Source organism: Mercenaria mercenaria, chromosome 4, assembly GCF_021730395.1.
Source record: "Mercenaria mercenaria strain notata chromosome 4, MADL_Memer_1, whole genome shotgun sequence".
Lineage (NCBI taxonomy): Eukaryota > Metazoa > Mollusca > Bivalvia > Venerida > Veneridae > Mercenaria > Mercenaria mercenaria.
Window position 1 is genome coordinate 33230773 of NC_069364.1, and position 143098 is coordinate 33373870.

A 143098-nucleotide genomic window follows, 5' to 3' on the forward strand; every position below is an offset into this window, starting at 1 on the left:
TAGATACTTTAATAAAGCAAAACAAGAAATAATCCTAACGATTCACAAACTTTCTACTAACTGCTCTGCAAATTTGACGTGATTATGATCATACAGTCAGAAGTTATGCCTCATTGAAAACAATCACTTACACGAACCCGGCGCATGCTGATCATATTTCAATGACGTTAACGGTGTCGTGACTTCTTCGAGATGCTTTCATTTAAGTTGGCATTAATTTATACTTGTAAATTTTAATATTAATTTTGAATAATAATACCTAAGTCATAAAAAGTTGTTTGATTAGAATACGGGAAACAGTATCAACTCTTATTCCAAGCATTCCAGACAGGGTGCAAACTGCGAGTATTTGGTCTTTATCCAAGGTGTCATAGACTGATGTTAAAGTCGAATCACGGATATTTTGTTTTCTTCCTCAACCTTTGCTGTCTTCTAGCATTTCTGGGCCATTTGCGAATCATTTGTACCACTAGAAGACCAATACATTGATGACAGCACGTTGTTTTGGTGTCTGCTTCATTAGTTCATAAATTTCATTTGGTGTTTCCGAAGATCTCTACATATTTAGTAACTGTCTGATTATCTTTTCGAGCAGATGACGACATTACATTCGTTATAAACAACAACATTCACTTAGTTTAGACGTTGTTTATTTCCACTTCCCCAGTCCGAATGACTCCATACTTTTGGTACTTTGTCGCCTGGACGTGTTGTACTTTGGCATATTTTCAGGTAAACAATTGGACTATCAGTGCGAGCATTAGCGGTCGAAGATGAAAAAGCGACCGCGCCGGTTATGTGTAGCTATGGTTATTAAAACCTTCTACGCGCTTCATTAGCAAAAAAGATGCAAAAAAATGTATGACCAAATTACACAAACATTGTGAATCACAATCATATATTTCATATTGCACTATTCACAACAGGCGGTTTCTATACCAGCAAAAGTCTACGTTATTTTTGAACATCCCTTGTAGTAGTAACTCACATCCGTGATGATAAGTTTAGATGGCCGAACCGTTCGCATGGTACGTCTCCGTGGTCCACACTGTTATAATTTAAAGGTATAATGGCCATACTCTACATGGTGTGTCTCAATGGTCCACACAGTTAATATTAAGGTAGGATGACAGTACTTCGCATGGTATGTCTTCTTTGTCCACACAGTTGGTGCATGATGACAGGAATAATTTGCTGGATGTGTCTCCGTGCTCCACTCAAATGTAGTCTATGTAAGTATATAGTGTCATTTTCCTGCCTGGTAACTCCATTGTCAATCCAGATATAACTTTTATCGATGCTTGACTGTAAGAAGGAATATCATGCAGATGACTGTTGGTATTTTCTGAAATCTCTCTACGCCATAACCATAAAGCGCTTGAAGAGTTTCAGTCCTGTAACCAAGATTTTCCTTCTATATTCTAGGAATAGTATCTTTTTTTTCAAAGTCAGGAAAATACGATGAAAAGCTGAGGAAGGTATTCTTACAAATCGTGTATCAGGTAGTACGATGTCCCATTATGGCCATCTCAGCGTAAAATAAAACCCGTAAGACCGAAAGCATGAGGAAAAGTCGAAACAACGAAACCAAGATGATGAAAAGTCGAAACTACGATGGTGAAAACTCGAAACTACGAAACAACAATGGTGGAAACGCGATACTAGTATTATTTCGGGTTTTCATCATCGTAATTTCGAATTTTCATCATCGTAGTTTTGTTGTTTTGACTTTTCATTATCGTGGTTTCGACTTTTCACCATTGTGGTTTCGATTTTTCATCATCGTAGTTTTGACTTTTCACCATCATAGTTTCGACATTTCATCACTACGGTTCCGTTGTTTCGACTTTTCATCATTGTGGTTTCGACTTTTCATCATCGTGGTTTCGACGTTTCGACTTTTCACCATCGTGGTTTCGTGATGGATGGTTGTCAATTTATAATAATACAGTGACACTTCTATTTGTTCACCACAAATGAAAAAACGGAATATTCTGATGAGCATTTTGTTTAGCTTTTCCTGAAGGGTTTTTACTGCTTACTGCTTGAAGTATTTTGTAGAAGATACCGTTACTCAAAGTCAAAAGACCGTAAATTATGGTGAAAAATCCCACAAAATTTAAAGAATTTAGAAGTTTGGAATAACACTAAAGCTTTATTATAAATTACATATAAGACTTTGCGTACGTTGTTGGCGATTACCGGGAATTTGTAAGTTTCGTACACTTCAATGTTTCATGAAATTCGTTTTAGAAATACGGTTGTTTATATTCTTATATCACAAGAAAGGTGTTAGTAAATGTGATCGCATTTACGTTTAATAGTTTAAATTTAATTCGACATAGAATAATAGAAAACATCACAAAAACGTCATGTAAGATATAACAGAATTTACCAATGCGCATTAATTAACGGCTTGGTAAATTCTTAAAATTATTTTTTCCGTCCAATAAGAAGACTTGGTGACGTGACGTCAACTATATTTCACGTCATTTCAATCATTTGCTGTTCAAGACTTCCTGTAACAAACCGGAAGCAAAAGACAGATCCAACTGAAAACGTAAGATTTTATTTCTTTTCGCGACTGGATTTGTTAAAACTTCTGTAATCTGTATTTTCTTTAACTATTGTATGCTTTCTATAATATTTATTTGGACAAAAAGTACATAAATTCTACTTTTGAATTAGTAAGTTTTTGTCCTATTTTGACTTTGATTTTGGCGATTAATATATGTATATACTTCAATCTAGCCGCGATGTGACACATGTCAAAAATGCAAAATATAAGATTACGAAGTTGTTACGTGCCTAAATATTTAAAGAAATATGTATGTGTTGACAAAACTGCGACTACAGTCTGAAAGTACATACAATTATCTGCAAATTGATGCGCATAAGTCTTACGTTGAATATAAATTGAATTTAACACATGAAAATTGCAAAATCTAGCCGAAATGTCACAGCCGTGAAATTAATGTAACATGACGTTACGTTTGAAAAGTAAATAACGTATATGTATTACAATTGTATCCGAACATTGCAATATAATTCACTGTCTGATAACTAATTTGTTTTCAATTAAAATTAAAGTTAAATTAAAATGAATAATTTATCCAAAGTACTATGAATCTACAAGATTTCTAAGTGTATGAGACAAAGGTGCAATAGTCGATAATTTATGTATTCATAATTAGTTTGTATATAGGTGTATAAACTTGAAAATTTACGTAGAACACTGACATATGTAAGTATATATTCTTGTTTGTGTAATGTTATTTTCATATACTAATTGAATAAACATTATATGTACATCTATATCAAATATTTCTTTAAATATCAGAACAACATGATTTATGAAAACTGTAGCCCAAACACCCCAAATAATCCTTATAATGTCAAAACGGTTAAAAACGACGATAACGTCAGTTACGCTAATGTACGCCAACAATGAGCGTAACGTCATAAACAATTGAATTTGGAAAACAAAACAAAACAGGACAGCTTGTTGACGACTGCAAACTCTGAGCAAAGTGATTTTGTGGGTTTTAAATATTGATTTTTTGTCCATCATCCAGCATGAACAATAAATCCCGACCTACAACTTATTTTGATTTTCATAAGGTCTTCGAATGATACCAGTTTTGAATTGAGCCAAGTTCGCAAAAACCTTTTCATATCAGATCTATCTAAAACTCATCTAAATTTCCTTCTTACCGAATCAATCAACTTTACAAGCATGATGTTCTCAAGGCAATTCGTTCCATGGCCTGGTGGTTAGAGTCACCGACTTCAAATTGCTGTGACCTGTCACTGATGGAGAGCTGTGGGACCAAGCCCCGGTACCGACTACAATTCTTGATGTAAGAAACTTAGCAGTTTCTTTCGGAGGATACGTTCCGGAAAAGATTTTTAGGTAACTGTCCGCCTGAATATGACTGAAATACTGTTGAAAAGAAACGGACATAAATCATCAAGAAAAACAAACAAGTTCCTCACAAGTTCTACTAATGCCTTCGTCGTGATATCTTGATAGAATGGGAGAAATAGCATCGTTCTTCAAATATAAAAAGCGAAATACATGGATGAAGTTTCCGCTCACACATGATCCATGTCGCCTATAACAGAACTAATGTCAATAAATATTCTAGATGTTGGAACTGTTTTTAGTTCTTTTGCGTTTTGCGCCTGTGGAACAGGAAGACGAAACCACGATGATGAAAAGTCAAAACAACGATGTTGAAAAGCCGAAACTACGATGGTGAAAAGTCGAAACCACAATGTTGAAAAGTCAAAACCACGATGATGAAAATTCAAAACCACGAAACTACGATGGTGAAAAGTCGAAACTAGGATGATGAAAAGTTGAAACAACGATGTTGAAAAATCGAAACAACGATGGAGAAAAGTCGAAACTACAATGGTGAAAAGTCAAAAGTACGATGTTGAAAAGTCAAAAGTACGAAAGTGAAAAGTAATGTTGAAAAGTCGAAACATCTAAATAACGAAACCAGGAAGGTTTTCGTATTTTCATCATCGTAGTTTCATTGTTTCGAGCTTTCACCAAATCAGTTTCGAGTTTTCTTTTCACCATCGTTGTTTCGCTTTTTCACCATAGTGGTTTCATTGTTTCTACTTTTCGTCACCACAGCTTCGTGCTTTGGGTGTAATTTTACGGGACGATGGCCCTAACGGGACACCATAGTATTCTTACAACTCGTGGCTCAGGTAGGTATTCCTTAAACTCATGACTCAGTGATATACTCTTACCATTCATGCCTCATGTATATATACTCATTCCTCAGGTAGGTAGCCTCAGATAGGTATTCTTACAACTCGTGCCTCAGATAGGTATTCTTACATCTCAGGCCTCATTCAGATATTCTTACAACTCACGCCTCCGGTAGGTAGCCTCAGGTACATGTTCGTACAACTCGTGCCTCAGGTAGGAATTCTTGCAACTCATGCCTGAGGTATGTAGCCTCAGGTATGTAAACTTGCATCTCGTTCCTCAGGTAGGTATTCCTAAAGCTCATGCCTCGTGTAGATATTCTTACATCTCACGCCTCATGTAGATATTCTTACAACTCATGCCCCAGGTAGGTAGCCTCAGGTAGGTGTTCTTAAAACTCGTGCCTCAGGTTGGAATTCTTGCAACTCAAGCCTCACCTCAGCTATGTAGCTTCAGGTATGTATTCTTACAACTCGTGCCTCAGGTAGGTATTCTTACATCTTGCCTCATGTAGATATTCTTACGTCTCACGCCTCGTGTAGATATTCTTACAACTCATGCCTCAGGTAGGTAACCTCAGGTAGTTGTTCTTATAACTCACGCCTCATGTATATATTCTAACTACTCATGCCTCATGTAGGTAGCCTCAGATAGGTTTTCTTACAACTCATGCCTCAGGTAGGTAGCCTCAGCTAGGTGTTCTTACAACTCATGCCTCATGTATATATTCTTACTACGCAGGCCTCAGGTAGGTAGCCTCAGATAGGTATTCTTACAACTCATGCCTCAGGTAGGTAGCCTCAGATAGGTGTTCTTACAACTCATACCTCATGTAGATATTCTTACAACTCATGCCTCAGGTAGGAAGCCTCAGGTAGGTGTTGTTACAACTCGTGCCTCAGGTAGGTATTCTTACAAATCGTGCCTCAAGTATGTAATCTTTAAACTCATACTTCAGGTAGGTATTCTTACAACTCATGCCTCAGGTAGTTTTTTTTTTAAAAAAAACTCATGCCTCAGTAACGTATTCTTACAACTCGTGCATCAGGTAGGTATTCTTACAACTCGTGCCTCAGGTAGGTATTCTTACAGCTCGTGCGTCAAGTAGGTATTCTTAAAACTCGCGCTTCAGGAAGTTATTCTTACAACTAGTGCCTTAGGTAGGTATTCTTAAAACTCATGCCTCAGGTAGGTATTCTTGCAACTCATGTTCAGGTAGGTATTCTTGCAACTCGTGTCTGAGGTAGTTATTCCTGCCAGTCGTACCTAAGGTAGGTATTCCTACCAGTCGTGCCAAAGGTATGTATTCTTGCAACTCGTACCTCAGGTAGGTATTCTCGCAACTCGTGCCTAAGGTAGGTATTCCTGCCAGTCGTGCCAAAGGTATGTATTCTTGGAACTCGTACCTCAGGTAGGTATTCTCGCAACTCGTGCATCAGGTAGGTATTCTTACAACTCGTGCCTCAGGTAGGTAGCCTCAGGTAGGTAGTTTGGCAGCTTGTGCATCAGGTAAACATTCTTGCAACTCATGCATCAGGTAGGCATTCTTGCAACTAACGCCTTAGGTAGGTATTCTTACAACTCATGCTTCATGTAGGTATTCTTGCAACTCGTGATCAGGTAGGTGGCATCAGGTCGGTATTATTGCAACTCGTGCCTTAGGTAGTTATTTTAGCAACTCGTGCTTAAGGTAGGTATTCTTACAACTCGTGCCTCAGGTAGGTATTCTTGCAACTTGTGCCTCAGGTATTTAGGCTCAGGTAGGAATTCTTGCAACTCATGCCTCAGGCAGGTGTTTTTACAACTCGTGCGAAAGGTAGGTATTCTTGCAACTCGTGGCTCAGGAAGATGATCTTGCAACTCGTTCCTCAGGTAAGTATTTTGCAACTCGTGCGTGCCAAAGGTAGGTATTCTTACAACTCGTGCCTCAGGTTGATATTCTTGCAACTTGTGCCTCAGGTAGATAGGCTCAGGTAGGAATTCTTGCAACTCGTGCCTCAGGAAGGTATTCTTGCAACTCATGCCTCATGTAGATATTCTTGCAACTCATGCCTCAGGTAGGTGGCATCAGGTCGGTATTATTGCAACTCGTGCCTTAGGTAGGTATTTTAGCAACTCGTGCCTCAGGTATGTATTCTTACAACTCGTGCCTCAGGTAGGTGGCATCAGGTCGGTATTATTGCAACTCGTGCATAAGGTAGGTATTCTTACAACTCGTGCCTCAGGTAGGTGGCATCAGGTCGATTTTATTGCAACTCGTGCCTAAGGTAGGTATTTTAGCAACTCATGCCTAAGGTAGGTATTCTTACTACTCATGCCTCAGTTAGGTAGCCTCAGCTAGGTGTTCTTACAACTCATGCCTCATGTATATATTCTTACTACGCATGTCTCAGGTAGGTAGCCTCAGATAAGTATTCTTACAACTCATGCCTCAGGTAGGTATTCTTACAAATCGTGCCTCAAGTATGTAATCTTTAAACTCATACCTCAGGTAGGTATTCTTACAACTCATGCCTCAGGTAGTTTTTTTTTAAAACTCATGCCTCAGTAACGTATTCTTACAACTCGTGCATTAGGTAGGTATTCTTACAACTCGTGCCTCAGGTAGGTGGCATCAGGTCGATATTATTGCAACTCATGCCTAAGGTAGGTATTTTAGCAACTCATGCCAAAGGTATTCTTACTACTCATGCCTCATGTATATATTCTTACTACGCATGTCTCAGGTAGGTAGCCTCAGATAGGTATTCTTACAACTCATGCCTCAGGTAGGTAGCCTCAGATAGGTGTTCTTACAACTCATGCCTCATGTATATATTCTTACTACGCATGTCTCAGGTAGGTAGCCTCAGATAGGTATTCTTACAACTCATGCCTCAGGTAGGTAGCCTCAGATAGGTGTTCTTACAACTCATGCCTCATGTATATATTCTTACAACTCACGCCTCATGTAGATATTCTTACAACTCATGCCTCAGGTAGGTAGCCTCAGGTAGGTGTTCTTACAACTCGTGCCTCAGGTAGGAATTCTTGCAACTCGTGCCTCAGGTAGGTATTCTTACAAATCGTGCCTCAAGTATGTAATCTTTAAACTCATACCTCAGGTAGGTATTCTTACAACTCATGACTCAGGTAGTTTTTGTTTTAAACTCATGCCTCAGTAACGTATTCTTACAACTCGTGCATCAGGTAGGTATTCTTACAACTCGTGCCTCAGGTAGGTATTCTTGCAACTCGTGCCTAAGGTAGTTATTCCTGCCAGTCGTACCTAAGGTAGGTATTCCTGCCAGTCGTGCCAAAGGTAGGTATTCTTGCAACTCGTACCTCAGGTAGGTATTCTCGCAACTCGTGCCTAAGGTAGGTTTTCCTGCCAGTCGTGCCAAAGGTAGGTATTCTTGGAACTCGTACCTCAGGTAGGTATTCTCGCAACTCGCGCCTTAGGTAGGTATTCTTACAACTCGTGCCTCAGGTAGGTAGCCTCAGGTAGGTAGTTTGGCAGCTTGTGCCTCAGGTAAGCATTCTTGCAACTCACGCATCAGGTAGGCATTCTTGCAACTAATGCCTCAGGTAGGCATTCTTACAACTCATGCCTTATGTAGGTATTCTCGCAACTCGCGCCTTAGGTAGGTATTCTTACAACTCATGCCTAAGGTAGGTATTCTTACAACGTATGCCTCAGGTAGGTATTCTTACAACTCCTTCCTCAGGTAGGTATTCTTACAACTCATGCATCAGGTAGGTATTCTTACAACTCATGCCTCATGAAGGTATAACTTCAACTCGTGCCTCATTTCGTCACCTCAGTGCAAGAAGTGGATAACTGCATTGACTTTAAGAAGGACTTATTCACTTTTTGCGCTAAGGTGACGATTTATGTATTCTTAAAACTAATGTTTCAGGTAGGTATTATTACAACTCGTGCCTCAGGTATGTATTCTTAAAACTCGTGCCTCATTTTGGTATTATTACAACTCGTGCCTCAGGTAGGTATTCTTAAAACTCATGCCTCTGGTAGGTAGCCTCGGGTAGGTAGTGTTACAACTCGTGCCTCAGGTAGGTATTCTTACTACTCATGACTCATGTAGATATTCTTACGACGAATACCGACGTCGACGAACCAGCGAGTCTAATAGCTCTATCTATTCTATGAATAGTCGAGCTAATCGCCTAAAAGTCCATTTAATAATTTTACTGACTAAAAATATTGGCCCGTGCCTTTTGAAGAGAAAGTTTTGTTTGCTATTTTCGGTCATTGCTCTTTGTTTCAGACCCGCATTAGGATACATCTGAAAATCAATAAAACTGTGTATGATAATTAGTTTCTCATATTATGGAACGCCGGGACTAGTTTTATTATGTTAACATACAATATTAACTTGTTTAAAGCTGTGTTTTCTTGTTAGTTTACTGTACTGTCTTGTCTACTGACCGTGTTATCTTGTAAAACGGACATGCCATTATGTTAACTTATAGTATTAACTTGTTTAAAGGTGTGTTTTTTGTCTGTTTGCCAACTGTCTTGTCTAGTTGTATTTTGTCCATTTGCTGTACTGTCTTGTCTACTGACCATATTATCTTGTCAAACAGACATGCCAATATGTTAACTTACAGTATTAACTTGTTTAAAGCTGTGTTATTTTGTCCGTTTGCTATACTGTCTTGTCTACTGACCATAGTATCTTGTAAAAGAACATGTCATTATGTTTACATTCAGTATTAACGTGTTAAAAGCTGTGTTATTTTGTCCGTTTGCTATACTGTCTTGTCTACTGACCATAGTATCTTGTAAAAGAACATGTCATTATGTTTACATTCAGTATTAACGTGTTAAAAGCTGTGCTATTTTGTCCGTTTGCTATACTGTCTTGTCTACTGGCCATATTATCTTGTCAAACAGACATGCCATTCAAAAATGTCCCTGAGGATACCCTCTGACCCCCTAAATCGGAGGGCATGACCCCCTAACTTATCCAAATTTTTGAAAAAAAAAATTCAGCAGGGACCACCATTTTATACCTATATTTCAAAAATGACAAGGCCCTGTGACTCCACTGTCAGGAGGGGGTTAACCGTACCTCAAAATTTGCTGCAGAAGCCAACATTTTATATATGTATTTCAAACATTTAAAAGCAGACACGCCCTGACCCACCTACTCCACTGGGTTCGCCGATGCCGCCTTCATTCTTTAACTGTTGCCGCTCCCCGCACCCCAATGAAATATTTCTGGAAACGGGTCAGTAACACATACACTTCGTATGCTTAAAACGATAACTGACATCTGACATATTATTGTACTGTTTTATAATCTCAGATCTCCTAATGCAGCTTTAAGGTATATAGATAAATTTTGAACTGGCGGTTCGTTCGAATAGAAAGAAAAATGCTTCTAAAACCCTTTGCCACTGGCTTCAGAATAACTCTACAATTTATAAGAGATGTCTAAAAAGAATTTGTCGTGTTTTCGTGTTGTCGTGTCGGCGGGTCGAAAACACGACAACATGAAAACTCGACAAATACCTAATTTGTCGAGTTTTCGTTTCGGCGGGGTGCTATGTACTAGTCTAGGATTTTAAAAAAAATCAATTGATAAGATATAACAACTTTACATGAAAACACGATAACACGAAAACTTGACAAATAATGTATTTGTCGTGTTTTTGTGTCGGCGGGGCGAAAACACGACAAAAACCTAATTTGTCGAGTTTTCGTGTTGTCGTGTCGGCGGGGCGAAAACACGGTCATACGACAAATAAAGGGCGCCGACACGTCAAATTTATACCGCCAACACGAAAAAGATAAATCTGTCGTGTTGGCGCCCTTTGAATGTCGAGTTTTTGCGTAAAATTTGCCGTGTTTTCGTGTTTTCGCCCCGCCGACACGACAACACAAAAACTCGACAAAATTAGGTATTTGTCGTATTTTCGTGTTGTCGTGTTTCGCCCCGCCGACACGACAACACGAAAAGGCAGAAATCAGCCACCATAGATTTAGCATTTGAAACTCGACTGTTTATTAAAGGAAACAGCTTGGCGAAAAAATAACGACTCAAACATTTATCAAGATAATCCGCTTGTTTATGAGAATGTTTTAAATCTTGGTAATGCCCAACTGTCAATGTTGGCTGAGAACAAGTAAGGGTTGTCGCCGCTCTGTGGTCTATTTTGTGGTAACCAGTACATAATACAAAACTGTGGATATTTATATTTGATACAGGGTACGTGCTTTAGTTCAGGTATCCTTTTTATCTAACAAATGTTTGTTCTTTTAAGGATTTAAGGTCTTTGGAATAACTCTTCTAAATGTGTTGAGTTTAGACTAGAATTCGTAATTTATCAATTAAGAAATAAATTATAGCACTATTTATACACGATGGGTGGTTATGCGTCGGGCGTAGCCCTCATGAAATTATTTGAACGACGTATTACCACCCGAGTGTATAAATATTATAGTGTTAAAGCACGCTTGTGCTATATATTATTTCGATTCTAATATGCCCTTAATCTCAAACACTGGATAATATTATATAGAAGCGCTCTTTCTTTGCCGCAACAAAAACACTGACGTCACCGCACGTTAACGTGACGTCATTCTTGTGTAAGTGTGTTTTAACAGAGACAAGCATATTAGAATATTTGTTAGTGCATTTTTGTACGTGATCGTATTTTATTTGAAGAAACTTTTAAACAGCTATTTGCTCGCAACATTAGTAGTATAAGAATTGTTTGTGCGAAAACAGTATAACCCCATTTGACCTTTTGACCCTTGGTCAGGACTGGTCAATGCCGGACAATTTAAAATCCACAGGTTTTAAACCCAGTAAAACCTCTGATTTAACTAAAGATGATTTAATTAAAGATGATTTAAAATGAAGAAAACATATGTCTTTATTTAAAAATAGTTTCCACTTAAGAACTTTTAAATAATCTTTAAACACTACACCGGGAAGGTTATTTACAAATCTATCCCCCTTTAATAATTGAAATTAAAAAAACAAGTAATATCTCCCTTTGATAACTGAAATTCATACAAATTATTTTAATTAATATTGGAAGAATAAAATTACTTTAGGAGTTGTTATTATTTAAAAACAAAAAGTAATTGAATAAATTATAACACATGAAAAATAAAATTATGATAATTTCAAAACCATCACACTATTATAATAAAGAATATACACTATATAAAACCGGTTTCAACTTTTATATCATTGAGCCGTGTTGTGTTACGCTTAGTTCCTAATAATAGACGTTTACATTGTAAACGTTACTAAAAATAAATGTTACTAAAAATAGGCGTTTACATTGTAAACGTTACTAAAAATAGGCGTTTACATTGTAAACGTTACTAAAAATAGACGTTTACATTGTAAACGTTACTAAAAATAATAGTTACTAAAATAGGCGTTTACATTGTAAACGTTACTAAAAATAGACGTTTACATTGTAAACGTTACTAAAAATAAATGTTACTAAAAATAGGTGTTAAAATTGTAAACGTTACTAAAAATAGACGTTTACATTGTAAACGTTACTAAAAATAAATGTTACTAAAAATAGGCGTTTACATTGTAAACGTTACTAAAAATAAATGTTACTAAAAATAGACGTTTACATTGTAAACGTTACTAAAAATAATGTTACTAAAAATAGGCGTTTACATTGTAAACGTTACTAAAAATAGACGTTTACATTGTAAACGTTACTAAAAATAAATGTTACTAAAAATAGGCGTTTACATTGTAAACGTTACTAAAAATAGACGTTTACATTGTAAACGTTACTAAAAATAGATTTACTTTATTTACACAGTAATTAATTAAAGTTTTAATTAAAGTTTTTAACTTAAAAGTTTGTTTACAAATTCAGGTTCATTAAATATATGTTCATCCGATATGTAGAATCTGATGTAACTATCCTTCATAAGCGTAAATGTTACTTCTGTAGATGCTGAATCGTTATAAGGATGAATATCAAACATTGTCCCTTGTGTTAAATAAATCTTAATTTTTTTCTTATAAATAGATATTAACTGATCAGTGTCATAGTCCTCAGCTGCTATATTTACAGTATTGATAATTGTACTAAAAATTAGATCATCATCATTATTCCACCATCTAAATATAAAATGTGATATTGGGCTTTTAGTCGGTTTATACGGTTTGCCTATAGGGCTCGAACCCGTTAATAAAATCTTAATATTTATTATATAAATTCCGGTTTTTTCGACCACAAACACACCTCTCAAAAGCACATCTGGTACAGCTATTTTATGTTTTTGGTTTATTTGTATAAAATCTTTATAATCTACAATTATTCCAGGTTTTAATTCAAATATATTTATATAGTTCAGACCGATCAGATTTTCATATGTTGAATATATCCAGGCACCATGACGGTTAAAATACTTTTTCATTTTTATGTAATCAATAAAACTGTTATTATAGTATTCGAAGAGAAACACTTCATGTCCCACTTCCTCTAACCTTTCTTCTATTTTCCTGTCTTTCTTTTTAAGTTGAAGAATTATTTCAGCTAAATCATCAAGTCGTTTTGTTGTAGCAACTTCAGAAGCAGATAAATTGTCAACAGTATTCTTTGTTCTAGCTAATTGTGTTTCTTGTTTTAAGAAAACATTTTTTACTTTTGTAATTTCTTGGGTATTAGTAGAAATTTCTTCAACATTAGCAGTTATTGCTTTAGTATTAGCAGTAATTACTTGGGTATTAGCAGTGATTGATTCTCCTTGTTTATCTGATATTTTAACTACAGAGTCAAGATCAGTTATTATTTTTTTAATTTCATCATTAATTTTATCATTAAATTTATCTTTAAATTCATTAATATCTTTTTGTAATAAACCTGTAAGTGTACTTAATTCCGCGTACTTTAAATTGTGGCGTGTGTCAACAGTACTAATCAAGTTCCGAAGTTGTTTCTTATAATTTTCTAGCTGATCATTAATTGTGTTAATTGCTTTAGTATTAGCAGTGATTGATTCTCCTTGTTTAACTGATTTTTCAACTACAAAGTCCAGTTCACTTTTATGTTTTTCAACTTTAGCATTAAATTCATTAATATCTTCTTGTATTTTTTTTGTAATATTACTTAAGTCTGCATACTTTAAATTATGACGGTTGTCAACAATACTAATCCAATTTCGAATTTGTTTTTTAAAGTCATCTATTTTAGAATTAATTTCTTTTTTAAGGTTATCTAATGCTGTGTCATGATCATCACCTCTTTTTGAAGCTGCCTTTCCCAGTTCAGATTTATATTCTGCAAGTTTATTTGAAATTAATTCTAATAAATCTTTATGTTTATTTTCAGTTTCAGTATTTAGTTTATTTATTTCTGTTCTGATTTCTAACTGATACATATTTTGTAACTTTTTCTTAGCCTCAATAATCTTGTCTTTTAGTTCTTCATGTTTAATCATACTATCTTTTAATTCTTGAATTTGAGTGAATAAAATGTTTAAATTAACTCGAAATACTTCTTTTATGTTGAACTTGTCAAATCAGATTTCTCTTCAAGTTCTTTAATAGAATCAACCATAGCTTTCATTTCTTTTTCAATTTTATCTTGTAATTCAACTATTAATAATGAATTGTTTTTTAAGTCTTTTGTTAATTCTTCAATATTCTTTACTTCTGCTTCTAGTGTTTGTTTTATAGATTTGATGTCTTCAAGATTATAGTCATCTATTACACTTTGAACTTTTTTAAACATAAATCGTCTTGAAACTGCATCGTTGGGTTTATCTGGATCTCCTAGATTTATAAGGTTATTACCTCCCATATCTAATGCTCTGTTCATTGTGTTATCAAGTTCCTTATTTCTATGAAGATACGATTCCATGTCCTTTTTAAGCTTTTTGTATTGTTTTTTAGTAGCATAATCACTTAAATCAATATCAAATTTAACTTTACTTATACTGCCAGGTTCACTTATTTGTTCTATATTATTAAAAACTCCCATTATATAATTATTATATATTACCAGTAAAGTTTTTTCTAAAAAACTTCCTTGGTTTGTCAATATATAAGAAATCATATTTTTGATTTGTTGCATTAGCAAAAGATTTAGGGTTAATATTTTGTTCATTACAAATCATATCATTTTCTCGTTTACCTGGACTTTCAAATAAAATATAATGTGAACAGTTAATTCGGATATCTTTTGGTGTTTTATAGTAAGACTGGCTTAAATAAATAACACAACAGTTTTTGTGACGTCCTTGAATAAAGTATTTTGTTATTTCATTTTGAACTTTTTTATCTTCACATACAAAATCATCAAATATTACTACTTTTTGTTTTTCTGATTCAAGATTCTCACAAGGTTCAATTTGGTTGGAATCAGCTTAATATTCAAGTATTTCATTTGGATCTACTTTAATTTTTTTTGCAATTTGACTTAATTGGTTAATTAAATCTTGATATTTAGATTGTTCTAGGTTTTTAGCATATAAGTATAATTTATCATAATATATAAGAGGTTTTCGAAGTATATGCATTAATGTATTTGTTTTTCCAGATCCAGAAGATCCACATATTAACATTCTAAAACATGAATCTGGCATAAAAGGATAACGTTGTTTAAAGTTATTGGATTTATCACTTTTTGTATCATAATTTGGAATTTCCATTTATATAATATTACATTATTTTACATTATTTTACAATATCTTACATTATCTTACATTATTTTACATTATCTTACATTATTTTACATTATCTTATGTTATTATATAAATGCAATCAAAACTTAATGAAATAAGAATAAGAAAAAAATTAGTCGGGCAAAAGATGAGAGATCTTAGAGAAGAAATAATGAGAGTGAAAATTAAGAAAGCTACAAATCGAGATATGTACACTGAAATTTATAAGCCAATTACTGAAAAAATAGAAAGTCAAAAAGAACAATTATCAAGTCAGTTAAAAGCATTACCTGGAATTAAGGAGCAATTAGCGCTACTTCCAAAAAGTATATCAGAAGATCTGACACAAGGTATTGCTGAATTAACTAAAGGAATACAAGATGAATCTAAAAAACAACAAGCTTTAAAACCAACTTCCACATCGATAGATTGGGGAGATGAACCTGTTGGATGGGTTCCTCAAGATGAACTTAAGAGATTAGAAGATTATGGAAGAAAAAAGATGGGAATAACTGAAACAACTGATGATACAACTGAAGAATCTGAAGAAGAAGAGTTGGGAGCAAGACCAAAAGAATTTGATCCGGAGGTATTAAATAAAGAAATTGATTTAGATCTTTTAGATGTAAAACAATATTGGACGCCGCAAGAAGTGTTTGAATTTTTTCACACTGAATCTGAAAATCCTGATGAAAAATGACTAGGGAAGAAGTAGAGGATATCATAGAAAAGGTAACAAAGAAAATAAAAAAAAATTGGGTAATGAATCTGGTGCAATAACCAGAACGAAAAATCCCACAGATCTTGATTTAAAGCAACAGGAAGCAATTATAGCTAAGTCGGATAATTATAAAAAATATAGAGAAGTAATCAATGATATTCTAAAACAAGGAAAATATATGGGAAAAGGAATAAGATATCATAACCCATATAAAGTTTCACCAAATGGACATTATGGTAATTTAATTATTAACTTAAATAAACTTTATAGTCAAAACAAATTAATTGCTAAGGATCAAAGAACTGGAAAAGAAGTAATTAACACTAAAGTAGATAATGATTTGATTGATTTGATTAATAAAAGATATAATAATAATAAAAAACATTCAATTCATTCTAGAAAAATATTCAAAGAATTAACAGAAAAGTCAGGATTACCTATCAATAAAAGATCTATGAAATTTAAAAAAGTAATTAGAGGACAAGGTTATGACGTTTGTCCATGTAATCCAGAAGAATTGGTTAATGAGTTGGAGTTAATTTGTGGTTCGATTGATGCAGGAAATAATAATGAAGAACTAAAAAATGAAGGTATTAGCATAATTGATAAACTATTAAAAATGAATTCACTCTTACCAAAAGAACATGAAATGTTATATAAAAAATATTTTTCTTGAATTTAAATTTTAGTTATATATAAATGGAACAAAAATAGTATTAAGTTCTGAAACAGTTAAAGATGATAACAAAAATACTCCGAGTGATTTTACAATCAGATTTAGTCGTTCTTTAATTTTAGATAAAAATAAAACTTATGTTGTTGGTTTGGATAGTATTAACACTATGACCTATTCTTGGCATAATATTAGTGATGAATATGATAATAAAAGAATTCGTTATAATAATGGTAAGGATTGGAAAGATATTATATTTACAAATGGTTCTTACAGTTACACAGATATTAATAATTATATCAGGGAAACATTAGTAAGTAATGGTGATTATGAATTTGATAAATCAGACATTGCTCCAATAAGTTTGGAATTTGATTTAAGTAGTTTTAAGATTTTGATTTCAATTCATGATAATTTTATGTTGGATTTAAGAATGTCAAATTTTCATACATTGCTTGGATTTAAGAAAAAAAAATTGGAAAATACTGAATGGGGAACTACAACACCAAATATAACCAACTCTGTGGATACAATTTACATTCATTGTGATCTTATTGATAATTCACTTGTAGATGGTAATTTCAGTGACATTATTTATGCTTTAAGTACTGCAGATTTAACAAGAGCATATCCATTTACAAAAGAACCACAAAGAGTTGGATATTCTGAAATTAATAAATATATTATAAATTCAATTAGAATATATATTACAGATGTATTTGGTAGAATAATTAATTTTAATGGGGTTGAAACAAGTTTTACACTAATTTTAAAAGAAATTAATTAATTATGAAATTATAAATTTTAGTTTTATATAATGTACAAGAAAGTTTATGACAAAAATAAAGGAATATTTATTTATGTTGATGCTCAGACCGAAGAAGAAATCATACACGGAACAGGTATCTTTGACACTTTAACGAAATTGTTTTCAAGTGGAGTTGCATCTTCAATTAGCACAGCTGGAAAAAAAGCTTTGGAAACAGCAGGAAAAGCAGCACTAGAAAATGGAACAAAAAAGGTTGGAACAGAAGTTGGAAATTTAGCTGCTAATAAAATTGTTGAAAAATTTAAAAAGAAACCTGCTCCGGCAGTTGGTAATTTAATTGCTAAGGAATTACAAGAAAAGAATAACAGTAAAAATAATAAAAATAATAATAATAAAGAGGAGGATATTCATATGAGAATAAATAGAATATTGTCAGGATCTGGAACTTCAACTCAACAAAAACGTATTAACAGATTAATTTATAAAAACTAAAAACTAAAATAAAAACTAAAGTTTTAACTTTAATAACTAAAACAAAACTAAAATAAAAAATAAAATAATATATAATATATACATGTTTAGAACAAAACAATATTGTGAAAGATATGAATTAACTCCTATTCAATTAGATACAGCCTTAATATCTGTCTTGGGAAATAATGTTAAGCAACAAAAAAACGGATATCACTTTACAATTAATGATAGAAGCTCATATTTTGATTGGTTTAATGGTTATTTTGAAGTAAGTTTTAAAGTAAATAAGCTTACTAATGGTAATGATTACGGCGGTGGAGATCAAATTGCTCTAATTAATAATGCAGCTTCATTAATTGATCAATTAGTGGTTAAACAAAATGGAAAAATTGTTTACGATTGTAATAATTTATTTAAGGTAGTAAATGTAAAGAGTTTGGTTGAACTATCTGAAGATTATGCAAAATCAACTGGAACAAATGAATTTATCTCTTTAGATACTACTGCTGTTGCTGAAAGTAGGGATGACCAAGCTGAATATAATAGTGGTTTTGCTACTAGGAAGTTATTAATCCAAGGTGGTAATGAGGTAAATGCTAAAATTCCATTAAATAATTATTCATTTTTTCAGGGTTTAGAAACTAATATTATACCTCCAAGTCAAATTCAAATAACACTGCAGCTGACAGATGATGATGAATTAATTTTTAGAGCTAATGCTGCTGATGCTGGTAGAGTAATTGTAACAAAATTAATTCTATGGGTTCCACGTTTAATTTTCAATGAATTTGGACTTAATTTAATTTCTGAAAGATTTACAAAAGCAAGATGGTCATACCTACGGGAAATGGTGACGCAATCAACTGATACACAACAAAATAATATAACCTTTAGAATAACAGCTGGTGTAACAAAACCACAACATGTATTTGTTTATTTACAACGACCTGACAAATGTAATTCACAAGAACATAATCCACATTTATTAGATACATTTAAAATTAATGCAGCAAATAAAAATTGCACTTTGAGCTCTTGTCGTCTTGAAGTTGGTAATGGTGTTTTTTATCCAGAAACAGAATACACAAGTATATCAAGAATATATGATGATGTAATTAATTATTATTATAGCAAAATAATAAGACTACTGGAAGCTTGCTAAATAGATCAAATTTTTATAGATTATTTGGATTTATTCATTTTAACTTGGAATATAAAAAAGAAGTAATAACAGAAGATCCTAAGCATATTACATTAACAGCTAAATTAAATGTTCCACCAGCAGCTAATATTCGTGTTTACGCAATTGTATTATATGAGGAAACAGTTGAAATAAATACTATTGGAAATGAACTTGTTATTGGTTAAATAAATAAATATAAATTATATATAATGGTATCAAATTATATTGAATATAAAGTTAACCTAACAGATGGGCAAAAGAAAAATTTAGCACAAGCTTATAATAATAAAATTCCACATACTTTTAGATTAAAACATGAACAATTACATGGAAACTTCCCTTTATTATTAACAAAAACACAAATTAATCAAATTAAGAAAGCTGCTGCAAATAAGAAGGGATTAGAAATTAAAATTTCAAAAAAACAAATGTCCAGTCAAGGTCAAAATGGTGGATTTTTAGGAGCTTTGGCCGGTTTGTTAGGAAAAACAATTCTTCCAATGGCAGCAAAAATAGCTCCAAAAATATTAGCCCCTCTAGACATCGGGGCCCTCTCTGGGTTGGCCAGCACTGGTATTAGTAAGTTACTTGGGAATGGTATGATTTCAGTAGCTAATGATAAGAGAAATATGATATCACCATATCTTACACCTAATCAAAGAAAACAACTAGTAGGATCTGGAGTGATTAAATTAACACAAAAACAAAAACAAGACGGTGGGTTTTTAGGTATGTTGGCTGCTAGTCTAGGGATACCTTTGATTACATCTTTGTTAAGTGGTAAGGGACATGGCCAGGGCATACAGATTGATTCTCAGAAAAGACCTTACAGACGAATTCCTATAGTAAAAAAAAAATAAAATTTATAAACAAACCAATTTCTAACTTTGAAATTGAACAATGGGTAAAACAATTAAAAATTAAAAGCTTTAGGGGTGTATTTAGTAGAAATAATTTACCAAAATTAAAAGTAAAGAACGAGTGTGGAATTATAAATTTAGATGACTCTGTTGGTCCTGGAACACATTGGGTTTGTTACTTAAATAATATGTACTTTGACCCATTTGGACTTCCTCCGCCAAAAGAAGTAATTCAGTATATACCAAATGTAAAATACAACAATGTTCAATATCAAGACAAAACAAGTACACTTTGTGGTTATTATTGTTTATTTTTCATTAAAATGTTACAGGATAAAGTACCGTTGTATGATTTATTGTATAAAATACTAAAAGTTAACAATCAAAGAGTAAATGAACAAACTATTATAAATTATTTTAATAAAAAAGGTTAAAACAATAGTTTTAATTAAAACTTATTAAAACTATGTTTTTATTTAACTGGAATAATTAATATAATGGGAATATTCAATAATATAAATGAAAAAGTAAATAAAATAGAAAGACAAATAGAAAGACAATTAATAAGAAAACCTCCGTTGTTCTTAACATGTTATACCGAAGATACCGATAGCGGATTATTTCAATGGAAAACTGTAAATGCTAGTCCTGGTTTAGTTCAAAATGGTAATAATGTAAGAATTAGTTTTAATTGCATTTTAATTATTCTTGTTGATGCAATTAAAATAGATAAAGAAGCTAAATTACAACTAAAAAATAAAGAAAATGTAATTCTTCAAAGTTACGATGTAAAAAATAACAGAAAAAATGAATCTATTTCTATTAATTATGCTAATCAATTTAAAATAAATGATGTTATTTCTATTAATTCTTTAAATGTTAAGAATATTCAGTTAACAATTTATGGTTCTATAATTTAAGAGTTAATTTAAGAGGTAATTTAAGAGTTAATTTAAAAATTAATTTAAGAATAAGCTAATGTATCAATACCATTATCAAGAATATATCTTTTATCATCATAACATGATAAAGATGTTTTATTTATAACATAACTGGAAAAATTATGCTTATCAGAACGAATAACTTTAAAGGTGTGATTACTTTGGGTTGAATTAAACAAAGAATCTTTGTAATTTTTATGAACTATTGTTTTCTTAACAACAAGTTTTTTAATTCCTTTACATTTTTTAATATTAACTTCGTTTTCTAATAAATATGAATACATTTTACTTCTTAATCCGACAAATTCAACAATGGGAATGCCGGCAGCTTCATCTTTAAATTTTCCAATTACTTTTTTATTATTATTGAAATAAAATTTTGAATTACTATCGTAATCACTATTATCAAATAAATCTTTGTCCTTATAAAAATCCTTATATGCATCTTTGGTTTTAATTTCTTAACATAATGAATCAGTGTCAGTGAATAGTAATTTGCAATTACCCTCGTACTTTTCCTTAATGTAATTATAATGAAAATCATACATTAAATATTTTGATAAATCTAAAATGCACATTCCAACATAACAAGGTCTGTTTAATAACAAACTTTCTTTTATTCTATGAATACCAAAAAGGTTAGAGTTAAACATCGTTGAACTAACAAATGAAGGTTTGGCTATATATTTTAATAAAAGGTTTTCATCATGAGTTAATTTAATATTAATCCTCTTGCGTAAATTCTCCATCGTCTTACCGAATACAGAATTGTTCATTAACTTAAAGAAGTCTTTTTCAAATGATTTTTTTGCTTTAGATCTTTTTTGAGTATTAAAATCAATATATTTTTTTAACCAAGGACTTTCGTCAAAAGTTAATATTTTGTGTATTTTTGTTACTTTTAACCCTAATTGTGTATATAGTTCAAGATTTTTATAATGAGCTACATAATTTTGTTTTTTCATTAAAGTTGGAACTAATTTTTTTACATTACTTTTTCCTATTTCAAATTCTTCTTTAATAGTTTTACTATAATTGGAAAGCCATTCGTCTGGTATTTTAATTTTTTCAGGAGCTAAAGGATAATCGTTGTGGGTTTTATGTAATTCTTTTGGATATTCAAGATCACATTCAACTATAAAGTTACTTTTACCTTTTGCAATTAATTTCTTGAATTGTTTTTCGGATATAAATTTAAAGTTTCCAGAGGGCAAAGGTTGACACATGGCCCAACCGTAAAGGTTATTAGCGTCGAGGTACATAATGTATTTGCTGTCAAGTTTAGGATCATAATCTTTCATATATTTATTGTTTGCTTTACTGTATTTGTTTGAAATATAACTTATTCCTCCTCTCAGTCCCTTTTCAATAAAAAGATACATATCAATATCAGTTATTAAATCTAACTTAATTTTAGTCATTTTTAACATTGCATCCCAAGCTAGCCCAGGACTACTAAAATAATGACAAGGATCTAATTTGTAGTACTCTAAACATAATTTTCTAAAATTTTCGAATACATCAGCTAAAAGTAATACGTCAGTTTTTAAATATAGATCATGATATTTTCCCATTGTTTTAATTTTAAATTTATTCCAAACATTTTTAGCATGTTCATATTCATTATCAGATATGTGTGTTTCATTTAAAATTGAATAAAACTCTTCTTTAGAAGGTAATTCTGTTTCTTTGAATTTTTTAAATGAATCCATGTAATCATATGGATAAACACCTTTTGTTTATAATAATTCTATATTTTTATCAAATTCAGTTGAAGTGTATTTAAATTCTGGAATATTTTTTACTAGGTTATCCAATGATTGAGACATAAATTGGAATGAATCAATAAAGACCAAGTCAGAAATCATAAATGCCATATATCTTTCCATATTGTTAGGAATAACATTGATTTCTTTTTTGAATTTTCCTATTTGTTGCATAATAAAATGACCGTCATAACCTCTTAAATTGTGAAAAATAACAGGAATTTTGTGTGTTAGTCTAAAATTAATATTACATTCTGAGTGAGCACTTCCTCTGAATTTTCCTGTTATATGACAATGATCCCGGACAGGATTTTCATTTTCCTTATATTCTTTTTCACAGATATGACAAAACTTTTGTTTTTTAAATTCACTTTCATCTTTTTTAGACATTCTTAGTTCTTTGTTAAAATGTTCTTTAAATATTTCTTTACAATATTCCTCTTCCTCAAGCATTTTTTCTATAAACTTATAAACTGCGTTGGGTCCTCTGTAAATCTGGGTTGGTTTAGTATATTTGTCATCGTAACAACAAACTACTTTATAGCCGTAACCACAATCTATATGATTTTGATATGGTTCAGTAAATGAAGATTCAGTTGATGGTAAAGCAGTTAAAACTTTTTTAGTTATTGATTCAAAATCAGCATAAATTACAAAAGGTACTGCTAAACCTTTATGATAATTTTTAAAATGTACTTTACTTCCCTCTTTTGGCATTTTACACCTTGGATACCATTAATAGCTAAACAGTTTGGTATGTGTTCATTTAATATTCTTTCTTGAGTAAAATGTTGCAGGCAAGATCTACAAAAATGTTTCTTGTTTGTATTTTTTGTTTTGTTATTCATTAATCTATTAAAGTCTTTTATCCAAACATAATGTTGGACTACAGTGGTTTTAACCCTCTTACAGTCATCATCAGTTATTTTATCATTAGTAATTAGCAACATGTCACAGTGTTCTTCGTATTGATATTTTGATATGTACAATGGATAAATTCCCGTAGGTTCTTCATAACCAAATATATTAAATGATATTTCATTTAAAACTTCAATTTTAGGTATTTGATTTAATGTAACAGGAAATTTAATTCCAGTATAATCAAGATCGTTTATATGTTTTTTTATATTTTGAAACTCTATGAGGGTTTTCTTTAACAGGAAATTTATAAGCTAAATGACACCATCTAAAACATTCATTATCATCGTTCTTTATATTTATTAATCCTTTCATTGAATTTTGTAATGGTTTTGGTAATTCTAAATAACTTGAAGCAGCCAATGGACTATACTTATATCTATTTATATAATAAGCATCAACTGACTCTATTCTCCAGCCACTTCCTTCAGAAATCCAATTACCAATTCTATTTATTATTTCATCAAAAGCTTGATGTAAAGTTTTTTTTATTTCATTTGTGTTAATAATTTCTAAAGCCTTTGATTGAAAATAAGCTGATTTATATATTGTATCAGTTTTATCCATTTTTGCAAAAGTTATTTTTAAAACAACGTTTATTTTTATACCTTTTAAAGTTTTAAGTTCAGATTTAAGTATTTCATAAGAGTCGTTTATAGTTAAATATAATTGATTCTTTGGATCTTGTCTATATGTAATTTTAATTTCAAATTTCTTATAATATTGTTTTGTAGATCTCTCGATTTCCATCTATATATTATATTTAGAAAATAAAATTCGTTAAGCAAAAAAGGATTAAAAAAAATAATTAAAAAAAAAATTAAAAAAAATAATAAAATAAATAAAGTTTTAAATTATCTTTAAGAAGAATTAAAATATTTAAACTTATATCTTTTTCCATTAGTTTTTGATATTCCACATTTTACTCGGTTTTCTCCTTTGCAGCACATTGTTATTAACCCAGAATTAATACCAAGGTCTTTAGACGCTGCATAATTGCTTTTATATGTTTTTTCTTCATTAGTATCACAGTCGGTTACAATAACTTTTTTAGGATTGTTTCGAATATTATTTGGTCTGGGACAATCACATAATCTTTCAGCATTTTCTTCTTCAGTTAATAGACAACCGCAGTTCCATTCAAATAAATTATTTTTTAAAAGATAAGGATCTATAACATTTTGTAATTTATCAATGACATGATTTTTATATTCATCGCTAACTAGTTGATCAAGTTTTGATTTAATAACATTTCTTCTTTTAAGAACTTTCTTATATGAATTTTTGTCTGGATTCATTATTTCTCCTAAAGTGCTAGATAATTTTGGCATAATCATTCTATCTACCTTTCTATTAACCATCTATATATAATATACTTATAGAAAAAAATCTTTAAAAAACACACCTAATGAAATTATATTGATTTGAGAAATTTGTTTATATTATCTATATCTTTTGAATAAGATTTTAAAGTCATTTTTTCTAAATTGTTATCAACTGTTAAAATTTTAATACCTTCTTGAAACATTCTGTTTAACCATTCTTCGTGTAATTTGTGTAGTTTTTCTAAATAATCTAAACCAACTTTGTTTTCTTCCGTTCTGTTTCTTTTTTGAAGTCTTTTAAAACATATTTCTGGGTCGGTTTTAACATAAACAAATCCATCAATTGGGCTTTTTCCGTATGGTTTTATAATATGATCAGTTAAGAAAAGATTGTATACTGCCCACTCGGGGTCATTTATAACACCGTTGTCGTGATGTTGTTTTGTAAAAACGTTACTGTTAGTTAAATAACACCGTTCAAGGACAGAAACACCATCAAACTGTTTAGCAGAAGATAACATTTTTATATGACTGTTTAAAGTTGTTAGCTGAAAAGGAAATAAATATTTGGAAGGTTCTTGAGCAGCAAGTTCAAAAAGGTTATATGAATTATAATCAAAGTCCATAACATTTTGCCATTCGTGAATTGGTTCTGGAATTATATTAAAATTAGGATTATATTCTTTAATAATATCTAAAAACGTACTTTTTCCTGATGCAATATTGCCTTCAACTGATATAATTTTTCTCATTTATATAAAATACTTATAGAAAAAATCTTTAATTAAAGTTAAAGTTAATACAGCTCTTCTTCTTGTTTACTTTTATATCCGTTAAGTTTAAATTCCTTCATATGCATTTCAAGAGGTGTTGAATAATTTTTTTCTTTCTGCATTTCTAATAGTATTGTAAAAATATCCTGAATAACTTTATTTGGATCTTCTTTATTTACTTTTCCAATCTGTGCTTTTGTTATAAGTTGTTTTATTTTGTGATGATGTGTTTTTAAAATAAATTTCTTGTCGTCAAGTTTTAGTCTGTTAGTAAATATTGTAATTACTGATGGAACAGCACCAGCAACTGCTACAAATACAGGAATAGCTGGAACAAGTGCTAATGCAGCTGAACAACCAAAGACACCTGCTGTAATATATAACCCAGTACTTACTCTCCCACAAAATTGATAACTTTTTCTGTAAGCAGCAGCTAGTTTAGTTAAGTGAATAATTAACTGATCTATTGTTTCTATTCCATTATTATTAGAAATTAGATTTTTATTGCTCATTTATATAATTAAACTTTTTTATTTTCTAAATTAAATTTGTTCAAGATCGCTAAACGGAACCCAACTATTAAATTTTTCGCTATAACCCTTCCATTTTACTAAAGCTTGTTTTTTCTTATAGTCTCGTCTAATAACTTTTTCAATTCTAAAAACTTCTTGTGTAGTATGTAAAAGTTCTTGTCCGTAAAATGAACCTTGAACTATTTCATTATTTAAATATTTAATAGAGTATGTTCTGGGATTTGTATTATTAATTTTATAAATTATAAATATTTCCTCTGTCCAGTTTGGTGTATATCCTTTTTCGAAATGTCTTTTAAGTTTGCTTAAGCGAACTCGATCACCAATTTTAAATTTTGTTTTGCTCTTTGGTATCTTTAAATCACCATATAAATTAAAGTAAACAGTACCTTTATTTAAGTTTTTACTGGCTTCGGTTGGTGTCATTTTTATACTAGAATGTTTTGTTTTGTTATATTTATCAACCATATCCTGCAAATTATCTAAATAAGTATAAGTATTATTTGTTGTAAAATATTTCCACATTATTCTTTTTAAAGTTCTATTGAATCTTTCAATTACTACAGCTTTGCCTTCATTAAATGTATGATAAATATTAATCTTATTTTTATTCAAAAATGATTCAAACTTTTTATTATAAAATTCTTTTCTTTCATCCACCCATAAATTTATTGGTAACCGCCCTTTTAAAATTATTTTTTCAAATGCTTCTGTAACAGATTCTCCGGTTTTATTCTTTAATGGAATAACCCAAGCATATTTACTAAATATATCAATAACGGTTAACAAGTACTTTACTCCTTTATTATATTTTGAAAAAGCTTGCATGTCAACTAAATCAGCTGACCAAGTATCATCAATGTCATTAACTATTACCCTTCGTTTTTGAAATTTTCGTTTAATTGGTTTGTGTAATTCTTCTGCTAATTCATCACTCCATGTGATTCCGGGGGTATACTCTACCCCCTTTTCCCGTTTTTTGATTTTTGTCTGGGTGTTAAACCCATAAGGAACTGTTGTTCCTGTCCGAGACCAAGTTTGTATTTCGTTTTGATAGCTGGTTTTACAACTAAATGTTTTGCAATCTTTTCTCCAAATGTTTTTGATTTAGTGTTCTTTAAATTGGAAAGCATTTGTTTATCACATTCACTTTTACTTAGTCCTGAGTCGTAGCAAAAGTCATGATTCATACATACTGCATCTAGTTCGTTGACAGGAGGTCCGTTATCTAAAGGATTTCCTGGTCCACAATAGTTATATCCTGGAAGTGTTAAACCTTTTTTAGGTAATAAAGGTAACATTGCTTTATGAATATCTAAATTACCTGCTTTGATAGTACTTTTAACAAATTTTGCTTTCATTTTCCCACAAGACGAACAGGTAGCTTTTATCATTTTTCTCCCATTTTTTGTTATAACATAATGGGGGTTTATATTATCAGTAAATCTTCTTTCTTTCAAACAATATATTTTATTTTGTAAACTCATCTATATCATATGTATTTAAAACTTCTTAGTTGGTTTTAACTGGGTTTAAAACCTGTGGATTTTAAATTGTCCGGCATTGACCAGTCCTGACCAAGGGTCAAAAGGTCAAATGGGGTTATACTGTTTTCGCACAAACAATTCTTATACTACTAACATTAGCATAGCCGTGACCGTTTCCGACAAACAAAACTGTCAAATTTATTCAATATGTAAATGACAAAGTACAACTCGTACATACAGCATGTAACATGAATAGGTGTGTTTTTCAGGTTTTACAGCCCTACAAAGTATAAATAGTGGGCTGAGCGCGAAACTGTTGTATCTTCTTCTTTATTTATATACAGTTACAATAGTTTCGAAAAATTTTGTATGTCGGACAAATTCAATGCAGAACTGAAGCAGGGTAAATTTTTTTTATGTATTGGTTGGGTTTAACGTCGCACCGGCACAATCATAGTTCATATGGCGACTTTGCTTTGATGGTGGAGGAAGACCCCAGGTGTCCCTCCGTGTATTATTTCATCACGAGCGGGCACCTAGAAAGAACCACCGACCTTCCGTAAGCCAGCTGGATGGCTTCCTCACATGAAGAATTCAACGCCCCGAGTGAGGCTCGAACCCACATCGGTGAGGGGCAAGCGATTTGAAGTCAGTCACCTTAACCACTCGGCCTTAAGCAGGGTAAGGGTTAATGAATCATTGTATAGTAAATACTTCTTGTTGCTGGCAATCATTTGCTAAAAAGTATCCCATCAATAAAAGAAATATAAAAAATAAAAATTTGTACCATCCTTCGGAAGATATTTGTCTTATAGAATAGACCTGATTCAGACAGGAAAAAGTCGGTCACTCTTAGGCCAAAACAGTAAAGAGCGGTTCTTGGTCTAGTATTTATGCACTAGACTTGTAATGCATGGGTCACAGGTTCAATCGGCTGCTCTTCAACTAACATAACTTATGATCTTTCGGATGCGTCTTTAAACCGAGATACCATGCATTCATCTATCCCTGCTATACATCCTGCACATAAAAGAAACGCGTATTTCTGGAGCTGGTGTTAAAACTGTATCATATACAACCCCCTGAAACCTGAAATAGACTGTGCTGTCATAAGGGCAATGATAAAATTAATCAAGGAACCACAAACTTTGCCACTTACCTTGAAATTGTTTCATTCAGTTGAGTTGTGTGATTTTCAGATTTTTTTTCTTTGAACCAGTATTTTTATGCCCCTGGGGGCCATAATGTCACAAGTCATACACATTGATTTGTAGAAATTTCACACTGATCTTAAAACAGAAACCAAATTTTCCAATTTTAGACATAACTTTTTCATTTCTTTAAAGACCCCTTTCAAAATAATAAACCGTCAAGGTCAAGCTTTTCATGGGCAAACACCAAATTTACAACATATTTTCCAACTACTCTGCGCCGACCATCCTTTTAAAATATATTTCTTGCTATTATTGATTTGGGGCTGTCTGTAATAATACTATCAGAGTTCAGTTGAACTATAATGACAATCGGTATTTTCCGTTAGATCCCGTAATCTCCGTATGAGATTTCGGCATTTTCCGGTTGTAATGATAAAGCAATATTCGATCATAGCCGAACAATTCCGAAATATCATATGAGAATACGAAATCGCACGGAAGTTCCTCATTATCATTTGTAGTCAACTGTATTATTTAAACAGGTTTACGACAAAGATTTTAAAAAAAGATCATTTTAACACTGATAAAGAAAGACTGTGTGTTTTTAAGAGTGTAATCTTTCTGTGTAGAGAAAGGCAAAGACGCAAAATGTCGAAAAGCTGCAGATTTGTCTTAGTGATTTCGGGCAGAAAAAAATGTCTGAGTTAGCAATAAAACATGGTCCAAACTTTGAGCCCGTGACCCAGAACAAAAAAAATATAGCGGAGCACTAGCTAATGCTTCATTCATTATATCACATACTTTAGACAAAAGTTCATGTGTTTACAGTTGGTTTTTTCAGTTTTTTCTTACTTTCTTATGTAACTCTGAGTGTGTAATACTGCTACCGCTGTAGGACCCCTAATTTTGTCGACTAAGTCATTTGAACAATCCTGATAGGGGACTAACAGCTAATTTGCTTAATGAAAAATATGTACCTCTAAGCCTTGCATTTTTGTACTGCCTTATTAACACAGAGATCCATGTGGCTCTACGCATTTTGATCTGAGGACCTGGCTTGAGCAAAATGGCTAGGGGACAATTAGACGATGCTGTATGAAATAAGTTGCTTCTAAGCCATGTACTTTTTAAAGAAAATATTTGTTATTTTTTTCCTTCTTAAAATCTATGCAATTCAGCTGATCCATATGGCGTTCCCACTTAAACGGTTGCTGCTAGCAAAGTTTAAGTGAAGATCCATCAAGCGTTTCATCAGAAGAAGTCGAACAAAGGTATTATTCTATTTTATACATTTAGTGGCCAATAAATGTAGACAAGCTAAAATGTTCAGGGAAACTTCAGAGATGTCTTTATAAGGGCGCTTGCTTCGAAATTTGGTGAAAATTCATTAAGCGGTTTATGTGAAAATGTGGTTTCTAAAAAGACATTTGGAAGACGGACGAAAGAGAATGGATGCTGTACACTGGACTTTATAATTTACTATCTCACCTTGAACCTACGGAATCCTGTTACGACCATGTCGTATCGCGTCCGTCGCGCTTTGAGGTTGACGCACGACAATGCGACACGAACATCGCGACAAATGCGACACGACATCGTGACAACGTGACACGACACAAGACAATGCGAAGCGACATCGCGACAATGCGACACGATACACGACAATAATATTGTAGTGTCGTGTCATATTGTCGCCTTTCAAAAGTGCAATATTTCGCATTGTCACGTCACATTGTCGTGTCGTGTCGTGTCGCATTGTCGCGATGTCGTGTCGCATTGTCATGCGTCGTGGTCTGCCTTTTTTGCTACAACGCGACATGACACGCGACAATGCGACGCAACGCTTATCGTGTCGTAATGTTGTGCGTCGACCTCAAAGCGCGGGGAAGACATACGACATGGCCCTAACAGGATTCCATAGTAACCCTTTGTTCAGATGAGCAATAAAGATTGTATAGTTGATAACAACAGAAAAACAGATGAAAATCCCACATACTGTGACATCATTAATATTCGTGGAGGACTACTTTTCGTGGATTTCGTGGTTGAGTCAATCCACGAAATTTAATCCCAACGAACAAGTAAAATTTCCATTCATTTTATGTTCAAAAGTTGAAATCCACGAATACATATCCCCACGAAATTGTCATTTTGAGCAAAACCACGAAATTTCATGCCCATGAAATTAAATGATTTTACAGCATTAAGGTAGTTCTGCACGTTTGAATCGAATTTTTTTCTACAATGTAGAATTTGATTAAACTCTGATTTTTCAAAATTTCAGAATATACCTAGAAAATTCAGCAAATAAAAAAGATAGGGTCGTGTGCTTGATTTTTTGCTTGACTGATTTGAAAATTTGGACCTCACGCAATATTTCATAATGGGAGTCTATGGGAAAATCATTACTTTCATAACATTTTCGCGGATAGAAATATTTCTACAATGTAGATTTTGATGAAACTTCTCACAGTTGTAAATAAACACATGGCCTAAAGTTTGGTGAAATAAAATGTATAGGTCCGTGTGCTTATTTTTGAGATATTTGACCATGATTAAAGGGAACAGGACATTTCACGCTAATTTTAAGACATTATTTTGATTAATTTAACGTGTCATATGTTTTAACATTATATTTTAATTTTAGAATTATAGCAACAGTGCCATTTTAATAAATTTACTCACAGATTTCAATTAATTCAGAAAATGATTTTCATTTCCGTACGCCGAATCCAGGCTTTATTCTACGTTTTTCGGATAAATGACGTTACGCCATCACTTCCGGTTTATCAAACGTGCAGAACTACCTTAAGTTAATGCATTTAAAATCATTTCATATCTTCATACAAGCGCAGCATTAAATACTGTATCAACATTAAAAGGCAGAGATAAAAAAGTAATATACTTTAGTGAAATGCAAATAAAGATTGGCTGTTCGGAGTGTTATCTTGGGTTTTGACATTTTTATCTGATTTAAAACCTTTAACATGATTTTGTTATTTGTGAATTCTACAGAATGGAATATAAAACTTCGTTGAACGGTATGTTGAATTATTTTAATGTCAATTAAAAGATTTGAATATAACTTTTTTAATTTATATTTTTATGGTTGATGAATGTAATTTACATATTTTGTACTGCGTACATGTTCATAGATAGTTCAAAGAAGTTTAGAATATAGCAACAACAATTCATTTTTTTACTGAGCATTTGTACTTTTTTCAGCCACTTCGTGCATTTATTTTTTAAATCTAAAGTGCAGCAGTTCAAATCTAGACTTTTCAAAAATGACTTCAAGCTACGTTGTAAGAACAGTGTCAACAGAAGCAACTCCGCATAGCGGGGAAATATACGCCCGGATTTCAAGATCAAAGGACGAGAAAGGGAAAAAAAGGGGGGGGGGGGGGAATGTAAGGGTTTTGGTGGGTCGTTGGTGTTAGGGGTGGGAGGGGGGGGGGTGGGGGGGGGGGCAGTCGGTGACAGTGATGGAATATTAGGGCACAATAAACTAAAAGTGAATTTTTTTTGTTTGGGGTGGGGATCGGGGAGAGCAATGTGGATTGTTGCATCACCCACCTGTATACCTTGATTAGTTTTGAAGTTTATCTCCGGACAAGTTATATTTAAATTCTGGCAGTTACGTATATAGGAGACTGGTAAACGTTCTCATAAACAAATTTAACTGCTGGCAGTAAAATGGTACGAAAGGTGACGATACTGCTCTTAGTAATGTCATTTTATTGCTGGCATCATTTAACTACCTGTAGCAACATAATTATATAGGAAACTGTATGAAGCGTATCGTAGAAACATCATGTAACTGTTGACAGTAACATCTATCTGACACTGATACCAAATATCGTCATTTAACTGCTATAGGAAATATAACAATAAAAACCTCAAAAATTCGTATTTCATCAGCTTTCAGTATCATAACTCATTATCGTGAAAGAAGCACAGATGTAAAATCATTGGACGTAACACTTAGCAACAGAACATAACAAGTCTTTGGCAATGTCCGTAAAAGAAATGACCATTGAGTAATTTTGTAACAAAAAGTGAATATCTGAATGCGCACGAGACTTGGTTTACAAGTTTGAAGATATAAATAGATTAAGAGCGCTTCAATGATCTATAAACGATACCGACAAATGTATATCTAAGCGGGAAGAGTAGGTCTGACGGCCTATTATACATCTGAAGGAAACTGATAAAACTGATGTTAGATACACAATTTAACTGCTGGCAGTATTATATGTAGGACACTGACAAAATAAATACCTTATGCCATTCTCATCATAACTGGTAATACAGCTTTATTAATTGTTGTAACTGCTGGCAGTGGTAGCAGTTAACTGGTGTTAGTACACACGGTCAATTGCTATAGCTGCTGGTAGATAACTGTACGAAAGACCGGTAGTGACTTCACACTTCAAACTTCACACTTCATACTTCACACTTCAAAGTTCATACTTCATACTTCACACTTTAGACTTCAAACTTCATACTTCACACTTCATACTTCACACTTCAAAGTTCAGACTTCAGACTTCACACTTCAAAGTTCAGACTTCAGACTTCACACTTCAAACTTCATACTTCACACTTCACATTTCATACTTCACACTTCAAACTTCACACTTCAAAACTTCAAACTTCAGACTTCAGACTTCATACTTCATTCTTCAGACTTCACACTTCACTGCACGCTTCGCACTTCGTAGATTAAACATCACGTGACTGACGTCATCTGCTTATTTTGTATTGCCATAGATATGTACAGTTCAATTACTAGGTCATACGTGTTTACACGTTTTCAAACCAAAATTTCTGTACTTACAAAATGACCTTTCTACTTTTTGATTATATTTTGTTTTAGCTTGAGCTCACGTTTTCCTTTTACAAGACACACTAAAATATGGAACCCTGAATTTAGCTTACAAAACGCAATATTTATGTTTACAAACATGATATTTACAAAAACGAACTGTATGCCATTTCTTATTTGAGTTTTAAGTGTTATTGATTGTGTAAAACCTTTTTAATACCTTCTTCTCGTACAGTATATTTATACTGTACGATATACATTCAAATTACGCCCCTGGTTTCAGAAGTAACTCAGCCATAATCATTATTCTACTTCATTATGTTCAGTCTCGGTAATCCCAGGTTGTTTTAAAAATAGAAAAAAAACGCACGAAAAAACTTCACACTTCAAACTTCACACTTCACAAACTTCAGACTTCACACTTCAAAATTCAGACTTCACACTTCAGACTTCAAACTTCACACTTCAAATTTCAGACTTCACACTTCAAACTTCACATTTCACACTTCACACTTCAGACGTCACACTTCAAACTTCATACTTCACACTTCAGACTTCACCCTTCAAACTTTACACTTCAAACTTCACACTTCACATTTCACATTTCAGACTTTCCTATTATTTGTGTGTGTATTAAGAATTATATATATGAAGTGTGAAGTTTGAACTGTGAAATATGAAGTTTGAAGTCACCACCGGTCTTTCGTATAACTGCGACACGCAATGAACTGCTGTAACTGCTGGCAGTAGAAGCAGTTTACTGCTGTAACTGCTAGCAGTAGCAGCAGTTAACTGCTGTAAATGCTGACAGTAGCAGCAGTTAACTGCTCCTACTGCTGCTACTGCTGTACTGCCAACTTCACGCCGATTCATTTAATTACTTAATTACTTAAACTGTCTGTGTGAGTGATGTTATTGTTTATTGTTATTGTTATTGTAGCATCCCATTCTGTTGAGGTCTGGAAATACTAAAACTGAGACTTTAGCAAAACGCAATGATACAAGCATGAGAAAGTAATAAAATATGTAAATCTAAGAATTTTAAGGAAAAGTAGAGCAAATATATTACACATACATGTCACTTCACTTCATTTTCATTTAATCGTTATTATAATAAAAGTGAGAATAAAAGCGAGGAAAATATCGGTTTCATGATACTAAATTTTGAGACAAATCAAATATAGTCCAACTACCCAATTATGGAAAACTGAACCGACATAAAGACCAAAAAAGAGAAAAAACGAAACACCACTTTTTGACAAATATTTCATTCTTGCAACATGTGTATAAATATTTGATACACGTTGGTACACATATAAAATTGCCAAACTTTTCAAAATCCCACTGCATTAAACTATTCAAAGAATAGTGAAAGCTAATCTAGTCACTCTGGTGTTGGCGTCGCATTCGTTGACATCTGCACCTTGGTTAACGATTTGCATGTAAGGATGGATAAAAAATTTTCTTAAGGCTTTTTGTCATCAAATTTACTGCAATAACCAAGTCAGATAACTCTTGGCTGAATTTACTGCAAATTGTGGTCCTTTTTAACTTAGAAAATTTAGTTAAAGTTATGCATGTAACTAACAATCAAGCTGTATCTCAGAAACAACATGTATTTGGGGAAGTTTCACGTGGTGCTTTCAGTCATCAAAACAACGGAAATAACAAGATGGAAAATTAAGTTTGCAAGTTGCGTTAAAGAGGATTTTACAGCAGAGCGATTTACTGTTAAAGAACTCTTAACGACTGATGCTAATCTAGCTGTGTCTCTGGAAAGACTGAAATCTCATAAGATGTCCAATTATATAACCAGCTTTATTCAAAATATGGCCTTTATCTGACTTAGAAAAGTTGGTTGAGGTTTTGAATGCAAGTTATTGTCATAACCATAATAAAAATTTAATTTATATTAGATTGTAATTGTTTGAGACACGGTTTCGCAAGTCTTGCCCAGTCATGGTCCTTGCTTAACTTTGAAGTTGTCGGATGGTCGAGCGCGCTGTCTTTAGGACTCTTTTACGTATATTTCTTACAGCACTAGCGTCACAGGCTCATGTAACAAAGGTCAAGCATACACTATCATACACTATCACAAAGAATGGATGATGCATATTTACTGTTCTTGAGTGTAGTTTAGAGCATGAGGCTAGACATAAAAATCTCAAGGACGAATATCTATTAAGAAAGGACGAACCACCTCCTCGAACAGTAACCCAGATCAGTGATTGTATGGATGTGTACATGATTAACGTTACACTTAAAATAATAAGCAAAGTAAAATATATAGACAACAAGTAAGAAACAAACACCCAAGGAACACAGTGGAGCACCGATTTGGAACAGTCAGTTGCAAAAACACCACTGGTGAATTAAACCAGTAAAAGTGTAGTAAACCTTCCGTTGCAAGAAAGTGTAACTAAAAATTGTTCCTGTACAGACGTGATGGCAAAGTATTACAGCACACACTGTTTTTGTAAATTTTGATAAAAAGATACCCTAACAACTATAAATACAAATGTGCTCAGTTCTTTTAATCAGGACAAAATAGGCATCTAGAGTAAAATAGTGAAAATATGTGTCACGTACATCAATGTTTTTCGAAAAGATGAGCTGAAACTACATGGGGGATGGCAATTTGACTGACTTAAGATACCTCAGGTTAGCATTTATCCTATCACTAAGGAGCCAGGGAAATCGTTTCACGCATTCATTTTTACATAAAAATGCTTCTTCCTATGAATACTTATGAGTATAAACATTATTAATAACAAATTACAAAATATATGTACTTGTTTTATTATAAAAATCATCCGGATCAAAACTGTCTAAAAACAAACAGATTTCACAGGTCCTGGATATTCTTTTTCTTTCTTTAACAATAAGAGTGGTTTCTATGGCACAAATGTGAACCGATATTTACAATCGCAAGACATAAAATGTAACATTTTTCGCTGATATCAATCAGGAAAAAACTAAAATTTTCAAGTTACCTGTTGCTATTACATGAACTCCACCTATTTTGGGAAAATGGGCGTGCGTGTTCACATGAACATTAGTGATCCTTTTCAGGTAATGTAATAATTACAGTAATAAAATGTACTTATCGGAGGTGCAGTGATATTGTGACATTTACTGAACTGGACACACTCCAATACTGATGTCATATGAGATGTGGTTGTAAGTTGTAACCCAAGTGGTACTTGAACCACTAGCCTCCAGGTGGAGCAGCCGAAACCTTAAATACTTGGCCACCACCCCCCTGATACCAAATTACATATTTAATTTGGTTAAAATAACTTTGACTTGTCTCTCTGACTAGCTGGATCAAGTGATCAGATTGCTGCTGGGGTAAATTCCACTTGAAATGTTATAACAGTTCCACTGGAAAAGGAACAGATGAACAAAGAAACCCGTATAGGTGACATTGTTCATGAATTGAGACTTGCTTTATCAAGAGGGGACACATTTAGGTTTAATCTGGTATTGGAACAATATTCATACGATTGGATATCAATTAAATTGCCACTTAGGCTATATATCTATAACCTGTTACAGAGATGCGAATACTCCGATACGTATAAAATCGATAGGCCCTATATACTAAATATATTTCGGCGATGTTTCTGTTAATTGATATTCTAACACGACCCGATTTTTTTAACGGCATAGCGGCGCGCTGGAAAAGAAATCAACAGAAATCATGCAAATATTTGATGGATATCGGCAAGGACGTACATAATAAGCCTTGATAACGTGTTAGAATCGAAATAATATATCTCAAACAGTGATTTGTGCGTAAATAAAATCATTGTTTGTCGTTTAGATGCGTATTATTATAGGCTAATTCCTTCGCATTTAAACTCCAAACAATGATTTTATTAAACGACAAATCACTGATTGGACTAGATCTATATTATTTCTTAAACTACTTGTTAATTTAAATGATTATGAAATGTGTGAAAAATTCAAACCCCTTTGGAGCCTCAAAGTTAAAATAGCTTTTCTTTGGTAAAATTAACTACCTAAGAACAATTGCTGAAGAAAATAATTATGCTGGTACGTTTTATGGTTTACTACATATTCTAACACGATCTGCAGCAAATGCTATATGATCATATAGAAAAATCGCCTATACATGAATCTACGATAAAATATGGATGGCTGTTACATTTCACCCCCTATGATTGTGACATAAGAGATTCTACTTCAGTTCCATTACATACCTCGAATTATTTCAGGGCCAAACGGTAAAACAGCATTTCAAAAACATAAATATGATAAAAAGTCATACTGACTTATGTGTAGGACCGTAAAACATGTTTTGATCTCTAGGAGCGAATTCAATTAGCTCAATTATACAGAGTATTTAGTAAAATGGAAAGGCTACAATGAAAAATTTAATAGTTGGGTTCCGTTTAGTAAATTGGAAGAAATTTAAGTTGAAAAATATTAATATTAATCATATAAATGAGTAATAAAAATCTAATTTCTAATAATAATGGAATAGAAACAATAGATCAATTAATTATTCACTTAACTAAACTAGCTGCTGCTTACAGAAAAAGTTATAAATTTTGTGGGAGAGTAAGTACTGGGTTATATATTACAGCAGGTATCTTTGGTTGCTCAGCTGCATTAGCACTTGTTCCAGCTATTCCTATATTTGTAGCAGTTGCTGGCGCTGTTCCAACAATAATTACCATATCTATTAATAGACTAAAACTTGACGACAAGAAATTTATTTTAAAAACACATCATCACAAAATAAAACAACTTATAACAAAAGCACGGATCGGAAAAGTAAATAAAGAAGATCCAAATAAAATTATTCAGGATATTTTTACAATACTATTAGAAATGCAGAAAGAAAAAAATTATTCAACACCTCTTGAAATGCACATAAAGGAATTTAAACTTAACGGATATAAAAGTAAAAAAGAAGAAGAGTTGTATTAAAGGTTATTAAAGATTATTAAAGATTTTTTCTATAAGTATTTTATATAAATGAGAAAAATTATATCAGTTGAAGGTAATATTGCATCAGGAAAAAGTACGTTTTTAGATATTATTAAAGTATATAATCCTAATTTTAATATAATTCCAGAACCAATTCACGAATGGCAAAATGTTATGGACAGGGCTACACCCTTCGGAGGCAAAGCCTCTAATCCAAGCGGAAATTCATATAACCTTTTTGAACTTGCTGCTCAAGAACCTTCCAAATATTTATTTCCTTTTCAGCTAACAACTTTAAACAGTCATATAAAAGTGTTATCTTCTGCTAAACAGTTTGATGGTGTTTCTGTCCTTGAACGTTGTTCTTTAACTATTAGTAACGTTTTTACAAAACAACATCACGACAACGGGGTTATAAATGACCCTGACTGGGCAGTATACAATCTTTTCTTAACTGATCATATTATAAAACCATACGGAAAAAACCCAATTGATGGATTTGTTTATGTTAAAACCAACCCAGAAATATGTCTTAAAAGACTTCAAAAAAGAAACAGAACGGAAGAAAACAGAGTTGGTTTAGATTATTTAGAAAAACTACACAAATTACACGAAGAATGGCTAAACAGAATGTCTCTAGAAGGTATTAAAATCTTAACAGTTGATAACAATTTAGAAAAAATAACCTCAAAAACCTATTCAAAAGATATAGATAATATAAACAAATTTCTCAAATCAATATAATTTCTTTAGGTGCGTTTTTAAAGATTTTTTTTCTATAAGTATATTATATATAGATGGTTAATAGAAAGGTAGATAGAATGATTATGCCAAAATTATCTAGCACTTAAGGAGAAATAATGAATCCAGACAAAAATTCATACAAAAAATTTCTTAAAAGAAGAAATGTTATTAAATCAAAACTTGATCAAATAGTTAGCGATGAATATAAAAATCATGTCATTGATAAATTACAAAATGTTATAGATCCTTATCTTTTAAAAAATAATTTATTTGAATGGAACTGCGGTTGTCTATTAACTGAAGAAGAAAATGCTGAAAGATTATGTGATTGTCCCAGGCCAAATAATATTCGAAACAATCCTAAAAAAGTTATTCCAACCAATTATGATACTAATGAAGAAAAAACATATAAAAGCACTTATGCAGCATCCAAAGACCTTAATATTAATTCAGGGTTAATAACAATGTGCTGCAAAGGAAAAAACCAAGTTAAAAGTGGAATATCAAAAACCAGCGGAAAAAGATATAAATTTCAATATTCTAATTCATCTTAAACTTTATTTGTTTTATTATTTTTTTAATCCTTTATTCCTTAGTGATTTTTTTTTCTAAATACAATATATAGATGGAAATTGAGAGATCTACAAAACAATATTATAAGAAATTTGAAATTAAAATTACATATAGACAAGATCCAAAGAATCAATTATATTTAACTATAAACGACTCTTATGAAATACTTAAATCTGAACTTAAAACTTTAAAAGGTATAAAAATAAACGTTGTTTTAAAAATAACTTTTGCAAAAATGGATAAAACTGATACAATATATAAATCAGCTTATTTTCAATCAAAGGCTTTAGAAATTATTAACACAAACGAAATAAAAAACACTTTACATCAAGCCTTTGATGAAATAATAAATAGAATTGGCAACTGGATTTCAGAAGGAAGTGGTTGGAGAATAGAGTCAGTTGATGCTCATTATATAAATAGATATAAGTATAATCCATTGGCTGCTTCAAGTTATTTAGAATTACCAAAACCATTACAAACTCCAAAGAAAGGATTGATAAATATAAAGAATGATGAAAATGAATGTTTTAGATGGTGTCATTTAGCTTACAAATTTCCTGTAACAAAACATTCTGAAAGAGTTTCAAATTATAAAAAACATATAAACGATCTTGATTATACTGGAATAAAGTTTCCTGTTACATTAAATCAAATACCTAAAATAGAAGTTTTAAATGAAATATCATTTAATATATTTGGTTATGAAGAACCTGCAGGTATTTATCCATTGTACATATCAAAATATCAATACGAAGAACACTGTGACATGTTGCTAATTAATAAAGATAAGATAAACCATTATGTTTGGATAAAAGACTTTAATAGATTAATGTTTAAAAAAACAAAATATCAGCATGAAAAACATTTTTGTAAAAGATGCCTGCAGCATTTTACTCAAGAAAGAATATTAAATGAACACATACCAAATTGTTTAGCTATTAATGGTACTCAAGGTGTAAAAATGCCAAAAGAGGGAAGTAAAGTACAATTTAAAAATTATCATAAAGGTTTAGCAGTACCTTTTGTAATTTATCCTGATTTTGAATCAATAACTAAAAAAGTTTTAACTGCTTTACCATCACCCGAATCTTCATTTACTGAACCATATCAAAATCATATAGATTGTGGTTACGGCTATAAAGTTGTTTGTTGTTATGACGATAAATATACTAAACCGACCCAGATTTATAGAGGTCCTAATGCAGTTTATAAGTTTATTGAAAAAATGCTTGAGGAAGAGGAATATTGTAAAAAAAATATTTGGTGTTAACTTTAACAAAGAACTAAGAATGTCTAAAAATGATGAAAGTGAATTTAAAAAACAAAAACTTTGTCATATTTGTGAAAAAAGAATATAAGGAAAATGAAAATCCTGTTCGAGAACACTGTCATATAGATCTAACAGGAAAATTCAGAGGAAGTGCTCACTCAGAATGTTATATTAATTTTAGACTAACACACAAAATTCCTGTTATTTTTCATAATTTAAGAGGTTATGACGGTCATTTTATTATGCAACAAATAGGAAAATTCAAAAAAGAAATTAATGTTATTCCTAACAATATGGAAAGATATATGGCATTTATGATTTCCGACTTGGTCTTTATTGATTCATTCCAATTTATGTCTCAATCATTGGATAACTTAGTAAAAAATATTCCAGAATTTAAATACACATCAACTGAATTTAATTGTGAAAGTGTTGAATTATTAAAGACAAAAGGTGTTTATCCATATGATTACATGGATTCATTTAAAAAATTCAAAGAAACAAAATTACCTTCTAAAAAAGAGTTTTATTCAATTTTAAATGAAACACACATATCTGACAACGAATATGAACATGCTAAAAATGTTTGGAAAAAATTTAAAATTAAAACAATGGGAGAATATCATGATGTATATTTAAAAACTGACGTATTACTTTTAGCTGATGTATTCGAAAATTTTAGAAAATTATGTTTAGAGTACTACAAATTAGATCCTTGCCATTATTTTAGTAGTCCTGGTTTAGCTTGGGATGCAATGTTAAAAATGACTAAAATTAAGTTAGATTTAATAACTGATATTGATATGTATCTTTTTATTGAAAAGGGACTGAGAGGAGGAATAAGTTATATTTCAAACAGATACAGTAAAGCAAACAATAAATATATGAAAGATTATGATCCTAAACTTGACAGCAAATACATTATGTACCTCGATGCCAATAACCTTTACGGTTGGGCCATGTGTCAGCCTTTGCCCTCTGGAAACTTTAAATTTATATCCGAAAAATAATTCAAGAAATTAATTGCAAAAGGTAAAACTAACTTTATAATTGAATGTGATCTTGAATATCCAAAAGAATTACATACTGTACATAATGATTATCCTTGAGCTCCTGAAAAAATTATTATACCAGATCAATGGCTTTCCAATTATAGTAAAAATATTAAAACAGAATTTGAAATAGGGAAAAGTAATGTAAAAAAATTAGTTCCAACTTTAATGAAAAAACAAAATTATGTAGTTCATTATAAAAATCTTGAACAATATACACAATTAGGGTTAAAAGTAACAAAAATACACAAAATATTAACTTTTGACGAAAGTCCTTGGTTAAAAAAAAATATATTGATTTTAATACTCAAAAAAGATCTAAAGCAAAAAATTCATTTGAAAAGGACTTTTTTAAGTTAATGAACAACTCTGTATTCGGTAAGACGATGGAGAATTTACGCAAGAGGGTGAATATTAAATTAACTCATGATGAAAATATTTTATTAAAATATATAGCCAAACCTTCATTTGTTAGTTCAACAATGTTTAACAAGAATTTGTTTGGTATTCATAGAATAAGAGAAAGTTTGTTATTAAACAGACCTTGTTATGTTGGAATGTGCATTCTAGATTTATCAAAATATTTAATGTATGATTTTCATTATAATTACATTATGGAAAAGTATGAAAACTCAGCAAAGCTTTTATTCACTGACACTGATTCATTATGTTATGAAATAAAAACCAAAGATGCATATGAGGATTTTTATAAGGACAAAGATTTATTTGATAATAGTGATTATGATAGTAATTCAAAATTTTATTTCGACAATAATAAAAAACTAATTGGAAAATTTAAAGATGAAGCTGCCGGCATTCCCATTGTTGAATTTGTTGGATTAAGAAGTAAAATGTATTCATATTTATTAGAAAATGAAGTTAATGTTAAAAAATCTAAAGGAATTAAAAAACTTGTCGTTAAGAAAACAATAGTTCATAAAAATTACAAAGATTCTTTGTTTAATTCAACCCAAACTAATCACACCTTTAAAGTTATTCGTTCTGATAAACACAATCTTTCCAGTTATGTTATAAATAAAACATCTTTGTCATGTTATGACGATAAAAGATATATTCTTGATAATGGTATTGATACATTAGCTTATTCTTAAATTAATTCTTAAATAAACTCTTAAATTAATTCTTAAATAACTCTTAAATTATAGAACCATAAATTGTTAACTGAATATTCATAACGTTTAAAGAATTAATATAAATAACATCATTTATTTTAAATTTATTAGCATAATTAATAGAAATAGATTCATTTTTTCTGTTATTTTTTTGCATTGTAACTTTGAAGAATTACATTTTCTTTATTGTTTAGTTGCAATTTAGCTTCACCTTTATCTAATTTAATTGCATCAACAAGAATGATTAAAATGCAATTAAAATTAATTCTTACATTATTACCATTTTGAACTAAACCAGGACTAGCATTTACAGTTTTCCATTGAAATAATCCACTACCGGTATCTTGAGTATAACATGTTAGAAACAATGGAGGTTTTCTTATTATTTGTTTTTCTATTTTATTTACTTTTTCATTTATATTATTAAATATTCCCATTATATTAATTATTCCAGTTAAATAAAACACAGTAATTAAATAAAGTTTTAATTAAAGTTGTAATCCAAAAATTTTCTTTCTTTATAATTTATATATTCCTCCAAAAGTTTGCTTTCTTTATAATTTATATATTCCTCCAATATGTAGAATTTGACATAACTATCCGACATAAGAACAAATGGTATTTCTGTAGATGATGAATCGTCATAAGGATGAATGTCAAACATTGTCCTTTCTGTTAAATAAATTTTAATTTTTTTCTGATACATACATACACTGCCCGCTTCGGGCCCACTATCATCGATCTTGGATGTTATATTTACACTCCCACCAGGAAATGTACCTGTAAAACCCTCTTGCCACCACCTAAAAAGAAAATGTGATATTTTGCATTTTGTCGACTGGTGGGACGCCACTATAAAAAACCTGATATCTGTTATATAAATTCCGGCTTTTTTTACCGAGGACACATTTTTTAATAGCACATCCGGTACAGCTAGTTTATATTCTTGGTTTGTGTTTATCTGTATAATCTACGATATTTCCAGATACCAAATTAAATGCACTAAAATAGCCCGCACCACTAATAATTATATGATCATATAATGAATATATCCAGACACCGTGGCGAGCAAAATACTTTTTCAATTTTATGTATGAATATGCTACTACAATGGATTTTCCTTCGTTATAACCGCTGTTATATTAAAAAAGAAACACTTCACGTCTTACTTTCTCTAGTTCTTTTTCCAATTCTTCTCTATCTTTTCTACCTTTCCTTTTAAGTTTAAGAATTATTTCAGCTAAATCATCAAATCGTTTTGTTGTAGCAACTTCAGAAGCAGATAAATTGTCAACAACACCCTTTGTTCTAGCTAATTGTGTTTCTTGTTTTAGAAAAACATTTTTTACTTTTGTAATTTCTTGGGTATTAGTAGAAATTTCTTGAGTATTAGCAGTAATTGATTCTCCTTGTTTAGTTGATATTTCAACTACAGAGTCCAGATCATTTATTATTTTTTTATTTTTATTATTAAATTCGCTGATATCTTTTTCTAAAATTTCTGTAAGTGTACTTAATTCCGCGTACTTTAAATTGTGGCGTGTGTCAACAGTACTAATCAAATTCCGAAGTTGTTTCTTAAAATTTTCTAGCTGATCATTAATTGTGTTAATTGCTTTAGCATTAGCAGTAATTGATTCTCCTTGTTTAACTGATTTTTCAAAGTCCAGTTCATTTTTATGTTTTTCAACTTAAGCATTAAATTCATTAATATCTTCATGTAATTTTTTTGTAATATTACTTAAGTCTGCATACTTTAAATTATGACAGTTGTCAACAGTACTAATCCAAATTCGAATTTGTTTTTTAAAGTCATCTATTTTAGAATTGAGCTCTTTTTTAAGGTTATCTAATGCTGTGTCATGATCATCACCTCTTTGTGAAGCTGCCGTTTCCAGTTCAGATTTATATTCTGCAAGTTCATTTGAAAATGTATCAAGTAAATCTTGATTCCCTTTTACCATTTCAGTATTTAGTTTATTTACTTCTGTTTTGATTTCTAACTGATACATATTTTGTAACTTTTTCTCAGCTTCATTAATCTTGTCTTTTAGTTCTTCATGTTTAATCATACTATCTTTTAATTCCATATGTTGCTTGTGTAAAATGTTTAAATTGACTCTAAATACTTCTTTTATGATGTCACCTGACAAATCAGATTTCTCTTCAAGTTCTTTAATAGAATCAACTATAGCTTTCATTTCTTCTCCGAGTTTACCTTGTAATTGAACTATTAATAATGAATTGTTTTTTAAGTCTTTTGTTAAATCTTCAATATTCTTTACTTCTTCTTCTAATGTCTGTTTTATAGATTTGATGTCTTCAAGATTATAGTCATCAATTACACTTTGAACTTTTTTATACATAAACCGTCTTGAAACTGCATCGTTGGGTTTATCTGGATCTCCTAGGTTGATTATTTCATTACCTCCCATATCTAATGCTCTGTTCATTGTGTTATCAAGTTCCTTATTTTTGTGAAGATACGATTCCGTTTCCTTTTTAAGTTTTTTGAATTGTTTTTTAGTAGCATAATCACTTAAATCAATATCAAATTTAACTTTACTTATACTGTCAGGTTCATTTATTTGTTCTATATTATTAAAAACTCCCATTATATATTTCCAGTAAAGTTTTTTCTAAAAAACTTCCTTGGTTTGTCAGTATATAAGAAATCATATTTTTGATTTGTTGCATTAGCAAAAGATTTAGGGTTAATATTTTGTTCATTACAAATCATATCATTTTCTCGTTTACCTGGACTTTCAAATAAAATATAATGTGAACAGTTAATATGGATATCTTTTGGTGCTTTATAGTAAGACTGACTTAAATAAATAACACAACAGTTTTTGTCACGTCCTTGAATAAAGTATTTTGTTATTTCATTCTGAACCTTTTTATCTTCACATACAAAATCATCAAATATTACTACTTTTTGTTTTTCTGATTCAAGATTCTCACAAGGTTCAATTTGGTTGGAATCAGCCGAATATTCAAGTATTTCATTTAGATCTACTTTAATATTTTTTGCAATTTGGTTTAAGTTGTTAATTAAATCTTGATATTTAGATTGTTCTAAGTTTTTAGCATATAGGTATAATTTATCATAATATATAAGAGGTTTTCGAAGTATATGCATTAATGTATTTGTTTTTCCAGATCCAGAAGATCCACATATTAACATTCTAAAACATGAATCTGGCATATAAGGATAATGTTATTTAAAGTTATTAGATTTATCACTTTTTGTATCATAATTTGGAATTTCCATTTATATATAATAATACATTATCTTACATTATATTACATTATTTTACATTATTTTTCATTATCTTACATTATCTTACGTTATTATATAAATGCAATCAAAACTTAATGAAATAAGAATAAGAAAAAACTTGGTCGGGCAAAAGATGAGAGCTCTTAGAGAAGAAATAATGAGAGAAAAAATTAAAAAAGCTACAAATCGGGATATGTACACTGAAATTTATAAGCCAATTACTGAAGGAATAGAAAGTCAAAAAGAAAAATTATCAAGTCAGTTAAAAGCATTACCTGGAATAAAACAACAATTGGCGTTATTAGGTGATGAAATAAAAGATATACAAACATATCAAGGTTTACCACAGATATTCCAAGAACCGCAACCAATTACAGGGTCTCCTGGAAAAGTTGAAAAATCTAAAAGACAACAAGAATATATACCAGTAGATTGGGGGGATGAACCTGTTAGATGGATACCAGGAGATAAATTAAAAGAATTAGAAGATTATGGAAGAGAAAAGATGGGAATAACTGAAACAACTGATGATACAACTGATGATACAATTGAAGAATCAGAAGAAGAAATGGGTGCAATGTCGTTCGATCCAGAGGTATTAAATAAAAAAAATTGATTTAGTACTTTTAGATAAAAATGATTTTGGTTCAATAACTAGAAAGAAAAATCCCACAAATCTCGATCTGAAGCAAAAGAAAATAATTATAGCCACGTCGGATAATTTAAAAAAAATATAGAAAAGTACTCAATGATATTCTTACTCAAGGAGAATATATGGGAAAAGGAATAAGATATCATAACCCATATAAAGTTTCACCAAATGGACAATATGGTAATTTAATTATTAACTTAAATAAACTTTATGGTCAAAACAAATTAATTGCTAAAGATAGAATAACTGGAAAAGAAGTAATAAACACTAAAGTAGATAATGATTTGATTGATTTGATTAATAAAAGATATAACAATAATAAAAAAAACATTCAATTCATTCTAGAAAAATATTTAAAGAATTAACAGAAAAGTCAGGATTACCTATCAATAAAAGATCTATGAAATTTAAAAAAGTAATTAGAGGACAAGGTTATGACGTTTGTCCATGTAATCCGGAAGAATTGGTTAATGAGTTGGAGTTAATTTGTGGTTCAATTAATGCTGGAAATAATAATGAAGAACTAAAAAATGAAGGTATTAGAATAATTGATGAACTATTAAAAATGAATTCACTCTTACCAGAACAACATGAAATGTTATATAAAAATTATTTTTCTTTAATTTAAATTTTTATTATATATAAATGGAACAAAAAATAGTATTAAGTTCTGAAACAGTTAAAGATAATAACAAAAATACTCCGAGTGATTTTACAATCAGATTTAGTCGTTCTTTAATTTTAGATAAAAATAAAACTTATGTTGTTGGTTTGAATAGTATTAACACTATGACCTACTCTTGGCATAATATTAGTGATGAATACGACAATAAAAAAATTCGTTATAATAATGGTAAGGATTGGAAAGATATCATATTTACAAATGGTTCTTACAGTTACACAGATATTGATAATTATATTAGGAAACATTAATAAGTAATGGTGATTATGAATTTGATAAATCAGACATTGCTCCAATAAGTTTGGAATTTGATTTAAGTAGTTTTAAGATTTTGATTTCAATTAAAGATAATTTTATGTTGGATTTAGAAAAATCAAATTTTCATACATTGCTTGGATTTGAGAAAAAATTTGTAAACAAAACTGAATGGGGAACTACAACACCAAATATAACTAACTCTGTGGATACAATTTACATTCACTGTGATCTTATTGATAATTCACTTGTTGATGGTAATTTCAGTGATATTATTTATGCTTTAAGTACTGCAGATTTAACAAGAGCTTATCCATTTACAAAAGAACAACAAAGAGTTGGATATTCTGAAATTAATAAATATATTATAAATTCAATTAGAATATATTTTACGGATGTATTTAGTAGAATAATTAATTTTAATGAGGTTGAAACAAGTTTTACACTAATTTTAAAAGAAATATAAATTATAGTTTTATATAATGTACAAAAAAGTTTATGAGAAAAATAAAGGAATATTTATTTATGTTGATACGCACACAGGAAAAGAAATTATACGCGGAACAGGTATCTTTGACACTTTAACGAAATTGCTTTCAAGTTCAGCCGCATCTTCAATTAGCACAGCTGGAAAAAAAAAGCTTTGGAAACAGCAGGAAAAGCAGCACTTGAAAGTGGAACAAAAAAGTTTGGAACAAAAGTTGGAAATTTAGCTGCCAATAAAATTGTTGAAAAATTTAAAAAGAAACCTGCTCCGGCAGTTGGTAATTTAATTGCTAAGGAATTACAAGAAAAGAATAACAGTAAAAATAATAATGATAATGAAGAGGATATTCATATGAGAATAAATAGAATATTGTCAGGATCTGGAACTTCAACTCATCGTAAACGTATTAACAGATTAATTTATAAAAAATAAAATAATATATAATATATACATGTTTAGAACAAAACAAAATTGTGAAAGATATGAATTAACTCCTATTCAATTAGATACAGCTTTAATATCTGTCTTGGGAAATAATGTTAAGCAACAAAAAAACGGATATCACTTTACAATTAATGATAGAAGCTCATATTTTGATTGGTTTAATGCTTATTTTGAAGTAAGTTTTAAAGTGAATAAGCTTGCTAACGGTAATAATTATGCTGATGGAGATCAAATTGCTCTAATTAATAATGCAGCTTCAATAATTGATCAGTTAGTGGTTAAACAAAATGGAAAAATTGTATATGATTGTAATAATTTATATAAGGTAATAAATGTAAAGAGTTTGGTTGAACTATCTGAAGATTATGCAAAAACAACTGGAACAAATGAATTTATTTATTTAGACGTTAATAAAAATGCTGAAAGCAGAAAAGACGAAGCTAAATATAATTCGGGGTTTGCTAATAGAAAGGTATTAATCCAAGGTGGTAAAGAGGTAAATGTTAAAATTCCATTAAATAATTATTCATTTTTTCAGGGTTTAGAAACTAATATTTTACCTCCGAGTCAAATTCAAATAACACTGCAGCTGACAGATGATGAATTAATTTTTAGAGCTAATGCTGCTGATGCTGGTAGAGTAATTGTAACAAAATTAATACTATGGGTTCCACGTTTGATTTTTAATGAATTTGGACTTAATTTAATTTCTGAAAGATTTACAAAGCAAGATGGTCATACCTACGGGAAATGGTGACGCAATTAACTGATACACAACAAACTAATATAACCTTTAGAATAACGGCTGGTGTAACAAAACCACAACATGTATTTGTTTATTTACAACGACCTGATAAAAGTAATTCACAAGAACATAATCCACATTTATTAGATACATTTAAAATTAATGCATTAAATGAAAATTGCACTTTGAGCTCTTGTCTTGAAGTAGGTAATGGTGTTTTTTTTATCCAGAAACAGAATACACAAGTATATCAAGAATATATGATGATGTAATTAATTATTATTATAAACAAAATAACAAAACTACTGGAAGTCTTTTAAATAGATCAAACTTTTATAGTTTATTTGGATTTGTTCATTTTAAATTGGAATATAGAAAGGAAATAATAGAATATCCTAAGCATATTACATTAACAGCTAAATTAAATGTTCCACCAGCAGCTAATATTCGTGTTTACGCAATTGTATTATATGAGGAAACAGTTGAAATAAATACTATTGGAAATGAACCTGTTATTGTTTAAATAAAATATATATAAATTATATATAATGGTATCAAATTATATTGAATATAAAGTTAATCTTTCAGATGGACAAAAGAAAAATTTAGCACAAGCTTATAATAATAAAATTCCACATACTTTTAGATTAAAACATGAACAATTACGTGGAAACTTTCCTCTACTTTTAACAAAAACACAAATTAATCAAATTGAAAAGTCTGTTAGAAATAATAAGGGGTTAGAAATTACAATTTCAAAAAAACAAATGTCCAGTCAAGGTCAAAATGGTGGATTTTTAGGAGCTTTGGCTGGTTTGTTAGGAAAAACAATTCTTCCAATGGCAGCGAAAATAGTTCCAAAAATATTAGTCCCTCTAGGCATCGGCGCTTTGTCTGGGCTGGCCAGTACTGGTGTTAGTAAAATACTTGGAAATGGTATGATTTCAGTAGCTAATGATAAGAGAAATATAATATCGCCATATCTTACACCTAATCAAAGAAAGCAACTAGTAGGATCTGGAGTGATTAAATTAACACAAAAACAGAAACAAAATGGCGGTTTTTTAGGCGTGTTGGCTACTAGTCTAGGAATACCTTTGATTACATCTTTGTTAAGTGGTAAGGGACATGGCCAGGGTATACAGATTGATTCTCAACGAAGACCGTACAGACGAATTCCTATAGTAAAAAAAAAAATAAAAATTATAAACAAACCTATTTCTAACTTTGAAATTGAACAATGGGTAAAACAATTAAAAATTAAAAACTTTAGGGTGTATTTAGTAGAAATAATTTACTAAAATTAAAAGTAATGGACGAGTGTGGAATAATCAATTTAGATGACTTTGCTGGACCTGGAACACATTGGGTTTGTTACTTAAATAATATGTACTTCGATCCATTTGGACTTCCTCCATCAAAGGAAGTATTTAGATATATACCTGGACGTAAGTCCCCGGGGGCTGAAAGCCCACCTGGAATCAAGTATACAACATACAATATCAAGACAAAACAAGTACACTCTGTGGTTATTATTGTTTATTTTTCATTAAAATGTTACAAGATGGTATAAACATTTATGATTTATTGTATAAAATACTAAAAGTTAACAATCAAAGAGTAAATGAACAAACAATTATAAATTATTTTAATAAAATGAGTTAAAATTTATCAAGAACGTAATATTCTTTACTACTAATAAAAATGTATCATAAACGTTATATTCCATACTACTCCCAAAAGCGTATACGGAAGTGACGTGCGTTTACAGTGTAAACGTTACTATAAATAAAAGTATAGATATATAAAAACTCCACTAATGTTAAAAATAAACTTGAACGGAAGTGACGTGCGTTTACAGTGTAAACGTTACTATAAATAAAAGTATAGATATATAGAAATTCCACTAATGTTAAAAATAAAATTGAACATGGTATACGGAAGTGACGTGCGTTTACAGTGTAAACGTTACTATAAATAAATGTGAACATTGTACATGGAAATTCCACTAATGTTAAAAATACTTGAACGGAAGTGACGTGCGTTTACAGTGTAAACTTTACTATAAATAAATGTGAACATTATACTTGGAATCCTTACATAGATTCTTACTGTTAAAAGCTGATTTTGTTACCAATTCAACTCTGTACATATTTCTTCGATTAATTTCCTGTTTTTGATTAAAGTTCCAGTGTTTAAAGCACACTTCAATAAATTCTTAAGTTTCTCAATTAATTCATAAACTAAAGCCAGGTTTCGACAGTAGGAATCTGTGTAAGGTACACCTCTGAGCTGAAAATAAAGTCCCAGATCACAATCCTTTGGGCAAACTGATTTTAAATTTTTAATAATAAATCCAATCTGATGTGTACAATAAACAATATTCCGTTTGTTTCTGTATATCTGCTTGTCTAAATTTCTAATGCTTTCAACACATTTGTCCTCGCTTGAAATATCCACATTAAAATTTCTAAAACCTCCTCTTGTCCGAATGATTTCGTAATTTCTTCTTTTAGCTTTTCTTTTAACGTACTCCTTGTTTGTCGCTTTGTTGGCTTACATGTATCAACCAATTTCTTGTAATATTTTGAACTGAATGTTGTAGCCCATTCTTGGCATACAAAATCTTCTTTGTAATTATCTTTGGGTTGTTAATTCCGTCAAATCTTTTAACAGTTAAGTTTGTGTTGCAAAATACGACCATTTTTCAGAAAATATCACGTAAATCCCCTATAACATTTTCAGAAAATACGTCAGTTATTTATAACCAGATTTTCCGAAAATATGATAAAACGAAAGTAAAGTAAATATGTTAGTTATTTATAACCAGGTTTTCCGAAAATACAAGAAAACGAAAGTAAAGTAAATATGTCAGTTATTTATAACCGGGTTTTCCAAAAATACGGGAAAACGAAAGTAAAGTTAAAACCTGTGGGTTTTAAATTGTCCAGCATTGGTCAATCCGGACCAAAGACTAAAGGTTAAATGGGGTCAGATTGGCCTAGAAACGCTATTTTATTCACTACTCATGATTTCACATTCAGCAATCTATTTTTTTTTTTACTTTCCCTTACGTGAGCAGAAGAACACTGATCACTTACATGAAATGCTTTATCTTTACGTACTTGGAATTTAAAAGGAAGAAGAATTTAGATGGGTGAAACCAGATACGTGATGAACAGATATGTTACAGAGATTTTAAATTCAGAATGTCAAATGATTCTGCGTTTTAGAAATGCATACGTGATAGAATTAATATCACATAATCACAAAAGGTATGTAATAAATGTTTCAGAAACGAGGAGTACAACTCAAACAAATTGTTACAATCTGAGTCTGATCTTTGTGACACCTCCGTAAAACATAGTGTAATCACAGATGCCGATCAGCCTATATACCAACTGAGAGATCTTCGACATCACGTATGGCTGTAAATGCACAAACTGAAATATTTATAATGTTCTTAAAATAATCAGATACGTTTACATTGGATTTTATATCGAAATCTGTAACCAAAGCTTTGTATAAATCAATCGTTGTGGCAATTAATTTTTATCTTCAGCGGTCATGAATTGTTTCGTTTTTAATTATTAACAGTTTATGCAGTAAGTAAATCTGTTTTAAATAGTGTCAGATACGTTACAAAATACCTCAGTATTGATGCGTGCATTTGTAGTGCACATTTTCACATCAGGTATGACTGAGTTTGAATTGTGATATTGATAATACTATATAATCATGTTTAAACTGCTACTTGTGTTTGGGATCCAGAATTTACGTTACTATACTAAATGCCAGGCTGTCAAACTTATCTAACTTGATGTAAGCTTCAATTTTATTTCCTCCTTTAACACAAGAACTTTGTAAACATAAGCTTAGCTAGAAATGAAAAAGTATCGCATGCATCCATAGTTTAGTTTAAGGAATCTAAATATAACAAATAAAATGTTTTATTTCATTTATAAATGAAACTCAAAATCAGTGCCCTATTATAAAAAAAAGCTTGATAATAACGTATGTAGTTTTGGAATTTTAAATACCATTAAATGAATACGCTTTAAAATATACTTTCAACTAGCATAGTGTGCCTGTGTAGGCTTTAACTTCAAATAGTTTTTATACTTTCAATACTACAAGTTGTATTAAACTAGAAAAAATATTTTTCAAAAGATTGAAATATTATAAAAGTGATAGTTGTTGTAAGATTTTGACCAATAATGCATTTATATTTATCAAATTCTAAAAGTGCCTGTACAACTAAGAGATGTCGTTTTCGTGTTAACTTCATATTTCTGGCATTTATTGCATCTATTCAGTGATAGTAATTCTATCACTTTTGCATCCATAAAGCACAGAACACATTCCGAATTTAAAATATCGGTAACGTATCTGGTTTCAATGTCTAACTTCTTCTTCCTTTGCCATTTCATTTACCTAAGAATTTCATGTTAGTGAAATGCGTACATGGACATTTCTCCAGTTTCTGTAAGGGAAAATAAAAAAATCGATTGCTGACTGTGAAGTGAAATCATTCAGTAATGTATATAGATTTTGTTACCATAAGATACGGTTTATCAAAATTTAAAATCATATAAATGCTGTTTGTTATGGGCTATAGTAATACTTTATTTTCAAACTTCAATAGACTTAAATATCTTTACAATATCTTATAAAGATAATTAAGATTTTCACATTTGTTTTACTTCCTAGTAATTTATCAAATGAAGGTAACGTATATGATTAATGCTTTGGCGAAAATACATATTTGAATGCACGGACAATAAAACAGTATATATCAATATATGCGGTGTATTTTAACCAACGCTAAAGTCTTAAAAAGAAAAGTTAGTTGAAAATATCACAATTAAGTATTGCAGTGACTGAAAAATAAGAATTACTTGTTGAACTTTACAATTGATGGCACAGTGATTTCACTATTTTCAGCACTATTATGTTTATTAGATTGATAATTATGTAATGCACTGCATTCTTTATTATTAATTTTGGTAAGTCATGCATTGAGACATTTTAAAAAATAATACCAAAAGATTCATAATACAATGTACAAGTTACAATGTACAAGTTTAGTCAAGATAAGAAAATTTTACACTCTTATGTGGAATAAGTTTACATGTCTATACAAAGCCTCCCTGAAAATGCTACAAAATGTCAAGTATAGGTCCACAATGATGTAAAACAGGAACTAGTTTACAGAAAAATAATTAGAAAAAAAAAAGGATTTTTTCTTTCAGCCGTTATGTGACAAGAACGAAAGTGCTTCTGGATTACATATTAAGTACGTTTATTCCTTTAATGAATTGCAACACTAAAACACTTGAAAAGAGTCACTATTATATAGAAGACTGGAATTACTTGCTAAATACACCATTTACTAAATTTAATGGACACAATGTGACCATGACACAATGTGACCATTCAGACATGAATCCCTAGAACATTGTAGAAAACAGGTATTAACATTTACAAGCCGCACGAGAAGCAAACTACATGATTGCAGTGCATTTTCAGTCGATTCCTACCAACAACACACCTGTTGAAATGCATAACATGTGTTTTTTGGAATCTGGGACTCAATGTGACCACACTTTTTCAAGAGAAAAGTCACCGCTTCGAAAATCTCTGCAAGGTAAATGGAAAAACGGCAACACTCACATAGCAACATGATACATCGTTGGAACCGGAAAGATGTTGGCTGGAACATGGTCGGTAAAATATATTCAAATGTATGAGAAATTGCAGAAAAATACAAATAACCTTCTTGTACATGGGGCAGCCATTAAAGTCGACACAATGTGATCATAAACAAAAGTCACGTGATCACCCGCCCTGGAACATGTAGTACTGTAAAATGCGAATTATTTGCGTTGTTAGAATCGAAATAATAAATATGTTCCAATAATTTTATCAGTTAATAAAACATGGGCAGACGTTTGGATGCGAACAATTAAATCACTCGTGCTACGCACTCGTGATTTAATTATTGCGCATCCAAACTCCCATTAACTGATAAAATATAGGAACATATTTATTATTTCTTAAATAACAAATGAAAGCAATGTACCAAAAATTTTCGACAGTTTCATTTTTTTTATCAGTTTTTCTACGGTAAAATGTCCCCACATTGATGCTCCTTTTTTTTTAAATATGTATATTAGAATGCCTGTTACCCACTTGAACCTTAAATAACCAACCTTACTATCATGGAGATTTTATAAATAGTGTAATAACAATACATTTTAATTGATGCATTACCTATTTAAAATTTCAAAATAGTTTTGAAAAACCCTGTAGGGAGAAAAGATTAATGTTCATGCGAACACGTGAACACGCCTATTTTACCAACAAACTACGCTTTTGGTAGGCGGAGTTTATGTTAAAGCTACATAGGAGAAACTGTTCAATGATTTCCTTTAATTGGAGAAAAAATTAAACCTTGGTTGATTAGAAGAGACAATAACAAACATTTGGAGGTATGATACTATATTGTACTAAACTAGGCCTTTATTAAGCAGTCCTCTTTTCCTAGTTTGCCAAGTTGCCAACTGTCTATAATGTCAAAATTGAATTTTTACATTTTAAGTGTCAAAAATGACTGATTTCTGGACGATCAATTCAAAACTAATCGTAAGATTTTAAATATATTAAATGTTCCTTTTACATATGTACCGCCCCTGGAATTCATAACTTGAATGGTACTGTCTTACACTTTAAAATAAAGTAAGAAAAAAATATTGTATTCGGAAAAGGTAAAAACAGAAAATACTTTTTATTACTGATATTGTTAATCGAGCTACTTATAAGAAGTCAAAAGGATTGTAATAGGCACATTTTTAAATTTTGAATTTATTAAAAAAAGCAAATTTGATTTCATTTATTTATGACTTCTAACATACTTTGAGGACATCTTTGTTAAACAGAAAACAGAATAATTCTGTATATTTTATGTAAAATTTATGTAAAATTTCAAAACACATGTGTACGAAATTTTGTGTGTGCTAACTGGGGTTTAAGCCATACCAGAAAGAAAATGTATTGTCCAATGTTTTTGTTTGCATAATATCTTGAGTTTCTACCATTTTTTCAGTAACGACTTGGAGTACCACTCCCACCAGACGTTTTGTACAAGCATGTCTGCTGTTGATTTTGTTATTGTTACTTTATTGTGGTGGGTATTTAGTGCACGAGAAACTCACGATAAGTAACATTCAAAGGAAAGAAGAATCTTGCCTTTGGACAACACATATCGGTTTTAATGGTTAGTATTTTTGCTTCAGGTATACTTAGCGAAATGTCGTTACCTTAGGAACTCGTATGGATTTTTCATTTATCGTTGTTCTGTGTTGTAGTGATATTGTAGTAAGCATGTTATAAGCAGATGTAATGCTGAACATACACGTTTCAAATACTGACAAATAATGTCCATAAGGTCAGCTAGAAATTTGCAATTTATTTAGCACACGGTACTTTCATTTTCACTCGCCGAATTTTCATAGCATGACGTTTCGAAGGATTAAGTTTTAAATACAGAACAGAACAGAACAGAACAGAATTTTATTTCACTTGAACTAAAAGTTCCTCGTGATAAATACATTTACAAGCATATTTGCATGGCATGAAAATACAGATGACATTCATACAATTATAACGGATTTTGACATTAATCATATACATATATTTATAAATTATTTGTAAGATATTTCAGGATTTGGATGGACGGATTAACATTTAAATAGCATACAAGTACTATACAGTTAATTATATAATATTCAATGTCGCACCTATGCGCCGCAGGTCAATTAATTACGCTACACAAAAAGTAGTTCGGAACTGTTAAACATCAGTTTCTTAACTAAAAAACAACATCAAGAGCTTACAATGCAGATGAGTAAACTATTACACTACACAAAAAGTAGTTCGGGACTGTTTAACATCAGTTTTTAACTAAAAACAACAACAACTAGAGTTTATGCAAATTAGTAAGATACAAGCCGAGTGGCGCATAGGTTCAACAAAACCATACATGTCGGTAAAATGTCCATGTTATGCAACGTTGTAGATAGATGTGACCTCTATGCTTACATAGCATTTATCTCATTATTGGAATCTTCATGTCTGATTCATGTATAGTTAACTAAGGTACTGACTTTTATAATGTAGCGATACGTAAAATGGACACATTACAAAAACATGTTGCGTTACAATATTACGCAGTTTTGAAACACGATATAATGACATTTATGCTTTAATTACAACAATAAACGGCTAAAGTCTATAGAACACAAAAAGTAGTTCGGAACAGTTTAACTTCAGTTTGTATGAACATAATTCCACATATACATGTATTACATTTATTGGACTAACTATTCATGATCTGGTATCGCAGTTCCACTGCTTCATAAATAAATTTGCATAACATTTCAATTTCATTTTTTCTGCTACTATTTAATAATTGTATAAATTTAAACATATTTGGTCTATTTCTGTAATCACTTTTAATATACAATCGTCTTAACCTTTCATATGGTGGACACTTAAAAACAAAATGGAATTCATCTTCAATATCATTTGTATTACAAATTTCACAAAACCTTTGGAATTTTCGGGACATGAATATACTGCCGCCAAGTAAATATCGGAAGAGTTTTTGAAGAAATATTTATCAAACTTTATCCAAACAATCGTATCATGTACATTTTTTACAAGAGTAATTCCATCTTTAATACTATTTCGTACGTATATCACAATTCCATCGCTATTTCGCTTTGCATTGCGATGCCTGAATTTTCGATATAAATTGTAACAAAAATAACCGTCTAATTAAATGTTACTTGATTTACTAATCCATGACTCCGTAAGTATAATAAGATCGTTTTCCGTCAAGAAATCTGTGAAATTTTTTGTCCGCTCTTTTAGCAGAGCTAAGTCCATTGCAGTTCCAAACTAAACACTTAAGTCCATCCGCGAGCTCCTACGCGTCGGGAACAACTTTGCCATTGACGTATAACTTATCGTATGAGACCCAGGCAATATTGCCGGCCTCCTTTTCCTGCTTCATTTTCCTGAAAAGACTTTTCCTTTTCACTGCAATTTCCGATGGAAACTGCTCCGTGATATAATAACTCGTACTCCTAAGTTTATGACTGGATTTCCGAACAACTTCTCTGTCCTGGAACAGGTTGAACTTTATGTTTTAAATACATTTAACGTCGCATTTTTTAAAAATCTCAACATGCATGAAAACAGTTTCCTGATTAAAGTGAGACAATTTTTAAGTTTTGAAAATACTGTCGATTGCCCCCTGAAGTTTTAGTTAGGTGTTTCTCTTTTTTTTTTTTTCAAGAAAAAAATAGATTTTGGTTATACTAGTATTGCCCAGTTTTGCTTACAGTGCTTCGCACTAAAATGAAATTGGATTGTTATAAATGTTCAGTTCTTCTTTATTATTTTTTCATCTTAATTGTCTAAAAATAGAAAGAAGTCCAAGCTTTTGTGTATAATTCGTGTTTTGCACGTAACCACTTTAAAAAGCTGTGTCTTGTTTGGTTGGTCAAACTGCTATATATATGAATGCTGATTTTGTTTTGAAATCAAGCACCGCAACCTATGGTTTTGACTTTGTTATTTGATTGCCTGACATACGGTTGTAACTTCCTGCAAAACAATGGAAGGCCAGCTCACCATATTTTATTGTCAAGTGCTAAATTCTAAATACATAATGATAAATGTCAATCACTTGGTTTAAGACAGTTGTAACTTGTTGCAAAATAACTGAAGGCTATGGAAGGCCTGTGCGCCATGTTAACTGCACATGTTATATGCCCAATACTTTATTCCATTCATGTCTATATGGTTAGTGCCATATTTCAATGCGAAATCACAAATTGCTATGGAAGGCCGGTGCTCCATGCTAACTGCACATGTTAAATGCCCAATACTTTATTCCATTCATGTCTATATGGTTAGTGCCATATTTCAATGCGAAATCACAAATACCTATGGAAGGCCGGTGCTCCATGCTAACTGCACATGTTATATGCCCAATACTTTATTCCATTCATGTCTATATGGTTAGTGCCATATTTCAATGCGAAATCACAAATACCTATGGAAGGCCGGTGCTCCATGCTAACTGCACATGTTAAATGCCCAATACTTTATTCCATTCATGTCTGAAAGGCTGTGCGCCATGCTACTTGCCAAACACTAAATGACAAATAGTTAATACAAAATGTTATTTGCCAAATGCTGAATGTCAAATATTGACAGCCAAACGGTACTGATTGTCAAACGATAAATGCTAATTGTTAATTGAGAAATGTGAAACAATAAATGTCAAATGCTAATTACTAAGAGCTTTTATAAAAAAAAAAGCTGAATATACCAGTGTATGAATGAATCATTTAAATAGTCAGTTGCCTTTGTTACGTAACTTTGTCTCTATTAAAAACTTTTTCCTAAACCTTTTAAGAGTAAACAGTTTCGGTCTAATGTTCTTATGGTCAGTAGAACATGTTATTGTTTCAACTGGTCTAATTATATGTTGTAAATGATTAAAAGTTACATTCATTAGGTTAAGAGATAGAAATCATTAATTCATAAAGTTAAAGACGTTGACGTTTAGCATTTATCATTAAGCAATAAGTAGTAGCTATTTGACATTGAGCATTTGGCATTTAGCATTAAGTATATGGCATAAAGCATTTTGTTTGTAGCATTTAGCACTAAGTATTTGGCATTTAGCATTAACAGTTTGGCATTTGGCAATTAGCATGGCACACTGGCCTTCTATAAATGCCATTACTTCATGATAAATGCTTAACACTTAATGCTGTATGAAAGGCGGTGCGCCATACTAAATGCCAAATGCTAAATGACAAATAGCTAGCGCAAAATGCTTTTTGCTAATTGCTAATTGTCAAATATTGACTATAGAATGGTAATTGTCAAACGATAAATGCTTATTGTTAATTGCGAAATGCTAACCAATAAATGCCAAATGCTTATTGCTAAGTGCTCTTTTCAAATAAAGAGCTGATTAATTCAACCTTTAAAAAGTCATTGGCCTTTGTTACATACCCTGTTCCTATTAAAAACGTTTTCTAAACATATTAGAGTAAACAGTTTCAGTCCCATGTACCTGTGACAGGTAGAACATGTTAAAGCTTTGAATCAGACTGATATAACATTACATGTTTTCACATAATTCAAAAGAGCATTTATTAGTTTAAAGATACAGATCATTAACCCATTAAGTGAAAGATTTTGAAGATTAGCATTTGGCATTTAGCATTCGATATATGGCATACAGCATTTGGTATGTAGCATTTAGCCATAAGTATTTGGCATTTAGCATTAAGTAATTTGCATTTGGCATTAAATATTTTTCATTTAGCATTTGGCAATTAGCATGACGCATCGGCCTTCCATAATGCTGAATACTAGATATCAAATGCTAAATGCCAAATACCTACTAGATTGTTATGTGCTAATGTTTAACACCGCGACTTAGCGAAGTATTTTATTTCGTATTGGCATGCGGGCCGTCAACAAAAATATCGTGTTGGCACGCTTAATAAGACGAAATAAAATGTTCGTTAAAATACTCTTTTACTGATGGACTGAAAAGCTCACACTATGCTTGTTTAAAAATATGACGAGCATGAAAGAATGCTAATTTTGTTCGTAATTACTTTTTGCATTTTAACGCATCTTACTGCAGTAGTCGTTAAATAACTACAATTCGTTTTAATACTGATTTAGGTGAAGACGGCGAGAAGCTAATTCCCGGAGGAAGATACAAACCGCTAGACTGTGAATCTAAAAATCCTGTAGCCGTCATTGTTCCGTACAGAAACAGAGAAGCACATCTAAAAATATTTCTGAATCGTATGCATCCATTCTTACAGCGACAAGAACTAGACTATGGAATATTTGTCGTAGAAATGGTATATTAGTTTTTAACATGTTTTTCTGTGAATTATTGAAACGCAAAAATGAAACTATATTTTCACTGGTACGGAACTACAATTTAAAAGCATTGAAACATGTTGTTTTTTTGTCAAAATATCTCAGGTCTTACTTTTTTTACTATTTTTCAATCTTAAACTGAAACAAACAAATATTTTACAATTTATATTACGTAACAGTTTCTTACAATACTTCGCTAATAGCGAGAAAGAGTTCCGTTTCATACAGACATTTCAAGAAATATACTTGTAGTAGCTGGAACACCTGTTTCCAGCTTTGATAAAGTCTCAACTCATTTTCGTTTTCTATTTGTTTTTGTTGTTGCTGTTTTTCGTTTGACTTTTTTTTTTGCTGTTTTCCTTTTTTTTCTTTTTTTTTTTTTTGGTAAATACTTGCTCGGAGTGAAATATTGTTGACAACATTTTTATTTTAAGCTACCTGGAGTCAAATTTAATCGGGCTTTGTTGATGAACATAGGTTTTGTAGAATCGAGAAGACAATATGGCTACCAGTGCTTTATATTCCATGACGTGGACCTTCTTCCAGAAAATGACCATATCAGATACACGTGCTCTTCAAGTCCAACTCATTTATCAGCGGCTATAGACTCTAAAAATTATACGTAAGTTTAAAACTTTAACTTTAGTGAAATTTGTGTTTTTCGCAGAAGTGATCATCATTATCATTTTAAAGACCTGTTCAAAATATTTTCATTCTTATACGCCTCTCATATGTCTTTATTTATAAGATGGAAGTTTATTTCTGTAGCGGGCCCAAAATTATGACCTTAGGGAATTTGCAATGGTAATATGTAAACGTTAAGCTCCGATATTTCAAAACTATTGTTACTAAATCCAACTTTCTAAGACAACCAATCAGATTTGACGATTTGAGACTGGTATTAAGATTCGTCTTAAAGGTTGTTAACGGAAACACCGTCTATGATGTAGAGGACTGTTTACACCAAATAGGAAGTGACTACTCAATGTTGCATGTAAAGTAGTGCAAAGTATAGTTCCAATTTCATGGGAGCATTTTCACAGGGTGTTGTTTTTCAGATATATGTAACATAACATCTCAGTATTCTTTTTATTTTTGGTAAGAAAACGTGTTATACTGAATTGCTATATATGGTTTTTATATCATTGAAATGCCCTTAACTAATGAAAATAAGGTCTTAAGATTTTTTTATTTGTAAATAAGTACAATGTAGTTGTGAGAGGCTCGGTCTTACAACTAAACGGACATCAAGTTGGTTGTGGCTTAAATGGAAAAGAGTTTGGTTCGTATCAATCAACGTTTTAAATTTGACTCTAAACCTCTAAAACTCTTCTTTGCAATAAATCGATATAATATTGCTGAAACTTTGCATAGCTTTTTTCACTAAAATTCGTTTTTGATTTACAACTGACTGTAGAGCAAACAGTAATTTTAGCATTTCGAAGTAACTTAAAACGAAGACGAACGCCAACCATTAAAAAGGTTATTTCAATTCCTACTAATTTATCCAGTAGGGTTGCTAATTCAACAATCATTTCTGTTCTGTATTCGATTTGTGTTTGTAATCAGCCGTGGTTTATGTTGTTTACCATAACTCTAATTCTGTCATATTCTCAATTCTTTACCTTATTCTCAATGATCAGGATGCCGTACAAGACGTATTTCGGTGGTGTCTGTGCAATTTCAAAGGAACATTTTGAAAAGATCAACGGATACTCAAATATATATTTTGACTGGGGTGGAGAGGATGACGACCTATTTGAAAGGTTTGTTTTATTCATACTTACCGGTATTTCACTTATTTACGTTTAACTGAACTTTCAAAAGTTCTATTATCATGCTCCAAGCAGGTAGGATGAGGACGACCAGCTTCCGCACATGTTTGGATAATGACGGCCAGTATTAACGGCTTTAGATGTGCTTACCACAGCCAGGGTGGTTCGCTGGTCTATCAATCCAGGGGTTCGAGGTTCGAATCCCGGTTCAGGCACTGAAAATTTCTGAGATGCTCTTGAGTGTCTTCCACCTAAGAGGATAGTACTGGTTCTTCCCAGGAAAGGATTCGTGTGTATCTGTGCTATTATATACACCGGGCACGGTAAAGAACCAGACTGTCGAGTCGCAAAGAGTTAAGCTCAATTAGCCAGATAGGAATGTATCTAAAGGATTTCTCTCGCTCTGTTCCCCCGGTCAGATCGCTCAGTGTGTGTACAGGTATATAATGTTATAGTGTAACGCCAAGTAGATATAATAAGGAGAACATATGCCGCAATCTGGATTCCTAACCCATAATTGGAACACTTGTGCTCTAACTTCTAAGCTAATCAACACTTTAAAAATGATTCTGTCAGTCCGTGTTTGACTTATACGTTTCTTCCGCAATATCTAAAATGGTCAGAGAAGAAAACTGTCGGCATCTTTAACACAATTCAAATGACTTAGAACTGATAGAAATATCAACCGGTGTTTGACAAATCTGCAAAAGACAGGAAAGTTGCGTGGCCACAAGTGAAAATGTAAGATATGGTGTTCATGAGTAACAGGTATTTTGATCTTGTACGTGTAAAACAAAGTGTCTTTTTATTTCGTATGTTTGACTTCAGGTGGAAAGTTATAGCGTTCCGTTGTGAAATTCTGTTCAATGAAAAATTCAGCATGTTCTTTATATAATATATATTTCTGTTACTTTTTTCGCTGCAAACTTTCAAACACGCCTATTGACGTCCATTTTGGTGAACCGTGATTGCACGTTCGTCAGACTGTTTTCGTAAATCGTTCTATTCAGTCAACAAGTATCGATTTGCTTGTTACTCAATACATCATATATTCAGTTAAAAATATATATTTAAATGATGTATGATTTATATATATATATACCCTTTATTTCCACTTTTCTGTGATTATAACATATATGACAACTATATACATGTACATGAGAAAACAAGAAACAACATTAATATAAACAAGGAATCCATAATTATCAAACATGTGCTTACATGTTACATTGAATAAAGTTCATTGTTATAGTATTCTTTAGATATTTACACAGCAAAATCTTATACATATGTCAAGATACAACCGAATACATTTAACCCATATATCGGGTAAAATAGATAAAAGATAAAATCTTAAGTGTTTTTTAATCACTAAGTAGATAGAGCAAACATTACTTGCAAGAATGATAAAGCAAATTGTTACGACCTTTACAATTTAGTGTTTACAGTGTTTTATTAAATCTGAGATTCGCGTTTAATTAGGCTATATCTATTGATCACCTCGTGTAGTTAAAATGTCTTTTTCCCCTGTGTTTAGGTATCTTGCCGAAACGAAATACAAGATATCTAAATGGAAAGACTCGTGAATGTGTATTCAGCAAATACATAGGCTACATGGGCAAAATTACGTCTTACAAATTACGAAAAAAGTCTGACGAACTTGAAATCACGGTCCATCAAAAATGAACGTAAATGGTCATGTTAGAAGGTTAGCAGAGAAAAAAACTAACAGAAAACTAACAGAAATATCAAAAATGCAAAATACGCATTATATGAGGAATATGCTGAATTTTATGTTAAACAAAATGTCGAAACGGAACCCTATAACTTCAACTTGGGCGCATTCCACCTTAAGGTGGTATCACATTTTGATTTTCCGGTGAATGACCAAAAACAAAAAAAAAATCAGTTGTTAACAAAAAGCAACAACAAAACAACAACAACAACAAATGTTTAGAGTCACACTAATATTTGTCTTCACTGTGACCCGTCAGAAAGGAACCATTCTTATGCCTTAAGAATGAGGTTTGGTACCCTCATTACCAACAATTAACTGAAACAGTAGACATTTTTATGTTATTATTATTATTATTATTATATAACACATTTATATAGCACTCTTTTCATATAAAAATACGTTCAAAAGTGCTTTACATAAAAACATTTATATAATGTTCAATAAAAATGGTAATTGAACTATTATAGAAAGAATTTAGAATTACATTACGGTAATAAGATACCTAATATTCTAAATTAAAAGCAAGCAGATCAAAACATGAAACAAAATACAATATCGTAAAACATTAACTGACCTATCAAAGACACAGGTTAGAGCAGAATAGAACAGAAGATATCTTACATTGTGAACAGACAGAATTAACCAGTATGATGCCTGTGGAATGCATCACGGCATGCAAACCGTCCCGGATGATTGGGTCAATCCCCACCTAAACGGTCCGGAGAACATTCATGACACATCCCACAGAAAAAACACTGTCTATATTATTCTGTCACACTAGAGTTCTTGATTAGAGTAATTGATTGGCCGGCAAAGTACCTACATTTTTCTACAAAGTAATTAGTGAGATTAATTTCCAAAGAATTGTATGAAATAATGCGTCTTTAGCGCTTTTTTGAAACTTTGCAAGGTCTTGCACTCTCCTACGCCAGATGGGAGGGCATTCCATAACCTCGCAGCTGCTGTCTGAAAGCTCCTGTGACCAAATCGCACTGTCCGACATTTGGGTACCACTAGTTTTAATGCATTATTCTGCGATCTCAGATTTGTGGATGGCGTATATATTTCTAGCATGTTCACTACATAAGCTGATGATGGTTATTCGAGTGCCTTATATGTATGTGTTAGAATTTTGTATTCTGCCCTACGCTGCACAGGAAGCCAATGAAGTTCACGCAGCACAGGTGTTATATGGTCGTATCTGGATATTCTGGTTACGATTCTAGCTGTCGTATTTTGGATATATTGCAGTTTGTTCATTGTTTTGGAATCCCATATAGAAGAGAGTTGCAATAATCCAAACTGTGCATAGGAATTCCTGCACACACTATTCATATGTTGCTCAATCCTCATGTACGAGTCCAGGAAAGCACCGAGATTCCTAACACTGCCTGATTGTTTGATTTCAGAGCCGTCCACTTTCACAGATATGTTTGAAACAGATTGTGTTTTGTGTTCAGATGAAAATATGATTAATTCTGTTTTTTCAGCATTGAGTTTCAACATGTTGGTATTCATCCAAGTTACCATATCCTTTAAACAACTTTCAACGCGATGAATGGTCTCTTCAATAGACATTCTGTTTATTGGTTTGAAGGACTGATATAACTGCGAATCGTCCGCATAGAAATGATTGTTCAGTCCGTGCTTTCTTCAGATGGTTTTGCGTACATTGTGTAGTTCTTTGGCCCCAGGACAGACCCTTGGGGTACGCTGTACTTCATGAGCACTGGTTGTGATAGCTCACCATCTATGCATACGGTCTGGTAGCGGTTACTAAGGTATGACATCATCCATGCGAGTGTCTTGCCTGTAATACCAAAGTGACGTTCAAGGCGATGAATCAACGTCCCGTGGTCGATAGTGTCAAATGCTGCAGAGAGATCGAGCACACATAGACACATGTCTAAAGTTTTCATGACATTAGAATCTAGGCTTGGCTTTTTTAGAAGAGGTCTTATTCGTGAATGTTTGAACGCTTTGTGACATCAATGAGCTCAACAAAACAATTTCAAGCACAACTATTGTTATGAATGTTTTTGTTATGTTACACAGTACAATTTACTACTAAGACACTCAAAACCAGTACATATGAATAACATAGAAATAAAACTAATGTTGACAGATCGTGAAAACCAGTGACCAAATTTGGCAGGTGGTAAATAACTCATGACCTTATTAAAAGTTTGCTGTTATTTCTACTTTCCAGTTCGGTTTTCGTAAAAGGGCTCTTCTATTCTCTAGTTTATAACTCTACAACTACAAGTTAAAACAATGAAAGAACTGACTGTTAACTTACTGACATTTTCTCTATGAATCCCTATTGTTTCAATCTAATGACACTAATTAGAGCCATTCACAATTTTGTAATAAGTCAAAAACAGAACAGAATATATCATGACGAGCAGGCTGGTTCCTTATTCCTTATTCGGAGAACGCTAGGTAAAAGCAGTGAGATAATAATCCTTACTCGGTTCAACAGCATAAAATGAACACGCTAGATCATAGTACGAGTGATTAAGATCGAGAAACCGAATAAGGAATAAGGAACTGGTTCCCTATTCCTTTTTCAAAAGTCGAATAAGGAATAGACCACAGAAAAATGAAAATATTTCAAGTACAATAATATCTTTTCAAAAAGTGTATATACATTCTCGTCATAAAATGTTCCAAGGATGTAAGTGGTATTTTCCACAGATATGAGAGAGTATGACTCAAAATATGGGTACAAAGTTCGAATAAGGAAATGGACTTTTCGGAGATAATAATCCTTAATCGCGGTTAAAAACGTTCCACTCTATAAAATGAACACGTTAGATCAAAACACGAGTCCGTTAGATCGAAAAACCGAATAAGGAATAAGGAACTGGTTCCCTATTCCTTTTTCAAAAGTCGAATAAGGAATAGAACACAGAAAATGAAAATACTTTAATCACAATAAAATCTTTTCAAAAAGTGTATATACATTGTCGTCATAAACTGTTTTAAGGATATAAGTGGTATTTTCCACGGACATGAAAGAGTATGACTCAAAATAGAGGTACAAAGTTCGAATAAGGAACTGGACTATTCGGAGACGAAATGGTAGAAGAAGTGAGATAATAATCCTTAATCGCGGTTAAAAACTTTACACTGTATAAAATAAACACGTTAGATCATAACACGAGTTAATTAGATCAAAAACCGAATAAGGAATAAGGAACTGGTTCCCATTTCCTTTTTCAAAAGTCGAATAGAAAATGAAAATACTTCAATCACAATAAAACCTTTTACTTATTATTCTCTTAATAGGGAATAAGGAACTTCATTATTCCTTATTTGAAAAAGGAATAAGGAATAAGGAAACAGCCTACTCGAAAATATCGGAAATGTTTCACTCTAGTATATGTATTTCGATAATTCACTTAAAAATATGGTATAAAGCGTCTTATTATGTCAGACAGCTATATTATTTTGTCAAACTGTAATGTTGACTTGTCCAAAAAGTTGGATAACTCAACTTCAAACTTTGTTACCATAAGACACCATTTGGACAAGTTCACACTGCATTCTCTTAAAATAGGACATAGACATAAATTTTTTTAAAAGATCAGGGTAGATTTCCTGGGAGCATAGAGCACCCTAAACATAGAAATAGAGCCATGCATCGCAAAATAGGCCCACAGCAAAAAGAAGCTATAATGGAAAAATGTAGCAGACGGAATGCTTCAAAAATCGAACAAGTACATTTTAATCAAATGCAAAATACAAGAATGGTTAACGGGTAGATAAAAGGGTGGGGTGTTGTGGGAAAGTGGCAAAAAGCAGGGATGAATATTTAATAAAGAAAGCCACGCTCCAAAAACGCAGTCTTCCAAGACACACGCGCGCACGCACGCACACGAACAGAGCGAACAAGCAAGAAAAGAAACAACACAGTGGTGCACCGCCCAGGACGATCGGCGGCTAAAATAATGGTGGGAACCTAACCGCACTCATAGTAAAAGGGTAGGGAGCGTAAATGCCAGGGTGGGGAGCGATTTGGGGAAGGAAGGAAGGAAGGAAGGAATGAAACACCCAAACAATGAACAAGACAATATACGTAACATGAGATACGAAACAAGAGAGCCAAGATGGCCCTAGGTCGCTCACCTGTGTAACACACCATAACAGTGTAAACTGTTTTACCTAGTGATTTCATGGAGACAAATATTCGGACCAATTTTCATTAAGATTGGACCAAAAAAACGTGGCCTCTTGAGTGTAAACAAGCATTTTCTTTGATTTGACCTAGTTACCTTTTTTTTACCCCACATGACCCAGATTCAAACTAGTCCAAAATTTCATGAAAACAAACATTCTGACAGTTTCGGGAAGAATGGAGAAAAGAAGTGGCCTGATGACCTAGTTTTTGACTCGACATTACCCAGTTTCGATCCAGGCCTAGAGATCATTATGATAATCATTCTGTGCAAGTTTGTGTTAAATCAAAGCATAAATGAAACCTCTATATGACTGAAAGGGCCAAAATAGAAATTTACCGCTTTCAGGAGCAGTAATTCTAGAATCCATGATGGAATCTAGCCAGTTTTCGAAAGGAATTGAGATGTTATTGTGACTTAAGTTGTATGTAAGTTTGGTTAAAATCAAGTATAAAATGTCACTTCTATCGTGTTCACAAGGTAAAAATTACCAAATTTTGGCTCTTTCAGGGGTCAGTCAGGGGGCGTAACTCCAGACCCTATGATTGGATCTGACAGATTCATCATGGAATCCAAGATTTATTGTTGTTGAAGATATTTTGCAAGTTTGTATCAAATCAAACCGTAAATGAAGTCTCTATATGGCTGCAAAAGCCAAAATAGCAAATTTTGGCCCTTTAAGGGGCCATAACTCTGCAACCCATGATGGGATCTGGCCAGTTTTCGAAAGGAACCGAGATATTGTGCCAATACAAGTTGTGTGCAAGTTTGATTGTAGTCGATTGCAAAATGTTGTCTTTATCGTGTTCACAAGCCAAAAATAGCAAATTTTGGCCCTTTAAGGGGCCATAACTCTGCAACCCATGATGGGACCTAGCCAGATTTCAAAAGGAACCGAGCTATTCTGCCAATACAAGTTGTGTGCAGGTTTTATTAAAGTTGATTGCAAAATGTGGTCTCTATCGTGTTCACAGGCGAAAAATAGCAAATGTTGCCCCTTTAAGGGGTCATAACTCTAGAACCCATGATGAGATCTGACCAGTTTTCGAAAGTAACCGAGATATTATGCCAGTACAAGTTGTGTGCAAGTTTTATTAAAGTTGATGGCAAAATATGGTCTATATCGTGTCCACAAGCCAAAAATGGCAAATTTTGGCCCTTTAAGGGGCCATAACTCTGGAACCATGATTGGATCTGGCCAGTTTTCGAAAGGAACCGAGATATTATGCCCATACAAGTTGTGTGCAAGTTTGATAAAAATCAATTACAAAATGTGGTTTCTATCATGTTCACAAGGAAATTGTTGACGGACGGACGGACGAACGACGGACGACGGAAGAAGGTTGATCACAAAAGCTCACCACTACGTGACAGGTGAGCTAAAAAAACAAGTTGAAATAGGGCTTCGCCTTGGAACGGCCAGTAACCTATATACAGGAAACTGGGGGCTTAAACACGTTTAGGGCATGCCAACCTCCCACTTACCCTACTTTCAACAGGTTAGGAGAAAACAATGTAAATAAGATCACTTCTCACTGAAAAAGACTCTAACATTAGTGACAAAATACTAGATTATATATAGTAAAACATGAATAGGGTCAATCTAGGGTATAATTACAACAATGTACTCAACAACTTGCCTGAAGTCAGAGCAGCAAGAGTCTAACTTTTAAGGGCACGACTAAGCAAGCTGCAAGACAAAATTACATTCCCTCCGTAAGTTTTATGTAGGATTTAGGAGAAAAGCATCACTGGGTCTTACACTTTATTAGTCACAACAACATCAAACGGGGTGTGTAAGACCTGTACTTGGATTCAGTGTTGTTATAGTTTCGGTTCCTTTGGGCTCATAGTCCATCAATAGATGTGTAATAGAGTTCCGCTTAAGCGTGAGAGGTGTTTCACATTTCATAAGGGAACTATTTTATTTAATTTTCGGCAAATTTTGCATTTATTACGCAGAAAAACTTCTGTAAAGACAATCAGTGCAGTTCCATTTCGAAGTCGTATGTAAAAGTAAAAAATGTCACCTGATGTGTAAGTTTTCGCATTTTTCGAGTGTTTTACTAGAGTTCCGCAAATGTTTTAATGCACAGAAGGTAAAATAAGGTCTCAACGCACCTGCGTACAACATAATCAACACAAATTGCAGTTGGCAAGACTTTTATTTTGGACAAAGGAGCTGTCACATAATACACAATTATTCAATTTAACAAACATATTTTGCATGTTGAAACATATTGCTTCTATCTATCTAAAACAGTATTACATTAAGTTCGTCCATATCTATAAATTGCATACCTCGGTCGGATCAGAAACAAACCTTTGTAATAATTTTATTTTATGCTTCTATAAACTATACATTGGTAAACTTGACAGGTCCCACAGGTCACAGCCGCCCACGAACCGAAACCTCTGTGAGGCAAAAAAAAAAAAAAAAAAAAAACACGTGACCGTAGCGTATGCACGTAGGATTTAACTAAAACAGATAAACACTAATTCATTCCTCGGAATATCAGAAACACGGACTCTATCTGAATATGCAATCTGACTAAAGTACTTAATCTTCTAAACGAAGATCTGAGAACGACCCATTCATATTCGTCTTCTGTAGATTTTGGATTTCCAGTATTGCTATTTTTATTTTATCCAATCAGACGACTTGTTCGAATGTCAAGGAGTAAGAAAAATTCTAATCATTCCAGGGCTCGAACCCGGGACCCCTCGCTTACAAAGCAAGTGGCCTACCGACTGAGCTAGGCGGCTATCTGATACATAACGACATAAGAATTGTAAATATCAAAAGCCAAGGCTACAGGTAGATTTGCAAGATGTTGTAAGTTAGGCTCTGATTGGCTAGCGAAAGGGTCGTCAGAACGAGGCAATGAATAGGTCGTTCTCAGATGACCAGTTCCGGTAGCCATTTTTAACAGTCAAGAAAAAACGTGCTCTGAATATTTTTCACATTTTGAACCAGTAATTAGCTTTAATTCATTTAAATAACCATTCATTCATCGAGAGAAACTCTTTGCCTATTATAAACAGAACATTGAAAAGGTTTGGAAGTTTGTGTTCCCTGAAAATGTCGCAGGGAAGAGAGACCAGGAAGAAAGGTGTTGCAACCACATGCGTTACTAGTTTGGGTGATAAATCACTTAACAGAGAGGACATTCCGTCAATTGCAGAAGCAGTTTCAGACTTATTGAAGCCGCATTTTGATCATTTAGTGTCTTTGATTGATGGTTGTGTGCGGAAAGAGGACTTTTCTAGAGCTAAGACCAACGTTTTGAAGAACTTTTATGAGATTGATGGAGTTAAACAGTATGCAAAACGTGAGAATCTAAGGATTGGTAACTTCAACCCGGTGAGTGATGACCTGTTAGAGGAAGTGGTTAACTTGTTCAACCACATGGGAGCTCTGACGCCCCCGCCAGGCCAGAGTAAAGACAATCCTGTTGCTTCAGTTCCATGGAGGTTAGATGATTCAGCGGATCCTATTGTACTTAAAAGTGACATTAGTGCCTGTCATTGGACCAGTCCAAAACCAGGAGGAAAGAGACAGATAATAGTTCGCTTTGTATCGCGTCAGCCTATTAGACGTATATATCTTCACAAGAAATATCTAAGGGTTTCACCTGTTCAGGCGTATAAAGATGCTTACATCACTGATGACGTCACACCATTACGAATGAGGTTAAAGAAGGTCGTGTCAGATATTCCAGGAGTGACCAAGTGCTTTATTCGCGATGGGAACGTTCATTGTAACTATAACTCAGCCCATTATGTGCTTATGAATCCAGATGACATATTCAGTAAATTAAAGGTAGATGTAACTGCCAGTATGTTGAAGGAGTTGGGGGTCGAGAGCTTTCTGTAGGAAGACGCGGAGGATGTTTCTCCTCAGAACTTATGTTCCAATGATTCGAGGTCCAGGAATTATGTTTCTTTGAACAATCCGGACAGAAGTTGTTCCAGTTATGTTAATGTCGTTAGACTTTCAAGTTCCGTTGATGTTTTGGATAGGAAATCCAGCATAGTCAATGACAATTCTAGTTTTTCTTGTTTGAAATGTGCTTGTTCGAAAGATATTAAGGGTACTTGTACTTGTAAAAACTTAAAATCTTGTATTAATAATACAAAGCCTGATGGTTCTTTTGACATAGATTTTTCTGATATTTCACTTGTTCAAAGTTGTATAGATAATGATACTAATTTTGAAATAGTAAATTCTGAAGATAGTAAATTGTGCAATATTGATAATAAAAATTGTGTTAACAGTAGTTTGAACAGTATTAGTAGCACTACTCCAAATGATCTCATTTTGTCTAGTCATAATTATTGTATTCCTAAAAATACAAAGCCTGATGGTTCTTTTAACATCCAGGTTAATGTTAAAGATTTTTCTGATATTTCACTTGTTCAAAGTTGTATAGATAATGATACTAATTTTGAAATAGTAAATTCTGAAGATAGTAAATCATGCAATATTGATAATAAGGATTGTATTAACAGTAGTTTGAACAGTGATAGTAGTACTAATCCAAATGATCTCATTTTGTCTAGTCATAATTATTGTATTCCTAAAAATGACACTTCATTTAAATTTGCCTTTGTGAATGTCTGCGGTTTAAGTTCTAAATTGAATAACCCTGATTTTGTAGAGTTTGTTAAAGAGTATAGTGTTATTTGCTTTGCCGAAACAAAACTTGATGTTTTCGACAGCCCGCATATTGATGGTTATACATTTAAAGGAGTGAACCGTAAAATTTTTAAAAGTAAGTCTGGTGGTGTAGGATTATTTATAAAAAACAATCTTGTTGATAACATAGTAGTTTTAGACATAAGTCATGAAAATTGCTTATGGTTTAAATTTAAAGAATCTGATATCATTTTTGGTGTTGTATATGTCCCCCTGAAGGTTCTTCTTACAGTTCACCTGAAATTTTTGATAAGTTAGAGAGTAATATAGTTGATCTTAACTCTCAGTTTGATAATGCCTCTTTTGTTATGGTCGGAGATTTTAACGCTAGATCTTGTACACTGCCTGATTTTGTGAGTATTGATCCTTTCATTATGAATGACACGTTAGATGATAATGCAAATCATATTTTAGCAGTGAATAATTTTGCTGACCTAGGTTTTCCATTAGAACGATACTCTGAGGACAAAACCTGTGTCAACAATTATGGTCGTAGACTGATGGAGCTATGTAAGGCGTCTGGATTATTTGTTGCAAATGGTCGCTCTGGAAAAGATAGATCTATTGGCAAATGTACGTCTAAAGGTTCTAGTTTAATTGATTACTTGATAATGTCTCCTTGTCAATTTCCACATGTTCACCATTTTGAAATACTGGATTTTGATCCTATTGTATCTGATATACATTGTTGTCTTAGTTTTATGATTGATTCAGCTGGTAGCATTGTTTTAAATTTAGAACATGAAGAAGAGAATATTGGCAGTGACACTAATATTAGTAATACAGAAGATGTACATGTAGTAAGACCTATTTGGGATAATACAGTTAAGGATAAGTTTGTTGATTTGTTTGATCGAGAGACTATTGCTCAGTTAAATGAAGATCTTGCTGTAATTTATGATACAAAAGAATATACTAGTGATTTAATTAATAATCTTACTGATAGAATTTCTAGTGTTATGTCTGAAGCTGCAGATAAGTGCCATTTAATGGTCACAAAAAATACTAATAGAAAGAAAAAGAATGTCAAATTTAAACCTTGGTTTGATGTTGAGTGCAAAAATGCTAGGAAAAAATATCATTCTGATAAAAGCAGACATAGGAAAATCAAAAGTTCTGATAGTCACGCTGATATGGTTGCTAGTAGTAAGACTTATAAAAAATTGTTGAAAAAGAAACTGCAATTGTTTCAAACTGAAGTCAATAAGAAAATTAAAAGTCTGCGTACAACTGACCCAAAATCTTACTGGCAGTTGCTAAATAAATATTCAAGTGAGAAAAAAGAAACTTTGTCTAATATTTCAAGTGAAGTTTTCTATGATCATTTTGTAAAGTTGAACCAGTCTGTTGGTACTGATGAGAAATCCTTTGATGATATAGATTTTGACATGCTATCTAGTAATAATACTATGTTAAATGAACCATTCAATGTTTTAGAAGTTCGAAAATGTATAACTAGTTTAAAAAATAGTAAAAGTCCATCAATGTTTGATAATATATTGAATGAGTACTTGAAATATTGTAACAATGATGAGTTTGTTGTAGTTATTTGTAAATTGTTCAATATAATTTTGGATTCGGGCATTTTTCCCGAAATTTGGAGTAAAGGTATTATTTTACCTATTTTTAAGAATAAAGGTAGTATGAATAATCCAGATAATTATCGTGGTATAACAATTCTAAGCTGTTTCGGTAAATTATTTACGGCAGTTCTGAATAATAGATTAAATTGTTTTTTAGAAAGTAATAATGTAATATGTGAAGAACAAGCAGGCTTCCGTAAAGGTTACAGTACAATAGATCATATATTCTCTTTGAAACTTATTATAGATTTTTATTTAAGTAAAAAGAAAAAACTTTTTTGTGCCTTTATTGATTATAAAAAGGCATTTGATTCTGTTAACAGATTAGCACTATGGCGGAAACTGTTAAATAACAACATAGATGGTAAATGTTTAAGAATAATATACAACATGTATTCACTAGCTAAATCATTCACTAGTTAAAGTTGGTAATACACTATCTAATTTTTTTTCTAGTGATACTGGTGTACGCCAGGGAGAAAATCTTTCGCCTGTTTTATTTTCACTATTTTTAAATGATCTTACAACATATATGTCTACAAGGTTTGAAGGGTTATCCACATTGTCTAAAACTACATTTGACTGCTTAAGCGATGAGGATGTTGAAGTATACTTACGATTATTTCTATTATTATATGCTGATGACACTGTGATCTTGGCTGAAAGTCAAACTGAGTTACAAAATGCATTATATGCTATGCAAGATTACTGTGCCTTATGGGATTTACAAGTTAATGCTGCTAAAACAAAAGTTGTTGTGTTTACAAAATCTAAAGTTGGTAGTAGAAATTTTGAATTTTTCTATGATAATATAAAACTTGATCTTGTAGAAGACTTCTCTTATCTTGGGGTACAGTTTAATTATAATGGTAACTTCTCAAAAACAAAGAAAAGACTGGTTGACCAGGCTAGAAAAGCTATGTTCGCTTTAATTACAAAATCTCGCAAACTTAACCTTCCAATTTCTATTCAGATTCATTTATTCGATTCTATGATTACTCCTATTTTGTTGTATGGGTCGGAAGTATGGGGCTTTGAGAATATTCGAATCATTGAACAGTTCCAATTAAAATACTGTAAGTTTATACTTAAACTTAAACCTTCCACACCAAATTGTATGGTTTTTGGTGAATTTGGTATAAAACCCATTAGCTTACTGGTTAAATCCAGATTATTATGTTATTGGAGTAAAGTTATTAATGCAAGGGAGGAAAAGATATGTAAGGTTTTATATAACACTGTTTATAGTTTACATTCTAATAATATTATCAAGTCACCATGGATATCTTCTATTGAAAAATGTCTAGATGAATTAGGATTATCTGAGTATTTTATAAATCAATCTGTAAATGACACTATTCACTTCAAATCTTTAGTGAAGTCAAGGTTGTATGATCAGTTTTTGCAGAATTGGAATAGCAATGTTTTTAACTCTTCTAAATGTTTGACATACAGATTATTTAAGACAAACCATTGTTTTGAAGAATACCTTGATTTACTTCCTAGTAGTTTAGCTTTTATTTTGTGCAAATTTCGAACTACTAATCACAAATTGCCAATTGAAAAAGGGCGATATATGGATATTGAACAAAATCAGAGACTCTGTCATTTGTGTAATTCCAATTCTCTAGGGGATGAGTTTCATTACTTATTTGAATGTAATTTTTTTAATGATGACAGAAAGAAATACATTGCAGCTTATTACAGAATTCACCCTAATGTTTACAAGTTTGAGGAACTCATGAACAATAATAATAGACCAAAACTTACTAAACTAGCTTTATTTTGCAAAATTATTTTGGCTGCTTTTCGATAGATTCATCCTCCATGTAAAATTTCTTTTGATTTAGATAATTTAGTTACTGTAATGTTAGGCAAAATATTTTCAAATCTGATACTTGTAACAATTAACTACATTATCTTATTATGTAAGAGCATACTGTTCATATGTTTATGTAACTGTTTCTTGACTGTTATATTTTGTTACTTGTGTTGTCATGATCACATGCATGTAATATGCCATGATCGAAATAAATTGAAAAAAACAGATCCTATGCGTAGCGTAATAGGAGATGTACTTTAGTCAGATTGTCTAAATATGCAAATAACTTTCGTAAAATGAATACATCTGTTATTTTTAATCTTTACACGTATGTTAATAGACATATTCACATTTTTCGAATTTGAAAAGTACGTGTTACGTAGCCGAAGTCAAGCCTAGAACTGGATTTTCCCTCCAATAAAACCAAACTTTCCGTATGAAGTCATGTGACTTTACACTTCACTGAACCGCTCATTGTACTACAATAACGTTGAGACACATATTCTGCACTATACTGCGTAACGTCACTAGTCACTGACATTTTCAATACTTTATGTTTCTGCAGTTTTATTTGCTTGGTAATATGTAATTTCTTTTCAACTGAATCATTAATATATGAATCTTTGGAAACATCTGTTTTCCATCTACCATGGCGTTTGATACAACGCTCTGAAATATCACATGTGTTTGCAACAGTAGTGGCTCCACTAGCACGTAATGTGTGGGTACTTAATTTCAGATCATGCAGGTGCTACAGACCTTAATTTTTGAACAATACACTCTCGAGCGTGAGTATAACTCAGCTTTTTATTCTTGTTAAGTAAAAACATTTCGACCCTGATCTGCACGCGGGTTGAAATAAATATACTTCCGAATCATTGTGGATCTTAGCAAAGTGCATGTATTTTTAAATAGCTTACTTTGCTGAATCTAAGAAAACCTGAGTAACTCAATAAAAGCATTGATAAGTCTCTCAGTACAATAACATCTGTACTGTTTGTGTACATGTCACAAAGTTCAGTCAAATGCTCAGATGAAATAATGTCCCTTTTCACTATCGGTTTAGAGTTTATTCGTTTTTCACTATTGCGTTTTCGGTTGGATCTTGTAAATCGTTTATATTATGTAACCACTCTATAGCGTTAAACGCCGACGTAACGACTTTGTCTGACTTGCCAATGTCAATTAAATTTGAAAGATACATAGCAACGTGAATTGACTGAGCTGGGTTAGTAGAAAACCCTTTACTTTCGCAAAAATCTTTGAAAGCCTTCACCTGATAAGAATATTTTGATACAGTTCCGTCTGCTCTGGACTTAAGAATATGTGTTGCCATGCGATCTACTACATAGTCAGAATTTTCCACTGTGACCCCTGCCTCGTATTTTGTCATTTTCGATTATAATTAAACGTTCTCTTTGTCGGCGAAGCTGCATCTCAGCGCTATCATTCTGAAAGAAAATGGTTCTTTACTAAAAACATCATTGTTTCCTCGGCCTTGACAAACAGAACTTACAATTGGTAATACATTTTCTTCCTAAACAAACACATTGTATCTGCCATTTGTGTCTACTAACAATGGCCAAAACGGTGCCGACTGCCACCTTGGTATTACTAATGTACCTGTACATTTATCTGTTGCCATCTTTTTTATACATTCTGTAATCATACTTGGTGGCGGAACAAGCCAGTTAAGTTCTTTTGACCAACATTCGTCTAAACAATTTACGGCTTCAGTGCCAGGGACCCACCATTTTGAATTGAATCTAACACATTTATTATCATAATGTGTGGAAAATCTATCAATACTGTGCGGTCCCCATAATTTATCTAAAATAGTGTAAACATGTTCATTAACTGACCAGTCATCTGGATCTAAGCAGTGACTTAAATAATCTGCCTTCTGATTTCCAACTCTAGGTATCCACTCAACATTATATCTAATATTGTGCAATTCGCAAACATCATTTATTTGTAAACAAATTGTATGTAGGTTCTCTACATTACTCCCCGATTTTAGAATATATGTAATATTCTTGTTATCCGTATAGAATTTTACTGCTTTATTCTGTAACAGTTCTATTTTGCTTAGTAAAACCCTACGCATATAGCCTCTAATTCTCTCCAGGTAGAACTTCTACATGATTCGTATGCATTCCATCTCCCTGTAACTTCGTTATTTTCTACATAAACAGAACTACTTACGGCATTACTTGTCTGCTTACATGTTTGTGCGAACTCATTTGCCTTACAACTTTCTATCATCTTAAATCCTACCTGGCTCTCTTTCGAGAGCGTTAACCTGTTGTCCACTTCCGGGGATTGCTGAAAACATACTTCTACAAGTCTCTTTAAACCTATGTCATCTTTCGATGACCTAAATGGACTCACTTCCGGGAGTTCCTCTAAACCTAATACCACTTCCGGGGATTTTAAAGGTTATAACACACTAAATAGCCAGCACTATATATTCTATATAAAATGACAAGTTTTCACAATGCTGCAATACACACCTAGACCCATTTTAAATTTCTTTAACTTACATTTTCTTGTAGAGCAACATTTATACTGTAAAAATATCCAAAGAAAAGTAGGGGTCATGTTTGATGCAAGAAAAATATTTCTGGTCAAACGAACACACCGTACTTTTTACACTGAAATGACAATCACAATTTAGGGTAGGGGTGTATGAATAAATTTCACATGTTAAATCAGTTTGGAGTCTTTTTTCAACATGCAAATGCTACCAGTATGTCAAGTATAGGCATGCAATATGATTTCAACCAATATATAGCAATGATTTCAAGGAAAAATCCTTCTTACAGCAAAAAGAACTGAGAACTATTTGAATCCGCCATTATGCGATACCATTTTTTCATAGGTGCTCAGGCTATTTAGTGTCTGTATGCCTATGAGGAAATATGAATTATTTTTTTCAGCGTTTTTGCTGTCTATGTGAAGTTTCATCTATACTCAGCTTATAAAACAAGTTTCAGCCCAAACAAACCAGTAGTTTTCTCAAAATCACTATTTTTGTACAGCCATCATTTTGTCCAAAGACTGCGGTTTAAGCCGTTAAATTTGGCTGAATCACATATAGTCATTAAACGCTGTTTTTTCAAAAAAAACCGTAAGATATTACATCAAATATACCACCAACAAGTGCGGAATAGACAATCACACTGAAAAAAACTTATAATTATGCAACTGTGATAAAATATATAACAAAATTAGTGTTAAGTGAATTTTTTTTTGTTAAAAAAAAAGCTTATTTTTCAGTAAAAAATGGGGAAATTGTCTTTTTTTTCATCTCAAATGCAACAATACTGCATATTTTTGCATTCTATAGCTAAAGTCATATCTCATGGCCATGGTATTCAAGTTCTCTCCAACTATTCATGTCAAAATGTAACTAAAAAGGTGTTGATACTGCACACCTGGTCTCTGCTCAAATGGAATGAAATGGTATCTAAGGATATTACTAAAGATCTTCAGATTTCACACCACACAGGTGATGGAGATTCTAAAGGTCATTCTGGTGTAGACAAAGGTCAAGGAACTAAAACTGTGCACTTGAAAGATGTGAGGCACCTAACAAATTCTCTAAAAAGGCAAATTAACCGGGCACCATTTAGTGACAAAATGTTCCGTGGTAAACAGAAGTCTAATCTAAAAAACAGATTTGCTCTATCTATTAAATCTAGGTGTGTTTCAGAGCTATCAAGTGCATATAAGAAGTACAAAAGCAATTTGAAAGCAATAAAACACAAAATGCCTAATATAATTTCAGCAATAGTACTATGTTTCAAAGGTTACTGTGGTACCTCATGTTCTAAATACAGTTTGGTTTGTTCTGGCAACTACAAAAAAGCAAAAAACTATATGCCAGACAATGTCAGGCTTAAAATGACTGATGATGATGAGACTTTACTCAGAAAATGAATTGAAATTCTCCTTGGTCCAGAAAGCATAGAAAAAACTAAATTCTTAACATCTACACAGAAATGTGAAGCTGTGAACAGATCCTATAATGCATGCTTGCCCAAAAATGTTACATTTCTCCGCAACTGCCATGGCCGTATCCATGGCCAGATTCTAAGACTAAATCATGGGCTTGCTGACACTGTTATCCTTAAAGCTAGGGTAAATGGTGTAAAACTGTCACCATGGCTCTTCTGTTATCAGACACCTTTTAAGAACAGAGTACTACGACAAGTTGTGTAAAACTGCTAGGTACATATCGTGAACAAGACGCAGTCGTTTTGCATCACGCCAGTATAGGTACAAATAACATACAGATTTACACTATTCAAAAGGTCTCACTGACCCCAAGCCTGACTTTTCTAGCACCCCGCACCTAAAAGATCATGCTTATGCATACTGGAGAGTGTGATATTAGGATGAAATAAAGATGGTTATAAGTAAAATTATTGTGCTGCCTTGTGGCCAGCTGAGCTGGCACTGCACACATATAACAAGTTATATTAACTGCACAAATGTAAATAAGCCTTGTATAAGTTGTGTATATAATAGTGATAAATTTATCAAAAATATTATACAAAAATAGTAAACTAAAGAAATTGTTCTTTGTTTCATATAAAATTCAGCTACTACAGATGATTTTTGATACAGTTTCTAGATTTTCATTTCGTCGTAGACCTATTTTCCACAAGATATCTATACATTTGCTTCAAGAAAACGAAAAGAAAAAAGGGTGTTGAATAGCATGCAGTGAAATACAAGTCAGCTGAAGTCAGGTACCCTCATCTTACCGCATTTCAGAAAGCGGTCCGCAGAATAAACACCCTACTTTAGTTTTCAAGTGAACAACTCAAAAACATGCGAATATGAGCATGAAGTGTCTTATTTTATGTAAAATACATTCCACGAGCGAAATAATGCCCTTTTGGCCCCCGGTTTACGCGCAAATGCGCGCACCTTGGAAAAATTAGGATCTATTTATAGGGACTTTTTTTCGAAAAATTAGGATCTATTTACAGGGACTTTTTTCGACTACACCACGGAAGCACATTTTTGACCGAATTACTGCTATATAACCTCATTACCTCTCATGAACAGACTCAGTTAAACCGAGTCTGCTATTACTCTGCTAGGTTGCATGCTATCTTTTTACAGACTTTATTTACTATCACAACAACAATCCCTAAGTACTGTGTGACGGCTGTAAAAAGTCTCCTCATACTTGGATTCAGTGTTGTTATATTTTCTGGTCCTTTGGGATCATGGAGTCCATTCAATAGATGTGTAATAGAGTTCCGCTTAAGCCGGTGCTCGGGGGCGTGAGAGATGTTGCACATTTCATTACCTCTCATGAACAGACTCAGTCAAACCGAGTGTGCTATCGTTCTGCTTGGTTGCATGCTATTCTTCCAAAGGATCTTTTTCCAGATTTTATTAGAAGTATTTTTAGGTTTGTGTTATAGTTCGGACAATCATTAAAACACTTTTTGAACAAATTAGCATCACAATTCGACATAATAAGACACTAATTGGACAAGTTATGTCACATTTTGACAAAATACTTTAGATATTGATCATAATAAGACACTATTTGGATAAGGCAGCATAAAATTTTGACATGATAACAACATAGCTGTTTGACTTGATAAGACGCTCTACTGACAACACATGATAAGTTGTCCAATAAAAGACAGCTGAGGCGTTTCATATTATTGACCGACATAAAAGAGTGGAAGAGATGAAATATTTACATATTGAAAGCATTTCTGTCTGACGAAGAATAACGTTTTAGAAAATCAGCGGTCATGGGCACCAAGGCAATCTCGTATAGTACAGTTTTCAAAAGAAATTATAGTTATGCTCTAGAAAATATTACCTTGACTGTGTGTACTTGCATCAAGTAAACTCGGTGATTGTGAACTAATACATTGAGGATTATTTGTTTGTTTTAGTGTAAAATCGAAATATATTTCGATTTCGATCTTACACTTAAGGAGGAACCATACTATAACTTTTTTTCAGAGCCCACGTTATTGACTGGTACCAACAAAAACTGGAAGATGTTTCTGATTTAAATCTGTGTATATTTTTACGTTTAATGCATCAGTGACGTTTCCATGACGTCGCAAACATGACCACTTCGCGCACTTTTGACGTCAGATATACGGGGACAAAATCTGCCTTGAAATTATTGTACCGGTAATATTTTTTAATGTAAATCCATAAATTATACATGAAATGAAAGCTGACATGAATCTCCAGACGATGATTTAATCGGAATTGCTCTACATTTTCGCTTAATAAAATGAGAGCCAAAAAACGAGTTTTCTTTTTACTTAAATTTTCCACAAAAAGAGCTTCGAAAATGTAGAGCAGTTCCGATTAAATCATCGTCTGGAGATTCATGTCAGCTTTCATTTCATGTATACTTTATGGATTTACGTTAAAAAATATTGCCGGTACAATAATTTCAAGGCAGATTTTGTCCCCGTTACGTGCATCGCAACATGACGTCATAATTTCGTGACGTCATGATATTTTTGTAGAAAAACTGTAAATATTACGTTTTCTGATTTCTTTTACATTTCATCATGATAGAATGTATATAGATCTAATATGTTTATGACCCTGTTAGTATTTCTATACATCTATACCTTTAATGAAGTATATTTTTCAAGGAATTTTCTTTTATTAATAATTCATATTCTTTCGCATTCAGCTGTACCGAGTGAACACTATAAAGCAATATTTTAAATTATTGTGTTCACGAGTGAAATATATTTCGATCTTACACTGAAACAAACAAATTTTCTATTAATTTGTCCGCGCAACGTCACGTGCATCACACCATGACCTCATAATATCGTGACATCAGAATATCTTTGTAGAAAAAATGTAATTAGAGCAATGTCGGGTATTACCGACAGTCGTCAGTTATCGACACCCTTATTGTAAGAGTTCATTTATGTTAACGCCACAGGCTTTAATATTTTCTGTGACGTTTTTATGACGTCACAAGTTCTTCATAAATGTCTGTGAGTAGTTTGAAACAGTGAAAATATCAATTTTATTTCACTGATAAAATTCAGTATTTCACTGAAGAGCACTATAAAATAAAATGCTCCCCGAAGGAGAAGCATATAATCACTGCTTCATAGGAATCTTCATTATCAAGAGGAGATGCGCATATTATCTCCATGATCTTTTACATAATTATTGCCTTTGATTATTCAACATTCTAACATGACTCGATTTGATTTCCAGTTAAGCAAGGAAGAAAATCAAGCTCTATATATTCTGCGATAAACAACGGTTGACGCGCGGACTGGTAAGAGAGCATTATGACGTCAATTATGACGTCATATTGCCGCATGACGTTCGATACATTACTCTTCGCGTAAACGAAGTCCAGTATAATATCTATTCTAACACGATCCGCAGCAATTGCTATATAAACATATAGCGAAATCGCCTATACATGAATCTACGATAAAATATTGTTGGCTGTTACATTTCACCCCCTTATGATTGTAACATAAGAGATTCTACTTCAGTTCCATTACATACGAATTATTTCAGGGCCAAATGGTTGAAAACAGCATTTCAAAAACATAAATATAATAAAAAGTCATACTGACCTATGTGTAGGTCCGTAAAACACGCTCTGATCTGTACGAGCGAATTCAATTAGCTTAATTATGATTCAGCGGTGACGTCATAAATGTATGACATAAAGTATGACGTCATAATGATGTGACGTCATATAAAAGTTAATCTCGTCACTCGTAATACAGGGTCAACTCGCTTATTTTGATGATTCTGTTCATAATTGGTTTGCGAGCTGTTAGATTACTAAATTATATATATTTTTCAAAATTCTGATAAAAAATAAACAAATATATATACGTTCCATTAGCTATGCAACACTTTCTAACCATAGGGGGTTAATTGTAACAGCATATGACCCGAATGACGTATTACGCTGAAAATGTAGTACGTACTGTAAAATGCGAATTATTTGCGTTGTTAGAATCGAAATAATAAATATGTTCCAATAATTTTATCAATTAATGAAACTTGGGCAGTCGTTTGGATGCGAATAATTAAATCACTCGTGCTGCGCACTCGTGATTTAATTATTACGCATCCAAACTCCTGCCCATATTTTATTAACTGATAAAATATAGGAACAGATTTATTATTTCTTAATTAAAATATATCAATGAGCATGTCAGAATGAAAACAATCAAGGCCTTCTTGTTATTTATCGTCTAATTTACCACGGTTCATCGTTCAGATGCTTCAGTATTTAACCACTCGGGCTAACGCCCTCGTGGTTCAATTCCTACGCATCTGAACTCTGAACCGTGGTAAATTGGACGATAAACAACTCGAAGGCTTTGATTATTTGTTAAGTAATATACTATAGTACAATTCTTGTCCGGAGTATTCCTCAGCAACTACTGGTTGGAATTCAGTGAAACTTCATAGGACCTTTCACTATCAAGAGGAGATGCGCATATTATCTCCATGTTTCGGTCGAATGATCTTTTACATAATTATTGCCCTTTGATTATTCAACAGTAATATACTATAGTACAATTCTTGTCCGGAGTATTCCTCAGCAACCACTGGTTGGAATTCAGTGAAACTTCATAGGAAGTTGGCGTGTGCGCGGTTTATGTAGCACATTTTGTTGTGCCCGCCAACACGCCATAACGAAACTTAAGGGGGTCTGTTTGTGTGTCGTTTTGGTGCATGTAAAACGCGGCATAATAAAACATAAAACTGACATAATGAAGCAATTTATTTTGCATTAGCGTGCCCGCCATTAACAAAGACTTCGTTTTAGAGTGTTGGCATGCGCGCTTAGACGATATTGAATGTTTTCTTACGTAGTTTTTGCGCATGCGCAGCTATGTACCACATTTTGTTTTGCTACTCTGGCAGGTGCGCCATTGCAAAACATTGCGCGAACATGCCAGAACGAAATCTTGTTTAATGACGCCCATGCCATTGCAAAACAACAAAATATTTCATTTCGTCTTGATGTGCGCACCAACGCGACAACACTTGACTTTTGTTTATGACACAGATGCCAGCACGAAAGGAAATAGAATCTACTTCGTTTTGTCGCCTTCTATGTTTTGTTATATTGCGTTGTTTTCTTTCGTTTTGTCGCGTTGGCGCACATGCAAAAATGAAGCACAAAACTTTCAAAGTTTTGTTATGGCGGATTGGTGCATGCGCTAGGACGACAAAACAAAAATGGCACGTACGCCGACGCCCCATAACAAAATGTTGAAAGTTTTGTGTGTCGGTTTATCACGCACGCCAACGCAACAAAACGAAACTAACGACGTGCCACAACGAAACATAGAACGCAGTAGAATGAAACATAGAACGCTACAGAATTAAACATAGACCGCAACAGAATTAAACATAGAACGCAACAGAATTAAACATAGAATGCTACAAAATGAAACACAGAACGCTACAGAATGAAACAAAGAACGCTACAGAATGAAACATAGAACGCTACAGAATTAAACATAGAACTCAATGAAATTAAACATAGAACGCTGCAGAATGAAACAAAGAACGCTACAGAATGAAACATAGAACGCTACAGAATTAAACATAGAACTCAATGGAATTAAACATAGAACGCTGCAGAATGAAACAAAGAACGCTACAGAATGAAACATAGAACGCTACAGAATTAAACATAGAACTCAATGAAATTAAACATAGAACGCTGCAGAATGAAACAAAGAACGCTACAGAATGAAACATAGAACGCTACAGAATTAAACATAGAACTCAATGGAATTAAACATAGAACGCTGCAGAATGAAACAGAGAACGATACAGAATGAAACATAAAACGCTACAGAATGAAACATAGAACGCTACAGAATTAAACATAGAACTCAATGGAATTAAACATAGAACGCTGCAGAATAAAACAGAGAACGATACAGAATGAAACATAAAACGCTACAGAATGAAACATAAAACGCTACAGAATTAAACATAGAACTCAATGGAATTAAACATAGAACGCTGCAGAATGAAACAGAGAACGATACAGAATGAAACATAAAACGCTACAGAATGAAACATAGAACGCAAGCCAACAGAATTAAACATAGAACGCTACAGAATGGAATATAGAACGCTACGGAATGAAACATAGAACGTAGCAGAATCAAGCATAGAACGCTACAGAATGAAATATAGAACGCTACAGAATTAAACATAGACCACTACAGAATTAAACATAGACACTACAGAATTAAACATTAGAACGCAACAGAATGAACCAATAAATTCCATGTTGTTCTCTAAATCCTGTATTGTGCGTGTGTCATTAACATTAACATTCATGACACAGTTCTATTACTAGCACACACATAAAACCCACTCAGTTCTAGTTTAACATCGATAAACCTCAATGTTCCTTGGTCAAAAACGAAACAACAAACAGGTGAAGGTAGATAATAAAACGGTCATTTTAACTATAGCTAAATGTGGGATGTATTCGGCTTTCGTGGATTTCACCAGGCCTGATAGCACGCCTCTGGTGGTCTTATATGGCAAGAATACATTAACCAAGATCAAGCTGCTATCATAATAACCCTATTTTATCTAGCACATCTAATATTTGTCATGTTATATATGGTATAATTGTATACATTTTCAGCTATGTCTGTACATCATAGTTATTTTTAATATTACAGGATAAAATTCAGTGAGCTTAAAATTACGAGATTGCCTGACACGCTTGGAAGATACAAAATGCTGTCCCACCCAAATGCGAAGCAAAATCCAGACAAGTATGCTGATCTTAGTATTTTGTTTGATAGACACATTCTGGTTCTCAAGTATGTGTAACTTATTGTTAAATTACAAACAAAACATATTATTCAAAGAACATTAATAATGTAGGAAGTGAGCCATTCTAAGTTTAATCGTATATTTGTCATGATAGCCTAGAATAAAGCTAGCATATGCCAGTTAGAAAGTCGATAGATACTTTAATTAATCAAAGCAATGAAAGGGCTGACAGCAAGGGGCTCATTGCAGATCATGGATGTCAGTTGGACAACATGTATACGCTCAGTAATACCAGCCTATTAAGTACCACCATTAAAGTCAGATACATTCAAAAACCCTATTTGTTTTGTTGGTTTCATGCCAGATTTCAACAGACGTTCAGTAGGAACCAGTAGAGTGTCAATCACGACTCGTGACCACTTTCTCACAAAAACAGGTCAATGGCCAAGTGTACGTCGTTGGAGTGAGTAACAGAGATGGGCTCCGTAGAGCTGAACGCAGTTGAAGGAGATATATCAATATCTCACTTTAGTACATGATGTCTAACTGTTGAATGTTGACTATTATTACCGCTGATGCGCAAGACCATGATTAAGACATAATCACTCGTAATTACAAACTTACAGAAAATTCAGATAAATCAGATTAACATAAAAGCTATCCGAAAAACAAATGACCCATACTGGCGTATTTGTTATATATATTTATTAATATTGGCTAATTGTATAATCATTTCAAAACAATAACTCTATTATCACTAGCCCTTGGCAAGATTATAAATATTTTTTCTAAGTCGGAATTGAAACTGATCCCATTTGTAGTCTGTTCCATTGATCTGTCTTAGCAATACAACGTCAGTTATGGGAGCAAGGGACAGTAAATTCGAAAATTCCACGATTCCGCGTTGATACCAGTGCGAAAAAAATCATTAAAATTCCAATTTTGAGAAATTCCCGAAAAGTGTTGAGCGGATGTATTGCATATATTTAACACTTCATCAAATCCATCTTCCAGCTGATATCGCAAATGCTTACCGCTGATTTCTTTTTGTTAACCAAGGACTACTTTCTTCATGCGAATTTAGCGGTTCAAATCTTAAGGCTTTCATCGAGTCTCTTCGAATTTAGTCTAACTAAAGCAGGTGTCTCTGACGAGACCCTTGCTAAAAGTACATTCAAAATGTGAAAATGTATTTTGAAAAAAGTTTTATCCATGCTCAAAATATTTAAAAGTTGTCATTTTTTAATATCTAGGGAAAAAACAAAGGAAGGCACTAGCTGTACATTAATTTTGTGTGCATAATATTGACTGTATTATATAAAAAGCGAAATGTCTTAACAAGAGTACCGTTTTCAAGCAGGCATAGTACAACGGATCGAATTAACTACACCTTCTGTAATCTTTTCTGTGTGGTGGCTGATTTGTGCCATTTCGTTATTTCATTCTGTCGCAGCGACGAAGCCAAACGTCGTTATGGCGCCCCGTCAAACGTCGCCCCGCCGAACGTCACCCCGCCGAACGTTGCCTCGCCGAATATCGCCCCGCCGAACATTGCCCCTACGAACGTTGCCCCGCCGAATGTCGCCCCGCCAAACGTCGTCTTTTCGCCTTTCGAAATAACATGATAGTAGGTGAAAGGTAGTGAGATTGTTATGACATACATTTGTTAGTCCCTTTTGAAGTTTTATCAGAGAAAATTGCTCACTCTTGCCACGCCTCTCCCCCTCCCCCCATACCCCAATGTTGTTTTATCCATATCAGTGACACGAAGTGGTGGTGGTAGTGGTAGTGGTAGTGGTAGTGGTAGTGGCGGTAGTGGGTGTGGTAGTAGTGGTAGTGGGTGTGGTAGTAGTGGTAATGATGGTAGTAGTAGTAGTAGTGGTGGTGGTAGTGGTATTTGTGGTGGTGGTAGTGGTAGTGGTAGTGGTAGTAGCTGTGGTGGTAGCGGTAGCAGTGGTGGTGGTGGTGGTAGTGGTAGTAGCTGTGGTGGTAGTGGTAGCAGTGGTGGTTGTAGTGGTAGTTGTGGTAGTAGTAGTAGTAGTAGTAGTGGTGGTGGTAGAGGTAGTAGTGGCGGTGGTATTGGTAGTGGTGATGGTGGTAGTAGTGGTGGTGGTAGTGATGGTGGTGGTTGTTGTGGTGGTGGTAGTAGTAGTAGTTGTGGTGGTAGTGGTAGTAGTGGTAGTGGTAGTGGTAGTAGTAGTAGTGGTTGTGGTGGTGGTAGTAGTGGTTGTAGTAGTAGTGGTGGTGGTAGAGGTAGTAGTGGTGGTAGTAGTAGTAGTAGTGGTGGTGGTAGTAGTGGTTGTGGTAGTTGTAGAAGTTGTTGTGGTAGTGGTAGTAGTGGTGGTGGGTGGTGGTTGTGGTGGTAGTAGTCTCGATATAGAATCGAGCTTTACGGTAACGCAAGTACACTTTCACACTTGGTGATGGATTTGAAAAGTTTTGTGGGAAGTTGTTAAAAAGCGCACCCTAGCGGACAGGTGCTCACAGGAAATACTTCTCTCCGCAGTGAATACAGAACTTCATCCGATTGCTGAATATTATTCATCGCTCAAAAATAATACAAGAAATTCTCCAGTTGTTTGAAAAAATATTTATTTTCATTTAAAAGATCAAGCATCGGCCAAAAATGGAAAAAATGCCACTAATAAGCATAAAGCAACGGGAACGCGGCAAATAGGTAATGACGTCACCGTGACACCGGCTTCCCATAAATTTTGCAACGTATGATGTTTGCTGTTATAGGTATGATGACATTAAATCTAGACTTTTTTTATATTTTATTTTCAAGTGAATAGGTTCTCGCGAATTCTTTTGAGTAGTGAACAGTTTCTTTGTTACATATAGATGATGCATATGTTTAAATTATCTTTAGCTAAACCTGATTTCTTTGAGCTCGCTTTGAGGCTTTGCCTTATTTCATATTAGGGAATCGATCCCTCTACGGTAACATGCGATATATACCGAATGAGATATACTACCGAATTAAAAAATGTGGTCTTCCGGCTTGTGCACAGAGCGTCTGAATTCGGATTTTTTGGAAGAATACGCTTTTCCTTGTGCGTAATAAGCGTCCACATAACTTGTCCCAACCGCAACTTAGGAAAATTTGATGTTTTCGTTGAAAATTTCGGTTTTCTTTGTCCATTTCTGCATGTGAGATATTCGTTTTGGTGTGCCTCTGAAAACTTAAATCCAACGTATACATCACATATTATTTATCATATACGTTTCATGCGCGTGCTATTGCCGATCGAATATACTCGTGTTGTATATTCGCTCTGTTCTGTGACATATAAGGCTAAACACAGCTACCCGTTCAACGCCGAACTATACCCAGTAAATATCTACACGTGGCAAGAGTAATCTTACTTTGGCTCACATGTATGGCAATTGTAAAATAGTTGTTGGCTTATCAGCTTTTAATTTTGTTTTTCTAACTTAAAATCTCAGGTACTTTTTCTAATGAAATAATGTTGTCTTTTTTTATTTTTACATTCTCCAATAATTTCAGAAATATTCTCTTCAAGACCATGAAGGAAAGATATCATTCAGATGGGCTGAATAGTTTGAAATATCGTCTGGTAAAATATGAACTCAAGCAGCTGTACACTTGGATTCTAGTCAGTATCAATGAGACGGAAGTCATGGAGAATGAACCAATCCACAAAGGCTCATACTGAATAAATTCAGAAGCAAAATAATTGTTAAGAAAAACGAATAGACCCAGCTGAGAAAACCATATTGGACCAGTCGCTAGGTTTTCCCAGCTGAGTACGAGTCCAAATATATCTCGTATTGTACAGTACAATGTTAAATAACCTTTTTATTCTATATCTATTTTATGAATATACTGCCTTTTCTGATTTCAAGACGCATACATAGAGCGCCTACTTCACCCGATTTACATTTGGAACATTTTCGCGCGTTTCGGGCTTTATCGTATGTTTAACATGGGACTGTTGAACCGTCCAAATACGGAAAAATACAGGGTTGTTTTTGTACGCACGTGCGTCCAATACGGTAATATATTGTACGGTCACGTGTTATAAATAAACGTTCCCGATTGGATAAACAAAATAGATATAGAATAACACTATATTTCCCGCAGTAGTGGCCGCTGATAAGCGTACTATGACAGGTCTATATCTGCATGTAGTTCTCGTGTAACATTATCGCTTTCGCATTAACCGTTAATAAATAGGCTATCGATAGTATAAATCCCGCACGATAACTCAAACGATAACATGTTTGATAATAATGATTTTTCTTCATTAAAACGTTTCAATACAGAAACTTTTTTTGTATAACATTACAGTATGCATTGTACAGTAATGTATGTATCAAAAAACTTCTTCAAAAATCTAGAACAAATAATCAATTCATATTCAGATGACGATATTGGGCTTGGGCGGGTGGGTAAATTTGCGTTTTATACCTGGAATTTTTTCAAAAATAAAAATGGCGACTTGTTTAATTTATGCGAACAGACTATAGACTAGTCAGAGTCGTCCCTTACCTGATTTAGACCCTCGGCTTGTTAGGTTATACCAAAATGATTTCATAACTGAATCGCCTCTATAAAATTAATGTATTTATTTAAAAAATAAATGATATTTTATGTCTGCCGATTACTGTTTTGGAGTTTTTCTTTGTTTGATTTCAAGAGATACCAAAACACAATTCAACAGAAGTGAAATATGTCATTTAATAACAAATGACTAGATTATATGAAAATGCATAATAGTATAACAAGATATACAACATATCAACTATAATCATGATCAACATCATATGCAAAGTATATACAAACATACAAGTAGAAATATTGCATTTAACTTTGACTATTATACATGTTATAGTAATATAGACACCAGTAATCAAATGTTGGTTACTAATAACCTGCCACATATTGCAAATTGCAAATATGCACATATAATGCAGTTTGCAATAACCGCCAACAAAAAACAACCAAACAGGGCAACTGGTTTAAGCAGACAAAGCATAATGTTACCAGAGGCTCTTGTCCCCATGACAACCTCCCTATACTGCAAGTTAACTACTTAATTACAAATAGACTGAGATTGGTGACTATATACATGAAATATGGTAAACAAAATAGACTAACAGAGCACTGTAAGCTGTCAGAGGCCCATGTCCCCATGACATACCGCAGTAGAACTACCACAATGCAAGTCAACATAAAAGAAATGATACACAGAAATACTGATATGTTCTGAAACTCTGCCTAATGCATGACTAACATGTAATATGCAGGTGATCACACACGAATGGCACTGAATGAAAAAGAATGCATGGCAATGCTATCAGAGGCCCATGTCCCCATGACAAGCATATGAAGTGTCTAAAACAACTCCGGTCCTTGTACTATACATATATATATATACATATATAAATTCATGTAACATAATGAAAACAATATACTAATTTCTATCAGAGGCTCATGTCCCCATGACAAACATATGAAATGTCTAAAACAACTCCTTGTACTATACATATATATACATATATAAATTCATGTAACATAATGAAAACAATAGACTAATTGCTATCAGAGGCCCATGTCCCCATGACAAGCATATGAAGTCCTTGTACTATACAGATATATATATATATATATATATATATATATATATATATATATATATATATATATATATATATATATATATATATATATATATTCAAGTAACATAATGAAACAATAGACTAATTGCTATCAGAGGCTCTTGTCCCCATGACATACATCTCTACTGATTAAGTCAATGATATGAAAGCTAATGTTTACAGCAGGTTTGTGAATATTTGCCAGAGGACTAGAACCATTAGACATGAAAAATAAAAACAAAACAAAACAGTATGTACATTTGTACATAGGTTTTCACTGATTACATGTTGTCAGATGCCCATGTCCCCATGACAACTAAAGTGCCTTACTTGAACATTTATTGTAAATGTTACCCGAATCGTGAATATTTTCACCATTGTTAAAAGTTTATGATGGCAGTGCATACATTTTAAAGCGACTAGAACATTTGAGAATGTTACAAAATGATATCAAATGTGTAATACAATAGCCGATTGACGCAGAACAACTTTAATATCTATCTTACACAACGAGGGGACCTTGTAATCCCGGCAAAAATTGGAAACGAATGATGCTGACTTACTAGCAGGGGCCCCTGTCCTCATGCTAGATATCAACAATATATGATTGAGATCAGTAGTGTAAAATAGGGATGGGAATATACTTTCTGAATGCATTGGACGGCCAACGCCCCATATGTGAATTTGAGTTTCCGACAACCCTTGGTCAGCAGCTCTTGTAGCCGCCCCTATGCAAAAGCTATGACCTTTGTATTTTGAGATATCATAGCTCAGAAAAGTCAAGGCTAGACGAAGTTGTTGCGTAAAATAGGACCTAGATATGGGCGTGTTGTCCATAAAAGCAAAGAGGGGTCCATGGATTGAGCGGCGGAACTGCAAATATGTCCGCAAGGCTTGAACAGGACAATTCATGGGATTATGTAATGCTGAGACAGAAAGAACTTTTTGTGAACCGCGACTGTGCTTGTAACCTTTGATAGTTCAATCAAAACCCAGCAACTTGCCAGAAGGTTTATGGTGATGGAATCTGACATCCAGCCTGGACAGCAGAGGATGTGATTTGCTCGCTGTGACTTCACCAACGTGCAGAAAGCAGGAGAACATTACAAGAAACATTGCTTTCAAAAGCATTCTTGTAAAAAAGCATGGGGTTATGTTCGGCAAACATTGGACTAGAGAATTTAGGATTTCTATTGTAATTGGCAATCTGGCATCCTGACGTGTCCTAACATTACGGTACCCCACGAGTGACATGCTTACAAGAAAATGGGCAGTAACATCGAGCCATTGTCGTAATTTATGAACATAACCTATAGCAAAAATGTAAGTTGTTACTGTTGCTGGAGCAAGATTTCTCGAAACACAGTGTGCAATGAACAGCATAACATTAGCTATTGATGCTAGAAATGGGGACATTGTTGGATACATTCCAGTCACAAGTTTTTATATAGCTGAAGTGCTCTGGAGGTAAACGAGCTTCCATAGCCACAGAATCTAGCTCAATGCCGACAAATATCAGTGTTGTGCATGGATAAACAGTTTTAGTCGGATTGATAGGTAAACCAACATGCTGTGCCCAATCAAGAAATATGTGAAGTCCCTTCAGAGATATGTCGTAACTATTTCCAACAAAAAGAAAATCATCAAGTATGTGAGCACAATATGGAATTTTCAGTTTGTGAACAGCTATCCAATGAATGGTTGAACTTATGCGTTCAAAAAGAGCACATGAATACGTCAGACACATAGGTAAAGTTTTATCGAAAAAGAACTTGCCGTTTAATGAGAAACCTAACAATTCATAATCATGTAGATGAACCGGTACTATTTTATAGGCATTTTCGATATCCATTTTTGTCATAAACGAAGACTGACCGCATGTCCTAACAAGCTCAATAGCAGTATCAATGGTCTGATAACTAACAGAACATAGTTCTTGTGGAGTTCCATCATTAATCGAGTCTTGCTCCGGGAAGGATAAATGATGGATTACCCGAAATTTGCCAGGCTCCTTTTTAGGAACCAAACCTAGTGGTGATACTTGTAGGTTTGGAAAAGGTGGAGTTTCAAATGGTCCCGCTACATGACCTTTCCGGACCGCATCTAAAAAAAATTCCTGAATAACTGTTGGATTCTCTTTCACATACTTGAAATTTTTTGAAAAACGGTAACAACGGGAACCTTGAAAAGGTATGGTAAAGCCGTTAGTGAAACCATCCAATAAAAATATTGTTTCAATAGTCATAACCTTTGAGCCAATGTGCAAGTGCATTAACCTTTATAGGTGTTTGGATGAAAAATGCAAAATTAGTACAGGGAATTTTACCACAGTTATCACTTTTTGGTTGTTGCTGTTCTGACTGCAATACCATGTTGTGTGGTAGGCTCTGTTTTCTTATTTTGGGTGCATGCTTTTTTGGGATGTGGCCCGAAGCATTTTTGGCATACATTTCGGTAGACACAACTTTTTCGAAGGCATTGTCAATTGTTGTTGTAGCTGAAGCAAGGTTTTGTCCCATTACTTTTTCCAGTGGTTCGCAAGGAAGGGGAGCTCCGAAAGGAAGTGGAAACCCGACTACTCAATCCCATGCATATTGCTTCAGTATATGTACTTGCATGTAATTCAGCAAAACTTAACAACGGATTATTTTGCCGAAACTTTCGAAAGGTTTTGTCGTAATATAACGCTACCTGTTCCCCAGCTCGTTGGCTTAAGCAGCGAATATGCTCAATATACTGCACGAGAGACGACACCAAGTGAGGATGACATTCAGTTATAATTGAAATGTACTTATGAAATGCAGTGTACCATTGAGAAAGTGTAAACAGGTGTTTGTGTTTCTGAACTTTCTGAAAGGCCATCGTTCCACTTGTGCCTTCCACCAAACGGAAAGAGTCTTGACTATCAGAATCATCAGTTAATAGCATTGCTAAATCGATATATTCGTTAGCCCATATTTTGCCTTTAAGTTTGGGATCTATACCTAAAAGAAATGATGATGGAGAAGCTGAAACTGGATTTCCAGTATTACCTGCCACTGTATGATCTGCAGGTAACTGATGACTTAGTTGTGTGACTGCAAAAGTCTCACGTTCTTGTAATTCACTCATACAACTGCTGGCTGAAGGCTGAACAACTTCATTGTTATCAACTGGCAATGGTCTGATAGGAGCAGCATGGTTGTTAGGTGGTGTGGTTGGCTGGTCGAGCAGCTTCATGTTAACCAACGTCTCGACTACTGCTTGTGTGACTGTTGGTACTACTTCTGATAGCACATTCCGTATTAATTCCTGATTGGAAGTATTAGGCTGGTCTAATTGGTTTTGGCCACTGCTTTGATCTTGTTCTTGCTCTTGGTAGTCGTACTGTTTCTTGTGGGTTTTCTGTTTTTTTGTTCGGTTGTTTGTTACTGTTAGCCGTACCAGCAAGGTGTACATCATGAATTATGTTAACATCTGTCAAACGACTAGGTGGTTTTCGTTTTGTTGTTGGTGGCATGATTGCTGAAATATAATGCCAGATAACTATGTGGGGAATACGGCTTAATATAATTAAAGAAATTTACTAAAGAAGCATAAAATAAATTAACTAAACGTGAAAAATTAACACTGAGTATAATATGTGTGACTGATAATAAAGAAAAATTTGTTTACTTATGCCAACAAATGATTATGTTGGAACAAATCAGCATAATATGATATACTATCAAATTAAACACAGTGTATACCAACATATATCAATCTGAATGAATACTATCCGGTTTAAAGAACATACCAAAAAAAAAATTAATTGATATAGGGTATTCTAACCATATACTATTGTATATGAATACTAGCATATTTAAACATTCATCACATGACTGAATATACGTGTTTACCAACTGTATTCACGACTAACATCCGTGGATACTAGAAAATTCCAAGAAAATACCAATATTATACTTGAATATTAACGTATTCCATCAGTCTTATATGTAAGTGAAAAACCTCCTGATCCCAATCCCATACCAACATAATATTAAATTAATACACGTATACACAAATAGTATACTATACTAATATACATGTGTAATTTAATACCAGTGTAATGCAACCGTATACTTCTGATTTATGTGTATGAATACTAATGTATTCAAGCAGAATACTAACATTTATAATTGAATAAAGAGTTAAACCACATAGTAATATAATAGATGAATAGTGTGTTCTAACAGTATACTAATTGTAAATGAATACTAGTGTATTCAAGCAGCATACTAATATATAATGCAATACAAATGTATACCAACAGTTTGTAATATAACGCGTAATTGAATACTCGCGCAATGCACCATTATACTTATGAAATGAATACTAGCGTATTCATGCTGCATATTTACAAAATTGAATACAAGTATAAACCCGCAGTGTTGTTATAAATTGGAAGAATAGCGTGTTCTAACCGTATACTATATGTAAACGAATACTAGCGTATTCAAGCAGCATACTAACATAACAGAATATAAGTGTATACCAGCAGTGTACCGACATAAGTGAACACTAACGTATTCAAAAACCATATACTTATTTAATGAACACTATCGTATTCAAGACAGATTACTATGTATATAGATATAGAAATTTAAACATTTTGTGTAATATCTAGATAACTTTTCAACATTTCAGGTCAATAACCAAATTTCAAACATAACATGTAATGTATATAACATGTCAGATTATTTATTGGCCTGAATAACAGCACCACGCAAACTCCGGTAATAACGTAGCATGCCGGATTCATTAAGATGGACTACATCGCTGAATATAGGCCTGTTCGGATTTTTTACACCAGAAATGTTCCAATATGTCAGTTTTGTGCAAGAACACTCTTCCTTTAAGTAGCGATTGACATTGATCACCCGGCGAAAATATTCTTCCGCACTAATATATCTTGGTACTGGCCGGGGAAGAAGTTGTAACTGATTAAATATTAAACCTTGCCCGCCTTGATGATGCGTAATGCCAGCGATTCACACTCATCTGAAGAGTTTGTGTCAAGGTCATTTCCCCCAAAATGAATAATTAATATTTTCAGATGGAATCGCTCAATGGACAGTTCCCACCGTGCTATGTGCGATGATGTCGCTGTCTTTCCGCCCGATATGCCATGCATATTCAATAGTGGATAGTCATCTAGATCAAATGGGTTTGCTGCAACATTTTTTTGGAACACGTCATTCTGCAAGCGGTTTATATGCCACGTTCCCCAAGATTAACGTACACATTTTCAACAGTATGTAGACAGGAACAATAACAGTATCAGGAACAGCAGTGAAGTTACAAAACTATCCATTTATAGCATATTACATCATTACACAGTTCTGCAGAATTATTAAGTAATAACCCTCTGGGTCGAAAGTCGAATGACGTAACGAAACGCTGCACACAGCAATGAAGTGCGAAAAAGAGTTTTTTCATTTCGAGAACAAAAGTCTTTCCGTTACTACGGTCATGCAATTATGTCTTCTCAGCGAAAAACAATTAAATTTGCGTTTTATACCTGGAATTTTTCCAAAAATAAAAATGGCGACTCGTTTAATTTATGCGAACAGACTGTAGACTAGTCAGAGTCGTCCATTACCGGATTTAGACCCTCAGCGGGTTAGGTTATATCAAAATGAATTCATAACTGAATCGCCTCCATAAATGTATTTATTTAAAAAAATAAATGATATTTAAAATAAACATAGGTAATTCAGCAATTTTCTAACATGTTAAAATCTAAATATGTCTAGTTTTAGTACCAACTGCAAAGTAGCTCAGAGGTTAAGCATACTGTCCATGTTAAACAAATCTTTTGCCCTGTGGGTTCGAAACTCAGCATCGACATTTAATTTTTATTTCATTTTGCATAAAAAAATTAGATTTCTTTATGTGCTCTGTGACAACACGACAGAGAAATATCTAAAGCCGATATGGCAGATGAGAAAGTTTTAGCATCATATCAAAGATGATATTAATTGAATGCATGCACTTAAGCAAATAATGAGCATATTATGTTATATAAAGACAAATATGCAAATACAAACCATCAAAGAAAGAAACGGAAATATAGGAACAAAAATGAAAACGAATAGGAAAAACAAAAAAAATCTGAAAGAAAAATCCTCTTGAGGATTCGAACTCACAAAAAAGATTTGCTGGTGTCCAATTGTTGTCTGCATTTTACCCGACTGAGCTATGTTGCAGTATACTAACCGGATAGTTAAAATGAAAAAAAGAATATTTACTTGTCAGATAATGTGCAAGCATTATGAATTATTATTTTATCAGTTATCATAAAATGGACTCGTCCTCGTGTTTCGGCGGGAGTTATCATCGGGGATTAGTACTTGAATTGTAACAATGTCAGTGTTAAGGACAAGACAAAATTTAATACAAATATATCTGATATAATTGCATATCAGTGAAAATATGATGTCATTTCATATATTATACTGCTATGGTATTGCTATAACATTTATGTACACAACATGGTAACCAAAAGAAAGACTGTACTCTCACTAATTAATGATTTTAATAACTTAATTTAAGAATAATACATAAAGCCACATAACCTCTAGTGGGTTTAATTTGTACACTAGTCAGTAGTGAACATCTATTTAGAACTATGCTATGCGGCGACAGTAGTAATGTAAAATAAGGGTTTTGGAACAATCTGACCTCACTTAACCTCTTATCCCTATTTTGTAAGTGCACCTTAACCTTACCCTAAACTTATAATACTAACTCGCGAAGCTGGAACCTTCGGTTGCACTCGATACACCTGTACCCTTAAAATCTTTTAAATCTTTAGTTAAACAGAATGAAAACCTCTGATTTAACTAAAGATGATTTAAAATGAAGAAAACATATGTCTTTATTTAAAAATAGTTTCCACTTAAAAACTTTAAACACTACACCGAGAGATAAAATGTAGTATAGGTTTGGCCTAATATAACATACAGGAAGTAAAATATAGTGTGGTTGAATTTAGACCACATTTATTTTCTGTTTAAATCACTCTTCTACTTCCTTGTTTTGTAATCCTTCTACATAGATAAAACAACTGTTAAAGACATTAGAAATGACACAAAATGTACACAGTACCAATAAATACATTAATAATTATCCATGAAACAAGAAAATTTCAAACTAAAAAAAACACAGACCGGGAAAACCAAATGCTAAATATAACAAATATAACAAGGTCAGATTATTTACAAATCTATCTCCCTTTAATAACTGAAATTAAAAAAACAAGTAATATCTCCCTTTGATAACTGAAATTCATACAAATTATTTTAATTAATATTCGAAGAATAAAATTACTTTAGGAGTTGTTATTATTTAAAAACAAAAAGTAATTAAATAAATTATAACACATGAAAAATAAAATTATGATAATTTCAAAACCATAACATTATTATAATAAAGAATATACGTTATATAAGAACGGTTTCAACTTTTATATCATTGAGTCGAGTTGTGTTACGCTTTGTTCCGGAAGTTAATCCGACGTTTCCTTGTCTGTTTAAAGGTAGCTTGCAGTATGGTTTGTGTACTGGGTCGTCTTGTCTGTTAACGGTTACAGCCTGCTGTTATGACATTGACTGGTTGTACACATAAAGAATTCTTCCGTCAATGTCGTGATAGCACTCTCTAGTTTCGAAGGTTTCGGGAGGCAACGAACAATGGGGTTGAAGGTGATTCTGGCTGCAAAACCGGGCAGGTTTGATGATTTAGGAAAAACCAGCTGTATGGTGAGCCTACAGATAAGGTCTCTTAGGAAAGACTAATGGTTCACCCCGGCGTCGGGTGTGCACGTAATAAATTCTACCTGGCGTCGGGGTTAAAATAAGTGTATGCAACACGGCTTTTGCACTTTTTTTAATAAATATTGTTCAACCATGCATCGTCGAATGGTTTCAGTTGTTTATACAACATTTACGAACATAGTTCTTTAATGTTATACGACATAAATCGCGTTAAGGTATTAGAGCATTTAAGTATTATCATTATTCTGTGTTAATCACAATTTTAGGAGGGTGTAGGTTCGAGTCCTACCGGAACCCATTTTTTAGTAAAAATGCTTTTTTAATAATTTTAAATACATATAATATAAATGAATCAAAAACAAATATATTGTGTAAAAGAAAGGAAATTTACTGATAGTATAAATCCTCAATATGTTACAACAAAAAATGGTAGACTTATGTTACGAGCTCAATGTGCATCCTGTGGTAATATAAAAACACAATTTGTTAAACCTTCTGGAGGTGCAATTGATATTCACAAAGCAATGTAACCTTTATTGCCTAAAAAAGGTTTAACACTTCCGGGTTTTCGCTATTGTGGGCCGGGAAATCCCCTAGATAATGGACAACATATAAATAAATTGGATACAGTATGTAGGGACCATGATATCTGTTATAGTTCAGAAATAAGTAAAAACAAATGCGATAAGCAAATGCTTTCCGACTTAAATAACACTAAATCAAAAACATTTGGGGAAAAGATCCCAAAACATTTAGTTGTGAAACCGATAATTAAAACGAAATACAAACTTGGGCTGGGACAGGAACAACAGTTCCCTATGGGCTTAACGCCCAGACAAAAACGAAAGTCAAAAAACGGGAAAAGGGGGTAGAGTATACCCCCGAAATAATGTGGAGCGATAAATTAGCAGAAGAATTACACAAACCAATTAAAAGAAAATTTAGGAAACGAAGAGTGATAGTTAATGACATTGATGATACTTGGTCAGCTGATTTAGTTGACATGCAAGCTTTTTCAAAATATAATAAAGGAGTAAAGTACTTGTTAACCGTTATTGATATATTCAGTAAATATGCTTGGATTATTCCATTAAAGAATAAAACTGGAGAATCTGTTACTGAAGCATTTGAAAAAATAATTTCTGAAGATAGAATTCAGGGACGAAAGTCCCCGAAGACTGCAAGGATTCCATGAAATTTATGGGTAGATGAAGGAAAAGAATTTTATAATAAAAAGTTTGAATCATTTTTAAATATATATAAGATTAATATGTATCATACAGATCAGCTCACGCGGAAAACCCACTTTCCGTTTTTCCTCGAAGGAAAAATCTTGCATAGCGAGGAATTCCTCCGAGTACTGCCTAATTCTGACTCGGAGTACCGACTTTTTCAGTTTTATTACTTTAGCGGAATTTCGTCGAGTCACTCCGAGGAAGTACTTGACGAAACTCCGAGTCGAAATTATACAGGTAACACTATAATATGTACTGTTATTTTATGGCCACTCCGCGCGACTCCGAGTCTGTAATAAACAATTAACCGGTCATTTCGAGTGACGCGAGATGATTTCAAGAAACTCCGAGTCGGAATTATACAGGTAACACTATGATATGTACTGATATTTTATGGCCACTCCGCGCGACTCCGAGTCTGTAATAAACAATAAACCTGTCATTTCGAGTGCCGCGAGATGATTTCACGAAACTCCGAGGCAGTATCCGCTTACCTGGATGGAATATTACATGATTAGCTTGTTTTCATTGTCTAAAATTTGTGAATTTTTATTTTGAAAAAGTTTCATAGGGAAACTTAAAGAACAGAAACTAAAATATTAAATGTTAAGTAGAGGCCCGCTCGCTTAGCTCTAAAAGAAAGCGTTGGTCTATGCATCGCGGGGACGTGAGTTCGATCCTCGAGAGGGGCGTATGTTCTCCGTGTAGATTTGATAGAAGACATTGTGCCTGAAATCATTCGTCCTCCACCTCTGATTCATGTGGGGAAGTTGGCAATTACTTGCGGAGAACAGGTTTGTACTGGTACAAAATCTAGGAACACTGGTTAGGTTTAGTGCCCGCCGTTACATGACTGAAAAACTGTTGAAAAACGGCATAAAACCAAAAGCAAAGAAAATAAGTATGATGTTGAAATAGTTTTACTTTGCTATTCGAATTAGAACTGAATTCATGTAAAAGTAATTTAATTCAAGAATTGTATAAAACTGGACACATACGAAATAACTGCCGTTAAAGAATACTTGAGATTTATTATGTATATATGATTGGAATTGATAAGTGATGATATACACAGTACAGTATTTTAATGTGATATTTACTTGATATAACAAAACTGCATTATCTGGTGATTTCACATTTATTTACATAAAACGCTGCTGTTTATACATGCTTATGCATGAAATATTTATCAACATGACACGGCTGTAAATTAAATCCTGAACACAATCAAAACGTTTTCATGTATATAATTACTTTCATTCAGTTGTAATAATCATGATAAAATACTTGCACAGTAAACATGCTAAAACATAAAACAGTATTACTTCAGTTTATGTAAGAATGTCAAATTGCGTGACACATGCCGAAGATGTTTTACTACTTAACGTACAATCTGTTGGTAAATGCAACATTTGATGAGCTGGTTATAGTTTTCTCTTTTAAAAAGGCATTGTATTTCACACAGAGTTCAAGTACCGGGTGAAACTGACACCCATGTCAGACAGGGGTCGAATGTTCTCAAGAGTTTGGAAATCTTGGGCTCCTTCATTTTCAGTTTGGCGTTGAACTTTCGGTAGTTTGTCCTTTCTTCTTAGACGTTCATTGACACGTGTAACAACCTGGACCCAACATGTAGGATTTTTTGTTTCTGGATAGTAAAGGTTTGTATATTTCTTAACCACAGCTTTTCTGGCTGGATCCAACTCTTGCTTCCCGTGAGCATTCCCACTCCAGTTATAGAATACACGTAATTTGTCTACACTGAACAGCTCCAGCCTACGCATCCGCACAGACTGGTCAGGATCCATGCTGTTCGCTTTCAAAACCTATTGCAATTAGAGAAACCGTTAGCGGACAGCATGGATCCTGACCAAACTGCGGATGCGTAGGCTGGTCTGGATCCATGCTGGTCGCAAAGCTATTATGTTGGTTTTCCCATGGCGCGGCTCATTATATATTATTGTCGTTTGGGTATAGGTATCGCACAGTATATTGATGTTCTGAAGTAAAAACAAACAAATTAACATAAAATTGCTACGTTTATGATTCAAAGTTGGCCGAGCGGTAACGTTATTCGTTCATAATATTTCGCCTAGGATAAGATTACCAGGCCAGTTAAAATTTTAATTTTACAATAATCTTATTTCTTATAATCTTACACTTCGTTTCAATAGCATAACCCGGTAATAACTTCGGTATCGATTGATTTAAAGATATTATCGATTTTATACGAAATAACAAACAAAACTATTACATATATATAATCTTAATTGATTTAGTGATTCATTCGTTGTAGAAATAATATGTGATGTCATAATAATGTGAGGATAAAAGCAGAATCTACCGGTTACCGTGCGGTGTTTATGATTTTTTAAAAATTTTAACAATAAGATTAAAAGGACAACACAAATTCATACTGTTAAAACATTGTTCTGTATATGCTTATTTCATAACAAAAAAGCAATGTATCAAATTTAGCGGATAGGTCAAGAATCCCCTTCAGAAAAAACAAAATATACTAGAAAACGGATGTGTCACATTCTTGCATATTGAAGTGCATGTGTCACACAGCTGGTACCCTATCCCATGACAGTTCTCACCTGGTTTCACATAACATGACATGTCTCACCCATGACAATACACGTTACTGCTATATGAATTAAGATCATACAAGAGAAAGTCATTTATTAAAAAGTCTAAGTTAAAGATTTATTATTTGTTGTGCCTACCATTTACCACGATAGGATTTACTTTTTAAACGTATTTAACAATGGGGAGAATTGACTTTCAGACAAAATATGACATTGTTCAGTTGCACAGAGCAGGACTTCCTACTAAGACTATAATGTCAACATTGTCCGCAAGAGGTGTAAGCGTGACTCGCGATAATGTGAGGTACTGGGTTCGAGCCTATGAATACGGCAGGTTCAATGTCGATCAAGCTCAAGAAGATCAAGAACATGTTTTCACAGTAATATCACAGCGCGACGTGGAAATAATTAGAGACATTCTAACAACAGATCCATGCGTTTCAAGCAGGGATATACATAATTCTTTGTTACAGGACGGTGCTAATATCAGTCTGTCATCAACCAAGAGAGCAATAAATGCTGCAGGATATACAAACGCTAAACCCAGATATGCGCAGCTTGTAAGTGACACTAATAAAGAGGTCAGAATGGATTTCTGCAACGAATTGATAAGAATAAATGAAAACTTTAACAATGTTATTTTTTCTGATGAATCTTCTATACAGTTGCATTCCAACAAACGGACCAGTTATAGACCAAAAACGTCGTTAAACAAATGTCTCCCTAAGCCTAAACACCCCCTTAAGATCCATGTGTGGGCAGGAATAAGTAGGAGAGGTCCTACAAAAATTACAATATTCGAGGGAATAATGGACAGTGAATTCTATACCGACTCTATTCTTGCGGAAAATCTAGTCCCATTCGTTCGACAGACATTCCCAGACGGACACAGATTCCAACAGGATAATGATCCGAAACATCGTTCGCGCATGGCACGTGACTTCTTAGACGCCAGTCAGATAAACTACCCTAAATGGCCTGCACAGAGTCCAGACCTTAACCCAATTGAAATGGTATGGGCACAGCTCAAACGATATGTCGCTAAAATGGAACCAAGAACAAAAGAAGGGCTTATCGAATGCATTAGGACATTTTGGAGTGTTGCAATGACTGTTGAGCAGTGTAACATTTATATCGATCATTTGTATAAAGTTGTCCCTGTGTGCGCGCGAATGAACGGCGCTGCGACCGGAGACACTCCGAACAGACTGTTTACGGAACGCTCGGAAGGCAAAAGTTTGAGATATTTCAACGACAAAATAGAAACAGACGAACATGTTCGCAGACGTGCTCATCTGCTGAATTTGGTTTGATTAACTTCAAGTAAACAGGACACTGAATAAACATGTGCGTCCGCCTCGTAAAGTCCATTGTATTATATGTGCATACGCGATTCAATAGTGAAGAACCCTTACTAATATGTTTATTATACAGAAATCTGTTTAAAGATGTGATAATGACACCTTCTCTGAAAATACATACACATTTTCAAAAATATTTAGTAATCTAAAACGTCATTAGATGTTTGTAAAGAAAATATTTGAAAGACGTTATTTCGAATAAAACATTTAATGTCAAATACATTATATGTGTTTGGTTTAGACATTGTTGGTTATGATCATCCTAGCTCGGGTAAATTAATGAAATTAGGAAGTGGGTCGCAAATACTTTTCGTTTATAATGTTTAATTGTTATTTCGAAAAAGCAACGTAACTGATTCTTTTAACAGTTGTGTATTGAATGTTGAAATCACTTATAAAGGGAATTTAACAAGGTATGCATGTATGAAGGAACAAAGTATAAATTCATCGTAACTCGATTCTCCTGTGTACAGAATATCTTAACTGAAAACGGAAAAGAAATCTATTCCCATCATCTCTACCCCGCCGGACACAACCCCTGCTCAGTTTGACCAAGGCGGACACATTGTCCCTTTTATTTTTCAAATGTAGATCTATCAATATAATGCTTACCTTTTCTGTATTTTGTCTTGAACGCTTTGCACCTGGCACTGTCGGTTTGCGCAGAGGAGCTGAAATTGCATTCAGTTTGGCTTTTTGCATTGCAGCTTCCGAGCCAGAGTTGATAATCTCTGCCTCGGCAATCTGCGTCGCCCGTCCCCACTGAACATTGTAACACTGACCCACAGTCAACTGAAATGAGATATTAAATCTGTCTTTTAAAAGGATCTTACTTGTATTGTTTTTTTTATAATTTTACTTCAAAGTGATTATCTCCCTTTATAATAAACAAAACCAGAGCAATAACACTTTTGAATAGGTGGTTAATCAGAATGTGATAAAATAACACATTTTTTCACAAATTTAAAGATATCAGTTACAGTTTTTAATGTTAACTGAGTTCTTAATACACAAGATATTTTCTTGAAACTTGCCTTTTGTTTGAAATTATAATAAAATCAAAAGAAACAGACCACTTCTTAACCCTTATCATGCCGAGCGCGACTGAGTCTGCCTTTGCTATCAGTGTAGATTATGATCAGCCTGCACATCCGTGTAGTCTGATCATGATCTGCACTGTTTGCCACTCAGTATCTTATTGGAAAGAACCCCTTTTAAAACAGTTAATGTTACTGTCCAAATTTGAACACGAACAATTTCATTATAGAAATTTAGCGTGGTAAGAGTTAAATATTTTATATAAGAGGGACGTAATTACAAAATGTCATAAAAAAGTATATTTCTAATTGATATCTAACTTTATGTAATAGATCTTCCTGTTGCTTATGTAAATCTCTTAATAAAATAAATGAAAACTGAATAAGTATCATAAAATGTTGCTCAAATGTGACTGGCCGCCTTTAATATGAGTTTGCATCTTTTTACAGATTTTCACACAAGTTATTTTTCTTGTACTATTGTTTTTTTCTCTTTTTTTTTTTTTTTTTTGTTTTTTTTTTCTTTTTTAAATAATGATTAGGTTTTTCTGCAGAATATTAAGACCAAAATAAATTATCGAAAAAACATACAAAACAAAGGAATACATTGTCGTCTATAATGACCCTTAGGGTAGAAAAGGTAATAAAATCCCAGTGGTCTGTAACATTTTACACTTTTATGATACCTCTAACTGCGGTACACAAGGATTAAAATATGTTATCATAAAAAGGTAGATTTATGGCCATTGATAACAGCAATATAGCTAAAAGATTTTTTTTCTGAACGAAGCAATGAAAATATGTAATAAATTTCTTATAAATACTTTTTTTACATAAGGTGCGCCTGATGTTTCGGTATATGATTATAATATAACAGTTTATACAAATGTGTTTAAACATAAAATATCCAAACTTAGTTTGCAAGAGCATCTGATCTGTGCCAGATTTAGAAAAAAACTTTATTGTTTTAACAGATAATGAACGTAACTGTTACACAAATCTAGATAGTTTAAATGATTAATATTGTGTTCTTAGCGAAACAGATTTTTTTAGTTCGAACTTCAAACATTACCCGGTAATCTACGACGAGTCCTAGTGTACACTTTTTAATTTACTTAATATACCAGTACATAAATAATGAATAATTTTTCATCTCGCAAGTAATTAAGCAATAACTAATTTTGAGGCTAGCATTCAGGTGTTTTTTTTTTAATTTAACTAGCCTAGTTTAATAAGAACATCTAGCTACGTAAATTGTATAACCTCAAATTATAATAAGCTGCGTACACGCTTCCATTTTCAAGTTGCTTCTAATGGTTTCTGCTTCTAAATGTTATCATTAACTTTAATTGTTTCGACGTGTTGTTAACAAATAGTCATCGAATTAAAACTGAAATTCAAATAGTTTATATTATAACTCTACATAGATAGTAGTTTAAGTAATTTTAATAAACAATAATTTAAGGTTGTTCTCTTTTAATCAGTCATTAAAAACGGTTCATTTCATTGTCCTTTAATAAGTGACGTCAGCTAAAAAATAAATTGATATGAAAATAAAATGAAATATAAAACAGATAATTACCTTGTCAGATGTTTTGAAATGTCCACGTGAACGGACCTGATATTCGCCGTCTTCGAAGTATCCCACAAGAAAAGAATTATCCTCCTTAGAGCGTTGACGCACAGACATGATAAACTTTGTGAAAAAAAATCTATGTATTAAGAAACTTATTACAACTGTCACTATGAAGACTTTAGTACACTTTCAAGGCAAATGTGAATTGATGCCACCTAAACAGCGCTTTATAGAGGCTTTTGTCCTAATAAAGAACAGCAATTATTTCCACATGTTTACAGACTGTTAAAATGAAATAAGTGCCGACTAAGTGTAGAGCAGAGGGAATTACAAATTTGTTGACAGTCTCTGCTCAATGTTTAACCATCAGATTAGTAGGGGCTTAATAGAATATAATTAATTATGCCATTCCTTTGATGTTAGGTAGTTAAATTATCTTAATTGATTTATTTGAAACGCCATTTAGCGTAACATATTTTACTGTTTGATCGAACGGTGATCGTTTACTAATTAGAACGAATGCCACTTTATTTGTTTGTGTACACGAAATTTCTGGCGAACGTTAATGGGTCAAAATGATCTGTATTTTCATAGAAGAATTTCAGTATCTTTATTGTATTAACATACCAAATATGTAATAATATTGCTGATAGTTTTTGTTGCTGTTCATTTGATAATTCATCTAGAAGGAACTACAAAAAAAGAGAAAGAAACTACTGCCTCAACTACTCATAAAGTTATGAAATAATTAAGTGAACAGAAAAATCGGGTATATAATAAATTGTTTTAATTTTAATAAAAAAGGTACCATAAATATTATTCACAAATGCTGTGTTTTTTCTAGCGTATCACTACGTATTACAGGGGCGTCGGAAGGTGTTTAATATTGGGGCCGCGAGGGGGGGGGGGGGGGGGGGTACGGGGGGGGGCATCCCCCTCCCGTAAGGTGGGTAAGGGGGATCTCCCCCTGAATTTTTTTTAAAACGGGATCATAAATGGCGAGTTCTTGTGCATTTAAGGATACCGAATCGCATTTCAAGTCTCCAGTATTTTCTTACTATTTACATGACTATAAGCAAAATAAAGTTTAATAAACTCTTATCAGAATTAATAATGTATAACGCAATACAAAGAATGCATGTATGTTTTTTTTTTGTATTTAATGTATTGAACAATAATCATTCATGTTACATTCATTTCTTATTTTTGTTTAAAATATAATTTTTTGAGTAAAAACAATTTATGTAATTAATTCCTTACATCTTAGCGGTGTGATAAATCTTTACACTTACCTCTTTCATTAAATAAAAACATGATAATTATTTTTCTGAGTTTTATAAGTTACCGGTAATACCTTAGATCTTTGCGGCTGGGTATAGCTTAAACGTTCCATTGACTAAAGACATGCCAATTAAAAACATGCTGATTTGTTCATGCGTAATTAAGTCCAATCACGGACACGTGTGTACGACTCCAATTAACATCCCCGATCGTGTCACCGTCACCACGGTAACACACTAATCTGGACAGCGTATATTGTTTAACGCGAAGCAAAATTTAATATACTATACAAAATATTGGGTCCGCGGACCTGCGACTCCAACTTATGAATTTACAAAAAATCGTTTTTGGGCAAATTATTGGGGCCGCGGTCGCGGCCCCTGCGGCCCCACTTCCGACGCCCCTGACGTACGATATAATTATCCTACTCCAACCAATGTTAAATCTGTCCTCGAAGTTACTCGGAGACACAGTTAAATTTTTACAGGTAATTATTAATTCGTCTCGGAGTCACTCGAAGGAATTCCGTCAAGTGACTCGGGAACGAAAGAAACCGATTCAGGTGTGTATTCCGCTAATTGGATTTCATCCCGAGTCACTCCGAGGATTTCCTTCGAGTGACTTCGCATAAATCCTCGGAGTCAGATAGCGAAATTCCTTGACGGAAGATGGCTGACTCGAAGAAACTTCGAGTCTAAGTCTTAGTACTCGTTTTGGCCATCCTCCGAGGATCGAGTAGAATGGGTTTTCCGCGTGAGCTGATCTGTACATTTAATGAAGGAAAAGCTGTAGTTATTGAAAGATTTGATAGAAGTTTAAAAAGAATAATGTGGAAATATTTTACAGCAAATAATACTTATACTTATTTAGATAATTTGCAGGATATGGTTGATAAATATAACAAAACAAAACATTCTAGTATAAAAATGACACCAACCGAAGCCAGTAAAAACTTAAATAAAGGTACTGTTTACTTTAATTTATATGGTAATTTAAAGATACCAAAGAGTAAAGCAAAATTTACAAGGCAGTCTGAAAGACAGCTTAATCCCCCGCCACTGTTATGGATAGTGAAAGGGTAAAACTTTGATTTTAGCTGTGACCTTGACCTTGAACTGACATGGCTGACTCATGAATTCTGCACAACGTCTTGATGAGGTGATCATTTGACCCAAATTTCATGAAAATCCTTCAAGGGGTTTAGGAGATACAGAGCTGAAACCTTTGACCTTCAGTTGTGACCTTGACCTTGAGTTGACATGGCTGACTCATGAGTTCTTGATGAGGTGATCATTTGACCCAAGTTTGATGAAAATCCTTCAAGGGGTTAAGGAGATACAGAGTGGACACCAAATGGAAGGCTCAAACCTTCGACCCTTAGTTGTGACCTTGACCTTGAGCTGGCATGGTTGACTCATAATTTCTGCACATCATTCTGATGAGGTAATCATTTGACCCAAGTTTTATAAAATTCCTTCAAGGGGTTTAGGAGATATAGAGCGGACACGAAATGGAAGGCTCAAACCTTTGACCTTCAGTTGTGACCTTGACCTTGAGCCGACCTGGCTGACTCATAAGTTCTGCACATCGCCTTGATGAGGTGATCGTTTGACCCAAGTTTGATGAAAATCCTTCAACGGGTTTAGGAGATATAGAGCGGACACAAAATGGAAGGTTCAAACCTTTGACCCTAAGTTGTGACCTTGACCTTGAGCCGGCATGACTGACTCATGGGTTCTGCACATCGTCTTGATGAGGTGATCATTTGACCCAAGTTTTATAAAATTCCTTCAAGGGATTTAAGAGATATAGAGTGGACACAAAATGGAAGGCTCAAACGTTTGACCTTGAGTTGTGACCATGACCTTGAGCCGGCATGGCTGACTCATGGGTTCTGCACATCGTCTTGATGAGGTGATCATTTGATCCAAGTTTTATAAAATTCCTTCAAGGGGTTTAGGAGATATAGAGCGGACACAAAATGGCAGGCTCAAACCTTTGACCTTGAGTTGTGACCTTGACCTTGAACCGACAAGGCTGACTCATGGGTTCTGCACATCGTCTTGATGAGGTGATCATTTGACCCAAGTTTCATGAAATCCTTCAAGGGGTTTAGGAGATATGGACCGGACACGATTTTGTTACGGACGGAAGGACGGAAAGACGGAAGGACGGACGGAAAGACGGACGGAAGGACGGACGGACGGAAGGACGGACGCAGACCATTCCTATAATCCCTCCGCCACGGCGGGGGATTAAAAATTGGTGATCGAGTTCGCTTAAGTAAACTTAAAAGACATTTTGAAAAAGGATATACACCAAACTGGACAGAGGAAATATTTATAATTTATAAAATTAATAATACAAATCCCAGAACATACACTATTAAAGATTTAAATGATGAAATAATTCAAGGTTCATTTTATGAACAAGAACTTTTACCTACTACACAAGAGGTTTTTAGAATAGAAAATGTTATTAGACGAGACTATAAGAAAAAACAAGCTTTAGTAAAATAGAAAGGTTACTATGAAAAATTTAATAGTTGGGTTCCGTTTAGTGAATTGGAAGAAATTTAAATTGGAAAATATTAATATTAATTATATAAATGAGTAATAAAAATCTAATTTCTAATAATAATGGAATAGAAACAATAGATCAATTAATTATTCACTTAACTAAACAAGCTGCTGCTTACAGAAAAAGTTCTAAATTTTGTGGGAGAGTAAGTACTGGGTTATATATTACAGCAGGTATTTTTGGTTGCTCAGCTGCATTAGCACTTGTTCCAGCTATTCCTATATTTGTAGCAGTTGCTGGCGCTGTTCCAACAATAATTACCATATTTACTAATAGACTAAAACTTGACGACAAAAAATTTATTTTAAAAACACATCATCACAAAATAAAACAACTTATAACAAAAGCACGGATCGGAAAAGTAAATAAAGAAGAAGAGAAAAAAGTTATTCAGGATATTTTTACAATACTATTAGAAATGCAGAAAGAAAAAAATTATTCAACACTTCTTGAAATGCACATGAAGGAATTTAAACTTAACGGATATAAAAGTAAAAAAGAAGAAGAGTTGTATTAAAGATTATTAAAGATTTTTTCTATAAGTATTTTATATAAATGAGAAAAATTATATCAGTTGAAGGTAATATTGCATCAGGAAAAAGTACGTTTTTAGATATTATTAAAGAATATAATCCTAATTTTAATATAATTCCAGAACCAATTCACGAATGGCAAAATGTTATGAACCCAAGCGGAAATTCATATAACCTTTTTGAACTTGCTGCTCAAGTACCTTCCAAATATTTATTTCCTTTTCAGCTAACAACTTTAAACAGTCATATAAAAATGTTATCTTCTGCTAAACAGTTTGATGGTGTTTCTGTCCTTGAACGTTGTTATTTAACTAACAGTAACGTTTTTACAAAACAACATCACGACAAAGGCATTATAAATGACCCCGAGTGGGCAGTATACAATCTTTTCTTAACTGATCATATTATAAAACCATACGGAAAAAACCCAATTGATGGATTTGTTTATGTTAAAACCGACCCAGAAATATGTCTTAAAAGACTTCAAAAAAGAAACAGAACGGAAGAAAATAGAGTTGGTTTAGATTATTTAGAAAAACTACACAAATTACACGAAGAATGGTTAAACAGAATGTCTCAAGAAGGTATTACAATTTTAACAGTTGATAACAATTTAGAAAAAAATGACTTTAAAATCTTATTCAAAAGATATAGATAATATAAACAAATTTCTAAAATCAATATAATTTCTTTAGGTGCGTTTTTAAAGATTTTTTTCTATAAGTATATTATATATAGATGGTTAATAGAAAGATAGATAGAATGATTATGCCAAAATTATCTAGCACTTTAGGAGAAATAATGAATCCAGACAAAAATTCATATAAAAAAGTTCTTAAAAGAAGAAATGTTATTAAATCAAAACTTGATCAAATAGTTAGCGATGAATATAAAATCATGTCATTGATAAATAACAAAATGTTATAGATCCTTATCTTTTAAAAAATAATTTATTTGAATGGGACTGTGGTTGTCTATTAACTGAAGAAGAAAATGCTGAAAGATTATGTGATTGTCCCAGACCAAATAATATTCGAAACAATCCTAAAAATGTTCTTGCAACCAATTATGATACTAATGAAGAAAAAACATATAAAAGCACTTATGCAGCATCCAAAGACCTTGATATTAATTCAGGGTTAATAACAATGTGCTGCAAAGGAAAAAACCAAGTTAAAAGTGGAATATCACATACCAGCGGAAAAAGATATAAATTTAAATATTTTAGTTCTTCTTAAACTGTATTTATTTTATAATTTTTTTAATCCTTTTTTCCTTAGTGATTTTTTTTCTAAATATAATATATAGATGGAAATTGAGAGATCTACAAAACAATATTATAAGAAATTTGAAATTAAAATTACATATAGACAAGATCCAAAGAATCAATTATATTTAACTATAAACGACTCTTATGAAATACTTAAATCTGAACTTAAAACTTTAAAAGGTATAAAAATAAACGTTGTTTTAAAAATAACTTTTGCAAAAATGGATAAAACTGATACAATATATAAATCAGCTTATTTTCAATCAAAGGCTTTAGAAATTATTAACACAAACGAAATAAAAAAAACTTTACGTCAAGCTTTTGATGAAATAATAAATAGAATTGGTAACTGGATTTCAGAAGGAAGTGGCTGGAGAATAGAGTCAGTTGATGCTCATTATATAAATAGATATAAGTATAGTCCACTGGCTGCTTCAAGTTATTTAGAGTTACCAAAACCATTACAACATCCAATGAAAGGATTAATAAATATAAAGAATGATGATAATGAATGTTTTAGATGGTGTCATTTAATATATTTGGTTATGAAGAACCTACGGGAATTTATCCATTGTACATATCAAAATATCAATACGAAGAACACTGTGACATGTTGCTAATTACTAATGATAAAATAACCGATGATGACTGTAAGAGGGCTAAAGCCACTGTAGTCCAACATTATGTTTGGATAAAAGACTTTAATAGATTAATGTTTAACAAAACAAAATGTAAAAAATAAAAAACATTTTTGCAAATCATGTTTACAAAATTTTTCACAAGAAAGAATATTAAATGAACACATACCAAACTGTTTAGCTATTAATGGTACTCAAGGTATAAAAATGCCAAAAGAGGGAAGAAAAGTACAATTTAAAAATTATCATAAAGGTTTAGCAGTACCTTTTGTAATTTATGCTGATTTTGAATCAATAACTAAAAAAGTTTTAACTGCTTTACCATCAACTGAATCTTCATTTAATGAACCATATAAAAATCATATAGATTGTGGTTACGGCTATAAAGTTGTTTGTTGTTATGATAACAGTTATACTAAACCAATCCAGATTTATAGAGGCCCTAATGCAGTTTATAAGTTTATTGAAAAAATGCTTGAGGAAGAGGAATATTGTAAAGAAATATTTAGTGTTAACTTTAACAAAGAACTAAGAATGTCTAAAAAAGACGAAATTGAATTTAAAAAACAAACGTTTTGTCATATCTGTGAAAAAGAATATATAGAAGATTCAATCAAAGTAAGAGACCACTGTCATATAACAGGAAAATTCAGAGGAAGTGCTCACTCAGAATGTAATATTAATTTTAGACTAACACACAAAATTCCTGTTATTTTTCATAATTTAAGAGGTTATGTAGGTCATTTTATTATGCAACAAATAGGAAAATTTAAAAAAGAAATTAATGTTATTCCTAACAATATGGAAAGATATATGGCATTTATGATAAGTGATTTAATTTTTATTGATTCATTCCAATTTATGTCGCAAGCATTGGATAACCTAGTAAAAACTATTCCAGAATTTAAATACACTTTAACTGAATTTAATTGTGAAAGTGTTGAATTATTAAAGACAAAAGGTGTTTATCCACATGATTACATGGATTCATTTAAAAAATTCAAAGAAACAAAATTACCTTCTAAAAAAGAGTTTTATTCAATTTTAAATGAAACACACATATCTGACAACGAATATGAACATGCTAAAAATGTTTGGAATAAATCTAAAATTAAAACAATGGGAGAATATCACGATCTATATTTAAAAACTGACGTATTACTTTTAGCTGATGTATTCGAAAATTTTAGAAAACTATGTTTAGAGTACTACAAATTAGATCCTTGTCATTATTTTAGTAGCCCTGGTTTAGCTTGGGATGCAATGTTAAAAATGACTGGAATTAAGTTAGATTTAATAACTGATGTTGATATGTATCTTTTTATTGAAAAGGGACAAACAGATACAGTAAAGCAAACAATAAATATATGAAAGATTATGATCCTAAACTTGACAGCAAATACATTATGTACCTCGACGCCAATAACCTTTACGGTTGGGCCATGTGTCAACCTTTGCCCTCTGGAAACTTTAAATTTATATCCGAAAAACAATTCAAGAAATTAATTGCAAAAGGTAAAACTAACTTTATAATTGAATGTGATCTTGAATATCCAAAAGAATTACATACTGTACATAATGATTATCCTTTAGCTCCTGAAAAAATTATTTTACCAGATCAATGGCTTTCTTACTATAGTAAAACTATTAAAACAGAATTTGAAATAGGAAAAAGTAATGTAAAAATATTAGTTCCAACTTTAATGAAAAAACAAAATTATGTAGTTCATTATAAAAATCTTGAACTATATACACAATTAGGGTTAAAAGTAACAAAATTACACAAAATATTAACTTTTGACGAAAGTCCTTGGTTAAAAAAATATATTGATTTTAATACCCAAACAAGAAATATCTTTAAAAATGATGGTCGGCGAATTGTAATAAGGAAAGAAGTTTATGAATTTTTCATCTAACATTCATCTTTCATCTAACATTTTTTAAACTGCAAAACTAAACACCGCACTTTAACAATTTAAATGGTTCTCTTTTAATTTTTCCCAAAGGTTTTGTAGGGTTGCAATTTTGTTTCGTTTATCCTTACACGAATAATTACAGCAGTAGTTTGATGAAGATTCATGAAGCGGTTCATGAGAAGAGGTCATTAAACGTGTTTATATTTTTAGCTAAACTGGTCCCTATCCCCATTTGTAACAAAATAGCAGGAGACCTTACGATATTGTTACACAAAATCCATTACATTTTAGTGGTTAATGCGAAGAAAGGCATAATCTACTTTTAGCTATAGTGGTCCCTAATAGGGCCCCAGTTCCTATATAAATAAATTTGGAAGAGGACCTTATAATGATGCTCCAGACCAAGTATGCGAAGATCCACCAAGCTGTTCATGAGACGCTGTATAAAGGCATTTCTAGTTTTAGCTCTAGCAGCCCCTAAAAGGGGTTAAATGTCCCAGCTGAACAAAGTTGGCTGCGGGCCTAATAAAGATGCTACAAATGAAGTTTGATTAGAATACATGAGAAAAAATCAATTAAAGGATTTTTTTATTTATTATTTTTATTTAATTCTAAAATAGGCCAACTGATCCCGCTTTAACAAATGCATATTCGCTATTCATGAATCTTTGGACAATGACGTCACACCTATAAAAAAGTGAAGGTCAAGCAAAACATACAATTGTAACTATTTCAATAATCCTGTTTCATAAGCAAAGTTTGACCGTAGTCATATCAGATAGATATGCAGCGTACCTTCATTTAAGTGTAATGAGATTTAGTCATTATATAGCATATATATAATAAAACAGATTTCAACTGAGTTCAATATTTGCATACCATACTAAAGAAAAATATTCATATATAATAAATCAGTTAAATAATTTATAACAAATATATCAAAGCAAACAAGTACTCGTTTTAATATGCAGTCTGAATAAGTCACAAAAGCAAGAAACCTTTTCATATACAGACGACAATTGTAACAAGGAAAATCTTTTAAAAAGCACTTCTCTACATAAAAGACTTATCACACCCTTATTCATGTGATACGCAGACCGTATTCAGCTCTTTCTTTAATTTGATATATGTTGGTATTTAAACAGGTTTTTATCATATTTATAAAACTTACTTATCATTTTGAGATATATCAATATTCTTGCTAAATATACTGAGCCAAAGTTAGCTTTAAAACTGTGAACAGCGTCGTTTAGGATAAACGCTTTGTCTACATTTCACTCAGCATAGCACAATCAACAGAGTGAAAGAAATTGACGCTCTCGTCCAATCAGGCAGAGTGTTGCATAAATCTTCCATTTTGATAAATTATCTATAATGCGTTATCAAGTAGTTTGATTTGCAAACTGAAGTCACGTGGCATAGTTAACGAAAACGAATTTAGACGGCGTCGCCGAAAAAGATCTAAAGCAAAAAATTCATTTGAAAAGGACTTTTTTAAGTTAATGAACAACTCTGTATTCGGTAAGACGATGGAAAATTTACGCAAGAGGGTTAATATTAAATTAACACATGATGAAAATATTTTATTAAAATACATAGCCAAACCTTCATTTGTTAGTTCAACGATGTTTAACAAGAATTTGTTTGGTCTTCATAGAATAAAAGAAAGTTTGTTATTAAACAGACCTTGTTATGTTGGAATGTGCATTCTAGATTTATCAAAATATTTAATGTATGATTTTCATTATAATTACATTAAGGAAAAGTACGAGGATTCAGCAAAGCTTTTATTCACTGACACTGATTCATTATGTTATGAAATTAAAACCAAAGATGCATATGAGGATTTTTATAAGGACAAAGATTTATTTGATAATAGTGATTACGATAACAACTCAAAATTTTATTTCGACAATAATAAAAAAGTAATTGGAAAATTTAAAGATGAAGCTGCCGGCATTCCCATTGTTGAATTTGTTGGATTAAGAAGTAAAATGTATTCATATTTATTAGAAAATTCATGTGAGCATAAAGCTCAGATTAATATTAAAAAATGTAAAGGAATTAAAAAAACTTATTGTTAAGAAAACAATAGTTCATAAAAATTACAAAGATACTTTGTTTAATTCAACCCAAACTAATCACACCTTTAAAGTAATTCGTTCTGATAAACACAATCTTTCCAGTTATGTTATAAATAAAACATCTTTATCATGTTATGACGATAAAAGATATATTCTTGATAATGGTATTGATACATTAGCTTATTCTTAAATTAACTCTTAAATTAATTCTTAAATTAACTCTTAAATTATAGAACCATAAATTGTTAACTGAATATTCATAACGTTTAAAGAATTAATATAAATAACATCATTTATTTTAAATTTATTAGCATAATTAATAGAAATAGATTCATTTTTTCTGTTATTTTTTGCATTGTAACTTTGAAGAATTACGTTTTCTTTATTTTTTAGTTGTAATTTAGCTTCTCCTTTATCTAATTTAATTGCATCAACAAGAATAATTAAAATGCAATTAAAATTAATTCTTACATTATTACCATTTTGAACTGAACCAGGACTAGCATTTACAGTTTTCCATTGAAATAATCCACTACCGGTATTTTGAGTATAACATGTTAGAAACAATGGAGGTTTTCTTATTATTTGTTTTTCTATTTTATTTACTTTTTCATTTATATTATTAAATATTCCCATTATATTAATTATTCCAGTTAAATAAAAACACAGTTATAATAAGTTTTAATTAAAACTTTAATTAAACTTTTAATTCAAAAGTTTGTTTCCATCATAAAATACATATTCATCCGATATGTAGAATCTGATGTAACTATCCGTCAAAAGCGTAAAATTTATTTCTGTAGATGATGAACTGTCATAAGGATGAATGTCAAACATTGTCCCTTGTTTTAGATAAACTTTAATTTTTTTCTTATACATAGATATTGCTTTGTCCGATCCAATGTCAAAGTCCTCGGCTACTATATTTACATTATCGGTAAATATACTAAGAAATGGATCAAAACTATCATTCCACCATATAAACACACCTTTTAAAAGTATATCTGGTACAGCTATTTTATGTTTTTGGTTTATGTGTATAAAATCTTTATAATGTACGATATTTCTAGATCCTAATTGAAATGCATTTAAGGTCGATCCACACCTTAGGAACGGAATGTAGAATTTCGACGGAAAAGTATGAAATTTGGCTCAAATATAGATCAAACTCTATATTTTCAGAATGTATGTTTCTTTTTCGGTTTTACGTTTGTGCGTTTACGTTAAAAGCGCCACCTGGTGGCACCCGATTTTTCACGTCAATTGCTCGTTTTTCTGTCATAATTTCAATGATATTTTGGCAATTTCATTTTTTTTTTCGTTTGCGCATTTAGTTGTCTGTTCCAATGTATTTGGCAAAATTTAAATATATCTAGTACATTAAAAGACCGTCATTTTTCTGAAAGCAAATTGACTGACGCCGAAATCGTTATAAAATTTGTACGTGCAAATTTACGCATTTTGTCCTATAACTTTTTTTCCGTACGGTCAAAGAGTTTCGTTTTTTGAAAGCGTCTGTGGTAATGTTCACCCTTTAAAATTATCAAATAAAAAAGGCATGTGTTCTCGTTGGATTTTTTGCTAAAAATCTTTGAAAATCATAGTTAAATGTCGAAAAGCGCGACGTTTTTAAGGACATTATATAACGTCGTTACAGGACAGGCCGTCACAAGGCACGACATTACAAGATATTAAGCAAGTCAAGACTGTAACAATAATCGGGGTAACTACGGCTTTAGATAAAACCGTTTTTATATGTTTTTTTCAACTGTACACCGGTCTATTTTATCATAAATACAGACTTTTCAAACTAATATTATTTTTGATACGCCGACATAGAGCTTTGATGTATTGCATCATTTATTAACGCGAGTAAATTTCTTCTTTTTCGGCGACGCCGTCTAAATTCGTTTTCGTTTTCCTATGCCACGTGACTTCAGTTTGCCAATCAAACTACTTGATAACGCATTATAGATAATTTATCAAAACGGAAGATTTATGCAACACTCTGCCTGATTGGACGAGAGTGTCAATTTCTTTCACTCTGTTGACTGTGCTACGCTGAGTGAAATGTAGACAAAGCGTTTATCCTAAACGACGCTGCTCACAGTTTTAAAGCCAACTTTGGCTCAGTATATTTAGCAAGAATATTGATATATCTCAAAATAATAAGTAAGTTTAATAAATATGATAAAACCTGTTCAAATACCAACATATATCAAATTAAAGAAAGAGCTGAATACGGTCTGCGTATCACATGAATAAGGGTGTGATAAGAGTCTTTTATGTAGAGAAGTGCTTTTTAAAAGATTTTCCTTGTTACAATTGTCGTCTGTATATGAAAAGGTTTCTTGCTTTTGTTACTTATTCAGTTTGCATATTAAAATGAATACTTGTTTGCTTTGATATATTTGTTACAAATTATTTAACTGATTAGTTATATATGAATATTTTTTTTAGTATTGTATGCAAGTATTGAACTCAGTTGAAATCTGTTTCATTATATATATGCTATATAATGACTGAATCTCATTTTACACTGAAATGAAGGTACGTTGCATACAGTTTATCTATGTGATATAACTACGGTCAAACTTTGCTTATGAAAGAGAAATATTGAAATAATAACAATTGTATGTTTTGCTTGACCTTCACTTTTTATAGGTGTGACGTCATTGTCCAAAGATTCACGAATAGCGAATATGCATTTGTTAAAGCGGGATCAGTTGGCCTATTTTAGAAATAAATAAAAATAATAAATAAAAAAATCCTTTAATTGATTTTTTCTCATGTATTCTAATCAAACTTGATTTGTAGCATCTTTATTAGGCCCGCAGCCAACTTTGTTCAGCTGGGACATTTGACCCCTTTTAGGGGCTGCTAGAGCTAAAACTAGAAATGCCTTTATACAGCGTCTCATGAACAGCTTGGTGGATCTTTGTCATACTTGGTCTGGAGCATCATTATAAGGTCCTCTTCCAAATTTATTTATATAGGAACTTGGGCCCTATTAGGGACCACTATAGCTAAAAGTAGATATGCCTTTCTTCGCATTAACCACTAAAATGTAATGGATTTTTATCAAACTCGATGTGTAACAATATCGTAAGGTCTCCTGCTATTTTGTTACAAATGGGGATAGGGACCAATTTAGCTAAAAATATAAACACGTTTAATGACCTCTTCTCATGAACCGCTTTATGAATCTTCATCGAACTACTGCTGTAATTATTCGTCTAAGGATAAACGAAACAAAATTGCAACCCTACGAAACCTTTGCGAAAAATTAAAAGAGAACCATTTAAATTGTTAAAGTGCGGTGTTTAGTTTTGCAATTTGAAAAATGTTAGATGAAAGATGAATGTTAGATGAAAAATTTATAAACTTCTTTCCTTATTACAATTCGCCGACCATCATTTTTAAAGATATTTCTTGTTTGTTGTTGTTTTTATTCACGGCGGTTGAAAAGGTAAACCCCTGTTTTCCCAAATATCATTCAAAATTATCAGTTATGACTAAAGCAATAAAGTTTTATGTTCAATTTATTATTATGCAAGCACCTATTTAGACATGGAACATAATCACTGTGATACATCATTGGAAGTTTTCGACAATTTATAACAAATTTTATCAAAATTTATGTTTCAGGGAAGATTATCTATAACAAGTTATTTCTATGTTTCTAATCAAGGACATAACTACAATTCACAGTACACAGTGCTCTATTTAATGTATTTCAACTTTCACATATTAAATACACAAGAAAATACATGTAACTGGATATTGTAATTTAGAATATTTCAGCACGCGGCACAGTATGTAAGAAATCAGGTAAAAAGGTAAGCGTATATTATATATTTCAATGGACCAGATTGAAATGAAAGATGACAAAGAAATATATAAAATAATTATTATGTTTTCTATTATGGCGTAAAGCTTAACAGCACGTGAACTTTCTGATGATTTAATCAGCACGTGAACTGTCTTTTAATTTCATCCGCCTTTCAAAACTTTTTTAACACGAATATAAATAGAGTCATAGATGTGAATTATTTTGTACAAAACAATATGTCTTAGCCGCAACCTTGCTGTTACCATACTTTCTCTGTTTTTACGACGACGATCTGTTTGTATGCATGGCTGTACAATTTCACAGTGTTAAAACAGTAGCACAACTGTTCAGATATAAAACAAAAACATTACCAAGTAGCAAAATTCATATGACCGACCTTGAAGTTTGACCTTGATTCCGATGGGTTAAACGTTTGACTTTACAAAACTGAAACGAAGTATTCATCTTCTGGGCATGGTAAATTGATACTATTAAATCACTTAAGGTAACAAAAAATCGCTCTGCCCACCCAACAGCGTAATAATAGGAATAGGATGCTCATAAAAATTGTGTCTTATGGAAAATCTGTCACACATTTTTACCCTTGTAGGCGAGAATGCTCATTTCGAACCTAATACCTGAAAAAATGTTGACGAGCGCATGAGGTGCGAATCAGAAATGTGTCGCATGAAATTCTGTTACGCTGTTCTACCCATACTGGCGATCATTCACCATATTTCAACCGATTTCTGTACGAAATGTGGAATCACGCGCGGATGTACATCAGAAATGTGTAACATGAAGAATGCGTCAAACACTTCTACATTTGCTCATCAAGTTTCAGATCGTTACTCCAAGAAATCTACAAGTCCATTGTTTATGTAGTTCACCACACACTTCTTTGCTATGAGGGGCCGTAAATCAGCAAAGCGTCGCAAGATTTAAGCATAGACACCGACGGTCAAATTGACTCCGACATAACCGTCCCACAACTTCGTTGGGTTTGGGGAGGGGGAGCAGTGCGGTCAAATACTAAGCAAAGATCATTTAGATAATGACATCATCTCTGTAAAGAGCTTCAGCACTTTTTTTTCAAAATATAAGCATTGTTTTAGGTATAAAACAAAACATGTAATGATCAAAGTTAATTACCGTATACCTGAAAAACTATTTCTAGCGAGCCCATTTTCTGTTTTTTGCCAAGCTTTGTTTTTCAATAATACTGCTTTGGGATGAATATGTGGTCACCGAATTCATTTTCGCGTAAAATTACGTTACGCTACCCCTACCCCCAGAATCATAAGATAGCGAAATTGAGTATTTTTACATGTATCTCCTCCTTTTAGGATAAACTTACTATTTTATTTTTGCGAGTAAAATTAAATTAAAATAGCCTTTAAAACTCTGTTACATTAGCGGAATAATTTCTGTGTAGTGTTTAGATTATATTCAATATACTAGAATGCGACAAAATCAACACCCCATTACCCTTTGCGCTAAATTACATTACTCTACTCCTACCCCAGATAAAAAAAAAGCGTAATTCAAAGGATTTTCTGATTCTCGTGATCAAGTCAAACTCATTTTTAACCTATTTTAAGTAGAATTTAATCAAAAGAGGCCTTTAAAACTATTAATGATTTTATTCAATGTTACAAGTGAAATGATTTATCTCGCAAGTTAATAATAAAACATGAAAACTCATGTATCGATGCACATTACATTGTTAACATTTACAAATAATAATAATAATAATAATAATAAACGACAGAACATAGTAAAAATCCTTTATTTGACTTATCTCAACCTTTTAATTTTAACAAGTACCTGTATAGAATTCCATCACAGGCCGCTTATGCCATAAATATCTTATTAGTTAATATAGGTGTCTTCTTAATGAAGCAGATTCGAACGACAACCAGTCTTCAGGGCAGGTAACCTAACCAGTGTTCCTTGATTCTGTATTCTCAACAAATAACTTCTATCTTCACCACATAAATCAGAGGTGGAGGAAGAATGATTTCGGACTAGTGCCTTCTATCAAATCGTCACGCCCTACCCGGGGAACCGAACTCACGATCCATAGATCTGCGCTCCTTCTACTGAGCTAAGCGGATTGGGTAAAAGAAAGAATAATAAATACTGAACTTACAGAAGTAAGGATTTATTGCAAATAGCATCTGTGGTATAAAATTTCTATGTAATGAAAAATTAACTCTGACCTGTAGAACCAAATTACGCCATCAAATTATGTGAACATATTCGTGAAGCTTCTCGTTTTTTAATATAATGTGTGGTCACTAAAAATATAAACTTCAACCATCTGAGAAATCATTTTTTTCTGCCACACCGTTTAGAATTATTATTAGAATATTACAGTACTGTATGAAATGTACAGTATTCTGTTACACTGTATTAACGGAACATATTCAGAACGGTAACGTCATGGTTTCTACAGTCTTACGCGTCGCGCTTTTCGGCATTTAACTATGATTTTCAAAGTTTTTTAGCAAAAAATCTAACGAGAACACATGCCTTTTTTATTTGTTTATTTTAAAGGGCGGACACAGCAGCAGACTATTTCAAAAAATGAAACACTTTGACCGCACGGAAAAGAAGTTATAGGACAAAATGCGTAAATTTGCACGTACAAATTTTATTACGATTTCGGCGTCAGCCAATTTGTTTTCAGAAAACTGACGGTCTTTCAATGCACTAAATGCATTTAGATTTCGTCAAATATATTGGAACAGACAACTAAACGCGCAATCGAAAAAAAATAATAAAATCGCCAAAATATTATTGAAATTATAAGAGAAAAACGGGCAATTGACGTGAAAAATCGGGTGCCACCAGATGGCGCTTTTAACGTAAACGCACACACGTAAAATTTGAAAAAGAAACATACATTCAGAAAATATAGAGTTTGATCTATATCTGAACCAAATTTCATACTTTTCCGTCAAACTTCTACATTCCGGTCCTAAGGTGTGGATCGAACTTAAATAGTTCAGACCGGCCATATTTTCATATGTTGAATGTATCCAGGCACCCAGACGGTCAAATACTTTTTCATTTTTATGTATTCATGAGGACCGTATTTAAACCTCGGATCTGTTTAATAAAAACTGTTATATTCAAAAAGAAACACTTCACGTCTTACTTTCTCTAGTTCTTTTTCCAATTCTTCTCTATCTTTTCTATCTTTCTTTTTAAGATTAAGAATTATTTCAGCTAAATCATCAAGTCGTTTTATTGTAGCAACTTCAAAAGCAGATAGATTGTCAACAACACCCTTTGTTCTAGCTAATTGTGTTTCGTGTTTTAGAAAAACATTTTTTACTTTTGTAATTTCTTGGGTATTAGTAGAAATTTCTTGAGTATTAGCAGTAATTGATTCTCCTTGTTTAGTTGATATTTCAACTACAGAGTCCAGATCATTTATTATTTTTTCATTTTTATTATTAAATTCGCTGATACCTTTTTCTAACATTTCTGTAAGTGTACTTAATTCCGCGTACTTTAAATTGTGACGTGTGTCAACAGTACTAATCAAGTTCCGAAGTTGTTTCTTAAAATTTTCTAGCTGATCATTAATTGTGTTAATTGCTTTAGCATTAGCAGTAATTGATTCTCCTTGTTTAACTGATTTTTCAACTACAAAGTCCAGTTCATTTTTATGTTTTTCAACTTTAGCATTAAATTCATTAATATCTTCTTGTAATTTTTTTGTAATATTACTCAAGTCTGCATACTTTAAATTATGACGGTTGTCAACAGTACTAATCCAAATTCGAAGTTGTTTTTTAAAGTCATCTATTTTAGAATTGAGCTCTTTCTTAAGGTTATCTAATGCTGTGTCATGGTCATCACCTCTTTGTGAAGCTGCCTTTTCCAGTTCAGATTTATATTCTGCAAGTTTATTTGGAAAAGTTTCGAGTAAATCTTGATTCCCTTTTACCATTTCAGTATTTAGTTTATTTACTTCTGTTTTGATTTCTAACTGATACATATTTTGTAACTTTTTCTCAGCTTCAATAATCTTGTCTTTTAGTTCTTCATGTTTAATCATAGTATCTTTTAATTCTATTACTTGATTGTATAATTTTTCAAAATTGGTTCTAAATACTTTTTTTATGTTTTCATCTGTCAAATCAGATTTCTCTTCAAGTTCTTTAATAGAATCAACCATAGCTTTCATTTCTTCTCCAAGTTTACCTTGTAATTGAACTAATAATAATGAATTCTTTTTAAAATCTTTTATTAATTCTTCAATATTCTTTACTTGTGCTTCTAGTGTCTGTTTTATACTTTTAATATCTTCAAGATTATAGTCATCTATTACACTTTGAACTTTTTTATACATAAACCGTCTTGAAACTGCATCGTTGGGTTTATCTGGATCTCCTAGGTTGATTATTTCATTACCTCCCATATCTAATGCTCTGTTCATTGTGTTATCAAGTTCCTTATTTCTGTGAAGATATGATTCCGTTTCCTTTTTAAGTTTTTTGAATTGTTTTTTAGTAGCATAATCACTTAAATCAATTTCAATTTTACTTAATCAAATTTAACTTTACTTATACTGTCAGGTTCACTTATTTGTTCTAAATTATTAAAAACTTTCATTATATATTACCAGTAAAGTTTTTTCTAAAAAACTTCCTTGGTTTGTCAATATATAAGAAATCATATTTTTGATTTGTTGCATTAGCAAAAGATTTAGGGTTAATATTTTGTTCATTACAAATCATATCATTTTCTCGTTTACCTGGACTTTCAAATAAAATATAATGTGAACAGTTAATACGGATATCTTTTGGTGTTTTATAGTAAGACTGACTTAAATAAATAACACAACAGTTTTTGTGACGTCCTTGAATAAAGTATTTTGTTATTTCATTTTGAACCTTTTTATCTTCACATACAAAATCATCAAATATTACTACTTTTTGTTTTTCTGATTCAAGATTCTCACAAGGTTCAATTTGGTTGGAATCAGCCGAATATTCAAGTATTTCATTTGGACAACAACAACAACAACAACAATTACTTTTATTTAAGTCAGGTCACATAGTGTAACAGTATGACTGAATAAAGTAAATAAAGTGTGGGTTTTTGTTAGCAATAATACAATAAGATAATTTTCTGTAATGAACATGGGGACAGTTATTTTGTCATCAACAAAGCACATTGTTAATGTTTACAGATAGATGGAATTATCTTGCAAATAAATACATCCTAATCGCCTTAAAATTACAGATAATTACAGATGTCAAAAAAGTTAAGTTAAGAGAAAGGTAAAATAAAATATATAAGTGTCAGTCTCACTAAAATACAGGTATACACAGCAATATTGAATACACATGCGCAGACAGGATTTAATGGACCATGCCAAAATACGGTCAGTTATCGTGGGAAAAAAATCTACAACCGTTCTACGATAGTACTTTTGCACGAAAATCTCGCTTACTGCGGGTTTTATGAATGACATTCTCGATAGTGATTAAAATAGAACAAAAAGTGTGTCAAGTGTTTCTGTGAACATAATTTCAAAACAATATAGTAAAATTATAGCGAAACAGAAAAAAAGGGACTTTATTTCATGTGAATGATTTATGAAGTGAAAAATGCTAATTCTTTGAAGACGATACTCTTAATTTGGATTACATACACATGTTCGGGTGAGTTAAAAATAAATACACTTCCATTTTTCTATTCTATCTAACTTGCATTTTAAAATGTTGCATAATACAACGTACAAATAGTGCTATATTTCTAAGGAGATGTAAGTGTCCTATTGAAAGCAAGTCCTTAAATTTCAAAGTATTCGGCCTCTTATAGTAATAAATTGGTATAAAATGTTTTCTTTGGATGCAAAAAAATGGGCATACAAAGAGGTAGTGAAACTCATCGCCAACTTCATTCAGACTGCACAAATTACATTTACGGGCTTCATATGGGAGGTTTGAGTTACGCCACCGTCCCGTTTCTACAGGGAACCTATGATTTCCCGTCCTAAAATGAAAACTGAGTAACGGAGGTTGTCTGGCAGTATACTTAAATATGGTTCAAATTTAATTTCACTTTTAAAAAGTCTATAATTAATACCTTTCGAAGAATTTGCAAGTTGCCCGTGCCATTTCTGAATAAACTGGTCAATAAGTGTTCTTTTAACACTTTTTTCCGTATGAGTCAAATTTATTGTTCCTTGGTGCGTCCAAATATACGTTTTACCAGTCTGATTTAAAATATTTTTGATACAATTTAACCATTTGTAGTTAATAGTAGAATTTAGCATATTTTCATAACATATTCGAGAAATTTTATCGGAACTACCTGTCAATAGTTTGCACCAGAAGCCAATCATTCTTGTTTTGACAATAATCTCGAGTGGATACCGACCCAACTCCCCGTACAACATATAGAGTGGCGTGCTCTTTTCACTTTTTGTAATTTTCCTAAGAAAATCATTATGAATTTTTTCGATCAAATCCAGATTTTCAAAACCCCAAATTTCGCAGTTATATGTAAGGATTGGTAAAATTGTTTGGTCAAAAAGCTTCAACTGAATGTCTAGTGGCAAATCCAAGTTATAAATTCTAGTGTAAAGGATGTGCATGGCTTTATTTGCCTGGCTTGCAATCAATTTTCGAGCATTTAGAAAACTGCCAGATGACGAAAACAAAGTACCCAGGTATTTATACTCTTTAACCGTTTCTACAAGTTTACCGTTGATAAAGAATTTATATTTGTCTGGTTTATTAGTTCCGAAAACAATTATTTTTGTTTTGTTTTTTTCATGTTGATGGTCATTTTCCACTGGTCACAGTAATCGTTAAAATCATTAAGTAGACTCTGAAATGTATCTTGATTTTCACTAATTATTACAGTGTCATCTGCGTATAACAACACAAACAATTTTAAATAAGATATTATATTGTCATCAATTTTCTCAATATCAATACCCTGGTTTTTTGAAGCTAAATAGGCTTCCAGATCATTAAGATAGATAGAAAATAAGATAGGGGAAAGATTTTTCCCCTTGTCTGACCCCGCAAAAGCTTTTGAAAAATGGAGAAATGTTGTTATTGACAGATACACATGACTTAATATCTTGGTACATATTATAGATGATCTGAAAAAGTTTACCATTAATGCCAGTCTTAAGTAGTTTTCCCCAGAGATCTACCCGCCATATGTTATCAAAGGCAACTGAAAAATCAATATAAGAGCAGAACAACCTTTTCTTTTGTGCTTTAACTTTATCAATTAAAAATTTTAATGTAAAACATGATCAGCTGTTGAATATTTTGACCTAAAGCCTGCCTGATTTTCGTTGAGGATTTTATTTCTTAACAAAAAGTTATTAATTCGTTCATTAAGTATAGCAGTAAAGAGTTTATCTAAACAACTTAGTAAAGTTATTGGCATATAATTTACTGGATCCCGGGGGGGGGGGGGGGGCCCTTTCTTCTTATATATTGGGATAATAGTACCAATTAACCAACTATCTGGTAAAATACCTGAGTCAAAGATCTTATTAAAAATGTCGCAATAGATAGGGAACATAAACTCCTTAGTACTTTTAATGTATTCGTTGTATATGTAATCTTGGGGGGACGCGGCTTTCGAATTATTACTTTTATTTATCATCTTTTTAATTTCTTCGATCGAGATTCTACAGTTCAAATCCTCGTTGTTTTGTAAACGAACATTTAACATATCAAAATTCTCGGTGTCTTCGTATATATTTTCGGATTTTTGGATCTACTTTAATTTTTTTTGCAATTTGGCTTAAGTGGTTAATTAAATCTTGATATTTAGATTGTTCTAAGTTTTTAGCATATAGGTATAATTTATCATAATATATAAGAGGTTTTCGAAGTATATGCATTAATGTATTTGTTTTTCCAGATCCAGAAGATCCGCATATTAACATTCTAAAACATGAATCTGGCATAAAAGGATAATGTTGTTTAAAGATATTAGATTTATCACTTTTTGTATCATAATTTGGAATTTCCATTTATATACAATAATACATTATCTTACATTATATTACATTATTATATAAATGCAATCAAAACTTAATGAAATAAGAATAAGAAAAAACTTAGTTGAGCAAAAGATGAGAGCTCTTAGAGAAAAAATAATGAGAGAAAAAATTAAAAAAGCTACAAACCGGGATATGTACACTGAAATTTATAAGCCAATTACTGAAGGAATAGAAAGTCAAAAAGAACAATTATCAAGTCAGTTAAAAGCATTACCTGGAATAAAACAACAATTAGCGTTATTAGGTGATGAAATAAAAGACATACAAACATACCAGGGTTTACCACAGCTATTCCGAGAACCGCTACCACCATTACCGCACTCCTCTGAACGTGTTAAAAATCTTGAAAAAATATTGCAGATTATGAAAATAAAATAAGAAAAGAACAAGCTTTAAAACCAACTTCCACATCAAAAGATTGGGGAGATGAATCTGTTGGATGGGTTCCTCAAGATGAACTTAAAAGTTTAGAAGAATATGGAAGAAAAAAGATGGGAATAACTGAAACAACTGATGATACAACTGAAAAATCAAAAGAATTGGGGGCAAGACCAAAAGAAAGAAAAATATCTACAGTAGATTTAGATGTTTTTCTGGATGATAATGTTTTAGAAGAATATAAATATTAAAAACCGTCTGAAATGTTTGACTTTTTTACTGCAAGTGAAATTGATCCTAATAAAATAAGTAAAGACGAACTTAAAGGTACAATAGATGAGGTTACTGAAGATATTAAAAAATTAAATGGTCCAATAACAAGCAAATCAAGATCAAAAGATCCAAATAAACAAAAAGAAGCAAAAGAATTAAAACATGCCCAAGGTGAATTATTAAACTACAAAAACCGGTTAAATCATATTCTTGGTATGTCTTCTACATATGGACAAGGAATAAAACATCATAATCCATATAAAGTTTTACCAAATGGTCAATATGGTAATTTAATTATTAACTTAAATAAACTTTATGGTCAAAACAAATTAGTTGCTAAGGATAAAATAACTGGAAAAGAAGTAATTAACACTAAAGTAGATAATGATTTAATTGATTTAATTAATAAAAGATATAACAATAATAAAAAAACATTCAATTCATTCAAGAAAAATATTTAAAGAATTAACAGAAAAGTCAGGATTACCTATCAATAAAAGATCTATGAAATTTAAAAAAGTAATTAGAGGACAGGGTTATGACGTTTGTCCGTGTAATCCAAAAGAATTGGCTAATGACTTGGAGTTAATTTGTGGTTCGATTGATGCTGGAAATAATAATGAAGAACTAAAAAATGAAGGTATTAGCATAATTGATAAACTATTAAAAATGAATTCACTCTTACCAAAAAAACATGAAATGTTTTATAAAAAATATTTTTCTTGAATTTAAATTTTAATTATATATAAATGGAACAATAAATAGTATTAAGTTCTGAAACAGTTAAAGATAATAACAAAAATACTCCGAGTGATTTTACAATCAGATTTAGTCGTTCTTTGATTTTAGATAAAAATAAAACTTATGCTGTTGGTTTGGATAGTATTAATACTATGACCTATTCTTGGCATAATATTAGTGATGAATATGACAATAAAAGAATTCGTTATAATAATGGTAAGGGTTGGAAAGATATTATATTTACAAATGGTTCTTACAGTTACACAGATATTAATAATTATATTAGGGAAACATTAATAAGTAATGGTGATTATGAATTTGATAAATCAGACATTGCTCCAATAAGTTTGAAATTTTATTTAAGTAGTTTTAAGATTTTGATTTCAATTAAAGATAATTTTATGTTGGATTTGGAAATATCAAATTTTCATACATTGCTTGGATTTGAGAAAAAAGCTTTAAACAAAACTGAATGGGGAACTACAACACCAAATATAACTAACTCTGTGGATACAATTTACATTCATTGTGATCTTATTGATAATTCACTTGTTGATGGTAATTTCAGTGATATTATTTATGCTTTAAGTACTGCAGATTTAACAAGAGCTTATCAATTTACAAAAGAACCACAAAGAGTTGGATATTCTGAAATTAATAAATATATTATAAATTCAATTAGAATATATATTACAGATGTATTTGGTAGAATAATTAATTTTAATGAGGTTGAAACAAGTTTTACACTAATTTTATAAGAAATTAATTAAAACTAAAGTTTTAAAACTTTAATTAAATAATTAATAAATTTTAGTTTTATATAATGTACAAAAAAGTTTATGACAAAAATAAAGGAATATTTATTTATGTTAATGCTCACACGGGAAAAGAAATTATACGCGGAACAGGTATCTTTGACACTTGAACGAAATTGTTTTCAAGTGGAGTTGCATCTTCAATTAGCACAGCTGGAAAAAATGCTTTGGAAACAGCAGGAGAAGCAGCACTTGAAAGTGGAACAAAAAAGGTTGGAACGGAAGTTGGAAATTTAGCTGCTGATAAAATTGTTGAAAAATTTAAAAAGAAACCTTCTCCGACAGTTGGTAATTTAATTGCTAAGGAATTACAAAAAAAAGAATAACAGTAAAAATAATAATGATAATGAGGAGGATATTCATATGTTATATGCTAATAATAAGCGAAACATAATATCACCATATCTTACACCTAATCAAAGAAAGCAACTAGTAGGATCTGGAGTGATTAAATTAACACAAAAACAAAAACAAGACGGTGGGTTTTTAGGTATGTTGGCTGCTAGTCTAGGGATACCTTTGATTACATCTTTGTTAAGTGGTAAGGGACATGGTCAGGGTATACAGATTGATTCTCAACGAAGACCGTACAGACGAATTCCTATAGTAAAAAAAAAAAAAAAATTATGAACAAACCTATTTCTAACTTTGAAATTATTAACAATAAAAAACTAAAAACTTTAGGGGTGTATTTAGTAGAAATAATGTACTAAAATTAAAAGTAAAGGACGAGTGTGGAATAATCAATTTAGATGACTCTGTTGGGTCTGGAACACATTGGGTTTGTTACTTAAATAATATGTACTTTGATTCATTTGGACTTCCTCCGCCGAAAGAAGTAATTAAGTATATACCAAATGTAAAATACAACAATGTTCAATATCAAGACAAAACAAGTACACTCTGTGGATATTATTGTTTATTTTTCATTAAAATGTTACAAGACAAAGTACCGTTGTATGATTTACTGTATAAAATACTTAAAGTTAACAATCAAAGAGTAAATGAACAAACAATTATAAATTATTTTAATTAATAAGGACAAAACTATTGTAAATTGTTTTTAGTGTGGAGTATAAATATAAAATCTCTGATTCTCTTAAAGTTTCCTTCTGGTTTTTTCATTTTTAATAATATGTCTGTAAATCTTCCGAAGGGAAGTATAGTACAAATCTGTGTTGAAATTTTACTCTTTATTTCGAATTTTCGGACACTTGTCCTTTTTCAAGAATATGGAAATATTTTTCTGACTAAGTAATATCCATGTAACATTTATTTCACAGGAAATGAATAATGTTGACGTCCTGTCACTAAGACAACGTCACGTCATATCCTGTGTAAGACGTGACGTCGTTTCCCGCAAAAAGGGCAAGGTGTCAACATCATACATAACCAGAGAGCAAAACACAATACTATATGCAGCAAGATATACAAAATAATAATAATAATAAATAAATAAATAATAATAATAAAAAAAAAAAAAATATATATATATATATATATATATATATATATATATATATATATATATATATATATATATATATATATATAATAAATAAAAACAGCAAGATAACTGTCCAATTCATTTTAAACCCCTAAAAGTTAAAATATACAGGATGTCTATATGCAGTCAGTTTGAAAACTCTAGAAATGCATGCATTGTCATTTAAGTGAAAGGACCCTCCATAGTTTTTAGAATTACACAAGTTAAGTTAAAGAATCCAAGGGTCACTACTGATGACTATTAACGACTTTACTGAATGCATTTTAAATATTAAGTTTTACGTTACATCCCTGGGGTGTCTTCGTGCCTAGCCTCTTTATCCATTCCTCTTCTACCATCTGTCTGTAAATGCGTCCTTCGTTAAACACCTTTTGAAGTACTGCAACCTTTACATCTTCTGCTGTATGACCCTCGAAATGCCTCATAATTGGTTTATCTGCTTGTTGACGGACATCTCTAAGATGTTCTTCTGTGCGTTCTTTCAGGGATCTTTCTGTCTCTCCTACATAAACTGTCATGTCACACCGTGAGCAGACCAGAGCATATATTAAGTTTCTGTCAGTACATTTTGGAACTGAGGCTGTATTGTTTTTCATTTTTAAATATATGTTTTCTTCATTTTAAATCATCTTTAGTTAAATCAGAGGTTTTCATTCGGTTTAACTAAAGATTTAAAATATTTTAAGGGTACAGGTGTATCGAGTGCAACCGAAGGTTCCAGCTTCGCGAGTTAATATTATAAGTTTAGGGTAAGGTTAAGGTGCACTTACAAAATAGGGATAAGAGGTTAAGTGAGGTCAGATTGTTCCAAAACCCTTATTTTACATTACTACTGGCGACGTTCTATTTCGGAATGTCACGGGTCAGAGAGATAACAAAGAAACCGATAGGTAGCCGGGTAGGTTGACTGGCTGTACTCATCCGTATTACCCGGCGCTAACAAACTGTAAGGAATCTAAAGTGGTAGTATATTCATCATTCATGGCATGTTATGTGCTGTTATGAACCGCTGAGCTGAAACGAACCCCGTACTGAAACTTAACTAGAAATCTGTCACGCTACAATTTCATCAGTTCAAATGTTACTAAGTCACCTTTTACTTTCATTAATTACCATTTACCATATTGACATAAATGTGCATGACGTTTATTTGAGTAGGGATAATACACGTTTTTTGTGTATTAATGTCTGCAAAAGCCCGCGGGAATGTTTGTTCGGTCTCGGTCACAGACATATCCAAAGGGCTTTTGCAGACGTTAATACAGAAAACAAACGTATATTGTCGTTATTCTTGCATAAAAACATGACACAAAGACTAAATGTGTTGTTTTCATATGTGATGACTTTACAATTCCTGTACAATTTTTAAATTCCATTCTGTTTTTCTTGGAAACGGTAAACATGTTTTAGATATCCATAACCGGGGTCCACAAAAGCATTTATTAATGGTTTTTAAACGATTTGTTTTCATTTCTCGTTACTACAAACATGACATTACCAATAATTTTGCATATTACTTAAAAATTCGGTAAACAGGAACACGATTTCAAGAATAATAATTTCACATTCGAGTTACATTCTGTGAGAAATTAAATAAAAACATACCGACTGATACTTCCCAAAATCATTGCTATGATTCCTAAAACCAAACAATCGCACAAGTTACACGCGATTAAATACATCTACGGTTATCGACAAAAATTGAACCGACGCCGAGTTCAAAGGGAGAAGCTAGTAAGCACATTGTTGACGCGGAAGGGGAGAGGGCAGTGCGTTTAGGGTTGGTAACTGATACAGCAAAACATACCAAGCATTAGATTGCATCTTTTATGCTACAAAAAAGAGGTTATTATTGAAGAAACAAGACGCAGATACCAGATGTGCATCTGTCATGATATGAGCAATAATAAAGGGATAACGCATGTTTTTTCGTGTTATAACGTCTGCAGAATTCCGAGGTTACCAACGTATCCCGAGGGAATATTTGAATATGCGCGGGAAATTTTGAGCTGTTTTTCACGTTGACGTCATTTCCATTTGAATTATCCGCCTTGGGGTCGTAATACGTTTACGCTTTGCCACGGAACGCGCATATATATAATATAACAAGAGCTGTCACAGGAGACAGCGCGCTCGACTATTTCGATGCTGGATAGTGAAATTGGGCACATCTGAGGAAGCTGAAGCTGTCACTGGAGTGTTTAATGACTCAAATGTTGATGAAGATATTGGCCAATAGCTTAAGTCTCAAAACATTAAATCAGTTATAGGGACATAATTCATGGAACACTTCTGCAAAAGTAATGCCCCACGTGTCATATCATGCTGCTATTTGGGAACAATTATTTTAAGTTTGAATCAAATCTATTTAGTAAAACTGGAGATACAGCAGAAGTGCATCGCAACTTGAACCGGAAATTCTATTAGTAAAAAGAGGGCATAACTCAGAACAGATAGCATTATCAAACTTGTGTTATATGATGTGATTGATGATGTGGAACAACAACTTTATGTTTGATTAAATCCATTTGATATAAAAAGCATAAAAATTAAACTGAAATTCTAAGTAAAAAGGGGATAAAACTCATAAAATATCCGCACCAGAGTTACTGACCTTGTGTCATATGATGAGGATGAGGATCTGGAAATACTAATTTAAGTTTTAATCAAATTCATTAAGTAATGCCAAAGTTATAGTGAAAGTGCAACACAATTAACTTGAATTTCTACGTAAAAAGGGGACATAATTCATGAAATTTTGATGCAAGAGTTATGGCCCTTGTATCATATGATATGGGTGATGATGCGATAAAACTATTCTAAGCTTGAATCAAATTCATTTGGTAATAATAGAGATAAAGTAAATATTGCATCAAAACCTGAAATTTTAAGCAAAAAAGGGGGATAATTAAAAAAATATTGTGCAAGAGTTATTGTTCTTGTGTCATATGATGTGGATGATGATGTGGTACAAGTGTTTGAATAAAATCTGTTTGGTAATAACAGAGATAGAGTGAAAGTGCATAAAAACTATAACCTGAAATTTTAAGTAAAAAGGGGGATAACTCATAAGATACTGGTGTCACAGTTATGGTCCTTATGTCAAATGATGTAGGCGATGATGATAAACAACTACCGGTATTTTAAGTTTGAATCAAATCCCTCCTGAAATAACAGAGATATGGTGAAAATGCATCAACATTAACATAAAATTCTAAGGAAAAAGGAGGCATAATTCATGAAAAATATGTGCAAGTGTTATGAACCTTGTGTCATATGATGTGGAACAACTATTTTAAGTTTGAATCAAATCCATTCAGTAATAACTGAGATAAGTGAAAGTGCACCAAAACTTTAACCCGTAGTTCTAAGTAAAAAGGAGGGGGGGGGGGAGATAATTTATGAAATATTGGTGCCAGAGTTATGACCCATTGTGCCATATGATGTGGGTGATGATGAGGAATAACTATTTTAAGTTTGAAGCAAATCCATCAAGTAATAACAAAGATAAAGAGAAAGTGCATCAAAACTTTAACCAAGGTGGGGACGCGGAAAGACGCCGACGCCGGGTCGAGTACGATAGCTCTCCATACTTCGTATAGTCGAGCTAAAGTGACAAGAACAGCAGTTTTATGCTAGAATACATTTTTATTCCTTTTAAAAATAAAAATCATGTATTAACAGCATGCGAATAGCCTTGTTTGAACACGATTTTTTCCCGTTAATATATGGGGATCCAGTGAAAAAAGTAGTTTTGTAGGGATAACGCTAGACTAGCCACTAGACTGATAATAACTATATTTCTATATTTTTCCCTTTTTTGACAAATTCAATTTCATAGAGACAAAAGCCAGTCTATTTTAGAGATTTTCACACAGGACTGATGTTGAAATTATCATGATATTGGACATAGAATATAGACTGGCTCAGTTCACTACATTCAATCATAAAAATGTAAAAAAGATATATCATAGTCTAGGAGCTAGTCTAGGATAACGCATGTTTTTTCGTGCTATAACATCTGCAGAATCCCGAGGAATTGGTTGGTACCCGAGCCCGGTAGACGTTAATACACAAAACAAACGCGTATTGTCGCTATTCTTGCATAAAAAATATTTCATTATGATTTATGTATTGTTTTCATATGTGATGACTTGACGATTCCGGTACATTTTTTATTTACCATTCCGGTTGTTCTTGGAAACGGTAAACATGTTTTAAATATCCGTATCCGGGGCCCGGAAATAAACAACACTGTCAAAAGCACATCCTGAAGGTTTTTAAGCGATTTTTTTATCTCTCATTACTACAAACATAAAATTACCAGTAATTGTTCATATCATTTCACAATTTGGTGGACTCGATCACAATTTAAAGAATAATAACATTACATTCGAGTTATATTGAGTACGGACACGCAGTTGGAGTACGGATGAGTACGAACGTAGTGTCAAGTTTCCAAGCTGTTTATATAAATTCTTCGAGAAATCAGATAAAAACATACCGACTGATACTTACCAAAATATAAATATGATACCTAAAAACAAAGAATCGCACAGGTAAACACGCGATTCTTTAACATTCACGGTTGTCTACAAAATCTGAATTGACGCCGAGTTCTAAAAGGGGAGTCAACAAGGGAAGAAACGAGTACGAACAATGTTGGGGGCAGCGCATTTGGCGTTAGTTACTGATACAGTAAAACATTCTATGGTTTAGATTGCATCTTTAATGCTTCAAGAAGAGGTTTTTTATGAAAGAAACAAGACGCAGATATCAGATGTCAATCCGCGCAAAATTACATATACGTCCCTGGGAAAGCATTTCAAAAATAAAAATTGGGTATTAACAGCACGTGAATTGCATTGTTTGCACACGATTTTTCTCCCGTTAATACATGGGCGGATCCAGTGAAAAAAAAGTAGTTTTTATGCAAGAATTGCATTTAACAAATAACAATTTATTGTTCATTATCATTGAGCCACAAGCGGAATTTTGGTTCAGGTTGTTAGACTTTATCGCAGAAAAACGCTATCTTGGGCGCGTTCCTTTGTGGCGGTTTTTGTCGCCCAGATATAGAAAACCATATATAATTTAGATCATTTAGTTCTATTTAGATCTTGGTATTTTTAATAAATACCCGTTATTCAATCTATACCAATTGTTGTGTTTTCTATACAGAGTGTTACCACCATTTATCTTTGAGGAAACAATATAACATAAATATTAGAATCGAAATCATTCATAGCAAAATCGTGTTTTAACACTATACACTCGGGCCCTCGTGAAATTATTACGCCCGACGTATAACCGCCCATCGTGCATAAATAGTGTTAAAACACTCTTTTGCAATAAATTATTTCTTAAATATAAGAATGTTAGGTTGTCAAATGAAAATTCTCTTAATAACCTCTTGTTCGGGAACGAGCACCTATCACTTAACGAAAACACCCTTCTCTTCGTCAAAGTACAAAAATTCATCTTATCAACAAAGCGCTTTGATATGTAATTTTAATCAGTCTTTGTTGTCATCGACGACCTGCCCAGTGACCAACGCTTGTAACCGTGTGCTGAATTAGTGTGTCCATGTGTTTTTTTTTATCCGTGCACTCTTGTTGATTTCTTTTTCAAAATATTTAATGCCTACTGACCGAAAAATCTCACTTTTTGTTACCTAATAATAGGCATATATTGTCGTAGTATTTCATCTTTTTCAAATCCTACCATCAAAAGTTTCTCTTTAGTACTTCATCTGCATATGTTACACGGCCATGTTGCTAACGCATCTTTGTACTTGTGTAAATATTTCTTAATGGAGAAGAATTCATGTAAGTTTTTGTAAACTTGTTTTCTAATCCATTCATGTAAAAATTCATGTATATTGTTATATGTGCAGTTTTCTAAATAAATACTGTTTAAATCAAATGAAAATTCTGGTAGGGCTATCATATAGAAAATACTTGTTTTTTCAGTGTAAAATTGAAATATCTTTCACGGGTGAACTCCAGATGCAATATTTTCACGAGTGAAAACTATAAGATATGATGTTCATGAGTGAAAGATATTTTCATCTTACATGTAAAACAAACAATTTTTTTTTTATTTCATGTTTTGACTAAATTTACCCGGTTTCTTACCAGTGAAAAATACATTTGATTTTTCATTTTGAAAATACCAGACATATTTCACCCTAATATTTCGATAATTCACTGAAAAACGTGTAACAAAAACTATTCTGCATTAAAACCGCTGCAAAACGTATATACGTATATCAGCAGTGTAGGATAACGTAGAAACTGCGCCGCCGTAAAACAAATGTCAGGGGAGAATGTACCCTTACCCCAGTACTTCCGAGCCCGAGCTTCACATATATTATAGAATAATGAAAACTTCCTGTTGGAAACTGTTTCCTTTTTTACGGAGTTCCGATAACGCCGTCGTGCTGCCGTACTATCATGATGCGACAGCACGTTAGTACGATGCAATAACACGATGATGCGGTGCTGGCACGACAAGACGATGTCATAACAGGACAGTAATTCACGATGAACATCTTCCGGTAGCACATGTTTCCGGTAGCACATATTTCCAGTCAAAATGAGGATCGGATTTTTAAAACAAATTAAAAGACAGTTAATTAATGATTAATACGTTCTGACATGTATATATAATAATTTAAGTATGTGTCTATAATGATTATATACTTTGCGACGCTTTGTTAACTAAAGGTAAATAAGTAAAAAAAAAAGGTTTTGTATTAATATAGTTATAAAAATGTCTTTGTTTTCATAAAAAATATCTGCCAATATCATGATAATGAAACAGGTCATATACCGGTGAAAGTGATTATTGTATTTGATAAATATATACTTGTTTTTCTTTTCAACTTGAATAATAAGTTTCGTAAAGTGCACCTTTTTTCATCTTCTACTGAAATGCATGCACGGGTAAATAATTCAACTTATCACCACAGTTAACATGACCATCATTCTTTAATTTGTAATTTATACTTTTACGTTCACGCAGTGATCAGTGAATGTAAAGAAGCCATGGTTGTATGTAATATTTTAGGCACATATATATCAAAATTTTCGCGAAATGTTTCAATTATAGAACAGTTTATAGTAATATACCGGCACACAGTTTGTAAAGCAGTTACATAGAATTAATTCTAATTGCCTTTTTAAATTAATTTAATGCGGACTTTTTAAGAAAAAAATTCCAATTAAAGATATGACTTAAAGTTTGCCAATTCAAAAAATTTTACCTTTAATCATAATATACCAA

General features: G+C 32.5%; 1 protein-coding gene across 1 annotated transcript; it reads left to right on the plus strand.

Moving 5' to 3' along the window:
* Positions 1–31856: 31856 nt before the first annotated feature.
* On the plus strand, positions 31857–93068 carry LOC123551421 (beta-1,4-N-acetylgalactosaminyltransferase bre-4-like). The gene is made up of 7 exons (XM_045340352.2): positions 31857–32007; positions 57182–57352; positions 61858–62042; positions 62499–62686; positions 63708–63830; positions 88587–88682; positions 92195–93068. Exons 1-7 carry the CDS (start codon positions 31983–31985, stop codon positions 92361–92363), a joined length of 957 nt encoding a protein of 318 aa, XP_045196287.2. The 5' UTR covers positions 31857–31982; the 3' UTR covers positions 92364–93068.
* The last annotated feature ends 50030 nt before the right edge of the window (positions 93069–143098 follow it).

Excerpts from the sequence above, each read along its gene's own strand:
- LOC123551421 (XM_045340352.2), top strand. The coding sequence starts at position 31,983 with ATGGAATATAAAACTTCGTTGAACG. Across the intron at positions 62,043-62,498 it reads GAATATTTGTCGTAGAAATG|CTACCTGGAGTCAAATTTAA; the intron begins GTATATTAGTTT and ends TTTTATTTTAAG. Across the intron at positions 63,831-88,586 it reads GATGACGACCTATTTGAAAG|GATAAAATTCAGTGAGCTTA; the intron begins GTTTGTTTTATT and ends TTAATATTACAG.